Source organism: Anolis sagrei, chromosome 2 (genome assembly GCF_037176765.1).
Source record: "Anolis sagrei isolate rAnoSag1 chromosome 2, rAnoSag1.mat, whole genome shotgun sequence".
NCBI lineage: Eukaryota > Metazoa > Chordata > Lepidosauria > Squamata > Dactyloidae > Anolis > Anolis sagrei.
Genome location: NC_090022.1, coordinates 48607187 through 48724145, shown reverse-complemented (window position 1 = coordinate 48724145; position 116959 = coordinate 48607187). Strand labels below are relative to the sequence as shown.

The 116959-nt window shown below is 39.5% G+C and overlaps 1 protein-coding gene across 2 annotated transcripts; it reads right to left on the bottom strand.

Moving 5' to 3' along the window:
- Window positions 1-28223: 28223 nt before the first annotated feature.
- LMCD1 (LIM and cysteine rich domains 1) lies at window positions 28224-107534 on the bottom strand. 2 transcript variants are annotated; one of them, XR_009630841.2, is made up of 7 exons: window positions 107318-107534; window positions 74042-74130; window positions 55987-56242; window positions 39726-40061; window positions 32360-32575; window positions 30784-31194; window positions 28224-30703 (listed from the first exon to the last, which is right to left on the bottom strand). XR_009630841.2 is itself a non-coding variant. In XM_060766296.2 (6 exons), exons 1-6 carry the CDS (start codon window positions 107342-107344, stop codon window positions 31036-31038), a joined length of 1083 nt encoding a protein of 360 aa, XP_060622279.2. In that variant the 5' UTR covers window positions 107345-107534; the 3' UTR covers window positions 28224-31035. The 2 variants fall into 2 exon arrangements, 1 of the variants encoding a protein (XP_060622279.2); XM_060766296.2 differs by having other exon boundaries at window positions 28224-31194.
- Between the last annotated feature and the right edge of the window lie 9425 nt (window positions 107535-116959).

The window sequence follows — 116959 nt, the reverse complement described above, 5'->3', positions numbered from 1 at the left end:
CTGGTCCAGCGTGCGGCAGCCATGTTACTAACAGGAGCGGGTCGCAGGGAGCATACAACGCCCTTGTTGTACCAGCTCCATTGGCTGCCGATTTGCTACCGGGCTCAATTCAAGGTGTTGGCGTTGGCCTATAAAGCCCTTAACGGTTCCGGCCCAAGATACCTATCTGACCGCATCTCGGCCTATGAGCCCACGAGGACTTTGAGATCGTCCGGGGAGGCCCTGCTCTCGATCCCGCCTGCCACACAGGCACGTCTGGCGGGGACGAGAGACAGGGTCTTCTCGGTGTTGGCTACTCGGCTGTGGAACACTCTTCCCGTGGACATCAGACTGGCTCCTTCCCTGATGGTATTCCACAGGAAACTAAAGACTTGGTTGTTCGAGAAGGCGTTCGAACAAGTAATGCAATAACTGGTAATGACGACAGGAATGGAACAACGGAAATGATATTGGATTGTGGCTTAATGATGAGATGACGCGAATGGCTTTTTGTATTTGTATTGATGTTGATGTTGTTGATGACGATGCTTTTTGATATTGCTAGTTTGATTTTAGATTGTGTCTTGTAATTTGCACCCTATCCTCTCTATGTTGTACACCGCTGTGAGTTGCCCCTGGGCTGAGAACAGTGGTATAAAAGCACAGTAAATAAATAAATAAATAAATAATAAATAAATTGTCACATGGCCTCCACTGCCCAGGCTACATGGGAGACTTCCCATGTTGCCAGCTCCATGGGGGAAGGCACGCACACTATGCGTGCACCTCGCTTTACCCTATTGGATTGTTGACTGGCTGGCGAAGTGACCCAAAGTAAGGCAAGACAGGACAACCGCCTCCATGCCTCACCATTAAGAAGAGTGCTGTGCCTGGCTGCCAGCCATGTGATGAGGTCCTTAGGAAGCACACAATTCTGGGAAATGTAGTTTGAGAATTCAAAATTCCCAGATTTCTGCTCACCAATCACGATAGGGGAGAGAATTGTCCCTCTGTAGTAGCAGCCAGCCAGAGTTCCAATAATTGCTTGAATTGATAAAAGAGAAGGACTGACTGATACTTCTAGTAAGTAAATATCTGTGCTGGGCTGGGAAGAAATCTCTAAATAGAAGTTCTATTGGTTAATATGAGACACATTCAATGATATAGCTGTTGTGGCTTTTTTTTTTTTAAAAAAATGTTTTTGTCAAAACTTTAAAAAACCCTTAAAATCAGTAGATGTATGACTATTTCTGAAAGTTGAGGGGAATGATCCAGTTATCACAACCCCTTTTGGCCTGAGAAATTTTTAAGTGACCTTGGGTAGGTGGTCTATGGATATAATAAAAGTGAAAATATGTTTGTATGTTTGTATCTGCCTATGTATATATATGTATGTATTTAATCTATCTCTATGTATGTTTGTATGTATTTTCCAAAATAACTTTCAAATCCCGAGAACCTTGTGAGTCCGACCAACAATGGATGTGGAGCAAATTGGGCACCCCCCTCCCCAATTATGACCAACTTTAAATACTAAAGTCATTTTTGTGAGCGGGGGTTACCTAGGATGATTGGAGTTGTTGTCAACCCACATTCTGAGAGCACTGTGAACTCCACCAATGATGGATCTGGACCAAACTTGCTACACATACCCATCACGACCAACTTTAAGTTTGGGTGGGATTTGGGGGGTGATTGACCTGGGATGTTGGGAGTTGTAGTTCACCCACATCCAGAAAGTACTGTGAATTCCACTGATGATGGATCTGGACCAACGTCGCACAGATAGCCATCATGACTAGCTTGAACTACTGGTGCAGTTTGGTGGCAATGACAGATGATGATGTGAATTGTAGTTTATACACATCCTTGTGCATTTTCTAATGGGATCATTAAAAAAAAACTAACCCAGGCATCGCTGAGTACCTAAGCTGGTAGGTATACAAACCAGATATAAAATCTAAATATATACTGATAACAAATCAACATTTGCAAGGTTTTGTCAGGAGCTTATTTCTGCTATTTGGGAAAACACCATAAATATTATCTGTGACAGTTCAAGGCCAGAAGGAGGCATCAGTGGGAGACAGTGCTGGCACCTGGAATTACTGAAGCTATTTCTTGTGAAAAAACTGTGCCAAGAGAGTTTTTTTGGGGTGGGAGGAGGACGTGAATGAGTGATGTGGACATGAGGGATGATGGTGGTGGTAGTGAGTAGAAAACTGGGACTTCTGCACATAAACTGAATTAGTGATTTTTTGCTTGCTGTAGTAATCCAGGCAATAAATCTAATGTCAAAGAGTGATTTTTGAGTGGATTACATTAGTAGTGAGGTTCTGCAGTGGTGGATAGGTTTGCTTCTCAGGCTAATTTTCCATTTTATGAAGTGCAACTGAAGCATCTTCTGCAGATTCGACTGTAATCACTGCACAACGGATTTGTGTAAATGTCTAAACAGCCACTAGGTGATGTTAAGAAAACTTTTACTGTTGCCAATTTTTTCAGGACCCAACATTGAGCTAAGATGACCCCAGTTCAGGTTAGGAGCCACAGTTTAAGAAGCAGTGAGCTAGGCTTAACCTCCACAATTTGGTGGGACAGGAGCTGTTCAGAGGTTGCCTATGCCTGGGAAAAATATGATACCTTTCTGAAGGTATATGATCCCTAGGAAGTGTACTTATCCCATGCTTTGGGACAACATTTTCCTGCCTGCTTCAATCATCTTTACTTTTCAGCTTGTGCAGTACATAAGTGAGTTATAATTTTTCAGTGACACTATTACAAAGGAAAAGGAAAACCTCTTGCTTCTCAAACCCATTAATAATAAACCTAATTTTTCTGAGTGCTAAAGACATATATTTCTTTAGCCAAATGAGTTCTTTCCTGGGAGCTTATTCCAATATTAATTCTTTCCCTAAAACATACTTTCAAACTTCTAATGTGTGATTTCATTCAATAAGAATGATAAATTAGGAACCATGGCTGCGTGCTTTTGGTGTGGTTCTTTGTGATAAAAGTCAACTTATCAGTAAAAGGCAGGAAGTCAATAAGTTCTTCTCACAATGTTTTGACTAGGTTTCTAAAGGAGACGCTGCCTCCCGTGTCTCTCTGAGATCATGGGCAGCAAAACATTGAGAATCTAAAGCAATTCATTTTTTTAAAATTGGAGAACTTCAGGAAAAGGATGAAAGTGCTCATTTTGTTACCTATCAGTACATGACTGTAGGCACTTTCTTTCTCAGCATAGGGAAGATAAAATAGTCTCAAGCTGATTTATGTTTATAGAGATGTGAATGTATGTGTACACACACACATGCTTATTTTCCACAATGGCCTTTCAGTCTAGCCCTAAGTGAAAAGCTGAAGAATGGTGTCCTTTGAAGCAAACACATGAAAGCAGAAGGTAGTACCTTCTGGAGGCAAAGGCAATAACCTGAAAAATCAGATGAAAATTGCATGGTTGAGGAATAGAGGGAAATAGTGGCTGGCATGATTTATGTACCCAGAAACACAATTGGAAGGACTACAGTTGGCCCTCCACATTTCTGGATTTGAGTTTTGCAAATGACTTTGATTAGAATGTTTTCTCTAGAAATCTTCAAATTTGCCAATGCACCTTTATGCAAATTGACTAAAGAGAATGTCTCTCTGGAAATCTGTAGGTCTTTCAGTGTAATTCTGTGGTCAACTTTTGACAGAAGTTGACTACAGAATCATGGTAGAACACCTATGGATTCCTAGAGAGGTGTTTTTTCATGTCAAAACACTGCATGCCTTAAATCATACTTTTTCACTTTTGTGTGGGCTCTGCTGTCCCTAATCCTACCAAATGTTGAGGATTGACAATATTCTCTTGACCTTGTGCCCTGTTAAAAATGTGCCCAGCCCTGTCAAGTCTTGCTGCTTCTTCTTACCAAAGGGAGGGGAAAGACTAAGGAGGTGATTCAGATAATGAAAATTTGACAGCTTTGAGCTCTTGACAGAAGGGAAAGGTGGGTGTTTTATTTTCTCTGCCCCCAGCTAAGATTGCATATAAGCTGAATCACCTTCCCCACATTACAACCTTCCTCACTGGTGACAGCAGCAGGGGCCTCTACATGAGGTGGCTGCGCACGCAGGTAGGAGCTCAGCCATTTTTCCTGCCCTCTGTATTTTGTGTCATTATTATGTGTTGTGGCATATAATTGGAATGAAGAATTGTTTCACATATGCACAAGAGGCACCAGTCAAGATCTTGTATCAACTCATAGTAATTTCTCCACATTTGCTGGGGTTAGGGGCACAGGATCCAGGGGAAAATGAAATAAAAATTGTGAATTTAAAAATGTTGTATTTAAACCTGAGAATAACTATCTAGAAATCCCTAGGTCCTCCCAGCACAACTCTATGGTCAACTTTTGCCAGAAATCTTTAGGTATTCTCTCTTAAGAATTTTAGGTCTTCAAGCATGACTTTACGGTCAACATAAAGTAGAAATTGATCATCGACTAGCACTGTAGTACCTAGAGATTCCTAGAGGGAACATTTGAATGAAACCTGTAAATAATCATATCTGCAAAGTTAAATCTGCTACATGGCCTGACTGTATTTAACTAAGTAAAGAACTAAGCAGCTTCTCTTTGTCTGACCTCTCGCCCCGCTCAAAAAACACCTGACAGAAGCATCATTTAGTTCTTGTCTGATTGTTGGCAGAATGGTTATCCTTCTCCCTGTAGCCATTGCCCAATACATTAGATTGGGGGCAAGTAATCATTGTGGCAACCGTTTCAAAATCATAACTGAGTTTTTAAAATATTTTTTTTCTGACATTGAGATAACTGTAAGTCGCTTCTGGTGTGAGAGAATTGGCCGACTGCAGATGTTGCCCAGGGAATGCCCAGATGTGTTACCCCATGGGAAACTGGGGCCAACAGACGGGAGCTCACACTGTCTCGTGGATTTGAACCACCGACCTTCAGATCAGCAGTTCAGCCAAAAGAAGGATTTAACCCATTGCACTACCGCGGCTCCTAACTAAGAAATGCTCATGAATACAAAACAGTTACTTAACTGTAACTACTTAGAGTCCTTTTATACAGCCATATAACTCAGAATATCAAGGAAGAAAATCTGATTTAATCCAATGTAATATCTGATTTAAACTGAGTTATCTGAGTTCACACTGCCATATATTACTGTTCAAAGCAGAAAATGTGGGATTTTATTCAGCTGTGTGGAAGTGGCCTTGGTAACACTGTTTTGACGCAACTTCTAACCTAATTAATTGGGCATCACCTGCATGAGGAGAAGAAAAACCATTCTTTTGATGATTGAAGCATGGCTGAATGATATTTCCATCATGTTTTTGGAGGTCAGCTTTAAAAGAAGATATTTAGTTAAGTATTTAGTTAAGTATAAGGTGATACAGGGTTCCAGCAACTATCTCTAAAGACAATGGGACCCATATCAGGGGAAAAAAAAAACAAATAAACAAGCAAATATTAATCTATGAAGTGATCATTCAGAATAAAGACTTTCAGAATGTTTATTCTGCTGCTGCAAGGAGAAATGTTTACAAGGAGAATAAATAACCCCACATGATAGTGTAAAAATGTCCCCGTTTCTGTGTGAAGAGGAATCCAATTTCTATTTGCAATGAAATGACAAATATAAAGAGAACCTATACAAAACATTTCCCAACTCTTGGCTTATCTATTCATCTAGTTCTGAAATTCTTCACATACTGGCTTTCTGACATAGCTCATTTTTGTGGAGAAAATTTCCTTGAATTGCTCTCTCCTTTACTGCTTTCCAAAACTTAGTGGGTTTTCTTCCCACTGCTAACTGTCCAGTAGTAAACATATTTAAGGGATTTGTACATTTACAGTGTGGTCTCCCCTGTCTGAAGATTGCTCCCATTAATCTCAATCTAAAATCCCATTTTAGGACAAAACGACAGTCTACTTTATTGCCATATTTGGCTTTTTCCTTTCAAGAGATGCACAATTTCTTCCTAGGGAAGCAAAATATGGTTACATCATCCACAAAGCAGCTGATTAAAAAAACGACACCCTGGCTAGTTGTTAGACAGAAGTGTAAACATCCTACGTCTTGGAGCGATAGGCCCCAAATGCACCATTTCATATAAGGTATCTGTCCAACAAAACCCAAGAAACTACTTATCTATTTTCAGGGTAAAAATAGAACTTGAAGGAGCTAGATATAATGCTAAGGCCTCTGTCCAAAGGAGTAAATCATTAGTTTCTCAGTAAGCTGAAAATGGTTTCAAGTTGAAAAACAGCAGCCATCTAGGGGTGCATTGACACTGTTGAATTAATCAGTATGACACCACTTTAGCTTCCGTAGCTCAATGCTATGGATTCCTGAGATTTGTATTTTGATGAGGCACCAGCAGTCTTTGGCAGAGAAGTCTAAAGATGTAAAATTGCAACCTCCTTGATCCCATAGCATTGGGCCTTGGCAGCTGATGTCAAACTGCATTAATTCTACAGTGTAGAAGCACTGTTGTTTCACCATTTGTATATGTGCACCAAGCTACGTGCATTACAGATAACTGGTTTGATAAGATACACATGTCTGTGTTCTCTGTTCAGCTGCAAACATGCAAAGTTGTCATGGTCTATAGAGCACTTTGATTTCACTTTAGCAACCTCATCACACAGCTCTAAATAAGCATCCTAGGATGCTTAGAGCCAACTTCAGGATGGAGCCCCACTCAAACCATCAGATGTCGTCACTTGGGGCTCTGCCCCCAACTTCCCCAACCAGGGTAAAAGCATCGCTAGACACTTTCCCTGGCAACACGTGAGGCATCCAATGGAACCAGCACAGGGCCTCCCAAGAGGGTGACACTTTCCCAATGTGATGGGGAAAGTGTCATGAGAGGGAGCTATGGGCAGGGTGACAGATTAATCCTGTGGCTCTGGCTTTCCTCCCCAAAAGCCAGGCAAAGCGGGTTGATTCAACCGGCCTTTATGATAAGGTTGTAAGTGTCATAGCAGCAATCTATGGAATCTTGAGAGCTGTCGTTTGGTGGATTCTCTATCTGAGAATTCTAAACATCCTCCTAGATTGCAAATCCCAAGATTCCATAGGATATTCCCATTGGAATTAAAGTGCAATTGTATAATTGTAATTGTGTAATGTAAAAAAAAAAAAAAACCTCAGGTGCCCCATCTCACAGTTATTTAGTTTTGAATTAATGTGTCTGAAGGTCCCTAAGAGAACCAGCATCTTGTAGTGGCTTGAGCATTGTACTACAACTTTGGAGACCAACATTTTATTCCCCATTCAGCCATAGAGATCCAGTGGGTAGCCTTGGGAAGACTGCACACTCGGAGTCCCCAGAAAGTCCTGTAAATCAGAAATGACTTGAATGCACACAACAATAACCAAAAGTGGGTGTTGGTAAGTGATTGGGATTTTATGGCCTCCTTGGCAGTCATGGCTCTGTCCAAATGTATATCTCCTCCCACTCATTTTGCAAGATACACTGGATTATATTTGCTGCTCAGAGTGAAATGATGGTCATTGAAGGATAGAAGACATTGGTATAGTCCTCTTTGCATAGACACTTACTTGGAATTGAACATCTGAATTATGAAAAAGGTCTGGTTGAAGAAAATATGGCATATGGCTGACTGGATTAAGTAAATAAATATATAGCCGACAAGAACAGCAAGTGTAGAAGGAGATCATATCTATAGAGTGATGGACATCCTTTTAAAATTATTGGAATGAAAAGATCACAGACACAATTTTATATATAGTTTAATGGTTGAAATATAATAGCGCATGTTCCCCATTGCCTTCTCTTTCTTAAGTTTGTTCTTGCTTTTCTCTTTATTCAAGTAGTTTCTTTTTATTTGAATCCCACCCATGGGAGAAAAGTGGGATAAAAATAAATAATAATTATTAATAATAAAAATAATAAATTAATAATTAAAATAGATTCCTTCTTCCCTCCCTCCCTCCCTCCCTTACTCCTTCTTTCTTTCCTTCCTCTTTCTTCCCCTCTTTATTTTATTCTGTTCCCTTTTTATGCTTTGAAGCAACTTTTGCTAGTTGAAAATAACTGAAATATAGACTGTAATGGTATCAACTATTAAGAAATTTCATTTTTATTTTTTGTAAAAATGCTGGTGCAAATTTGAATAAAAATTAAATTAACACAATCCTGAGTTAAACAACTATATGATAACAAGGAAAGGTTCTCTGAGCATTAAACAAAGAGATAGGAAACCAAATACAATTATGCAACCCTCAACCTTTTCATGAGTAATTGCTTTCAGGGAGGCTTTAAATGGGAGGGTGCTTTATTTTTAACTTTTGTATGCATATTAATGATTTTATCTTGTTTTAATCTTATTATTTTAATGTGATGATTTTAACTGTGTTTTAGAATCTTTTAAAAAATCTTATTCTTTTGTGATCTGCCTTTGGAGAAACAAAGAACATGAATGGAGTAAACAAATAAATGATAAATATATTGGTAAGCCAGAAAGCCAATGCATCCTGTGAGAAATGAGAACGTATGTTTATTAAGCTATGTTTGCTTCTCTTCCTGTCTTTCTCTTGTGAGCTGTTGATGAAGGTATTTGAGAAATAAACAGGTATTTGCATACAGCTGCATACAATGTAGAGCCAACATTTTCCCCAAAGGAACTTGTGAGTAGAGAAGGAGAAATATCAAGGGGAAAAGGAGGAATATTCTGATGGTAAGAGCTGTTTGACAGTATGATAGCTGTCTCAGGTGGTACTGGGTTCTCCTTTATTGAGATTTGTAAACAGATTTGGGTGATTTGTGTATCAGGGTACATTAGCTGTAAATTCTCTATCACTGGTAGGGGAATGGACTGGATGACCTTAGGGGTTCTTAAAGAGCATTTCACTGATGAAAGCCATGACATATATGGCCAGACAACCTTAAAGTGCAGCCAAGATGGCAAACGTTATTAAGGAGGATAATCACACCAGTTAGGAGTGGCTGTAGTAACAATAATTGATTACGAGTTAATCATGGGAATATACATAGCGGAATATACATGTTTTCAATGTAAGTTTGTTTACCTTGTGTAATAAACTCCTGAGAATCTAATAAGTTTAAGATGAGATATTCATACACTGTACCTTGGAAATTGTAATTTAGGAGAGGGAAGTAGGGCATTCAAGCAGATTATTCTAAGTATCTCACTAAACTAAGAATCCTAGGCAGGAGCATGATATCAGAATATTATAATGTTTTGTACGCAGCATATATTCATGGTGATTTTCTCCTTGTTTGCTTTTCGATTCTCACTAATTTCTTGCATCACTATAAATTTTCTTCTCCCCTCCTGTTAGGCTATGTATTTGATTATGTATGCACAATGTATAAGTAAAGTTAGTTTTATGAGTTGTACAAAGGTAAGCCTGTTTCCTTTCTCTGCCAGACTGGCTGTTGTTTGGCTTCTGCCTTGGCAATGTGATTATTCTGCTTAAGAGGTCCATTAATATTTCTTACATTTCCCAGCAATAAGAATGCAATTGAAGTTATACCCATTTATGAAAAACAGCAGAAAGAGATGGACGGGGTTTTCTCTGCACCAGTTTTAAGACTATGGACTACCTATCAAAGGTGCCTGCTTCACTCTTCAGGTTTTCATAAGTACCATATGGCAGAGCTGTCATGCAAGACATTAGAAGGTCCAGCTTTATATGGCAGATGATTTATGAATCCTGTTGCCTGCTGTTGTTACCCTTCACATTTTATGACTGGATTATTGTTTTTAGATGGTAAACATTATTGTAATGTTTTACACTGTCAGCCCTTCTGAAGGGCAAGATCTAACAAACATACCATAGATGCAGGCTGTCATCTTCCCCACTGCATTCACATTCTAACCCCTCCCAATCCCCCTCCCTTGCCTTTGCCAAACATATGTTTCAACAATGCTTTCAGTGCAATGAAATCAAAACATCCAAGACTTATTTATTTATGGAGGCAGAATTTACAGCGCTACCTGCCTAGACCAAGCACTATGAAAATATTAGCCTTAGTCCTTGTTCAGTCAGATTTCTCAGTGTCTGCGAAATGGCTTTATCTGTGTCTAACATGGAAAAGGAGAGTGTTGCAAGACATCAAAAAGTGTTTTCATTCCCTTCCCTGCATCTGGTGATTCAATGAAGGACCAAATGTAAGAATTTTCTTTTCCCTTTCCCTTCTGCAGGAAAATACAGTTTTGATACTTTCTGTCTCTGATATAAAACCATATGCATTTGCATTTTATTTCTCTGCTTTATTGTTGTTGTGTTTTTCCCCCCAACCATCCATCTTTGGTTTCCCAAGACACATGACATTTTCTGTTCCTGGAGCTGCTGCTAGATGATTTCATGTTCTTATCAGCACTGAGAGACATGATAGCCAGGGAGTGATTTTTATCTGATGCTGCAGTGCTGCCCTTGTAATAAAAAAGCTACTGTAAAGAGCAGGCAAAAATCCAAAAGGGAGGCCTTGCCCTTATCAGTGCCATTTCAAGGTTCTACCTAGCAACTTAAATATCATCCTGATATTATTTCACTTAACTCTGCATTATTAGGTCAAGCTGAAAGGTTGGCAATGTGCCAGATGACTCAGAGAAAATGCAGCCTGGCAAATGGGAAATCTGGGCTGAACAGAAAACAAATAAACAAAAGGGGTTATCAAGATGCGATGAGATGTAGGGTTCCTTGGACACATGGAAACAATACTGTTGAAAGCACAGGATTTCCAATAGTAGTTTATTGCCATAGGTGGTCACAACCTGACTTTGTGGGTTTTGTTGGATTTGACTTGTTATTGCTATCTCCTCCCAATCTGGCTGCTGGCTCTTAAAGTAGACTAGGGGATGGGCCAGGCAGGAAGTGAATTGGCAGCCAAATTGTAAGTGTGACCCTCCAGAGGCTGCAGCATTTGGAAAGTCATATAATCGGCATTAGGCTGATTATGGCTACTGGGACATATGGTAGTCATAAGACAACATCATTGCAAGGTTTTCTTGTCTGGATTTGTCTAGAGAGTTTTTTTTATTGCTTTCCCCTGAGAGTGGGAGGCTGTGACTTGCCCAAAAAATCCATTGGATTTCCATGGCCAGCTAACTGGCCTTGAGCAAGTTACACTCTCCCAACATCACACGAAAACAAAGGCAACCCTCTGAACAAATCCAGCCAAGAAAACCCCATGGCAGTTTTGCATTTGAGTTACAGTAAGTCAGAAATGACTTGAAGACACAAATCCAGGGCCTAAATATTAAAGCAACTAGATGCTGGTTAGTACTATGGAAGGGAGACTGCCAATGAATACTGGGTCCTTGTTACTATAACCAATATTTCAAAGGAAGGACCTGGCAAAAACACCTCTGAGTATCCCTTGTCTCAGAAAACCTTGTGACATTCATGGGGTTGCCCTAAGTTGACAAGTGACCTCAAGGCACACACACATGCACATTTCTGAGCCCAGGTCTAATTGTCAAGCCACTGCACAATACTGATTTTCAATTTAAAACACATTTTAAAAAGCAGAAAAGCACATAAGAATGTTCTACTACAATGAGATGATGGTCAAAAACCAGTTAGTCCTCAAAATAATGAAATTTTCTTTAGATAATGCCATTCAACTAATTCAACATGAAGTTGTCTTTACCCGCTGATACAAATCAGTTAAATGTGGAACCAGAAAGGCAACTATACAGGGTTAGTCAAAATGAATAGGCCAATATGTATGTTTACTGTAACCTACTGTGGCCTATTCATTTTGACTAACCCTGTATTTTGTGAACATGTCCAAAAAGCTCACACATCCTTCCATAATCTCTATGAGAGAAAGAATCGCTTGCATGCTTTGGTAAAGCATGTGTGCCAGTGACTCTGAGTTCATATGTATATCATTAAACATCTGATTCTTTGGATGTGCTCCATTGTCAATGGCTGGGACCACCACATCTCTGATTAAAACAAAACAAAAAGATCCACGATGTTTCCATTTCTTCCTTTCTGATTCAGAGCTGCACAATAACAAAATCCAGATGTTTTGATGAAGGCAAGCGCAACAGGTCATTCCATGTGCTCCACCCTGTGCTTGAATGGATTAATAAAAATATCCCAATGGGAGTGAGCAAAAGTTAGTGCAATACCTCTTGCGGTGCCATGAAGACTGACTGTAGCTGTAAGAGCCTGGGGTCAAAAGGGCTCTCCAGATGATAAGAAGGGCTGGATAATTGCCATAAGATGTGACTGATGCAAACCAATTGAGCTAATTTTTATGGCATGTTAATTATCCACCTGCAGAGGGGTTGTCACTTGTTACATAGGGATGTAGACTTGTTAATGCACTGCCATTAGGCTTTTATAAACGCAGGTTTTTTTTTCACAAAAATAAAATTAAATTTATATGGATATTTTCATTTCATGGGCTCCGAGAGTGCTTCTCTTTGTGATTTCAGTAACCCCGACAGCAAATCTTCTGACAAAGTCACTATCATTGTTGCCTTCTTGCACAAAAGGAAGGGCATCTAATGAAATCAAAGTAATGCTTAAATTTTAGTAGAACTTGGAAGCAACAGACATTTTGCTCTTAGAGCCTGCACGGCTATGATAGAATGTAGATCATTTTTAGGAAAATTGTGGAGTGCGCCAACAGCTGGATTCTTAATTTTTTCCTTGGTAATATAACCAATAATTTGCCTTGAACTGGTAAAATGTTGACAGGTATAGTGGGGAAAACTATACAGTGCAACCCTTCTATATCTGTTCAAGATATGTTCAAGATCCCCTGTAGATACTTAAAACCATGGAAAATGGCGAACTTTATATTTTTGCTATACTTGGAGGCAAACCAAAGAATTGCACTGGAGAATCCGGAGAGCCTACAAACTCTTCTGGGGGAATATTTTTTGGAGCAGGGATAAGTGAAACTGGATATCAAATTTATGATAGGGGAGTTGTACTGTAAATTGTTGAACACTATGACTGCAAATTATTTATGATGGGCAGGTAGAAAAGGTATGGGACTCCTATGTGTTCAGTCATGATGTATGTGAAGGAACTCCAGCACCTAAAACTTACACTTCAGGCATTTCCTCCTCCACAAAACTATGAAGAAATGAAATCTGTTATTTTTCTATATCAGCATCTGAGCCAGTGTTAGAGCCTTCTTCCTTTGTAGACTGGAGCCACCTCTTCCTCTATGGAGTGAAAGGAAGGGAATAGTATATGCCAGTAGTTCTCAACCTGTGGGTCCCCAGATGTTTTGGTCTACAAAACCCAGAAACCCCAGACAGTTTACCAGCTATTAGAATTTCTGGGAGTTGAAGGCCAAAATATCTGGGGACCCACAGGTTGAGAACCGCTGGTATATGCAGAGCCACCCCTTTGGCTGTCAGTGGCCAGGGTCGACTGCTTTCCCCAGTCCAAGTTCCTGACATTAAGGAACTCAACACTAAAGGGCATTACTGGGGACTCAGGTTGCTCTGAGTCCCCTTGTGGGGAAAGGGCGGGATAGAAATGTATGAAATAAATAAATAAATGCAACCAAACATACCTGTTGGGGAAATATAAGCAAACTTATACAATGGGATGTCAGCTGAAAAACAGCCAGTTGCATGCCTGCGCCTGCCTCTGCACCCAGGGGTCTAATAGAGAAAAAGAATGGTGTAGTGTGCTTTGTAAAGATATATAAAATAGCTTTACTTACAAATTACTTGTGAACAATCAAATATAGGGGATGTATCCACACTGCAGAAAATAGCAGTGTGAGACTGCCATGGCTCAATGCAATGGAATTCTGCAATGTTCAATTTTGTGAAATATTCATCCATTGTCAGAGGATGAATGTGTACTGTGCCACAACACAGTACACATCCCATGATTCCATACAATGAAGCCCTTGCAGTGAAAATTGCATCAGACTACTATAATTTTGCAGGGTGAATAAGAACGAAGAGGTTAGAACAGTGGTTCCCAACCTTTTTTTGACCAGGGACCACTTTGACCAGGGACCACTTGAACAGAGACTGCTTTGACCTTTGTACCAAAAGGGCTATGAATCAGCCATATTTTCCATCTTGCATACCATTGGTGGTCCACGGACAACAGGTTGGGAACCACTGGGTTGGAGTGAAGTTGAAAGGGAGAGAGTGTGCAACAAAAGCCAATAAACAGAAATTCATCATAAATATATGCCATACCTAGACCGTAATATGCAAAGCTAGTGATTATGGCATGCATACCACATCCAACCTACTGCTGAAATGTTACCACAACGAAGGCATATATATATATACACACACACACATACACACACACACACACACACATATATATACACACACACACACATACACACACACCTAAAAAGGGGGGGGGTTGCTTATAAGCCTTTGGATACAAGTACCCATGGGTGTCAGTGGAAAATGTTGTTATAAGACTAGAAGCACCATGGTTCCCAACAGTTTTTAAAAGTGTAACTTGCTTTCTAATATTAAGGGAAATTTCAAATAAAGTAAATGTTAATTTCCTATCTAAATTGTTTGTCCCAAAGATAGTAGAGCAATATGTCAAGTACAGAAATAGATGTTTATAAACCAGATTGGGGTTAATAAAATACAAACAAATAAAACTTTTCAAAGCCATTTTAACAGCTGCCAACCATATGTACTAGATTATGTGAAAGATGGAAAACACGTAACATTTATTTACCCTTTAGATTTGATACAGAAGGTTGGGCATTCGGGGAAGAGTAGAGCAATTTCTAAACAACCTCACTTCCTTGAAATCTTTTCTTTAAAGCAAACACCAACATTTATTACTGGGTGTCTAGCTGTAGTAAAGAAAATAGCCTCAAGGAGGATTACAGATGATTGTTGTTGTTCATTTGTAATGTATGAGGGCTAGTTAGCTGACAGATTCAATCAGTGTAGACTGCTTTGCCTCTATAAGTATTGTCCCACAATTCCCACAGGCCTAATCAGCACAGCCAAGAGTGAAGGATTATGGCCTGGAGGTCAGTTGACCTTCTGCTGTGGCACCCGTTTTATGGAGTATCATCTTTGCAAAGGGCCAATTGGCACCAACAGTGGTAGCACTTTTGTACCAAGATAGAAGATGTTTTTGGGTGGAGGGGGCTAATTGATTTCATCCAAATTGTACATGTGTTATTTTAAATTTTTAACTGGTTTAAAATTGTCTGGTTTTAAATTATAACTAATGTAATATACCTTTAAACTACTGTTATTTTTTTTTTTGTTCCTCTTTAAGGCCTCTTCTACACTGTCATATAAAATCCAGATTTATATGTTGGGTTATATGGTAGTGTAGACCTGGATAATCCAGTTCAAAGCAGATAATTTGGATTATTTGGTTTGATAATCTGAATTATATAACTGTTTAAAAGGGGCCATAATTGATTTAATGTATGCGGCTCTGAGGTCTTCAAATATGTGTATGCTTTTGGGAGAAAGGTGGGCTATAAATTACTATAAATTTGGTGGAGGCTTCTTCTTCGGAGGCTTTTAAACAGAGGCTGGATGGCCATCTGGCAGGGGTGATTTGAATGCAATATTCCTGCTTCTTGGTAGGGGGTTGGACTGGATGGCCCATGAGGTCTCTTCCAACTCTTTGATTCTATGATTCTTTTTTCATTGCAATTGGATTTATGATCAGCATTTGGTCTGTAGCAAACAAGGAGGGATTAACCTCTCTAGTCCAAATGAGTCCTTGAAAAACAGAGCTGTGGCTTCCTTGATTGAGGCCCCTTCTACGCTGCCATATAAAATTCAGATTATCTGCTTTGAACCGGATTATATGGCAGTGTAGACTCATATAATCCAGTTCAAAGCAGGTGATGTGGATTATCTGCTTTGATAATATGGATTATGTGGCAGTATAGAAGGGCCCTTCTTCTCCTAATACTTATGGTAACCACAGTTTAATCTCTTTGGGTTCCATGAAGAATTCAGCCTTGATTTGCTCTTGGATCCATTATTTGTCTTTTTATCATTCCATAGTAATTTTACAACTCTCTTCCAGCCTCACATTTCAAATGAGTTGATTTTTTCCTGTCAGTTTTCTCACTATCCAGCTTTCAGAAGGATACATTTAAAATTGTTATGTTGTTGATGGCCTTGACTTTGCTATTCAAATAAATATGTTTACACTGAAGGATCTTACCTAGTTTCTTCACAGCTACTGTTATAAGGCTTCTTCTGATTTCTCGACTATGGTCTATGTTTTATTTGTGACTGAACCAAGATATATTCTGCAAATATGGTAGACAAAAGGTTTGCCTGCTCTCCAATGCAATTTGCACATACTCTTTTCCTTTCCTGATGCTGAACTTGCCTCTTTCGGGAACTAGCCCAGGATAATTTGCTTAATTTGCCAGGACTATCAGAAAATAGATGGAAGAAGGGGTAGGAAAGTACAAGAGGGTTGACAATTGGTAGAGACATAAATTCCACTAATAAAGGAGGGCAATTGCATGAAGTAACGAATGGGTCAAATGATAACGGGAGGGGGGGTCATTTCCAGAAATATTTATGCAAAACAGAAAATAACTCTAATTGAACTTGCATGGCTTCATCTTGTATAGTTTATGAAGTACTGATAAGAAGTATCAGATCAGGCACTGTAGTACCTCGCCAAAGTACAATCCTCAGGATTCCATAGGATGAAGCCATAGCAGTTAAAGTGGTAATTTCATAATATGAAAGGGCCACATTCATACAGTACTGTCCTTTTCCCCATAGTGTTTGGGAATTCTAGAGAATGTTCAGCTCTGCTGCAGTTGTAACACTATCAATGTTCACATTCAGATAGATTCATGGACATCATGAGTAAGAGAAATGTCAAACTTTGTGTTGTCGAAGACTTTCATGACTGGAATCACTGGGCTGCTGTAAGTTTTCTGGGCTGTATGGCCATGTTCCAGAAGCATTCTCTCTAGTCAGGAGGGAATGCTTCTGAAACATGGCCATACAGCCCAGAAAACTCACAGCAACCCAATGTTAAACTTTATTATATGTGTTTATGCAAAAACAAAAACAAAAAAAGTCAATAAAATACGTTTCCAATGTAGAGGATGAGATTCATAGAGCATTGGACATTTTTTTAAAAAAATAATCTTAAATTTTACAAAAATATATCACATTTTTAAACCAAAAACTGTTCAGAATTGATGAGGTTGTAAGCCAGACATTACAAATATTGTAGCATTATTGCAGCACTACAAATGCTTCTCCACCACTTAAATAACCCATTGAACTGCAGTATATGACCTTATAATAATGTAGTTTGAAACTGCATTATATGGCAGCGTAGATGGGCCTTAGAAGTCATATAGCTGCGCCAGCTGAAGGAATTTTGAGGCTCTAGAGAAAAGAATGATGGATGATAGTGCATTAAGGCATGGCATGGAAAGTATTGGGCTCCCTACAGTGCAGTGCTTCTAATCTTCTAAAGCTTCCATGCACAATCCTCACCTAGAAATTGTGGAACCAGAATGCCACCACACAGTTTAATACCCTGCTCAGAAATGAAACATTGAAATCTGGCCAGTAATTATTCAGGGATGTTCTTTTTCAGGGACTTTACAACTGACCCCTTGAGGCATGTGGAAATTCTCTCTTGCTGTAATGAGCTATGGGCCACTTTCTTAATTCACTTGGCCAATCCTCTACCCAATCTTTTTATGACCCAGGAAAGACAAGGCATACATTTGGAGACTCACACCTCTTTGCATCTTTGGCTGTATGAATTAAAAGTATCCAATTAGTTCCTGCTTATGAATTAGATCTGTTACAAAATTGCAAGAAAGCAGACCTCACTGCCCCCCCCCCCTTTAAAGCTCTGATTTGTTAATGGAAAGCAGATTTCTCCTCCCAAGTTACAAAATCTGTTTAAATAAAGATTGCCATTTTGGTTCCTGGAAATTTTTTATATAGATGTGGTTTTAAGTTATGGGATATGGAAAAATGGGAATGGAAAAAAACTCACTTGGTAATACAATGCTGCTTGTAGAGGAGATGAATGCACAAAAAGGTTGGCAAGCAATATTGTTCCCATCACTTAGCTGAATTCTCTGCATTTGAAATGAGTACATTTTCTAGTAGCATGCTTACTTTTAGTTATTTCTTGATACCTAAAAGGAAAGTTTATTTAATGCATTGTACTATTTCATTGTCATAAACCGTGAGATACCAGCGGCTACTTTAATTATCATACATCTCTACTCACCAGGCTAACATTTGTATTCACAATCAATAGATTAGACCAGTAACATCTTTCCGGCTTTCTACAAAACATGTGAGCCCTATTGGATTCTGCAGCATTAGTATAACTAAATCTAGAAATACTTAACTTGAATGAACTTGCACATATTTTTATTTTTTATTTCACCTTTCAAAATATGATATTGTCCAAGGAGGCATACAATAGTATGTAATAGTGTAAAACAGAACAATACTACAATTATTATTAGCACAGTAGAAGTGAGCAGCAAATATAATAAAGTCAAGCTATTTTTGTCAACTAAACATGATCTGGGCCCCCTGGTGGTGCACCGAGTTAAACTGCTGAGCTTCTGAACTTGCTGACTGAAAGTTCGGTGGTTCGAATCCAGGGAGCAGGGTGAGCTCCTACAGTTAGCCCCTGCTTCTGTCGACCTAGCAGTTCAAAAACATGCAAATGTGAGTAGATCACTGCTACCTTCTGCGGGAAGGTAACAGTGCTCCATGCAGACATGCTGGCCACATGACTTAAGAGGTATCTACGGAGAACGGCAGCTCTTCAGCTTAGAAATGGAGATGAGCATCATCCCCCAGAGTTGGACATGACTAGAATTAATGTCAAGAGAAATCTTTACTTTTACTTTAACCATGATCTAAAACTGTGCCACTAAAAAGCCAACAGGATGGGAAATGATAAAGTTTTTAAGACAATGGAGTTCTATCAAATATGAGGCTACACCATTGCAAATAAAAAGAACAAAATCCCATTGGCTTTTTAGGCTGCCACATGACATTGTTGGCTCCTGTTTAACTAGATCTTTTTCACATGTACTGCTATTGAACAAGGCATCCCCCATTCTCTATCTTTGCATTTCATATTTTCTGGAAGCATTGATGAGCACCCTCTGGGTTCATTCACTTAACCAATTCCAGGTCCACCTAACCTTTATTTTATTTCTTCATCACATTATTTTTCATCTGTTTATTTCATTTTCTCTTATTTTATGCATTTTATTTTGATGTTATTATCTTCTGTTTGTATTTTATTTTATTTTGTTGTACTGTAATTCTGGGCTTGGCCTCATGTCAGCCGCCCAGTCCCCTTTGGGAGATGGTGGCGGGGTATAAATAAAGATGATGATGGTGGTGGTGATGATGATTAGTTTTGCCTAGCCCATATTTGACTAGTTTGTTTGCCAGAATGTTATGGGTGACCTTGTTGAAGGCCTTACTGAAATACAGATATGCTACATCCATGGTGTTCCCTGCATCTCCCCAGCTTGTTACTCTATTGAAAAAGAGATCAGATTACTTTGGCATGACTTATTTTTGATAAATATATATTGACTATTAGCGATGACCACATTCCTTTCTAAGTGTTTGCAGACCACTTCCTTAATGATCTTTTCCAGAATCTCAAGTGGTATCAATGTGAGGCTGAGTGGTAATTGTTTGGGTCGTCCTTTTTCCCCTTCTTGATGATAGGGGCCACATTTGCCCTCCTCCAATTTGCTGGGACTTCTCCCATTCTCGAAGAACTCTCAAATATGATTGCCAATGGTTCCAAAATGAATTCCGCTAGTTCCTTCAGTACTCTTGGATGTAGTTGATCAGGCCCTGGGGACTTGAATTTGTTTAGAGTGACCAGGTTGATGACTTGTTTCTGTATTTGGGGTTGGATTTCCTCTAATCCTTTGTTGACTCCATGTTGCTGAGGTTGAGGGCAACTTTCGTTTTGTGAGAAGACTGATGCAAAGAAGACATTAGGTAGTTCTGTCTTTTCCTTATCGCCTGTCAGCATTACCCCATCTTCTCCTCGCAGAGGCTCGATCACCTTGTTTTTTTCTTTTTCTACCAACATAACCAAAGAAGCATTTTTATTGTTTTAAATGTCCCTGGCAAACCTGAGCCCATTTTGTGCTTTAGCTTTGCAAACCATTCCCCCTACAGAAGTTGGTTATTCATTTGAACTCTTCTTTGGTTATTTCTTCCCTTTTCCACTTCCTTTGAAAGTCTCTTTTGCATCTTAGCCCAGTGAGAAGTTCTTTGGACATCCATCCTGGCTTCTTTGCACATGTCTTATTTTTTCTCTTTGTTGGCACTGTTTGCAATCTGTTGGGAAAGGATCAGACAGAAGTTACATAAAATATACCATTTTAAAAAGTCAGTTTTCTTCTATTACACAGGTATAGTTGTCAAAGATTCTCAAAACCTTGCTCAGATTAGCCCGTTTTCTCTTGGAACCGTCTCAGAGCAGCTGAAAAGCATTTTCATCTCTAACATACCCATCTCTAACGCTTTTCCTATGTTAACCACTAGGTTTTATAAAAGTAAAACAAAGCCATGAAAACCCTCCATTTTCTACCTTACACTTTTCCTTGTTCACTTTCTAGCACTTTTGTTTTATGTTTTAAAATTGTATTATTTATTATAGCAAGCTTCATCCAAGATATATTTTACAGGGAACCTACTCTGAATGTAGAGACTATAAAAGTACCCTTGTAAAACCAGGTCTCCAAAATATGTTGCTAATCACAGCCCAATGCAATAAATCATTCCTTGTAAAACCAAAGGGGTGGGGAGTAGAGGGATAGGAGAAAACCACTGTTTGACTGCTTATTAAAATAATATACATTTTTTTAAAAAAAACTTCTGGTTTTCCTGTTAATACCTCCTTGTTTCCCCACATTTTAATTACTTGCAGTGAGACCTAAAGTAGCCTTTTCTCAATCAGTCAATTTTTCTCACTATGCAATGAATCTGTCTCACAGCACACACACCAAAAAAAAAAAAAAAAGGGGGGGGGGATAAAGATCTGATTGCGATTCTCACCTGCAGTGGCCAATATGAAACAGATGAGTGTATTACATTTCTTTCCTTTGATTAATTTAACTGTGACCATTGGTGTGTGCACAATGTGTCCTGGAGGGCTTACTTACTTAGGTGATCCCTCGTTGGCTGACTAGGATAGTCTTCCAGGATAAGAATTATTGTGAGTCTGTAGGTGGCTGTGGAGCCCTATTCTGGATCTGCATCTTTTTCTGCCGTGAGGGCATTGGTTTCCAGGTGGAAGGTGGTCCCGGTCGGGGTTGGCTTGACGCGCCAAGCCTGGAGGGCTAGCATACTACTGAATAAAACTATTCATTGGACCATGTTTGCTTAGTGTCCTCCTCTGGCAACATGGAAAGGTGAAGTGAACTGACATGATAATCAAAAGTTGACTAAAGCAACCTAAGAGTTCAGTAGTAGTCAGTCATATCTGCCCCCATGGTTGCTGAAAATCTATGTGTAAAATCAATTTAAGGCTTTGCATAAATGGCCTAGATATCTTTGTACAGAAATGTATAGGTCATATGGTTACTAGAAGAAATCATATTTTGCTTAGATCATATGGCCTTCAGATCCTGGAAGACATGGATACATAATAATACTGATAATAAAAATAATGATAATGATAATGATACATTTTGATAAGAGAAAAATCATTTGAGTTTAATAAAAGGCTAGGAACTGTGAACTGACATTTTGCAGAAAAGATGTTTGAGAAATAATCTTTATACTCCACCCTTCTCACCCCGAAGGGGACTCAAGAGCTTTCTGCTTCTTCCATGGCAAACATCAAATGCTGTTCATACAATGAACAAGGACAGAAAACACAAGCAGAGATAAAGGCAGGTTTTCCCATCATATTTCCAGCATCTTGGAAGCTGTGCTCGACTCTGGCCCCGAGCGGGGGGGGGGGGGGGGGGGAGGGTGTACGCTATCACTCCATCTTCCATACTAAGGAGCTTTCTTCCAGTCGATGTCCTTAAGGGCGCCTTTATTACCTCCCTGCTAAAAGCGGTATCTATTTATCACATTTCCGCTAAGTGGGCAGGTGAATTGGGGTCAACGGCAGATGCTCAACCCAACCCGGGCTCGAACTGCTGACCTTTCAAAGGATTTTTCCACAGCACAGTGGTTTAGCCTGCTGTGCTAAGCAGTAAGTAGTTTACATGAAGAATTAGAACCATGAAATAACATGCATATGGGGATCTAGGAGTTAGTATCATCTATACCAGTGATTCTCAACCTGTGGATCCCCAGGTGTTTTCGCCTACAACTTCCAGAAATCTCAGCTCTAGAATCATAGAGTTGGATGAGACCTCATGGGCCATCCAGTCCAACCCCCTGCCAAGAAGCAGGAATATTGCATTCAAAGCACCCCTGACAGATGGCCATCCAGCCTCTGTTTAAAAGCCTCCAAAGAAGGAGCCTCCACCAAATTTATAGTAATTTATAGCCCACCTTTCTCCCAAAAGCATACACATATTTGAAGACCTCAGAGCCGCATACATTAAATCAATTATGGCCCCTTCTAAACTGTTATATAATTCAGATTATCAATTCCCTGCTTGGCCATGGAAACCCACTGGGTGACCTTGGAGAAGTCACAAGCACTCAATCCAGAAAATTCCTTAGGGCTGCTCTAAGTTGGCAATGACTTGAAGGCACATGGCAATAGTAACAACTCAGACATCTTCCACTTGCCTCCTGTAAAACACACAGGTTTGTAAGATAGTGTGAAGCAGAAGTGCAAAAACATAATTCTGTCCTTTTATGATTATGATTAAATTTTAACTGGTGCTCCAGATTGAAGAGTCAAACAGAGGCCAAATCAAAAGCATAGTGCCTTTAAACAGGAAACTGAAGAAGCTGTATATTCAGCAACAGTGGTATTAGGAAAGGAAGGTAGGCAACTTCTCTGGCAATGATGTGCACCCAGTAGTTTGGAGAAGATATTGGAAAGTTCGTGATTTTTTTCCATTTAAAAAAAATGAATATTGGGGAAAAGGAAATTGACAAATTTTCCAATGCCTAATTTGGGGCACTTCATCCAGTAGACCTGGTAATACATCAATGGGTCTTCTTATGATGTTTGATTTTCTGTTCTTCCCAAGCATAAGTCAGGGGGTACTTTGATTGTGCTTTTCCTACATGGCAGGGGTTCGACTAGATGGTCCATGGGGTCTCTCCCAACTCAATTATTCAATGATTCTATGAATCTTTGACGCTAGATAGAAATTAAATTGATTTGGTAAGCTATTGGCATCATAGCTGCCTTGAAAAAAGTTCTTGAAGAGCAAAACTTAGCGAAGGCAATACACAAGCATAGCAAAGCCATGATGCTTCTGTGCTATCTGGGTTGTATTCAATAGAATGTTTATATTGCAAAAATGCAGAATATCAATCACCATGCAACTACAGCTCATGATCAATTAAGATTTATCAGCCATAGGCATTGATTTCAGGCTTCACATTACAGACTATTTCAATCCTAGCAAAATTTCCAGTGCCAATGTAAGAGGAAAAATGTGTATTTTCACCTAGGAGGAATAAAAAAGAAACAAGATTTGGCAGCTTAGAAGTTGAAACCACACAGAGAACCTTTTCCTACTTTGTCAAGTTTGAAGAAAATTTGTTCTGCCTTCCTCTTGAGACACAGTGGGCAATCCATCAACATGTCTGTTTTATAAGGAAAGCTTTATTCATTGATCTGAAACTGGGTTCAAAACAAGTTTTTCTTCACATATATTCATAAATGTTTGCTCCAAAAAGAGTAGCTACTCCAAAAACTAGGTGTTTGGTCTAAAAATGGTTCTCAATCTTCCTAATACTCCAACCTCTTAATTCAGTTTCTCATGTTGTGGTGGCCCCCAACCATAAAAATATTTTCGTTGCTACTTCATAACTGTAATTTTGCTAGTTATTAATCATAATGTAAATATCTGAAATGCGGGATGTATTTTTATTCACTGGACCAAATTTGGCACAAATATCTGATATGCCCAAATTTGAATACTGGGCATATCAGGGTGGGGGGGGGGGATTGATTTTGTCATTTGAGAGTTGTTGGGATTTATAGTTAACCTACAATCAAAGAGCATTCCAAACTCCACCAACAATGGAATTAAACCAATCTTGGGACACACATCTCCCATGACCAACAGAAAATACTGGAAGGGATTGGTGGGCCTTGACTTTGAGTTTTGGAATGTTAGTTCATCTACATCCAGAGAGCAGGAGGAGGGCTTTTGGTGGGAGGATTCCCTGTCTGTTTCCAAAAGTAAGAGAAGGACAGGCAAAGAGATCTTCCGCCTTCTCTGCTAAAGGGTTCCTAAGACCATCAGAAATATGTGTTTTCTGATGGTCATTGGTGACTTCTCCAAAAACACCCTCGTGACCCAACCCAGGGGGGTCCCGATCCCCAGGTTGAGAAAGCCTGGTCTAAAATATCACTTTATCTAGAACTCATTTGTGTATTTTATAAGCAGTCAATAAACTGTTTTAGTGGGTAATAAAAAAACTGATTACCTTCTTAGCCCCCTTTGGAGGTGGTTTTGTGTCCTTCGGAGATCTGGCAGAAGTCCCTGGTGTTGTGGAAATCATCACATCTCAGCCTATATCTCATCATTGTTTTTCCTTCCATTGGACTTAGTTACTTATCTGCCCTTGGAAAAAACAAGAAACTGACACCTTGTTTCTCCAGGTGACATGGCTAAGAGGTGTAACCAATTACTTTGTTTCTCATGCTAGTCTCATATTTGACAATAAAAGGTGAGCTATTATAGTGTAAGGAACATGTTCAGCACTGAAGTAGAAATTATTATCGGCTTCCTTAGAACAGGTATATCAGTGGTTCCAACCTTTCTTGAGTCGCAACCCCATTTTATAGACGCACTCTTTAATTGATTTTTTTCTACTTTTGCATGGATCCTGTACACCTAACCCCAGTGATAGTGGATGGCTGATTATAAGTATAATTCTGTATGAAAGGGCACACTAAAAGTCGCTGGATAGATGTCTGCACAATTAAAGTGTAATAGTTTTTTTTTCTAATAAACCTAAAATAATCACACAGAAAGCAGTCCTCTGCTCAGAACAAGTCTTATACATGCACAGTCTTGATTACTGCACAGTATTGTTTATCCTATGATTGCTTCCATCACTGCCAGGAAGAAAAATGAACATCAATAAATATCTTAAATCACATGGTTTTAAAACCATAGACTTCCTTGCATTTGTAGTCGGAGCAAACCCCACTAAAGTTTGAAATGTTCAAACTAAACTGCTGGAAGATGAAGTCACATGAATTCAAATTAATCACTCCCCCGTTTTTGGTAAGTTGAAACAGACTCTAAAGAAAACATGGGAAAAGAGACCAGGGATCAATTTGATAGAAATGGGAGAGGCTTTGCATGCTTCCCAAACATTTGGATGCAAGCCTGATTTCAAATTGGTTTTACAATGTAAGAAAGGGTTTTTCATGAATTTCACTGCCTTGCAGGAGTTTAAAGGAGAGGCATGTCTCATAATATTATTCAATTTCCTTTCTTGGTGTCTTGGTTTTTAGGCCCGTTCCTGGGTTATTTGGGGCACTGGTTCAGAATATTGCATTGGATTGTCCACAACAGCTGTTGTTTCCTAGATATTGTTATCATGGTTTTCTATGGGCGAGCAGATGGTGACTGGCTTATTTATTATAATTTATTTACAGTATTTATATTCCTCCCTTCTCACCATGCAGGGGACTCAGGGCAGATTACAATACACACATATATGCAAACATTCAATGCCATTTAAACATGCAACATATATAGACACAGAGGTAATTTAACATTCCAGCTCTTTCCGGCTTCATGAGGGTATGCTCGGTTCCGGCCACATGGGGAGCTGCTGCTTCACCGTCCACTTGTGACACTGGGTCCTCTGATGGAGTATTTCCTCATTCTTCTGCATGCTGCTGAAAGGTTTTATGGTGTCATAAATTAGTTAAATTAGCCTCCCCACATAAAGCGGTACCTAAATTTCCTACTTGACAGATGCAACTGACTTTCGGGCTGCATAGGTCAACAACAAGCTAGACTATTAATGGTCGGGAGCTTACTCCAGTCTGGACTGGTTTCAAACTCATGACTTCTCAGTCAGTGGTGATTTAATGCAGCTGGCTACTAACTAGCTGTGTCACAGCCCGGTTGATGCCATATATTCAGTATCTCAAAAACCAGAGCTCATCTGGGAAAACTGGTGCCATTTTTAGAATTAGTAGGTCAAATATATTCAGAAAAAGGGCTTACATTTGAGGCATCAAATTGTGTGGTGGTCAGTGATATTAACACACACAGCAGTGATGGTTCTCTCCTTACTCTTTTGTTTAAAGATGGAAAACTATAACATTCAAAACCATGGGAACAGGCCACGATCAGGTCTGCTGTCTTTTGAGTCATACTCCTGTTATACCTGTGGCAAGCACATTTTACTGAGAAGGCAGTCAAGCAATTTTTAGGCTTTACTGTCAATTTGCTACTACCTTCTGGCCATACAGTTGGGCTTGGCCCACTAGTAGACTACAGTAATAGAATTCTGAAGCATACTATAGTCAGAACTCCATATTCACTGGAGTTAGAGGCACAGGATGCCTGTGGAAGTGAAAAACTCAAAATAAAAAATAGCTAATTTTTTTAACCTGGGAGAACACCTTTCTTGGAATGTCTGAGATCTTTCATGATGATGATGATGATGTTTTTATTGTACTTTATTGTACTATTTTAATATGTAATGACGTTGCACATTGTTGTACTTATATATTATTGTACTTTCATATATGCTGTAAACCGACCTGAGTCCCTCGCTGAGGTGAGAAGGCCGGTATAGAAAACTTCTAAATAAATAAATAAATAAATAAATAAATTTCAGCACGACTCTACAGTTACTTCTAATGGACTCTGACCACAGAATTGTACTGGAGGCTAACAGAGTCCTATAGATACTTTCTTTGCAGAAATCTGTAAATCCTCCAACATGATGGGAGGAAGCTGACCAGGCAGACACACTGAAGGAGTGAGAGATTCCTAGGGCAAACATTTTTAATGGAATCTATAAACAAAGAATTTCACAAAAGACAAAGCTGCAAATGTGGAAATACTATATATTTTCATATGCAGTGAGACAGACTGAGCTTTGATTTTTTTCCCTTTTTGACTATAAAATCCACTGGGTATATGTGTTGGAGAGTTTTGGTAACTGAAATCCAACATATACTTTCCCCAAACTCTGGGAACACATTTTCTCCCCTTGTGCAACATGGAACACTTCTTGGAGTCCTCGTGGACAAGTTAAACATGAGCCAACAATGTCATGTGGTGGCAAAAAAAAAAAAAGCCAATGAATTTTGGCCTGCATAAATAGGAGTCTAGTGTCCTGATCCAGGGAAGTCATGCTACCCCTCTATTCTGCCTTGGCCAGACCACACCTAGGATACGGTGTCCAATTATGGGCACTGCAATTGAAGGGAGATGTTAACAAGATGGAATGTGTCCAGAGGAGGGCAACTAAAATGATCAAGGGTCTGGAGAACAAGTCCTGTGAGGAGCGGCTTAAAGAGCTGGGCATGTTTAGCCTGAAGAAGAGAAGGCTGAGAGGAGACATGATAGCCATGTATAAGCATGTGAGGGGAAGTCATAGGGAGGAGAGAACAGGCTTCTTTTCTGTTGCCCTGGAGACTAAGACGTGGAGCAATGGCTTCAAACTAAAGGAAAAGAGGTTCTACTGAACATTAGGAAGAACTTCCTGATATTGAGAGCTGTTCAGCAGTGGAACTGTCTGCCCTGGAGTGTGGTGGAGGAGCAACCACCACACAGAGGCTGGATGGCCATCTGTCAGGGGTGCTTTGAATGTGATTTGCCTGCTTCTTGGTAGGGGGTTGGACTGGATGACCCACGAGGTCCATTCCAACTGAATGATTCTATGATTCTATGCAGTAAAACCACACATTTGGAAGAAAACTATGCTCAGCTTGTAAATTTACTATGTGAAGGGGGTGCCATTTAGAAATCTCACCTCTTGTTCCTCCTCTGAAAAATGAGCAAAGGAAATTGGATACAAGCTACCACTCTAAACATAATATTAAAAATACTCTAAATACTGTATTAGGAAAGAAACGATAGAGAAATGCCCACATAAAAGTTGTTTTGATATTATTTTAATAACAGGCTTTTACACACTTTGAAAATGCCAGCATGTTTCATTGATTTTACAGTAATTATCATCTGTACACCATCAAAAGAGTTTATTATAATAAAGCACCCTTTTACGTACAACTCAATTACTGTCAAAAAGTGTTGTTGAACTATACATTTCTTCAAAGACCACAATTTTGATATCAACTACCACTGACAAAGTGGGTTACAAATATCTGCTCTAGTCTTTCAATGCATAATTTTTAATGGTTTTTTTGGGGTGCGTGAGTAATAATAAAGCAGTTTCATAACTGCAAATTCATAATAGCCTGACAGCCAAATCACCCAGAATTTCTTAGATGTAAGGGTTACTACAATGAATGAATCTGAATCAAATACAGATATTCCTGTCACATTTACTCTCATACCTTATTGAGCAATTACTAGGATTGTCAAATATAAATGCAATAATTCCTCATGTTATGATGCTCACAAACTGGAATACAGCCTTTTTATTGTCCAGAGACTCAGATAACCTATACTTATGCTCTAATATGTACATAGAGTTTTGCTGTGAATAAGAGCTTCCTCATATTAAAATATAAGTGCATTCCTACCATAACCATAAAAGGTTCTTCCCCAATACTGAATTGATTGGAGATGCTTGTGCTAGATGAAATTTCTATGTGGAGTTCCTACTTTAAACAAGCCTCATTAATTCTCAAAGCAGACACATTATTAATATGCTTGAAAACAAAATGGAAGCATCTATTTAGTTTAAAATAGAAAAAAAAGGATTGCAGTTTTCCAGTTCTCCACCTCAAGCAATTTTTGCTCCTACTATATAACAAAAGGCAGCTATTGTTGTTAGCTGATCAAACCAAATAGTGCTCAGAGAAGTAGTAATGAAATATTTACTCCCACGTTAGGAAGACATGGGCTATCTGCTACAAAGAGGTTTCATTTTGTGTTAATTAAAATAGCACCTTCACAACAAAAATATAGTCAATGTAAGCTTCGCAGCTACTCCCAATGGAAAGAACAAGAACTTATTATTTCCATGTATTTCTATTTTGACAGATAACACTGTCTTGCTAATTTCTCCAAGGATATACCTAAGAAGAAGTTAACATTGTTCCTTATAGCCATTAATACATTTTCAGCAATTAAAGGCAAAGTCCATTCTGCTCCAGGTGTTGTTAGATTACAATTTCCATGATGATACCCTCCCACACTGGCTTTCTGGGCTAAGACTGAGAGGACAGTCTTAGTCTAGTCCAACAATATTTGGAAGATCACACAATCTCCATCACTAGCTTGAGGTAATAACAGACACTAAGCAGAATATTGTAAATAAAAGAAAATCAGAAGGATTTGAAAGTCTTCATTTCTCTAATACACTACACTAGTTGAAAAAAGTGCAAAATCTAGATGCGGTTGGGATGCAATTTCCATCTCATGCAGGCTGATGAGATGGAAATTGCAACCCATCTCATCAGATATTTGGACAACAGCGATATCTTGAGGGGAGTATGTTACTCACCCCTGCTTTACTTCATATAACAACTCATATGACCCAATCCCATTGCCACAGCTTCATTGGGCAGGAGCTCTCGGTGGAACCCTTGTGCCGGCAGGACTGAAGAGAGCATGGGGGAGAGCATGGAAGAGCTCCCTCTGTCAGCTTCATCTCCCCATTTGGGGACATGAGAGAAGCCTCCCACAAGGATGGTAAAACATCAAACATCCGGGCATCCCCTGGGCAACGTCATTGCAGAAGGCCAATTCTCTCACACCAGAAGTGACTTGCAGTTTCTCAAGTCACTCCTGACGTAAAAAAAGCTACATTAGGTAGATTTGGGACGAATGCTCTTAACCAAGCTATTTATGTTGAATGTTAACCTCAAATTATCTATTCCTTTTGTTTCTGTATGTACTAAATTAAAGTAGCGAAGGACCAGGAATGAAAATATATGTTTCTTACAAATTGCTTCCTATGTGTGGTTCTTGATGACAGAACTGCTGTGCAATTGTGATCTTAAAATGTATGAAATTGGAACATTAAGATCTATTTTCTGCCAGAAATGAAAGAGATAAGTTAGGGAAAAATCCATAAATGAAAACTATCCATTTATCCTAAAACTAATATTCTACCCACACCTTGTGCTTTGCCTATATCTAAAGATTTTTGTATGCTACTGTACTTGCAATACACATGTATTTGATATAGTCTTCTTTAGGTATTCCATCTTCAAGTTCTCTAGCATATGATACAGGATAGCAACCTGCATTCTAAACTATACTGATGTATTAATAAAATATAACTTCCTTTTGAAAAGTCATTGTCGCAACACTCCCTCTTGTCAATCAATCCTTTCAAGCCACTAATTTGGCTGGTGTTGCTTGGTGTCATGGTTGAATTTACAAATATAGCACTTTAACAAGAAAAGTAGAAGGGCATGACAGCAAAATGAAGAATTCTCAGTGCTTCTAGACATTCTGGATTAGATGCTTGGTAAAATGTTGCTGCTGAAAAACCAAACATTTCTGGGTATGGGTTTTAGTACATTTAGCTATAATTAATGTCTATCTAGGGGAAAAAACCTAGCATATTCAATTTTCTAATTTTATCACAATGCATTTTCTACTATATTACATTTTTTATCTTGTTTTGTACAATTATGTGAATGTAAATACAATACTAGATTACATCCAATGTAATTTTATTTGCTTAAATCCTCCATCACATCATTTCAGCTCCATTGATTCCCCTCTGATTTGACAAAATGATCTTATTGTGATTTGAAACTACATGTTGTTCAAGGTTGCTTGTTTGTACTGCAAGTTGTACACAGGAATTTGGTTCCATCCAGAATAAACGGTTTGCCAAACAGTGAGGTCTCACACTCCAGGCAGGTGAAGTGTTGTTTGTGCACGGCGAGGCCTTCAACTTGCTGGTAGTCCTCAGAAAATATTATCTGTGGAGGTAAACAACTCCATTTATCATGTCGTCCTTTTCCTAATGTCAGCCAAGTCTTATAATTCCTTCATTATGAAAACACACACACAGTAGTTGACAACCCATGCTGCGTATGAAATAAGAGTAATGAACTCATCATTGCTATTCAAGCATTGCATAGAAAGGCTGTACTTCAGAGAATGTGTAAACATATGGGAGTATTGCAGTTTTGTTAAAATGCAGAACAAGTTAACATACAGAACAACAATTATCAAGCATCTGTTAATTAGAATAAAATTGAAACTAAAGACAACTGCCATTGGTTTTGGCAACTGCAAATAGATGTATGTTACACTGAAGGCAACAGATGATAAAATATTGACTTCTTTATAGGTGTATGTATGCTTAATGTAAACAGGGACTTCTCAAATAGTTCAGCTGCCAGGAAAATTACTTCTTAACTTGTTTTGATTTATCTTTATCTCCATGAAGTTTGTTTCAGCTCTCTATATTTAAATTCTTGGAAGTGTAATTTTTCTGGAGATGCATGTAGCCCAGTGCAATTCAAGAATTCATTAAAAGCACAGAATTTCAAAAAAAAAAAACCCTGTTATGTAGGTACAAAAGATTTATCCACAGCCAATTACCACCACCAAGGTGTGCATCTCCACCTATGTTGCAGTCCAATGGAATGGCTGAGACAACGGAAAACAGAAAGAGCCATAAATTCTATGGTAAACTTTTCAATGCATTTTTAGTGAAACAGAAAATCTATTCCAGTCTCTGCACGGTTAAATTCAGACAAAGTGGCAAATATGGGAAGGTTAGCTGGCAGAATTTGTTCTGATCCCACACCTAAGGTGACATTGAGCTAAAAAGCAGAAAATGGAATGTGGAAATGTGGATTTCTTATATAGAATTTACAAAAGAACAACAGGTGACTGGGCACAATACACAAAAGCATTCAGCACATCCTATTCCAGTCAGATCCCTTGTGAACAACTATAAAGAAACAGAGGACAGTTGAGAGTTTTAGCTTGAGTTTTATGGATTTTGTTGGATTTTGCTAAACATGTACTTCATCATCTTCAACTGTTGAAGAGTTCTAACCCTGGCACCATCCCACATTTACTCAAAATTAATCAAAAGAAGGATAGGATGCTTCCACTTCTCTGGCTATTTACCTCATCACAGGCTGCACAGCGTGGCTTTATAGTCTCACAGTAATGGCGGCCACACCAGATGGACCCATTGTTCCAGAAGTAAATCAGATCGACGAGTGGTTCGGAGCATTTGGAACATACAAAGCAGACTGGGTGCCACTGGTGACTGTAGCCGGCTCTGTCTGCATACACCACGGGACGCTCCATGGGTAATTGTTGCTTGCAGAGGTCACAGAACTAGGAAAGAAATGATTCTAGTAAGCAATGAAAAACATCCCTCTCATCTAGCTCACAGCCAAACATGAAACAATTTCCCCCAGGTCTGTTAATTCTTATTCACAGTAACTTGTGGCCAGATTACAATAAATTTGATTTTCAAATAGAAAGCATTTACAACAGCCTCAATATGTAACTATACAATGTACTGAAGCTTTATGTATAAATAAGCATTACTGTATGCAGGCTTTCGGTGCTTTTGTCAGCAGCCTCCAGAAAAACTTAGCACAAGAATAAAAATCAAAATGATACAATACAGGGTGGAGGGAATTGTAACTCCCATTAACCTAACTACTATTCTAATGATTACAGATTATTGAGTAGAGAGGCACACTTAGCCCACTGCTGATGTAGATAATAGCAACTTATAGTAGAGACCATTTCAGTGACTTCCAAGGAGTGTTGACCTGCTCTAAGGGTGCTTCAACAATTGTCAGTTAAAAGCACTCCATTTTCATAAGCCTGAGACCCAAATGGGAAAGGATACACAAACTGAACAAAGTGCACATTACAAGTATTTCTCTGTTCTGCTCTCTTGTGAATGCATCAGCACAGAAATGCATTTCTACATTGCATTAGCTATCTTCAGAAACAAGGCACTCTAGTTAAAAGCATTACTTGTGAAATCATGCATCATGAGGGAATACAAATGGCTGCTTACTTGAGAGCAACACTGAAATACGAACAAGTAGATAGGACGTCCTAATGGCTGATGCAAAGGACAATACCATGGACTCTAGGAAAAGTATCCATACTATAAACCAGGGGTCCTCAAACTTTTTCAACAGAGGGCCAGGTCACAGTCCCTCCAACTGCTGGAGGGCCAGATTATAATTTAGAAAAAAACACGAATGAATTCCTATGCACACTGCACATATCTCATTTGTAGTGCAAAAAACACTTTAAAACAATACAATAATTAAAATGAAGAACAATTTTAACAAATATAAACTTGTTAGTATTTCAATTGGAAATGCGGGCCTTCTTTTGGCTGATGAGATAGGATTGTTTTTGTTGTTGTATGCTTTCAAATCATTTCAGACTTAGGTTGACCCTGAGCGAGGGCCGGGTAAATGACCCTGGAGGGCCGCATCCGGCCCCCGGGCCTTAGTTTCAGGACCCCTGCTATAAACCATGATGACCAGTCTTCTGGATTGGGTTGTTGTAGGTTTTTTGGGCTATATGGCCATGTTCTAGAAGCATTCTCTCCTGACGTTTCATCTGCATCTATGGCACAACCTCTGAGGATGCCTGCCATAGATGGAGGCGAAACATCAGGAGAGAATGCTTCTAAAACATGGCCATATAGCCCAAAAAACCTACAACAATCCAGTTATTCCAGTCATGAAAGCATTCGCCAATACAGTTTTCTGGATTCCTGGGCTAATTCTTTCCAGGGTGTTGCTGAATAATGGGGCTACTAGCGTGAGACATCGTTTAGTAACTGCTTCTGTTTAACAGAAATTGTGGAACTATAACTATAAATGCCCATGCAGGTAAAATACGACCAGGGAGGTGTCTAAGGACAACAGGCTCCTCACCTTGGAAATGGAACAAAAGCACCTTCCCCTGGCCACCATTGATCACTGCCTTCAGAAAGCCAGAGATTAAAGGGAAAGCCTTTACCTTTGTTCTGTGTATTTGTATGTCACTGTTATTCAACTGTATTAAAAGGCATTGAATGTCTATTTGTGTATGTTGTAATTTGCTCCAAGTCTCCTTGGGGAGACAGAGTTGAATATAAATAAAATGCTGTTGTTGTTGTTGCAACTAGTAGGATGAGTAACTGTATTTTGTTTAAAAGCTCACCCGTATATTGCACCAGTGGTTGTTCTGTGATGAAGTCTGGTTTAGCATAAAGAAACAAAGAGGTATAGAGTGATCACTTGTTAATAATGGTTGAATGTTATTATACCAAACTGCTAGAAGTGTTATGAATGTTAATTTCGTTCATTTGCAAGAATTGCAACAAGCTCCTTAACTTTGATCCAGTTGTAGTTCAACAAAACTAGACTCATGAAGACCATGGGAACATGATAAACTGCATTTATATACAGAGAGAATGGAAACTCATTGTTACACCTCCACTGGTTTTTGGTCTATTTCTGAAAATAGTTGGAAAAGCTGGTTATGACCTATAAGAATCTATACTTTTTAGATCCAGGCTCTCTATAAAATCATATTGCTATTGGCTGCATATTGATTTGGTTCACAATTGTGAACTATGAAACCTGGAAATGTAAATAGTATCCTTATAAGGCAAACAATGAAGCAGAAAATTTGATGTATTAGGGAAGGTTTGTGTTTCATCAAATGCTTTGTTCCAAGCACAGCACAAATATAATATCAACATGTATTGTTGAAGGTTTTCACGGCCGAAATCACTGGGGTGTTGTGTAGTTTCTGGGCTGTATGGCCTTGTTTTAGCAGCCTTTTCTCCTGTTGTTTTGCTTGCTTCTGTGGCTGACAACTTCAGAGGATTTCTGAAGATGCCAGTCACAGATGCAGGTGAAACGTCGAAAGAAATTGCTGCTAGAACACGGCCATACAGCCTGGAAACTACACAATACCCCTCATATCAACATGACTATGACCATTCTGAGAGGAACTACAAAGAAAAAAGGAATCATTGGCAGGACGTTTCTGGGGATTTGGTATGAGGTAAGTGTGTTTTTATATGTTTGAGGGATGATGACTATGATTTCTATTCCACTCTATCTCTCTTAAAAGAGACCCGAAGTGGCTAACATGTTCTTATTGGTTTTAAAGGACAAATTGCTCAAAAATTATCCAACTGCTCAGGAAAAGAGAATGCTTCCAAAAAGATGCTCAGGTTTTTAATTTTGAATGTCAGCTATTTAAAATGGAAAAGTATTCATAATCTGATCAGAGATAAGGGGAAGGCATAGCAAAAAGAGAATACCTTCATCCTCAACATTATGTACTGATTTGGTTTATGCTCACATTTTTTTCACAATATGGGACCCAAAGTGGCTTAGCCATAAATTAAACAAAATATCTAAAAAATGTGATGCTCACATTTTAAGTATTTTATTCATTTTATCCAGTTAAAATATTATTTAAAACAATTTTGTTTTTAAAAGCAATCAAAAAGTGTACTCATTGTGCATTCTTCTACCACAACCAGTCAAAGGCTGAAGGCACTGTTTAAATAAGAGGACCTTTGCTTGCTGGCAAGAAAAGAGCAGAGAGGAGGCCACTCAACCTCCCTTGAAAGGCTGCTCCATAGCCCAGGAGAAAGCCTTGAGAAGACTCCCACATGCTCACCAGATAGGCCTGTGAGGCGGTTGGATGGAAAGAAAACTCTCCCCCAAAGGTTATCTAAAGCAGACAGGCTCATACAGGCTTCCAGACAGAATGTTTCAAAGGAGAGTGCATAATTTCCCAGATGTACAGAGAAAAGACTGTGCTTAGACCATTTGCATTCACTACGGAAACATTTTTCCAATGTGTGGTTTATCACATACCAATGAATCCTTCCTCAGATAATATTTACAATTTTTTATTTCACTGAAAAGGAAAATAAATAGGATCTCCACAGACATCTCTCCCTGCCACAGGCATACACACCACCCTTTTCCTGTGAAGCAAAGCTTGGGCAATGCTGGAATGTTTTTTCAAAAGCCTAAAGCTGTTTCTCCCAGAGAATCTAAAGGAGAACTCACAAAGGCCCGGATACTCAGTACATGAACTTCCACAAAAGACTACAGACTTCAGAAAAGTTATACCTGCTAGCCTTGATCCTAGCTAGGGGCCGATTTTCTGGCCTGACATCCTCTTGGGATGGTAGACTAAAAGATTGCCCTCAGAATCACGGGCTGAGAGAGAGAAATGTGTAGTCCTGTGGAGGCATTTTTGGATGGGCCTGTATATAAGACTGAACTGCCAGAAGGGATTGCACACAACCTTCCTCCATGTTACAGTGATAGGTATGAACCAGGCATGATATACTGACAAAACCTGAGCAACATTCCAAAGATCACTGTGTACCTGAGATGTTAATATGAGTATACCAACACACACAAGAGCAACCCTGTGATGGTGAAACAGAGTCACCAGTTATCAGTTTGTCTCTGAGCAAAATTCAAAATGTTAGTTATGTATATCCTACAAAGCCCTATATAGCTTATGTCTAGACTGTCCGAAAGACAGCATTTCCATGTACAGGCCTGCCTCTGTCTTCATACCCTTGGGGAAGGCCTTCTTCATAGTCCCAATATTGTCATCAACCATCTGATGTGGACACCTGGAGGATTTTTTTTATAGTTGCTCCTATACTTCAGAATTCTCATCCCATAGGGCGTTAGATTTAAAGAAATGCGTAGCAACTAATTAGTAATGTGAAATAGTTTTCTAATTGTATCCATGTTGTATGTAAAACTTTATCATCATTTTGAATGATTTAATATTATTCTGGGCAAGTGTGGTGGCTTAAGAGGCCTGGGAAACTGGAAACTTCAGATTGCCACAAAGATTACCCCAAAAGAAAAGAAACATGGATGGAAATTCACTGCTATTTCAAAAAAAAATCCAGATATGTGCTCAATATTCCAAGAGTCTTCTGTCAACTATTTACAAAATTAATTGGCTCCATCTCCAGGGATCAAGGAAAGTGGCAAATGACCATATGGAATAGTTTTCTAGACATATAACCCTAGAGCCACTCTGTGCCCACTCTGAGTATACACAATTTGTTATATAATTTCCCATTATTCAGAAATGGTTGACTTTGCTTTCTTCTGAATCTGGGATAGTGTAACTTGTTCAATATCATTTGGTGGGGTTCCATGACTGAGCAGGGATTTGAGCTCAGGTCCTCAGGTGTAGTGGTTTGAGCATAGTCCAATGCATAAAACCACTACATCGTAATGGCTCTTCGGGCACAACATCATGGCAGTAAGCCCCATGGAAACAGAAGGGAATTAGACATATACAGAATTGCACTTCAGGTTTTTCAACAGAACTAGGATCATGATTTGGTACTATGATCAGTGTTTTTTATTTTGTTTTTTGTAATGCTCAAAAAACTGAAATCACTGCAACTGGACGAGTGTTGGTACTTCACATTTCTCATTTATTAGACTACTGTTGGCTTCAAGGAATGCTGTGGAACAGAATCTAATTCTGATTAGCTGTTTTGCACTGGATGGAAAACAGGTTTTTATGACTCTGCTTCCGCCTTGTGCAACTATTTTTTCTTTCAACAGAGCCAAGACAAAATAGGCAGAATAGAAGTGATTTTTTTTTTTTGCTATGGCACAGAAAGCTCCATTGGAAAAAGTGCCAGATCAAAGAAATTTGCTAAGGTAATTCTGATTCTGTGTATTTAACAAAGTGTTCCCTTGTCTTATTAGATCCAAAAAAATCTGGCATACACTATATTTTCTTTGTTTTGGTGGTTATAATGAAAAATAACTTCATCCTATGTATTTTTGAAAAGGACAGACTTTTCATAGGGACAGTCATTCAGGGGTTATATATTACACAGAAATCTTGTGGGCCTAGGGTCACTGACATTGTGAGGCTCAAGGTTTAGATTATCATGATTTCTGAAAAGTGAACCTCAATTGTAAATATTTTCAAGGAACTAGAGATATCAGTGGATGTTTGGATCCTTCCTGCCAAGTATGAAAACATTCCCTAAAAAATCAGAAGAGCAAGCACACTTTCTTTGCTATTTTTCAATATTTAATATTGTAGGAGCATTTATGAAATTACTATTAATACATACTTTGGGAATTGTCTCCCCAAATACTATTACTTCTACTATGTTATATATAAAAACAAGCATTCACATCAGTGCCATTCTTCTAATCCATAAAAAAACATTACTCTAATTTTTCAAATGCCAAAGACATCTGTGGAATTTTGCAGAGCGATCTTGGCTTTATTTTTGTCTGCCAGATTTGCACAAATTGGGCTTTTATAATTATTTTTCAAAAATACACTAACTTTTGCACTGGTCCCCACATTAAAAACAAAGCTTTCATATTTTTTTGGAAAATAAACACTGAGGATATGTATTTACTTGGAAGGATGAATTTGAAGTCAAAATAAATCCTCCACGCCAATATAGTTTTCACAAATGCTTTTATAGGAAGCTTTTGCCTTCAGTGAGTAAGTCATTTTTGCCAAAAAGGAAGGAGGAAAAACAGTATTTGCCCTGATGTAGCTACTCAATATGTAATATAAAAATGAGAAAGACTATTTTTTCTTCTTTGTATCCTCCCATTTGAACAGCCACACCATGCAGAACCTGCAGACTAGAAACCACAGAACTGTATATATTTTGGACACTTTATCATATTCCAGGTCTGTACAACGTATGGTCCATGGGCCAGATGTGGCCCACAAAGGCCTTCCCTTTTTCCCATGGATGAGCTGAGCACCGAGGGAGAAGCTCAGGCCCCTCACCAGCCTCACATTCTTCCTAGGGAATTGTGTGAGGCTACAGGAGGGGCTGGGCTTCCCCTTTGGTGGGGGTGGGAGGGTGGGGGGGGGGTGGCCTGCAGAAGGTTTTTCTGGTTAATATTAGCCCATACAAGGGCCAGGTTCTGCCATTCAGCCCTATTCTTACAATTTTTATCTATTAGTGGCATGTCTTTACAACTTCTCCTGGTTTTGGGTTTTGGCAAGCTTGATGCAATTTTATTGTGTTATAATTTCTAGCCTTTCAGTTACTCTTACTATTGTAAACAGTACTGTTCAGTTTGATTTCATGCTGCCCTGAAATCCTCAGATCTAGAGTAGCATATAAATATTTTATTAAATAAATAAATGGATACCATACAATGGAAAAGAGCATCCTGCTAAAACTCCAAGGATCTGAACTATGAGTCAAGGCAAAACTTCTACAACTCCTTAAGACTTTGCAAAGAAAATATGTTTTGCCACCCATATTAATTTACTTCTTCACTCAATCTGATTAGGCCAAAGGATGCAATAAAACAATGTGTTTGAGTTCCAGCCAACCATCTTTGGATCCATCATCATTTGCGAAAGAAAAGCATGATAGAAACAAACAAATGAACAAAAATGAACAAATATGCTGATATTTCATGCCTCCAGTTTGCTGCATTTGAGGACTTACTAGTTCTTGCCCTTTGGGTGCCTCATTCAGGGTTCCATTGGTTGAAATGGCTTCCTTGCCTGCAGTGATGTTTTTGTCAGATTGTTTTCCATCCTCTTTGGTGGCTCCCCCTTGGCCTGGCAGTGCAACCTCACCAACGCCAAGAGCGTCGTTTTTATATTTCTTCACAAAGTCTTCCATCAATTTTATTTCACTCTCTGCAAGGCCATGGCAGTAGGAAGGGTCCTGGTCATAAATAGGAAGTTGTTTCATCAACCTCCTTCGACGATAATAAGCACCTTCTGTGCCTGCCACCGGCTGCATTTCTTTGGAAATCAGTCCCATGTACTGGGTAGCCTGGTTTATAGAGAAGAAGAAGAAAAATACAAAATATCACATTATTGTAATAAGGATTAGAACAACATGCCAATCCATTCAAACATTAATTTTATTTGAAATCAAAAATAGAACTGATGGGGTATAATGGAGATCCTTCAACCTGACATCACAAATCTTGATATCTTGTCACCAAACAATTTAAAAAAATCAAGACACATTCAGTGCATGTTCCTATCCTCAAACTATCCCAAAATGGGAGCTTGCCTCTCCTTAATCTCCACCACTCCAATACTACTTGTGGGGAGGGAGCAAAATTGTCCAATCTTTTCCAATTTTCCACACCAGCACTAAAGGAAATTTAATCTATAATAGTTTAAGTTATCATTTTGATGGCTGCAGCATACTTTGAACAACTCATTCAACTGTGTTTTATGTTGGTGCCCAACACTCCATTTCCAGGCAACACTAAATAGGAGTGAGAGCTCTGTTGGGTGCATTTATACTACACAATGACAGGATGATAATATCATTTTAACTGCCGTGCCTCCATCCTACAGAATACTAGGCTATATAGATTGTAGTAATTCTGGGGAATGTGCTAAAGTTGTTTAGAAAACAATTCAGGTTTTTTCACATAATACATAATCCCAGGACCCTGTGTGATGAAGCTATGACAGCTGAAGTGGTATTGAACTGTTGAACTATGTAGTGAAGATACAGGGATAGGGTGTAGTTGAGATGCACTCTATTACTGGTTTATTGGTAAATAAACAAAATTACGGCAAACAACAAACAATGCAAGAACATCCAAAGCACAGCCCTTCAAATGTTGCCAGACTGCAGCTTCCAGGTCTCCTCAACATTAAGTATGGCTAGGAAAATAGGTTCTGCACATCTTTATTTTTTGTTCATTGTTGCCAACTAAAGACAACCCTATCTCAGGAGACTCTATCACAGTTTTTTGGAAGGCTAAGAGTGTATAACTTATCAAGGGCCATCCAATGATTTTTTTGAACTCTGTTCTCCAGAGTTGTAGTGGAACACCTAAATCACTACACGAGTTCTACCCCTGCTTTAAATGGAATCTTTTCAAGGGGAACCAAGCACTTCTTAACTGTTTGGAGAATGTCTGTGCAAGTAGAAGTATTGCTTTTTCAAATGAAATGTGTCATCACTGAAAAAAATACAGTTTGTTTTTTGCTGCTTCCGATCTGTTGACAACAGACCTCATTTCCACTAGGTGCAAAATATGTAAACAACTTGGCTCCATCCCGGTTTGCTTGAATTGAGGTTGGAAAATTTCTCAAAAGTAATTCATTATGTAACTTTAAAAATAAAAAACAAAGCAATTCTTAACTGTGTGGATAGTAGAGAACTTGTTTTGTTGGCTGTTACACTACTAATCCTTTGCAAACCGATAAGAGAATGGAATAAACATAGACTGCTCATTTCAGAAGGCCTCTACAAATGCCTATAATGTCTTTAAAGGGTAATTTTAAATTTAACCCAGGAAACATGAGTCATTATATGAAAAAAAATGAGATAGCTAATGCTGTTCACACTTGTTTGCTGCATTTGAAAGGCAAATGTAAGAAGTTACATGTGACCACATTGCTCCAAATTCACTACTTCCAACCTAACATTTCAGAAATATGACCAATATTTAAAAGTCCCAGTGCATTTCAAGAACGACAAAATTCAAAATTTCATGACACAGATTCTATTTCCCTTATAGAATAAGCATCCCTTATCTAGAATTCTGAAATTCAAAATACTTCAAAATTTAGAATTGTTCACATGGGTGGCTTGAGACAGGGACACCTCTGTTTTTGGTAGTTCACTGTCAAGAAACCTTGTTTCATGCACAGCATTATTTAAAGTATTATGTATAAAATTACCTCCAGGTGATGTACAGGGTGCAGCAGCATAACTTCCTTTTTTCAAAACCTAATAAATCCCATTGTATGAATCAGAATTTTTTTTTATAATGTAGGTGCATACCTAAAGTTTTGTTTTACGTAGTTTTGAAGATCAAATTAGGTAGGTGATGTCCCCCATTCTCCATACACTGAATAAACCAATTTCTGGTTTGTTATGTTTGTCAGTACTCTTGCCAGCACAGCAGGCATTATGTTGGCAATTTCTTCCTGGATGTTGGTCTTCAAATCTTGTAGGGTCCTTGGACAGTTCACATAAACACGGGATTTCAAAAAACCCCATAAAAGATTTGAAGACCAACATCCAGGAAGAAATTGCCAACATAACGCCTGCTATGCTGGCAAGAGTCATGACAAACACTAGAAATCGGTTTACTCAGTGTATGGAGAATTGGGGACGTCACCTACCACATTTGATCTTCAAAACTACGTAAAACAAAACTTTAGGTATGCACCTACATTATAAAAAAAAATCTGATTATGCTGCTGCACCCTGTATATATGGTACATATGAAACAAAAATGATTTTTTTTGTTTAAATGTGGATCTCACCCCCAAGTTATCTCAATATATACATATATGCAAATACAGATATTTCAAAATCCGGAAAAAATCTGGAAAACAAAACACTTCAGGTGCCAAGCATTTTGGCTAAGGGAAACCCAACCTGTACTTTTTTGGCATTGCCTAGTGTCTCACAAATATTAAGTGTGTGCCTAGAGATGTGTTTCCTATTTATGAAAGATTACATTCAAGTGGTTGCCAACATTTAGCTGGCTAAAAGCCATTAAACAGAAAGCTTGCTATAACACTTAACCTTTGGCAGCTATGCCTTATAAACCCCCATGGAGTGCACAAACAGAACCCGAGTGGGATGTTAATGATGCTCATTTAGTGCTTAGGGGGAAGTAGAAAAAAATTATTACTTAGGGTTGAATGCTCTCTGGAATGCTTTCTATTTTTCATTTCTTGAGAGTCATGTAACATAAACAAGCTAACATAAATTAGAAATGTCTAGACTTTGTATCCTTGAAGCTCCATTCCTCCTGCTTTTTTCTTGGAGTCAAGTAGGGATGTCCTTTTGGTAGACCAAATGTCAGGGTCATGTGTCTTCACAGATCTTGTTAAACTGTAGTTCCTAGGTATGCTGACCAGGGCCACTGGGAGTTGCTGTCCAACAACATCTGCAGGGCTCCATGGTTCCTTACTCCATGGTAGAAAATGGGCATCAGCAGTGCTTGGCAGTGGACAACCTATTTTATTATTCCACTCTAGACTTTTGTTCAGTGATATTAAGGAGCTGAGAAGAAAATTATCTAGATGAGGGTATTTGATTAATTGGTGGGTTGGGTGGGTGTGCCTTCATTTTCACTACTGCCTTATGGTGATCCAGGAATTTCATAGAAGAAAATATACTGTGCAAACAGGGAGAAGATCTATTCCTTCCACATTTTAACGATATGTATAGCACAAATACATAAGCAAAAGCAGGAATTAATAAATTCAACAGGCTTCTTAGGACTGATCTGGGTAGTAGTTTTTTTTATTATTATTATTATATAGTTTTTATTGAGTTTTCGTGTATATACATAAAAGTGTGTCCAAAGGAGCGGTAAGGAAGGGGAAAAGGGCTGTGGTTGGGGTAGGGGCGGGGGTGGGGGTGAAGGGTGGGGGGGGGGGGGGTGTCGCAACTTCCCAAAAATCTTCCAGAAGTCTTCATCTCGTATCCTTCTGTTGTTCTGCCAACCGTAGTTCTATTAGAGTTCATAGTTTAGATGCAAGACAGATCTATTTGTAATGGGATCCCCCTTGTTCTGATGAAGTCTTTGAATCCTATCCAGTTTGTTCTTTTATTTGTTTCTTTCAGTCTTTGTGAGAGGCAGTCCATTTGGATGATATCTAAGACCTTTAGGATCCAATCTTCTATGTTTGGAATTTCTTTTGATTTCCAGACTCTGGCCAGGACTAATCTTGCAGCGGTGCTAAGTAGGAAAAGGACCTTATCCTGATTCTTGTCGATTTTTGTGTTTATAATTCCCAATAGGTATGTTTCTGGAGCTTGTGGGAAGCTGGTCTTCAGGATTTTTTGAGAGGCTTGGTGTATATCCTTCCAGAACTTTTTTATTTTTTTACATGCCCACCATTGGTGGTAAAAAGTCCCAATTTCCCTTCCGCACTTCCAGCATTTATTTGTTATAGTTTTGTTAAATTTTGCCAATTTTTCTGGTGTGTAGTGCCATCTGTAGAACATCTTGTACCAGTTCTCACGTAGATCACTGGCTTCAACATATTTCAATTTGTGGTTCCAAATTTCTTCTCATTCTCTTATCATTATACTGTGGCCTACATCTTTTGCCCAATTTACTTGGCAAGTTTTAACTTGCTCCTCTTCTGTATCCCAAGCCAATAATTGTTGGTAAAGTATTTTGATCATTTTTTTTTTGGTTTTTCTAATATCCTCTCCCATATTCCCTGGGTCTGATCAAACCCTACTTTTGCATCCTCTTTATAGTCTTGATATATTTGGTAATAATTTAGCCATGATATATATTTACTCATATTTTGGATTTCCTCTAGTGATTTTAATATTAGATTTCCCTCCGCATTTTTTGTTAATAACTGTTGGTATGTCATCCAATTCTCCTCCCCTAATTCCCGTTTATGTTTAGCTTCAACCGGCGATAGCCATAATGGTGTTCCATTACAAAGTCTGGGTTTATATTTTTCCCATGTTTTCATCAGTGCCGCTCTGATGTAGTGGTCACTGAAGCCTTTTTCAACTCGTCTCTTATTGTGCCACAGATACCCGTGCCAACCGGCTCTGAGATCGTGGCCCTCCAGTGCTAGTAGCGGGGTATCTTCTAGCGTGGCCCATTCTTTTATGGCAACTAAGTTACATGCCTCATAATAGGCTTTAAAGTTTGGAAGGCCTAATCCACCTCTTTTCTTTTCGTCTGTTAATATCTTCAGACTAATTCTTGCCTTTTTGTTTTTCCAGATAAATTTAGAGAGATCTGAGTTCCATTTCTTGAATAGAAAATCGCTCCTAATTACTGGAAGGGCTTGGAACATGAATAATATTTGAGGGAGTATTATCATCTTTGTTAATGCTATGCGGCCTAATAGGGATATGTTTTGGTGTTTCCAATTGTCCATGTCCTTTTTTATTTTTTTTCCAAAGTGGTTCGTAATTATTTTTTATTAGGGAGACATTGCTCTTTGTAATATAAATCCCTAAATATTTAATTTTATTCTCAATTTTAATCCCTGCAATTTCTTGTAGTGTGCTTTTGGCTTTTTGATCCATATTTTTAACCAGCAATTTTGTTTTTTGTCTGTTTAGTTTAAATCCAGCCAGGTTTCCAAAATCTTCAATTTTTTGTAGCCAACTCTTGATGTTATCTATCGGGCCCTCCACGATGCATACTACATCATCGGCATATGCTCTCAGTTTGTAATGATGTTTATTTATTTTCATGCCTTTCAGATTTGAATGTTTATTTATGTTTCTGATCAACACTTCCATAACTAAAATAAAGAGAAGAGGGGATAGGGGACATCCCTGATGTGTACCCTGTGTAATGTTTATCGACTTTTTTATTTCCTGATTATTTATTATAAGAGTCGCTTCCTGGTTTGCATAGATTGCCTCTATTGCATTTTGAATGTGATAACCCATATCCATTTCTTTTGTTAGGAGTGTCAGAAAGTCCCAATTAACCTTATCAAAGGCTTTTTCCGCATCTATAAATAGGAGAGCCAGTTGTTTTTCATTATGCCTTTCATAGTATTCTAAGGTATTAATTAATATCCTGGTATTGTCTTTTAGCTGTCTGTTTGGGAGAAACCCCGCTTGCTCTTTTGAGATCCAGTCTTTCAAGAACTTTTTGAGTCTTTCCGCCATAATAATGGCGAAGATTTTATAATCGTTGTTTAACAACGAAATAGGCCGGTAGTTTCTGATGTCCGTGTGGTCCGTTCCTTCTTTCTGGATCAACACAATGTTTGTTTTTTCCCATGATTTTGGGATAACTTTATTCTCTAGGGCCTCATTTAATATGTCTTTTAATAGGGGGGTTAATTCATTGCGGAATGTTTTATAAAAGGTGGCTGTGTAGCCATCCGGGCCAGGTGCCTTGTTAGGTTTTAGTTTGCTAATGGCTACATCAATTTCCTGTGTGGAGATTGCCCCATTCAAAGTTTCGCGTTGGGTTTCGTTTAATTTAGGAATATTTGAGTCGCTTAAATATTTTGCAATGTTATCTATTGGGGTATTCCTTTTGTTATACAGTTCTCTATAGAATTGTACAAATTGATTCGCAATGCCTTGTGTCTCCGTGTATATTTTCCCTTGCAAGTGTATTTTAGAAATTATTTGCCGTTGTTTGCGTTTTTTGACTTTATTGGCCAGCCATTTACCAATCTTATTTGCATTTTGAAAGTAGTTTACCTTTACGAATTTCATTTGTTTTTCTAATTTTTCTGTTTGTAGTAAATTTAATTGTTTTCTAAGGGCTTTTGAGGTGAAAACTAATTTTTTATCCTTTGGGTTCTTTTTCAGCAAAACTTCATTTTTGTTTATTTTTTCCATTACCTCTGTTAAGTCTTTAATTTTATTTTTCCTACTTATCGCCTTCTGCTGTATCATGTACCCTCTCATCACGACTTTCATCGCCTCCCATTGTGTGATTTTTGATGTTTCTTTCCCTTTATTTAAGTCCAAATATTCTAATAGCAGTTTCCTATTTCGTTCGATATCCCCTTTCTTTCTCAGTAGATTTTCGTTCAGTCTCCATCTATAAGATATTGGCTCCCCTTTGATTGTCATTTCCAGAGCGCAGTGGTCAGATAGGGTCCTCGGTATTATGTTTAGCTGTTTAATTCTAATACTTATTGGGGTCGTGGCCCATACCATATCAATACGGGACCAAGATTCATGCCTACCCGAATAGTATGTGAAATCTTTTGTTGTTCCATTGTGATGCCGCCAGAGGTCCTTTAGGTTTAGTGCTGCTAATTGTGTTAGAAATTCTTTGGGTAGTAAACCAACTTTATTGGATCTTTTACCTTTTCTCTTATTATTTCGGGATTTATCTAAAGCATTGTCCACCACTCCGTTAAAGTCCCCTATTAGGATTAATTCATCAAATTTGCATTTGTCTATTTCTTTTTTCAGTTCTTTTATAAATTTTACCTTAGGGCCATTGGGGCAATAAACATTACAAAATAGAATTTTTTGACTCTTTATTTCAATTAAAATCCCTACATATCTTCCTTGCATATCTTTAAAGGCTTGCTTGGGATTTAACCATTCTTTTACATAAATTACCACGCCTCTCTTCTTCTCTTTGTACGATGCAAAAAATTCTTTACCTAATTTCTCATATCTTAGGAGTCTTGTATGTCTGTCTGCCACGTGCGTTTCTTGGATAGCGATGAGGTCTAAATTCTTTTGGTGGAGGAAGTTGAACACTTTTTTCCGTTTGGTGGGGGAATTCAATCCGTTGATGTTATTTGAGTAGATTTTTATGTTTTTATTCATGGTTGGTTTCCTGGTTGTTTTCCTGGTTGCTTTCGGTCATTTCCCATTGTATAATTTCTTGTGGCAGGACTAATTGATAGTTTTCGGGGGAAAACTCCCTTAATCTCTTCTGTTCTCGTTCTTTTTCATCCTGCGCAGTCTTTGACCAGTTATACATTCCTCCTTCACCCTCTTCGTCTTCTTCCCGATCTCTTCTTGTCTCCCGTTCTATCATTTTTTCCTTGGGGTTTTCCTTTTCTATATTATTGTAGAATTTCCTTTGGGTTGGGTCCCTTATTTTATCTCTGATGTGGTCATTGTAAAAGGTTCTTGCTTCTTCCTCTGTCTTAAGCCAATATCGCATGTCGTTCAGAGTAATCGTGACTCCTTCTGTTTTCTCCCACCTAAATCTTATTTTCTTCCTCTTTAGTTCTTCGGTGAGGAAAAAGATTTTTCTACGTCTCGCCAGGGTCTGCTGTGTAACCTCCTTCATTATGATTATTCTTTGGTCTTTGTAGAGTATTGATTTTTTTGCACTCTCTTTTAAAATTTCATCTCTTGTACTCTTGCAGCAAAAGCTGATAACTACGTCACGGGGTGTCTTGTGCTTTTTGGCGTAGCCAGTTGGTACCCTATATACCCTGTCAACGTCCTGTCCTATTGTTTCAATGCTGACTTCCAGTAGTTCCGCTAATAATTCTATCATGACTTGTTTGACATTTTCATTTTTTGATTCTTCTAAATTTCGGATTCTGAGCTGATATTCCAGTTCTCTGTTCTCCAAACGTTCCGTCTGTAGCTGTATCTTATTTGATAGGATTTCCATTTTGTTCATCCTGCTTTCAGCGTTCCCCTGAGTCTTCATGATTCTTGAGTTGTCTTTCTTTATTTTATCTACGTCCTCTTTTAATTTGCCTATTTCTTCCTTTAAGTCTTTTTTCAGGCTTTGTATTTCGCCTTGTAATTCCTTATGTTGTTCATCCTGCTTGGACGATAATTTTTTAATTTCTGCCAGGATGCTACACAGTACATTCTCTTCTGCCTGAGGGTCTTTCTTAGATGTGGCCTCTGTCATTGGATCTAGCTTTACCAGGGAATCCCTCCTCGTTTGGCCTTTGGGTGCTTGTTGGTTTTTTCCCCTGCCACTTTGCATCATCTCAAATGTCTTTTGTTTGTCCTTATTGTTGTAGTTTAGGAAGAAAAATATTCCCTTGCCTGTATCTTCAGATTTAATATTTATTATGTTTAATGTGGCATAAGTTAGTCTAGAAGTGAGAGTTTACTATTATTATTGTTATATTATTTTTCCTTCTCTCTCTTACCTTCTTCTGCCTTGATGTTCCTTTCTGTTGCTTCTCTTACCTCTACTTTCTTTCTTTCTTTCTTTTTTGCTCCTTCTTTCCTTCCTTCCTTCCTCCTTTCCTTTCTTTTCACTTCTTCTTTTTAGGTCACCTGTAGGTCTGCTTCTCACTTCCTGTTTTCGTCCCTCGCGTTGGTTACTAAGTCTCGTAGGGTCTCGCGGTCTTCCTGAACTCACGTGCAATCCTTCTTGTTCTCGCGATGAGTTCGCGAGAGTTTCCAGACTTCCTGTAATCTTCCTGGGGCGTGTTGCGTTCAGGCGCGGCTCCGCCCTCCTGCCTTTTACTCTTCCGTCCCAAGGACGCTTTGGAGACCTTCGCGATAAGGGGCAGGGAGAGGCGATAAGGGAGAGAGGGGAATGTCCTCCCTGGCTCTATGCCAGCGCGTCTTCAAGGTCGGTCCTTCCTGCTAACTCTTCTTTGCGCAGGGGGGGGGGATGGGGGGGAATCTTCTCCGTTTTATCTTCCAGTTTCTTCTTTTGCAAAAGTTTTACTAGAAAGTTGCCTCAGCCCGCTATACCTTCAGCCCTGGCAGTCCCTCAGGCGGCCCCTTTGGGGGTCGTCCGCTGGTTGCCAAAGGGCTTTCTGGTTCTGCAGTCCCTATTACGGGAGGGAGCTTTCCCTGGTGTCGCTCTACCCAGCTGGGGCACTTTGTCAAGCTTGATTCCCGGGGTATTCGATGCTCTCCTTTCCCCCTTTTCTCCTTCTCCTTTCCCCCTTTCCCCTCTTCTCGAGCGCCCTTCGGCCGCCTATTTCGCCTATCTCGCTTTCTTTGAATTTAAATTATCTTTGAGTTGTTACCTTTGAGTTGTTAATGAGTTCCCTTGGAGTCCCTTAGAATCTTTTGTTTGTCTGATTCTGTCTCTGTCTCACTGTGTTGTTGCTGTTGTAGTCAATTAAAGTCCAGCCGGCTGTAGATCTGGAAGGGTTTTGCTTTGTTTTTGCTTAAAGCCATTTCCTGGTTGAGTCTCTTCTCTTTTCTGTGTGCTGGTGGGCCAATGGAGTATGGGGAGCGGTATTGCTCCCCGCCTAGGCTTGCGTCCACCCAGATGTGCCTCGTTGCCGGGCGCCTTTGGGCACCCCCTTGAGGGGGGTGTCACTTGACGCCGTCGGCCGATGGCACCTTAGGGTAGTAGTTATTCAGTGTATTTAATATCAGACATGTGATGATGAATGGTATATTTTACTATCCAAAATTAGTCTACCCAACTCTGTCCATAAAATGTATGATTAAGATATGCTGTATTCAACCATGAATTTCTGCAGTTTGCATTGGCAGGCTGCTAAGCATAAGAGTGCAAGTGACATTCAATCCCATAAATATTCTATTTATCATTCCTTTCCCCAATGGTGAAATCAGTCAAAATACACGAGACAACACTCCACATGAAAAGAAAAGGAGACTGGACAAGATTATACATTATAGTCTAAATTGCCACAGAAAAGTAAGAACCACACAAGGTCCATACATTGGATGTTGCTCAAGCCCTAGAACTAATCATTACAAACATGTTTGATTCTTGTACAATACCTTGAATCCCTATTTTGAACCATGACCAGTGTGTCTGTTTCACTACAACAAATCAACTAGTGCATGCCTTTGCCAAGGCTAATGGAGAAATTCATACATATGACTCTCAGATAGTGGGCAAGCCTAGACAGAGGATCTGGAAAAGAGGCATGATAATCTATTGTTTTGTTGTTTACAGAGGAAGGGAGAGTTAAAGGCAGCAGACAAAGCCAGGTGAGCTAAGTTAGGGAACTATAGTCAGCCCTTCACATTTGTGGGTTTCATTTTTGTGGATCTAATTATATATGGATTCAATTAATATATTCTCTCTAAGACTCCATGTGTCTTACAGTATAACTCTATGGTTAACTTCTGCAGGAGTTGCACTTGACCTAGAGAGATCCTTTTTCTATGTATTGTACGTCTTTCATGCAATTCTATGATCAACCTCTGTAAAAAGTTCACTATAAAGTTGTGTAGGAGAGAAAGGCATTTCTGGAGAGGTGTCCTCGCAATTTAAAAAAGAGAGCAGTTTTAACTTTTTCCTATTTTCATGAAGTCCTGCACAGATAACCCAAGACTGAATGTACTTTACGTTTCTTAGCACAGAGTTTGGAAAAACCTGTACCTCACTTTGTCAACAATAATAATGTAGAGGATGTCAGCATTTGATGCATCATCAGGCAATGTTAATTTGAGGCAGATTTAAATCTTGGTCTCTTGGATTCCTAGTCCAACACCCAAACCACCACACCATGTGTTGTTTGTAGACTTTTTGGACTGTATGGCCATGTTCTAGAAGCATTCTTTCCTGACATTTTGCCTGCATCTGTGGCAGGCATCCTCAGAGGTTGTGAGGTCTGTTGGAAACTAGGAAAATTGGGTTTATATACCTGTCAGGCCATCAAATGCTAATCAAAGGTGGCCAATTGAAACATTCACACCTAGCTCCAACAGACAAGAATTCTTTCTTTCACCCTGGACTTTATACAGATATATAAACCCAATTTTCCTAGTTTCCATCAGACCTCACAACCTCTGAGGATGCCTGCTATAGATGCAGGTGGAACATCAGGAGAGAGTGCTTCTAGAATATGGCCATACAGCCCAAAAAAAAAACTGCAACAACCCAGTGATTCTGGCCATGAAAGCCTTCAACAATACATTACACCATGCTGGCTGTTCTTGTCTCCTGTACCTCTGTTATAAGATCTTGATATCAGATTCATAAACCACATTGTGTCCTAGTTTCTTCTATACTCTTAGCCCTGCCTGCCTGCATTCCATACTTCTGGCAGCATTTTTAAGTACCCCCAGTATTAGAAAATCACCAAATCCATTAAAATAGTTTCATTAATTTCTCTTTCCTTTAGACCCATTATCTAAGTTATGCTTAGACAAAGTGCATTCCTGATTATGCCACTGACTACAGCCTCCAACATTCTTCACACTGACTAGGCTGACTGGGACTAATGGAAGGACAAGGACAAGAGGGCACTTTATTACCCATCAAGGACACACTAGCTACCCTTCTGTTCTTTTTTATCATTAGAACTGGATTTCTGGTAAATGACCCTGGTAGTGTCTAATCCATTTGTCTGAACAATATAGTCATTATATAGTTGAGTATATCTTGCAACATGCTACCTCCTTCTGTAAGAACTGTGAGATACAAGTATTAGTTTTACAAGCATTTCATTTGCATAGTTTATGTTTGTGCACACTTATGTTGACTAATGGTGAACTCATAAATTTAATATACTTTTTATAAAGGCTAGAAAAACTTAGAGATGATTTTGCTGGTTCCTACCTCTGAAATCCAGTCCTCTGAAATTCAGGAAGACAAATTTGTCTCTGAATGTGCACTCAGTATGGGGATAAAGTTCTCTTTTGTCTCCTCGGGCTCTCAATGATCTATTCTCAAAATCTCACAAGAATGTGAAAAACTGTTACAAGTGCAACATCTTGTGACATGTTTCAGAGAGAACTGAAACCCACAGTCGGCTCTAGAAGAAGAGGAAATCTATCAAAGGGAATTATACTGTTGTATGAACTTCTGCCTCTACACTGCAGCCCACACATTGGAAACCACCAGATAATTAAACTGGGAGGTTATGGAACATCCATTTTACATTTTGGATTTAGCACCATCTGATTTCTCCCTTTCTGGACTGCTTAAAGAAGCTTTAGGGGAAAGACGATTTTTATGTAATGATGTGAAAGCAGTGGTGCATCAGTGGCTAGATGCGCAACCAAAAACATTTTTTTGCTGATGGCATTAAAAGGTTGGTAGGATGCTGGGAAAAATGCAAGGCGACTATGTAGAAAAGTGATGTAATTAGTTTTTGAAATTCTTAATAAAAAAGAATTTTAAAAAGTGAGGAAACTTCTTGAAGAACTCTTTTTTTGTAGATTTTACAGAAAAATTGAATTTTCACAAAAAGGTACAACATGTGAAAAATCTTAGTCATGAAGCATTTCTGGAGGGGATTGTCTCATTTCTCATTACAAATGAGAAAACTTCAAACTAATCTTTTCAATCCTGTGGTTTAATGAAAGTCTTTAACTAGAGTTTTGTCTAAGACATGAAGCATTATATAGTTTTGAACACATGCTTGGTAATGAATTTTCAACTATCTGTGTTGTGTTTGCATTTCCAAATCTCTTTCTTGGTATGTAGCACAGTTCTGGGAACTGGCTTAGGAGTCATCTTAACTCAGCTTGAAGGTGAAAAGATTATCCTATTTAAAATACATATGTTAACGTAGATATCAGAGCGCATAACTAAATCAGTTCAAGTCATTGAATTCTTTCACATTTGTAATCTAAATGTATTCCAGATATCTTGAATACATTTCCATGTGTTCTCATAATTGGGTTAGCCAAGTCCAGATACTGAGCAAAGATGTGAATGCTTGACCTGATTTGGGAATCTATTAAACTCCAAGCTGATGGCAAGGAAGATAGGCAAGGGTTTGGACTCTTTTCCAAAGTCACAGTCTTTAATGGTCCTGCTAACACCCGTAGTATGGGATACTTGGCTAGGTCTTCAACTTTGCTTATGAAGCATTATACTTTGACTTACATGAGCTCATCAGCCTGAAATGCTGGGTATGAAAGCTTCCATCATTCTGCATGAATAAACTTGGCTGAATAAATGTGATATGATTTTGTGTCAGTAAGTATTCCTCCCATGAGAATTGCCAAGATCAGACAAACTCAATATGAACTGAACTGTTAAGACATTATAAGAGATAAACAAGGGAGAAATAACACTGGTTGACCATGCCTTAGTCAATATTCTAAACATAACATGTACATCCATGATGCATGTATGAAAGGTGAAAGGCTGCTTCCATTAAACCCATGTAGCATTTTTGTTAGTCTCAAAAAATATTTCTGAACTGTGATTTTTGATTTTCTACATAGACCAGCATGGCTAATTTTCACTTCCACTTATCTGTTCTGAAATGCCAAAATTGACATATGTTATAAAGATAGTTACTGGATCACAGGATAAGGAAAATTTACTCACTAAAGACATATATATCCCCTCCCCATAAATAATAAATGTTGACAATAAATTGTTATTAGTATTAAGAAAAACTTTAATTTGTCTCTACACTTAAGAACATGAGACCTTGAATTCTGCATCACATGAATCTACTATGTGCAAGTAGCTTGGGGATATCTGAAATAAACACAGAAATTCTAAAGAGAATTTAAGTAAGAAGTGACAACTGAAAGACAGCAATTTAATGTCTGATTCAGGATGTGATGAGAAGGAATCTTGTGGAAAGCACACAATGGGAAACCATTCAATGCAAGATTTCCCCACACACCATTCTGGAGGAGAGCAGATTGTTCTAAGAACTTGAAAAAGTAACTTTCTGACAAAAACCCAGAACTCTGCAGCTACTAAGGGGACTCTGAAATTTGCAGTCCAAAAACAAATCATGTGCCTGTATTGAATGCATTTTCTAAATATAACCCCCCCCCCCAATAACTGTAAGTGATCTGTGAAACATGGTGAGTGACAAAACCTGTGGTACCGATTAAGTTATATTCTCAGGTAGGTTTCTCTAACTTTTGTCCTCCACTGCTTTTGACTTTCAGTTGCCAGAAGCCCCAGCCAACTTGGCCAGTGGTCAGTAATCCTGGAAGCTGAAGTCCAAAACATATTGATTAAATAATAGTCTCATGCAAAGATGAATCCAATGTTGTTATCAGATGTTATCATGTGTATTTGAATATAAGAACTATCATTCCTAATCTCATACAATTGCACACATCAAAGCTGTGAGTACTCCAAATTAGGGTGTTGATTCAAAAATTAAAAAAAAAAACACTGAATGAAGAACTGGGGGGGGGGTTACTGTTCTGTACATATCAAAGTAATCTGCTGCTTTCTACTTCACAAAACAAACCATAGAAAGGAATTACAGAGACATTTTCATGACGTGCAACATAAGTAAATAGCTTTACAACCAGGTGCTGGGACATTTATAATTGAGTGCTGCAGATTCTTGTCCTACTTAACATTCAGCTCCCAGATCTGTCAAATGATTCCACATATTAGTCAGTCTCAGAACGCCACACTATTTCCCAAGAGTACTTGGCCACTCTTGGACTGGTTTGGAAATGTACACCTGCCCACTTTTCAAGGGTAAGAACTAAGCAACTTATTTGGGATCAGAGCATGCCACGAGAGATTGACAGATGTCCAAAGAATCCAAACTGAAATATTTTCAAGTGACAATGAACCATCGCAAACATGCAGATTTGAGATGAGCAGTAACTTTAGAAGGTCATCTAAAGCAATTCTAGAACTGTGCTTTCTTACGTAACGTGTCTCTTATTGACCTCTCTTGTCAATGCATTTTGGCATCATCACTCCTGATGTAAGCCAAAGACAAACAATAGCCATTATAATAATGGGTTGTTTTAGGTTTTTCGGGCTATATGGCCATGTTCTAGAAGCATTCTCTCCTGATGTTATAATAATGCTGATAATGTCTGTTTTCTGATTTCAAACTCTTTTAACTGAGCTTCATGGCTGTTTGTGAAATGTTTTCAAGAGAGACAAGGAAGAGATAGACTAGCAAGAATACACTCTATATACTTGGGCTGGCAAGTACAGCCCTGCAGATGTTGCGGAACCCAACATTCCTAAACATTAACAGTTTGCTAATGGTATATATCATTCAGAAACAACTGGAGGACCACTCTTTGCCCAGTCCTGCATTAGACCAAGATACTCTGGAGCCTTATGTATGGAAGCCCAGTCCTACGAAGAGCAACTTGAGGACCTGGACATGTTTTGCTTACAGAAGACAAGAGATAACATGATAGCCATGTTTAAATATTTGAAAGAACATCATATTGATGATAAGGCCAAACATCAGGGAAAAAACGTACTTATTATAACACAATGAAACACACCACCTCAGAATGTGGCAGATACTCCTTCTCTGCAAGTTTTTAAACAGAAGTTAGCTGGATATACATCAGAAGTGCTTTGACTGTGTATTTCTGCATTGTAAGGAATTGAATTGGTTGGTTCTGGTGGTCTGTTCCAACTCTATGATTCTATATGAATTTTGGAAAGGAAACTTACCAACTTCTGCGTCAGTCCAGGTGGTGCCCATTCGTATGTAACAGTGTCAAAAGTTGGATCTTTCCGAGACACTATAGGATTAGTGATAATCATACGGTTTCTTTTATAGATGCGGGCTCCATCACCTCCTTTCACCCGGGCAGTTAGTGAGGAGTATTTCGAATCAGAGAGCAGGCGGCCAATTTTCCGATCGTCTTCTGCATCAGAGCTTAGGCTGTGATCTTCCTGGCTGCATTTGCATGACTTGCATATTTTCCTGTGGGAGACAAATGAGGTCATCGTTTGATATAAATTGGATCCCAACAGGCATGTGTTCTTTTGAAGGCTCAAGAGTGAACTTTACAATAGAAAAAAAAACCTAGATGTTGGGTATCAAAGTGGATCAGCATGACATAGGACAAAATACCTTTGTTGGCAATACCTCTCTTTGGAGATAAAAGTCTGTAAGCTATGGACTTATGGGATTTGCAATGGGGTAGAATATAAAACTATAAAAATCTGCTCCGCAGAGGACCTGAAAGAAAAGTCACAGGGTACAATAACCAAGTGTTATGAACACAGACATTTGAAAACAAGAGCTTGTGTTTATATTAATTTACAAAGATACATAAACACACACAAATATCATTGCTACTGTGAAATAGCCAATTTTGAAATGTCACTATCCACAGTGGCATAAGTGAGGTGTGTAATTTCTCAGTATTTTAACTGAAAGTTGAATATCATGATAAATTTAAACAATGCCTAGGTTGAGATAGACACCTGTGCTCTTCCCCATATATGTTTGAACTGCAACTCCCATAATCGGTCATCACTGTCTATGTTGTCTAAGGCTAATAGGAATTATAGTACAAAAAATTGAAATTGCTCATACCAGAATTCACTTTTTCTTTCTCCTAATTATGAAAAAAGCTAACATACATATGGACTATATGGTACTGACATGAAGATAGATGTCATTCTCAGCCAGATTCCAACAAATATAGGAAGTATATTTGTTAATTATGGGAAATATATTTGTTAATTCCTTATCTAAATCAAATTGCTTGCCCCAACCAGCAACACAACCCAATGGTGGCTCTGTTTTGTCCGTGAAAAGAAATGTGATGTAGCGGTCTTGCACCGTTACTAATGTAAACTGTCCTGAGTCTCCCTTCAAGGGTAGAGAGGAGACGGCGTACAAATACCAGAAATAAGTGGTGATGGTTGGAAGGGGGCAATATTTCAAATGCTAGGATGCAATAAAGTACCTGCAATGTGTTATTTCACTCAAAGAATTCTATTTTGCTATCCATGGGGCCTTTACATTATATTTTTGTTTAGATGTTTCTGTCTTTCCTGGAAGCTTTGAATAGCACTGACTAGCAATAAGTCCACTCTAGTCTTTTATTCAGTGATTTTAAGAAGCTGAGAAGAAACTATCTAGATGAGGGTATTCAACTGATTGGTGAGTTGGGTGGGTGTGCCTACATCAGAAGCTGTGATAATGTAGATATTGTTAAACTCCAACTACCATCAGTCTTTGTCAACATAGACAATGAAGAGAACATATGAAGGAATCACTGTTTACCAACTTCTGGGGAGTTACAGGTTTTCTCCTTCTGTTCTACAATGAATTGAGAGCAGATTACTAGAAATTCAGACAGAAAATATCTGGATTGTTTGTACATGGTAGGTTACTTATATCAAACATGCACCATATAACTGAGATATGGCTCTTATCCACAGAAAAATAATACTGCTCTTCTGTAAAGCATTAATATTTCATACCTATTTGTAAGTATTATACTCTATACTACAGGAATTAAACAAAATGCAACATTTATCCATCAAAAGCACACCCCACGGTGTCTTGAGGTGGCTTTCAATTGAAGTCAAGCCAAATATGTAAAGAGAGAATCTCAACAAGAGACTCTGTGGATCAATATGAAGGCTGAGTGATATCATGTGGAAAATTATCAATCAGAACATATCCCCTCCTGTTACTGATCCCAGCGATCTATATTTAGTAGTATTCTTTCCTCAGTACCAATGGGCCTGGAAGTCAGCATTCCTCAAAGATGTGGACAAAGGTTAACAGTTTATAAAACCCACATGCAGAGAATTAGGATGCTGTGTTGAGTATGATTACTTTGGCAGCCTGCCCTCTTTCCCCTGTTGTGCAAATAAAGGGCAATCATGTGGCAGTCCTTCTCCAATTATAAAATGCCATAGAAGAATGTTTGTGTTCTACTGGACTTGCCAAAGTTCAATTTAGAGAGAATACTAGTGTTGCAGAAGACAGGCAAATTACTTCTCTTAGGATTCTTGGATGTTTCCACTTCCAAGGTACACCAATTCTGTGTGATTACATTTCATTTTCCAACGTTAAAATAGCACAGTGAAGCTCCAAGAAGAAGAAGAAGAAGAAATGTTGCAGAGAACCAAGAAACCAGGTCAATGTTTGTCCACACATTCCATTCTGCAAAGCCTTTTTTGTCCTAAACAGGTTCTTCATTACATGGCACAAAAATGGAGGCAATAAGAGATACAATACTATGTACTCTGTAAGATTAGTATGTGCTCTCCTTTTTATTTAACATCTCCCTAGTAAATCAGGATCTAAAGACAATTTATTAAAATGAGGCAGAGGAGAAAATGTCACCCATTCCAATTTGATTAAATTATCAATTTAAATCTAATATGCTTTTCTTCACTTTTCTAACCAAACACACAAAACATTGGATCATTATTGGCATAGCAAATCAGCTGACTGGCTAATTATTCTCTCCAGTTTACATCTCAGAAACATTCTGCTGCAATTTTAGGGTTACTTCTTCCTTTAGAGTTCTGCTTCCTGGCCAAGGTTATGATCTGAGTAAGAAAGGAGAGATTAGAAACTGTATCTGTTAATACATCAAAAAACTAAGGTACCAAGTAGTACACAATCTGCCATTTCAGGTAGTGGTGATAATTATTTTGAATCTTTGAATCGTAGATGGTACATACCTGGACATCACAGTAAGCCAGAGTTGCTGCTCATCACTCACTATGTGCAATAAGAATATATAAAGTGGCTTGCTTCTTGTAACTTATAGACCCAGCAAGGAAAGTTTTAGTTAAGGCCATTCTAATGCTTGCTCAAATTTGGAAATACAATTTTAGAAATCTTCACCATCAATTTTTGTTTAAATCATCAGATAGTTGACCCTAAAACAAATTCTGGCTTATTACTGTTTTGCTGGGCAAGATAAGCCAAAGAACCAACTTCTGCTAGGTTTGTCTCTCAAGAAATACTCGTTTTCTGTTCACATGGAAGCCAACCAGATGCTTTTGAGAAGCCTAGCAATGGGAGTACAAGAACTTACTCCCATTCATTTCCCTCATCTTTCTAGTACAAAGAAGCATGCTGTTTACATTGCTGTAACTAATCTCTCTATATATATATCACTTCATTGGTAGCCACCAATAGCTCTGAAAGTGATTTTTTTTGAAAAAAATCCTTATGTTGGAAAGCTTTATTACCTCTTGTAATATAATTCACGGAATTCCAAGTATGTGCTAAATAGTCCTGTCCCCACACATTGATGTCCTGAGAGACAACTTTCTCTGAAGGTTGGTAGTTAGTGTGATATTTTAGGACTATAGTTATGTAGTGTGAATGGGTCTCTAATTTGACTGGTGGTGATTCTGGGAAGTCTTACTCAGTACAAACTGCCAGGCTGCTTATACATTATCTTTTTAGTTTGAGATACAAGGGATTCAAATTGGTAGAGTTTGAAACTGGTACAGCTTCAGTCTAACAGTGCTTAGGAAGAAAAGATTTATGGCATGGGTTTGAAGAATCTGGATCTAAGCACTATATATTTTATATCTCTTTCCTTTGCAGATCATAAGACAGAGAGTATATATGCTTTCCACTATTATATATTGCAGCCCTTTTCATTAACAGCTGGTAATACCACCATGGTTATTAAAAAAATGTTTCCTGGCTTCAGAGTAGCCATAATGTGGGTGAAGCTGAGCATGTGTTTTTATGTTAGGAGGGTGATGCATTGGCTCTATAGCTTGTAGTAAATGGAATCAATATCCCAATGACTCTAATCCAAATACTTCCTTTTAAAAGCTCTTCTGAAACCACATCTCAACATGGTACACACTGTAAAAATGATTTGAAGTGAAATGAAGCCCATCACTTTCCTCCCACCATTCCAAGGTGGTATTACCTGTAGGCAATGCAAATATTAGGGCACTAGACCTTTATGGTTTCTCACTTGGAGTATAGGAAGCTGGACACAGACAATTTTCAGTAAATGCTATAAAGGAATAGATGGAGACAAGCCAAGGCTTACACCTCATTAAAATGTACTGCAAATATTCCATGTGGTTAAATAAGACTGAAAAAAGACCAATACAATACAAACATTGTTTGCATCAATTCCTTTGCTGCTCTTCCCCTATTGTCCATTGTTAACAATCCAGTTGCTGTGCACATGCCAAATAGCCATGTACAGCATTTCATACAATAGGTCTGGCAACAGATATCTTCACAGAAAATGAAGCCCCCATTTTGTGCCTTTAAACCTTGCTTGCTAGAATCTCTCTGAGAACAGTGGAAAATAGGAATCCCCGTTCCTTCTTTTGACTGTAGATAAACATGCAGGTTATCTAAGAAGGTAGTAGTGCTGGCGGAACATTTGTAACCTTGTAAACAAGGTGCATATACCACAGACACCTTGTTTCTTAGGAATACAATCTGTCCACCACATTTACTGGGCCTAGGAGCACAGAACGCCCATGAAAGTGGAAAAAACATGCATAAAATAGTTTTTTTTAGTCTTAGAGAACACCTCACTAGGAATCTCTAGGCCCTTCAAGACAACTCTAAGGTCAACATCTACAAATTTATTTTATTATTTGTTTATTTCAAACATTTGTACCCTGCTCTTCTCAACCCCCGCAGGGTGACTCAGGGCAGCTTACAACCGGCAACAATTCGATGCCTCCACATACAAGATAATAAATGCAGCAATTACATATAAATAATACATTAAATTGGAATCACTGAGTCATAGAATCATAGAGTTGGAAGAGATCTCATGTGCCATCCAGTCCAACCCCCTGCCTAGAAGAAGGAATATTGCATTCAAAGCACCCCTGACAGACAGCCATCCAGCCTCTGTTTAAATGCTTCCAAAGAAGAAGCCTCCACCACACTCTGGGGCAGAGAGTTCCACTGATGAACAGCTCTCACAGTCAAGAAGTTCTTCCTCATGTTCAGATGGAATCTCCATTCTTGTAGTTTGAAGCCATTGTTCTGTGTCCAGGGAAGCAGAAAACAAGCTTGCTCCCTCCTCCCTGTGACTTCCTCTCACATATTTATACATGGCTATCATATCTCCTCCCAGTCTTCTCTTCTTCAGGCTAAACATGCCCAGCTCCTTAAGCTGCTCCTCACAGGGCTTGTTCTCCAGACCCTTGACCATTTTAGTTGCCCTTCTCTGGACACATTCCAGCTTGTCAATATCTCTCTTGAATTGTGGTGCCCAGAATTGGACACAATATTCCAGGTGTTGTCCAACCAAGGCAGAATAGAGGGGTAGCATTACTTCCCTAGATCTAGACACTATGCTCCTATTAATGCAGGCCAAAATCCCATTGGCTTTTTTTGCCGCCACATTGCATTGTTGACTCATGTTTAACCTGCTGTCCATGAGGACTCCAAGATCTTTTTCACACATACTGCTCTCAAGCAAGGTGTCCCCCATTCTGTATCTTTGCATTTCATTTTTTCTGCCTAAGTGGAGTATCTTGCATTTGTCACTGTTGAACTTCATTTTGTTAGTTTTGGCCCATCTCTCTAATCTGTCAAGATCGTTTTGAATTCTGCTCCTGTCCTCTGGAGTATTGGCTATCCCTCCCAATTTGTTGTCATCTGCAAACTTGATGATCATGCCTTCTAACTCTTCATCTAAGTCATTAATAAAGATGTTGAACAGGACCAGGCCCAGGACGGAACCCTGCGGCACTCTGCTCATCACTTCTTTCCAGGATGAAGAGGAAGCATTGGTGAGCACCCTCTGGGTTCATCCATTTTACCAATTTCAGATCCACCTCACCGTAGTTTTGCCTAGCCCACATTTGACTAGTTTGTATGCCAGAAGGTCCTGGGGGACCTTGTCAAAGGCCTTACTGAAATCCAGGTACTCTAAATTCACAGCATTCTCCACATCTGCCCAGCTTGTAATTCTATCAAAAAAAGAGAGATATGATTAGTATGGCATGACTTGTTTTTCATAAATCCATGTTGGCTATTAGTGATGACTGCATTTGTTTCTAAGTGTTTGCAGACCACTTCCTTAACAATATTTTCCAGAATCTTGCCTGGTATCGATGCGAGGCTGACTGGACGGTAGTTGTTTGGGTCATCCTTTTTTCCCTTCTTGAAGATTGAGACCACATTGGCCCTCCTCCAATCTGCTGGAACTTCTCCCATTCTCCAAGAACTCTCAAAGATGGTTACCAATGGTTCTGAGATGACTTCTGCTAGTTCCTTCAATACTCTTGGGTGTAGTTGATCTGGCTCTGGGGACTTGAACTCATTAAGAGTGGGCAGGTATTCCTGGACGACTTGTTTCCCGATTTGGGGTTGGATGTCCTCTAATCCCTCATCCACTCCATCTTGCTGATGACTTTCTTTTTGTGAGAAGACCGAGGCAAAGAAGGCATTAAGCAGTTCTGCTTTTTCCCTATTTCCTGTCAGCATTGCCCCATCTCCTCCTCGAAGAGGCTCTATTGCAGGGGTCCACAAACTTTTTAAACAGAGGGCCAGGTCACAGTCTCTCAAACTGTTGGAGGGCCGGATTATAATTTGAAAAAAAAAACATGAATGAATTCCTATGCACACTGCACATATCTTATTTGTAGTGTAAAAAACACTTAAAACAATACAATAATTAAAATGAGGAACAATATTAACAAATATAAACTTATTAGTATTTCAATGGGAAATGTGGGCCTGCTTTTGGGTGATGAGATAGGGTTGTTGTTGTTGTTATGTACTTTAAAGTCGTTTCAGACTTAGGTTGATCCTGAGCGAAGGCCGATTAAATGACCTTGGAGGGCCGCATCTGGCCCCCGGGCCTTAGTTTGAAGACCCCTGCTCTATCGCCTCCTTGTTCTTTTTTTCTACTGACATAAGAAAAGAAGCCCCTTTTTCTTGTTTTTAATGTCTCTGGCAAGCCTGAGCTCATTTTGTGCTTTAGCCTTTTGGACCTTTTCCTTACAGGAGTTGGCTATTTGTTTGAATTCTTATTTGGTGATTTCTCCCTTTTTCCACTTCTTGTGCATGTCTCTTTTGAGTCTTAGCACAGTTAGAAGTTCTTTGGACATCCATTCTGGCTTCTTTGCACTTGTCTTATTTTTTCTCTTTGGTGGCACTGTTTGCAATTGTGCCTTGAGTATTTCACTCTTGAAAAACTCCCATCCATCTGCAACTCCCTTGTCTTTTCGTATTTGTGTCCACGGAATGCTGCTCAGTGTTTTTCGGAAATCAGCTCTCCTAAAGTCCAAAATGCGGGTTTGACTTGTCTTAGTTTTGGCCTTCCTTTGCACCTCAAATTACAGGAGCAATTTTAGTTTAAAATTAGTTTAAAGTTAAAACCAATTAAATTAATACTGGCTGTCAAGCTTTATCAAGAATTGAATGCCTAGATTGTGTTATTTCTAAAAATCTCTAGGTCCTTTGGTTGCCCACAGAGTTTTGTTGGAGGACCTAGAGATCTCTAGAGATAATAATAATAATAATAATAATAATAACAACTTGTATAAGATAATAATTGATATTAAGGGGAAAAAATAGAGGACGTAACAATAATAATAATAAACTTTATTTATACCCCACCACCATCTCCCCCAACGGGGACTCGGGGCGGCTTACATGAGGCCAAGGCCAAACAACTAATTACAATAAAATAGAAAACAATAAAATAAAAACCGAAACACAAGCAACAGCACAGTAAAATGCAAAAACATATGAATACAATAAACAATGTACACAAGACATAAAAATGCAATAAACAATCACAATAACAGTGAGCGGGCCGCATGTAAAATAAAATGATTAAAACTCGGGGTGCGATAAAAAGGAACAGATTATTTACAAGGGAGAGCTCATAGAGAAATGGGGAAGTAAACAGGATAATGTATTAACCAAACCCACAAAATGAACCCCACAAAAGAGAAGACCTGGGTGTACCCTTCTTCTGAAAACTTTCTAGGAGTGCTACTGGTCTCTTAAGAGAAGGCACAAATGAGTGTAGTGCAAGGATTATTTAAAAGGGACAATATGGCTTTGTTTTTAAAGCTGCTAGCCTATAAAGCAGAGATGGGCAATTGAGAGAAACCAGTATCAACTCGCACTCCTCAAAGTTCAGAGTCACTTATCCACTTGTCAAAAATACCCCTTTTTCAAGCTGTTTGGGACCAAAATGATGGACAGAGGTTCATATTTGATTTGGGCATGGCTTTCAGGGGAAAAAATCACCCCTAATTGTGCCAGAAAACAAATACAAGTTAAGGATCCATTATTTGAAATGCTTAGGACCAGAAGTGGTCTATATTTCAGATTTCATGGATTTTGGAAAACTTGCATACATACAATGCATCTCAGAATCAGGGCCCAAATTAACAAGAAGTTCATTCATGTTTCATATGCACATAGCCAGAATATAAGTGTATACACAATATTTATAATGATTTATAATGACGAAACAATGTTTGTTCACTCTGAACCCTCCAAAATCAAAGGGTTACTATCTCAGCCTCCCATGAGGGTGATTTTGGAGTGTGTTGGATTTCAGAATTCTACTTAAGGGATACACAACCTGTATAGGGGCACTAGTAAATAAATGCCATGCCTTGTGCTTTAAATCTATTCACTCTTTTGTCTTTAGACAAAACAGCAAGGGGGTGATGACTGATTTAAAGCCTTTGTCCCCAGTTTCTTAATGGCATCTGTCAGCTTCTTATGACATAATACATAAAGTCATTTCAAATTGTCTAAAGACAATTACTGCTAGCCATTGTATGTACTCTGCACTCCAAAAGCTGGAAGAATTGTATAGCTTTGAATCTCATTGGGGGGATCATTCTCTATCTTAGAGGAAATTACATTGTAGGGCCATTACAAAAATGACTTCAGGGACCTGCAATACCTTTGTGCACCATATTTACCTTTAATAGCTTCAAAATAGCTTCCATTATGAATAAATCTTCATAGAGTCCAAGGTCTAACCCACTTGAAAGTATGCAACTGCATCTTCTCCACCACTGCTTGTTAAAAAGAACAAAACCCTCTCCATGTATAATGGACTAGCATACCTAGGATAATACTTCACTTTCATTTATTAGCCTACCAGGAAGATCCTGAATGTGAAAATTATCAGGTGGCTGCCACCTGCTTTCTGAGGCATCACAATACCTGAAATCATTAGCATTGTCTGTGCTGAATAATGGCATAGGGACATAAGCCTCTGTCACCTTGTTAGCATCATGACCATATGTCAATACCTGACCAGTGGCTTGAAAGTGTGAAGTTGTCTTCATGATCTTGCTGGATTTTATTTTTTTCATTCCCTTTGCAGTTTGAGTCTGGGAAAAGTTGTAATGGCTAAGAGCCAACAAGGAGAGTTAATATTTCTCTTTTGTTGACCTTTCTGTGAAGTTCTCAAAAACCTTGAGGGGACACATGCACAATGCGTAGCTTACATCTGTACTATATAGTCCATGGGAGCCCATCTTCCAATGGCTTTACTTGATGGAGAAGGTACACCCCAGCCCAAAGGTTTCACATATATCTGGCAATGTGGAATTATACCCAGAAGGTGTCTCATAGTTAGGTAGAATATGTCTTGGGGTCCCAATTCTGCCATTAGTGGTGAGGAGGATGTTGGAGTGCTTTCCTTCTGACTATCATTCGTTGCCTCATTTACCACCAATAGAGTTTATGTATCATGGTAATGTGTGTTAAAGTTTGGCACTTAAAAATCCTTGGAGGCTCCTGGAATTACCCATAGTTCAAGAACAAGACAAATCCATTCACCAGAGATAAATATAACGAAGACAAGTTGCATCTCCATCTGGGAATCCAAACTATTTATTTATTTATTTATTTATTTATTTATTTACTATTCTTGTATACCGCTGTATCTCAAGCCCGAGGGCGACTCACAGCGGTTTCCAAACAGCAAAGGCAATAAAAACAGCAATAACTAATATACAATAACAGTTAAATTACACATTTCCATTAATAACTAATAAGCAATCATCAATACACAATTATCACAAATCCCATCCCCGATCGCCTCATCATCCAAGCATGATCCAAATTCGTCGTCCACTGTTCCGTTCCTATGTTCAAATTACCAAAATTGCACTGAATTACTCAAATGCCTGCACAAACATCCAGGTCTTCAACTTTCTACGGAATGTCATGAGAGATGGTGCCAGCCTAACGTCTACAGGAAGGGCGTTCCACAGCCGAGGAGCCACCACTGAGAAGGCCCTATCTCTCGTCCCCGCCAACCGTGCTTGAGAGGCTGGCGGGATTGAGAGCAGGGCCTCCCCGGAAGATCTCAAAGTTCGGGTAGGTTCGTAGGCCGAGATGCGGTCAGATAGGTATCTTGGGCCGGAACCGTTTAGGGCTTTATAGGCCAATACCAACACCTTGAATTGGGCCCGGTAGCAAATCGGCAGCCAGTGGAGCTGGTGCAACAGGGGGGTTGTGTGCTCCCTGCGCACCGCTCCTGTTAGAATCATAGCTGCCGCGCGTTGGACTAATTGCAGCTTCCGGGCCGTCTTCAGGGACAGCCCCACGTAGAGAGCGTTGCAGTAGTCTAGGCGGGATGTGACAAGAGCGTGGTCTACCGTGGCCAAGTCAGACTTCCCAAGGTACGGGCGCAGCTGGCGCACGAGCCTGAGCTGTGCAAATGCTCCCCTGGTCACCGCTGAGACCTGGGGCTCCAGGCTCAGCGACGAATCCAGGGTCACACCCAAGCTGCGAACCTGTGTCTTCAGAGGGAGTGCGACCCCATCCAACACAGGCTGTAACCCTATACCCTGTTCGGCCTTGCGACTGACCAGGAGTACCTCTGTCTTGTCTGGATTCAACTTCAATTTGTTCGCCCTCATCCAGACCGTCACAGCAGCCAGGCACCGGTTCAGGACCTCGACAGCCTCCTTAGTAGCAGGTGGAAAGGAGTGACAGAGTTGGACATCATCTGCGTACAGATGACACCGTACCCCAAAACTCCGGATGATCTCACCCAGCGGCTTCATGTAGATGTTAAACAGCATGGGAGACAGAATAGAACCCTGAGGAACCCCACAAGACAATGGTTGTGGGGATGAACAGGTGTCCCCCAATAACACCTTCTGGGAACGACCCTCCAGAAATGACCGGAGCCACTGCAAAACAGTGCCTCCGAGACCCATTTCCGCAAGGCACCCCAGAAGGATACCGTGGTCAACAGTATCGAAGGCCACTGAGAGGTCCAGAAGCACCAACAGGGACACACTCCCCCTGTCGAGCTCCCGGCGCAGATCATCCACTAAGGCGACCAAGACTGTCTCAGTTCCATGTCCCGGTCTGAAACCAGACTGTGCCGAGTCTAGATAATCCGTGTCTCTCAAGAATACCTGGAGTTGTGAGGCCACCACGCTTTCCAGGACTTTGCCCAAAAAGGGGAGATTGGAAACCGGCCGAAAGTTGTCAAATTTAGTGGGATCTAGTGATGGTTTCTTCAACAGCGGTTTTATTATAGCTTGTTTTAAGCTCGCTGGAATTTTGCCTTCCCGAAGGGAGGCATTAACCACCACCTCCACCCACTCAGCCAATCCCCCTCTGGCCTCTTTTAGAAGCCAGGATGGGCAGGGGTCTAGGATGGACGTGGTCGGCCTCATTCCTCCAAGTATCTTGTCCACATCCTCGGGCTTCACCAATTGAAATGAATCCATCAAAATAGGACAAGCAGGTGCTCTTGCTACATCCACAGAGACTGCATTTAACATGGTGTCCAGGCCAGAACAGATCAAAGCGACTTTGTCTGCGAAGAACCGAGCAAAAGCTTCACAACGAGAGGTCGAGTTTTCAGGGATCCCACCTTGTGTGGTGGGATTCAAAAGGCCTCTGACAATTCGGAACAACTCAGCCGGACGGTTCTTCGCAGACACAATAGTGGCTGCAAAGAAAGCCTTCTTTGCAGCTCTTATTGCCGCGGTGTATGCCCTCAGAAAGGACACAAACCGTGTTCAATTTGGCTCGCTCGGGTCCGAACGCCACACACTCTCTAGTTCCCTCTTCCTTCGCTTCATCACTGCCAGGTGAACCAAGGCGCTGGTTTAGCTCGGCTACTTGAGAGGGGACGTTCCGGAGCGATCGTGTCAATTGCCCTAGTCATCTCCCCATTCCAGAGAGCAACCAGGGCGTTGACAGGATCACCTACCGAGGCGGCGGGAAACTCCCCAAGAGCCGTCAGGAATCCGTCCGGATCCATAAGCCTCCTGGGACGGACCATCCTAATGGGTCCTCCACCTCTGCAGAGGTTAGGGGGTGCAGTGAGCCTAAATCTGACCAGTAGTGGTCGGTCCATGGCAACGGAGAGATGGTCAACTCCTCAACACCGCCACCTTCCTCCCATCCCTGGCAGAAAACTAAGTCCAATGTATGTCCTGCACTGTGAGTGGGGCCAGTTACTTGTTGGGACAGCCCCATGGTTGCCATGGCAGACATGAAGCTCCTGAAAGGGCCATCCCGGCATGGACATTGAAGTCCCCCAGCACAAGGAGCTGCCGGGACTCCAATGCCAGGCTCGAGACCACCCCCGCTAGCTCAGGTAGGGAGACTGTAGTGCAGTGAGGTGGACGGTACACTAACAGAATCCCTATTCTGTCCCGGTCACCCACTCTTGGGTAGACGCCTTCAAAATTTGTAGACTGCGAGATGGGGCCCCTGGTCAGAGGGATGGAATCTCTATACTTCAAAACTACTCCAAAAACCTAATCTTTTGGCCACCAAGTGGTCACTTCTGCTTTAGGGGGAAGTGAATTAGTCACGTGCCCAGCACCTGTTGAGATTTACATCAAGGAGCTCTGTCAGGGGAAGGGCACAAAGCTCTTTTAAAAAGCAGGAGTCCCAGATGCTTCCACACTTGCCTTCTGACAGGATGATAATGAGGATGATGATGATTATGTATACCCCACTTTTACTCTGTACAAAAGAGATTCAAAGTAGCTTACAGTAACATTGAATGAAATAGAATTTAACATCTAAAATATAAAAAAATTAAAAAGAGAACTATTAATTGTATTAAAAATAAACAGTTAAAATCTTTAAAGGCTAAAACCACAGTATCCCCCGTCTTGATCTTTTTTTTTTTTTTAAAAAAAAAACCTTCTTTAAAAGTCTTCCTGAATAATGTAGTCAACCAAATAGCCTGGACCTGAGCTGTCTAATACTCTTCAAAGACAGTTCCACACAGAGTGTCAGAGTGTGCTACAGTAATCCAAACAGGATGTAACTAAGGTATGTACCACTGTGGCCAGATATGGCTTCTCCAGGAATGGGCGCAATTGGTGCACAAATTTTCATTGTGAAAAAACAGTCCTGGCCACTGCAGAAATTTGGGTCTCCAGATTCAACAATGAATCTAGAAATACCTTCAAACTGCAGATCTGTATTTTCAGAGGAAGTGTAACCTCATCCAGCGCAGGCTGGATCCACGTTCCCTGATCCACCTTTCGACTGACCAGGAGCACCTCTGTTTTGTCTGGTTTAGCAGCTGGTTTAGGGTCAGGACAGTTTCTTTGGCTTTAGGTGAGAAGAAGTAGAAGAGTTAGGTGTCATCTGCATATAGATGACAAAACTCTGGATGACCTCTTCTAGTGTTTTCATGTATATGTTAAACAGCATGGGGACAAAAGAGAACCCTTAGGAACCCCACAGGTCAACTGCTAGGGGTTTGAACAGGACCTCCCCCCCCCCAAGCTCTTCCAGGAAGAAATGGAGGAAGAAGGATACTGTGCAGGTTCAACTGCACCAGGAGCTCCAATTTTGTTTGCTTTGCATTTAATGTTTGTTGTAGTCCTAAGTTGCAAGGACTCTGCAGATAGGTGGCTTCTTTTGGCTGCAGTCATAGGGCAAGCCACCTGTCAATTATAGTTAGGTTCCCTGGTCCTGCCCTTTTTTGGGTTTTTGGAGGGAATAGGAGCCTTTTTGGGTTCAGTCCACAGAAAGAAGCCTTTCATGCAGGACATAATAGCAAGAGCTCCTGTAGAAAGCTTCGTCTTCTACAGCTTGGTCAGGGAGAAAGGTCCCGTAGCTTGGCCGAGGATTATACAGCCTTACAGCTCCTTTGCTGAGGGACTTCAGCCAGCCATCACTGAAACCTGAACTCCCTTTTCCTCTGGAAGTCTACAAAGCTCTGCTTGGTAAGGGTCACTCACGGAAGCCAGAAGCAGTTGGTACCGGGTGCAGAGGCTCCATGCCAACAGAGGCAAAGACAGACTGCCCAGATTAGAAGTTAAGGATTTCCCCATTAGTTAGTATACAGTTATGAAGATAGTGCCTGTTCCCCGTGGACAAAATAGAGAGAGAGCCAATAGACTGTTAAGAAAGCCTTAAAGTACCTGTTTGTTTTCAATAACAAAGAACTTTGTTGAACCTTTAAGCAATCTAAAGATTCTGTTTTAAGGAAATCCAAGGGCCTTTAATCTGAGGCAGCCCCGGCGTCCCATTGTGCACACAGAATTTATGTCCTGTCTACAGTCTTATGCACAGGCCCAGCGTGTGACAGCACAGATACCATGGTTGATGGTATTGAAAGGAGAACCAAAAGGGATTCACACACAACACACCTTGTCATATCTCTGCATGTCATGTATCAAGGCAACCAAAGCTGTCTCTGTTCCATAACCAGGCCTGAAACCAGATTGAAATGGATTTAGATAATCCATTTCATCCAGTAACTCCTGGAGTTGGTAGGCCATCACATGCTCTAAAACCTTGTTTAAAAAAAGGAAGATTGGACACTGGCTGATAGTTATCCATTATGGAGGGGTTTGGGGGGTGGCTTTTTAAATATAGAACTCACAACTACCCCCTTTAGCCAAGTTGGAATTCTGCTTTGTTCCAAGGAGGCATTGACCACCACCTTCACCCACTCTGATAGACTCCCTCTGGCCTGTTTGATCAGCCAGGAAGGGCAAGAATCTAGAATACATGTGGTAGCTCTCACCTTTCTAAGGATTCTGTCTACATCCCTAGGCTATACAAATGGAAAGGTATATCCATCAACATTGTACAAGCAGAAGCCACAGTTACATCCATCAATGACATAATCTAAATCAGAATAGACTTGAGCTATTTTATCTGCAAAGTGCCATGCAAATTCTTCACAGCAGGCTGTTGAATGGTTAGCATTTTCTCCTTGAGGACCAGTATGTAATGGTGGCATATCCTAAAAATGGTGGTAAGAGTCAGAACAAAGTGACCCCATTTGCAGCCATCTATATCTAGTCAAAGGGAATAAAAAGACTCATGGAGAGTCAGCAGGGAATTTCCTTTCCAGTTACTTTGCTAAGAAAGTGGATAATGGGATGATTGCAGGAAACCATCTGAGTTACCTAGGTTTTACAGGGGCTTTGTGTAAGCAAAGTCTTCCTTCCTTTTTTCAGTATCTCTTCTGCTTGTTGGGGACCCTTGAGGAAAAACAGAGAGAGTGGTGGACTTGTACATACCCCCCCTTTTTGGCCGTCTCTCATTCAATTTGAAATTAATTTTAAAGTATAGGTGACGATGATAGTGGCCCTCCAGAAACTGCAACTCCTATAGTGCTCCAGCAGTGGCAACGTCAGTTTGGAATTTATGGAAGTGATCTTGAGGACCACAGTTGTTGTAGCTAGTCAAAAGGGTAAATAGTTCTGGATTTTGGGGCTGGCATAATAAGACCCTTAAAAACTTAGGAGAAGAAATATTGTGGTAGAACTGATAATGTGAAGCATTCGCACACGCACACACATACACATATTTCAAGAGGTAAATATCTATGCAAAACCAAGAAGCAATAAGACATTGGAGAGGGTGGTGGTTGAATACAGCAAGAATTACATATAAACAAGGCAACATAAGACACAGCTGGACAAAATCTCTTTTTCAAAGATGACAGCTTTGACCAATCCCTGAAATTTACAATGATGTCACTATTTTTGGAGGGCAAAGAAAAAAAAAAGCCCATACGATTGTGTAAGATTAAATATAAGCAGGAACAGTACTGCATTTCTATGTGTATCTTGGATCCTTGGGTCTCAAAATGTTTTCCCACTGAAATCAAAACAGACCAAATTCAGAACATGCCTGATAGTTTATGTGATGGTTGTTGAACAGATACATCAGAAGGCCCAAATATTTGCATTCAAATGGGTCACTTCAGTCTTTCTAAACTGTTCCCTTGGGAGTGGAGGCTTTTAGGAATGTGACATTTTAAAAGATGCAATCATTGTTGAAAGACTAGCGTGCTTGGACTGGAATGCCTTAACTGCCACCCACTATCAGAAAGGATACACAACTATACACTATGCACTTTAGACAAAAGAACGGGATTAAGAATGCAAAAAACCTACAAATGAAAGGCTGGCTGGCTCAAATGCCAAGTCCTAAACTGACCAGGGAAAAAGAGAATGGAAGGAAGAGTCACAATTCATTTTAGCAGCAAATTGACATTTACACATAAGCCTCTTAACTCTTTTCATGAGTGGCTAGATCAATTTTTATTCTGGTGAATGGCTACTGTGGTAAATAAAGCTTTTTTTGTCTGATTTATCAGACTGATTAAAGAAAAAGATTTCACATGCAAGTTTGATTTTGAATGGAAACTCCAATCTAGGTCAGTGATAAAGAACACAAGACTGGTGGATGATTGCTGTCACTTCTGTGGGTGCCAGTGTAGTAGAAAAGAGGTCAAAGATTTTTTCATGGGATATATGGAGCTCACCAAAGTCACTTTGGAGGATTTGATTACTGTATGGATTCTGCTGAGCATATAGCTTGAATACGTTATTCATGCATGTCTGCAGTACTGAAAACACCCAGGATTGGGCCTCTACATTTGCAGGTTTAAATTTTGTGGATCTGATATTCATGAATTTGATTGCTATGGTATCTCGGGGAATCTCTAAATCCCCCAATGTGACTTTATGGTCAACTTCTGCCAGAAGGTGACTCTAGAGTTAAGCTGGAATACTTAGTTTTCTAAAAAGAACACCTCTTTGGCAGTATCTAGGTCCTCCAGCACAACTTCTCGGACTTGTACTGGAGAACATAGCAATTCCTAGACAGGTGATCTTTCAGGTTAACATAAACAATGTTTTTATTTCTGTGTATTTTTCACTTTCTCAGTGGTCTCTCACCCCTAACACTCACAAAACTGGAGGGTTTACTGTAGTATGCATGACTCCATGTAAATATGGCATGTTAAATATCTGATCAGTTTGAATATGTGAACAAATGTCTCCAGTTCAGAATTTTAGTTTTGTTATGACTTTACTAACTGAGGCCCAATGCTGTTTTCACATTTCACATACTTACTGTATTGGCGTATGAATGATCAAGCTAATTTAAGAGACTGTCTCTGAACACTTCGAGAAAGTGTTATTAACATGGCTTTTAATACATTGAAGAATGTTGTAAAAACATTGTTATGATTTTCAGTTGTAAGATGGACTCAATGATAGAATAAAATAATAAAAAATGAGAAAACACACAAAAAAATTTATCAGCAAGGCAAAATTTCCTGAAAATGCTAAATCCAATATTAGAAGCACTCATGCCCCACATTGCAAGTCAGTAACAAGACATCCATTGATCTGAACAAATTTGAACTGTGCTCTTTCTATTCTATGAAGCAACTGACATTTGTCAATTCAAAGTTGCACTGAGTACATGCCAAGTCAGAATGTGAAGTTAAAAAAGAGGAAGCTTTAAAGGGGTGAATTAGAATCCACGTATCTGTAAATGGATTACCTCCAAGAATGTGGCTCAAAGCCAGTGCACATTCCTCTGCATCTTAAGCAAGGCACACCTCTTCCTGTTGGTTGCTGGCTAATTGAAACCTGAAGAGAGATAGAAAATATTATTTAGAAATGATCTGCACCGCCCTTACTCACTGAATCCATCCAAGGCAATATACACATGCAATGTGTCAAGCAGAAGAAAGTTGGTCCATCCCCCTCTGCTAGGCATCTGGTCCATAAAGGGCTAGGGTTCAGCAGACATGAGCACCCATTCACATCTTTAGACTGGAGCAACTGAATTCCCTTCTGAGTATCAAGCCAGACACAGCCCCAAACCGATTTGTGCTATCTCTTAAAGTATCTGTACTGTGGTGGTATGTAAAATGAATAGATAAAATTGGTTACATTGAGCCACATGCTGCCGTTAATTGTAGAGTTTATACAAACATACATTGGGGATCCAACAGTGGGGGCAGTATAATGCTGAAGGGCATAGGCGAGGAAGTGTCCCTCACTTCAAAGTTCTGATTGGCACCAACATTGTTAGTATTATTAAAGCCCTTGGATACCAATTTACTTTAAAGAATGTGCATGGTGTATATATATATATATAGAGAGAGAGAGAGAGAGAGAAAGAGAGAGACCTTGACTTAAGAGGGCAATTCATTCTGTTATAAGCTCTTAACTCAAAACATTCTTATTTCAAAGTGAATTTTTCCATGGATGTGTTTTTAAATAAGAAAATTTACTTTATAAATAACAATGTAGAAATGCACATTTATGTGGAACAATAAAAAAGAAAGATAAGCTTTAAAATGGTAGAAGTACAAAGTTGTGACAAGGAAGCACATTTGAGGCAACAACATGTGTGTTGGCCAGTGTAACAGCAAGGCAAAGCCTGCACATTTCACATGGAACAATAAAAAAGAAATATCAACTTTAAAATGATAGAAGTGCAAAGTTGTGGCAAGGAAGCACAACACACAAAGTGAAGAAACAGAAACATCCTTTTATTGATACTGTACTCATACCAGCTGCCCTCCCTTTCTTGCTCTCTCTCTCCCTCTCTCTTCATGAAGCTAAATATACCAGGAATTTTATTTGTGTCAGGAGCAACTTGAAAAAATGCAAGTTGCTTCTGATTTGAGAGAATTGGCCATTTTCAAGGGCGGAGGCTGCTCCCTTGAAGCCCTAAAGTCTTGTACTCTCGTGCTTGCACTTCCTCTGGCGCTAGCTCTTAACTCAAAATGCTCTTATGTCAAAACAAAACCCTCTCTTGAGTGACAGCTCTTAATTCAAAATGCTTTTAAGTTGAGATGCTCTTAAGTACAGTTACCACTGTATTTGAAATTCAGCATAATGTAATTGTTTGAGCATTGGAATAAGACTCTGGAAGACTGGATGTCAAATCACTGGGTGAGTTTGGAGAAGTCATTCTCTCTCAGCCTCAGAGGAAGGCAATGAAATCACACATACATTCCACCCCTGAACAACTTTTCCAAGAAAACTCAGTGTTAGAATTGCCTAAGCATGTTTGGTGGAAACATGGAGAAGGGCCTTTTTGGTGGCTCCTCTCAGACTTTGGAACTTTGGTGTAAGAAAGACCAGGATGGCCCCATCCATGCTGGACTTTTGCACGCAGGTCAAGACCTTTCTGTGCCATCAGTCATTTGGGGAAGGATAATGAGCACACTGCTGGGGAGATTGTGGGTAGGATGTGGGGGGAAGGGGTTGAGTTTTAAACATAATCTTAATTGTATGTATAACATTTTAACTGTAATTTATTTATTTATTTATTTATTTATTTAAAGCATTTATATTCTGCCCTTTTCACCCCGAAGGGGACTCAGGGTGGAGCACAGCATATACACGGCAAACATTCAATGCGGGGACACAAATTCACATACACATACATAAATATTAAAAAACATTTATCAAAATATTAAAATACACCATTTAAAACTGTCCTAGTCACCCGTGTCAAATCTAATTGGCCCGGTCATCTTTCCTACTGCCACTTTATTGACATGTCCCGAAAGTTTGGTCCCACAGCCAAGTTTTTACCGTCCTTCTAAAGGACAGGAGGGAGGGGGCTGGCCTGATGTCACCAGGAAGGAAGTTCCATAGCTGGGGAGCAAACACCGAGAATGCCCTATCTCTCGTCCCCACCAATTGCACCTGTAACAATGGCGGGATGGAAAGCAGGGTCTCCCTGGAGGATCTTAATTTCTGTGAGGGTACATAGGGGGAGATTTGTTCGGACAGGTAATTTGGGCTGGGGCTGTTTAGCCTTTAATTGACACAGTACTATTTTATTGTGTTTTTTTTTGTATTTTCTTGTTTTAAATTATAACCAGATTGTGCAATTGTTTGTTGTTGTTCATTCATTCAGTCGTCTCCGACTCTTCGTGACCTCATGGACCAGTCCACGCCAGAGCTCCCTGTCGGCCGTCACCACCCCCAGCTCCTTCAAGGTCAGTCCAGTCACTTCAAGGATGCCATCCATCCATCTTGCCCTTGTGCAATTGTTAGTTGGCTTAAATTCCCACAGGGGGAAATGTGGGGTAGGAATAAAGTAAATAAATAAATAAATGTTGCCATAAGTTATAAATGACTTGAATGCACATAACATCAACGTTTTAAAACTCATTTGTCTCCTTTGAGTTATTGTAACATGTACGAGTTGTTTTCATCATTTAAATGTATTTTTTCACTTAGAACTGTTTAGAATGCTTATATTGTTAAATGAAAGTAGGATAAAAACACCCCCCAAAAGGTAGTGAGGCCATCTATTTTACTATAGAGAAATGCTTGTTTAACACATAGATATATAGCTTAGAGAGACATTCAAGGTTACAATGGTTTTGTAGGAAGCAAGAGTCAAAACAAGACCATGTTATTTGCAGTTACTCAAGAATTCATTCTTCCACAGTTTAAATCAGGAAATAAGAGTGAGAGATTGCACTGGCCTGATCTTGTTTTATTGGCTTCCACATTTGTACACCTCACAAAGACTCAAAGTTATTTTGAGAATGTGGCTAGTTTCCACATCTTTTCAGTTAGGTGTTGGAGATGGTTTCTATGGTGAATGGGAAACATGACTGAAGAAAATAAAATAAAGCATGCCCTTGAAAGAAAGCATGGGCCAGTGGAGAGGGGGAGTGAAAGGCTTGTAATACTGCTCAGATGTTCATTCATGAAACAACAGGCTACAAAAAATAAAAATTCAGATTTATTATTTAAAAGGTGAGTTTAAATGGGGCAAATATTCTAATAATTGCACTTCAAATGTAATAAATTCCAGACGTTAATTTTCAGAAAACGATCAAATGTACCCAGTCTTCAAAACAAAAGAAAAATGTACTGGAGGAGCCAAACTGAAGTTGTCCTAAAAGGAAATATTCTAGAGAAATGGATACCATGGAATGTTGTCTCCGGACTTGTCACTGGCTTTCCCTCCATCCCCAAGGAATTTTCCCAGACTCTAAAATCTCAAAGGCCATGACTTCAGACGTGGCAGTAATTCTGGTCATCAGGGAGGAACATTCCTATGAACTTATCACAAATCCAAGTCCTGCTCAGCTCACACAAGTATTACTATGCAAAGGGGTCTTATGGCACCTTATAGACTGAGAAAACTAAGTAGGTATCATAAGCTTTCATTGATTGCCTTATATACTTGTTTATATTAGTTAATCTCATGTATAAGAAGGAAGGCCTTGGGGCTAAAATGGCATATTTAGTTATGGCTTGTATGAATAGAGGGTTATTCCGCAGAGAGTAGAAAATGCCAGTGCTGCCTTAAAGGGCCGGCTGCCCCTGGGTGCTGTCATTTCCCCACCCAGGCATTAAAAAAGATGTGGGAGGAAGATAATTTTGTCACTCATATCCCTTTAAATTTCTCATCAACACATGATAACTCCATGCATTTTATGGGAGTTTTAAAGACAAGGAATACTTAGAGGTGGTTTTGCCAGTTTCTTTCTCTAAAGCTGCGGTTCTCAACCTTCTTAATGCCTTGACCCCTTAATACAGTTTCTCATGTTGTGGAGACGGCCAACCATAAAATTATTTTCATTGCTACTTCATAAATGTAATTTTGCTACTGTTATGAATCATAATGTAAGTATCTGATATGTAGGATGTATTTTCATTCACTGGATCAAATTTGGCACAAATACCCGATACATCCAAATTTTAAAACTGGTGGGACTGGGGGGGGGGGGTTATTTTGTCATTTGGGAGTTGTAGTTGGACCAATGATAGAATTGGACCAAACTTCCCATACAGAACCCTCATGCCTTGGAGGGATTCGCTGGTGCGAACCTCCCTCCATCTTCACATGCTCTTCCTCACCCACACATGTACCACACTGAGCATGCCTGCTCTCCCCTCCCCACTTGGAGTCTTAGAAACAGCCTTCCCCTTGGCTGAGAGGCCAGCCAATCACAGCAGAGGAGGGCTTTTGGTGGGAGGATTCAGTCTGTTTTCAAAAAGGAAGAGAAGGACAGGTGGAATGATATTCAGCCGCCTCTGTCAAAACCCTCAGAAATACCTGTTTTTTTTGGCTTTGGCAACCCCTCTGAACCCCCCCTCGTGACACCCCCCCCAGGGGTCCCAATCCCCAAGTTGCAAAACACTGCTCTAAATGTAGCCTACAGGACCTGCAGTTCACTGGTAGTCTTCTTATACCTACATCCTAATACTAACCAGGGATGAAGTTACTTATCTTTCAAGATTGGACAGGATCTGGTGTGGTTAGGGTGTTTAGGCAATGAGAAGAGGATTATTCCTTCTCTATTCTGCTGGTATAGGCAGCTTCAACTGGCAGAGGCACTCCACCAGATCTTGTCCCAAAGAAGAGTACTGGCAACATAATGATTCCAATAATCTCTTGCAGAAAAAGGGACATTAACATTGTATCTCCAAGTTAAATTTTAGCGTAACATTGTTTCTCACAATGTCCCTTCTCCAGATCTTAGTACCAAGTGTTGTGGTGAAATAATCAATTAAGTGATGTTTCTATTCTGTCTGACCGGCTCTACTGTTACACAGAGTGGCAGTAGATATGTTTGTATATGTGATGCAGTTGTTTATGTCATTTAACTTGCCTACCCCACTGAAGTCAGCTACACTACATGCTTTCTTGTCTGTGTAAAGTAAAATTTAAGTGCAGATTCCACCTGATCTTCTACTTCAGGCATCAACATGCTCTGTAGTTTAGCAAGAAATGTACTTGTGATTTCAGATCATCTTCACTTTACAAAGAGATTGGGTATGTTCATGGTGGTATGTCTGCCGTCCGAACTCTGAAGATTCTTATCTTGTGATCAGATTCAACATGTAGCACCTGTTAAGAATTTGTGTCAGTCCGTGGTCATTGGGATAACTGCTCTATAGGTTCAACTAAAGAATAAGGCTGGGATCAAAGGATGATTTATATAAGCACTTGCTGACTCCTACTGCCATGTTTCAACTAACATTCCCAGTACTTCATTGCTTGCCAAGCTTTTGTCTGCCAAGGGAGACGGGGGAAACCCCCTCTAGTTTGCTTTTTAATGGCAGTTTTATCTCCTGAAATCAGAAGCAGCTTGTCACAGATGGAGATAATATTTATCTCATTCTAATGTCTTTACATCAAGTTGGAAACTGTTCCAAGTCCTAGATTAAAGAGCATCCTATGCCTTCAGTGATACCTGCCAAGTCTAATTCTCACTATAAGAGTCTTTGCCTGTATTTGAGGCATTTTATAAAAAGCCTCTGTCTAGAAACATAGATTTCTTTAGGGTGTGTCCCAAAGGCTCATAATTATTGCTGGCAAGTTTTGAAAAAATGAAGGAGTAACTAAACTAAATGAAGGAGTAACTGAAGACAAATTAGGCTTGGGGAATACTCATAACAGAAGATAAATAAGGAAGAAATGAAGATCATTTTTTCTTTGAATTTATCCTATGCCAACAAGGTAAACACATGCAGGACAAAAGCAGTGAAATATAAGGTATCATTTCATGCAGCTTGAAAAAGATAGATGCCTGTAGAAATTCTTTATCTCTCTAAATAAATATGAGATGTCTTGGTGTCTGGAGAATAAAAGAAAGAAAAATAACTCCAGCTTATTGGGATAAAAATATCACATATTTTAATGATCAGATCTCTAAAAAATCATATTGAAAGTGTTTTTTTCCTGACAACATGATGGTTTTTGGATGCATAAGTACAAGTGATTGAGGCCATTTGGCAGATCATGTTTTAACTCTTGATTAATAAGAAGTAGAAAGCTAAAACTGGACTCAACTATAAAAGGAAAAGGAGGTAGTTCAAAAGCAGACCATGTACTTAAAGTCTCATCCTTGGTATCTCTGAATAAACCTAGGAAGGAGAGCCACTATTAATGAATAGCAGCAGTGCTCAGCCAGATGGATTATGGGTATGTTTAGCATAGAGGAGGGGAAAAAAGAGTTGATATGCCAGCCATAATTCAATAACTGAAAGTTGTCATAATTCAGCATCATGGAGAAGATGAAACAAGCTTGTTTAATGCTTCCCCAGAAACTAGAACATGAACCAAAAGATTCAAATTACAAAAGAGAGAAGAAGATCCCACCTAAGCATCAGGATGAATCTCTTGACATCTAAGAACTATTCAACCATTAAATAGACTAGTGAACTCTCGTTCTATGGAGGTCTTTAAACAGAGGTTGGGCTGCCATTTCTTAAGAGTGCTTCAGGTATGTAATTCTCCTCTAGATTGCTTTTTAGATTACTTCAAACTCTAGGATTCTTTTATTAATGGTCTAACAATATGCTCATGGTGTGCAAATACTTTTGTTTTGTTCCAACCATGTTTCTGGCTTAATGGATTTTTGCAGGTTTGTAATTTTTTTTAATTATATGAAGACCTGGTAGATTGTTCTACCGGGATGAGCATGCAAGCTTATGCCTAAAGAGATGTCGGCCTCACTAGTTGTTGTTCTTCTCTAGCTTAATGCTCTTGCTTGCATGAATCATCATCATCATCATCATCATCATCATCATCATCATCATCATATGCCGCTTTATCTCCCCCAAAGGGGACTCAAAGCGGCTAGACTAACAAAGGCTAGCCTAACAAAGAAATTTTAACGTTATTGCAGCTGTTCAGCAGAAGAAATGGAGTATTGATAAAAAGTGTAAAAATTATGTGAAACAAGGAGAAAGTGATAGGGAAAGTTTTCCCTTCCCCTCCAACTAAAGGACACTTGATTGTCCATTGAAGTTAAGTGACCTGGGATCAGACATTCAGAAGGAAAACTGTGAATACAACAACACAGATTTATTTAGTAGAATTCACTACTATGAAACCAATTAAGATTGGAAGAAATTAGATCAGGCTGAGAGTAATGAGAACCTTCATATGTGGTTGGAATACAGCTCCCAACATTCCTAACTTAAACCTCTCCTGCATGGGTCTGGCAGTGCTTTCAGTTGGGCAACACCTGGAGAGCTACATGACTTCCATACTCTGATAAGCTAGAGTCATGGAGCTCAAAGCATTCCACAGCTACTCATTATGATAGCTACACACTAACCAAAGTAGATGTGGGCAATATGTGGTCTCAGTATTGTCTATGCTGCTTAGGAATTATGGGTGTTGCAGGGCAATACCATTAAAGGTATCCATCCTTTACCTAGAGCAGTAGTTCACAAACGTTATCCTCCAGCTGTTTAGGACATCCAACTCCTATAAGGCCCAGCCAGCTTTGCAAACAGTCAGGCGTTCTGGGAGCTAAACCCAAAACATCTGCAAGGAAGCATCCAGGAAACCCTGATTTAGAGCATCAGAAGTCATATGTTCCAAGTGTCAGTTGCTAGGCTCTGCTTGTGGGTCTCCTGTAGGCATCTGGCTGGCCACTGAGGGAACTGACTGCTGAATCAAACAGGCATGCAAGTCTGATTCTATGGTTGTGTTCATTGTTAAATATAATTATAGTCCTGTCAACATATGGTTTTCATTTGCATACGGGAAATACAAGAGGGAAACTTTGACTGAAGAACTACTTATCAAAAGGGACTCTGGGTGAATGGGGCCAAACTTCACATGCTTCTTGGCAAACTTTCTGATCTATGGGTGTAAGTTTCTGGCTATGTGATGGTGTGTTTGCCGTATAGCTGCTAGTACACCCAATCTTAGTTGCTTTTTGTCACCAGCACAGCAAATCCAGAACTGGTTGATTGTTTCAAAAGAAGTATTAATTGTATTATCTGCAGAACCAAGACCTTTATCTTTAAAATAATAACGTTAATTATAAAGGGATCTATTGGGTAGAGTTACAAAGTAGGCTTTTTCAATGGCCTGCACTCTGGCATCTCCCACTTCTAAGCACATGTATTAAACGTAGCCAATAAAGACCCCAGAGAAAGTTGATGTACCCTTATGGGAAATCTGAATTAACTGTTACATTCATCAAAGCAATTGGCTTCAAATAGAACCTGTTATTAGTTAATACTGCAACATGCCTAAATCTAGTGGAGTACAACTTGTTGATGAAAGGCTTAAAAACATCACCAGATACAATTACTAATCCCACAGACTTCACAATCTCCAAGGAGCATGCCTCACGCAGATGATGGATAGTGAACTCCACAGATTGCATCACAAATATTTATTTCAGTGTTCACTGTTATATAAACTCTATTATGGACTGACATCTTCTGCCAGACCTAAACACACAAGAAAGGCCACATTTTTTTTATTTTTTAAAAGGAAAAACAAGCAAAGACACAATAGACTCACTTAAAACAGTATTGTATATATCAATTTTTGCATTTGCCAACCCAGAGAGTACAAGTGGAATTCTGGGAACACATTTCCCAGACCACTAACTTGTCACAGCTTTTAAATCTTGATACAACCACCCTGTCCTTTCTAAAATCATTCTAATATCTCATCTATACTTTAACATTGACCCACAGTCCTTTCTATAAACCCTCTGTTCTTATTATACCTAACTTATACTGATTTGTAACCTTTGCTTTTCAAACTTCCCCACTCTAAAAGTCAAACAGGACAATGCATATTCCCTGTGATTACCTTATCTTTTTTCTCAGAAAAATGCTTCAGTCATTAAAAATGAACAGAAATTGAATGTCTTCTAATGAAAAAGGAGAGAATAATGCAAATTAAATGGGAGAGTCTTCATTCACAAAAAGCATGAATCATCCTTATAATCCTTTAGAATTACACATTGCAGAAACCAGAATGACAGTCAGACAAGATGTAATGGTTTGAATGTTGGATTAGGACTCTGGGGACAAGGGTGGAAATCCCTGCTCAGCCATAGAAGCCTATTCAATAACCTTGAGCAGGTCAGGCTCTCTCAGCCTCAGAGGAATGCAATGACCATCTCTCATGATCAAAGCTTGACAAGAAAACCTCTTAATGGGTTCTCCTTGGTCAAAACCAACTTGAAGGCACACAGTGGTAGCCAGCACTACTTAACATACACATTTACTATTTCTGTCAGAAAGTTATTTAGTGCTTAAGTCTGCTCAGATTCTAGAAGATGGATGGGTTTTGCCTTTTAGCATAAAATTCTCACCACATCACAGCAATCCTACACAGCCCAGAAATATTTTGTCTGGCAGTCATTAGTGCAGCTGGCGCTCTGGGTTTCTAATGTTGCTGAAGACAGCATAAGCATGAACTGACTGAGGTACCTCCAGCTGCAAAGCATTTTAGACAATGTTAGTCCCTCAAACACAAGAGGATTCCTGAAATCATGCTATGGTTGTTCACATCACCACTCATCTGGAATAGTTTACAAATCAGATTACTTAACTTGCATTATGCACACAGAAGAGGTTCTGAACATATAAAAATCATGCTGGATCAGATCTTGCTTGATCAGGTATATCTAGTCTAACATTCTGTTCACTTGTTGAGCAACAAGATCCCTATGGAAACGTATTAACAGGAAGGCAACTGTATCCACCATCACAATTGATGGATGGGACTTTTAAAAAAATTGTGTCAGAAGCGACATGAGAACATACTGCATGTCACTTCTACTGTAGAGAATTGGCTGGCTTCAGAGATGTTGCCCAGGGGATGCCCAGATGTGTTACCATCCTGCTGGGAGGCTTCTCTCATGTCCACAAGCTAGAGCTGACAGACGGGAGCTCACCCTGTCTCACGGATTCAAACCAGCAACCTTCAGATCAGAAACCCAACCTTCAGTTCAGCAGTCCAGCTGGCATAAGGATTGTGCCACTGTGACTCCACAGATGGATGGGATTGTGAACCATCATCTAGGCTGTAAATTCTCGAATCCCAGAATAATAGAGTTGGAAGAGACCATATGGGCCATCCAGTTCAACCCCCTGCTATGAAAGGCATCAAACAAAGCATGTGTTCAAAGTACATACTCTTGCAAATTTAATGATCATGCTGGATAAAGAACCAATGCAGACGTGGCCAAAGAGATGGGGATGAGGAAAATATTCAGCCAGTAGACCTGAGGAGTGTTTCCCCATACTATAGGTGAACACTGCACATGCTTCTGTAGGACTGCATATAGCTATAGGACAAGAAAGGGCAAAGTGAAACCTCCCAAATGTTGCAAGACTACAACCCCAGTAATCATAGCAAATGTTGGGAGTTGCAATGTAGGAACATCCGGAAGGTAATACCTTATACCCAACTAGGTAGGGGGATAGAAGGTAGCCTTGTCCATATGTGACAGCAGTCTATCTGTAGCATACAGTTACTACCCAAGAGCCACCTACATGGTAATGACCTAACCTTATATACCACCTGCAAATGATCAGCAGCTTGAACAGTTATGAATCATTCAGCCAGTCACTGTATTACTGGTGCAACTATTACTTATTTGTGGCCCTTTTTGACCACACTTCAATTATAGTTGCTAGCATTTTTGTTTTGTTTACCACAGTTGTTTTTCTATGCGAACAGGCAACCTGGAATACTGCAAGAAAACTATGTGTTGCAGAAGTACTGTGGACAGTCAAATAATAAACAAAGCCTTGCTTTTCAGTTCAGCTTGACACTGTGGCAAAGATTCTTGCAAAACTGAGGAGAGAAAGGCTTGTTCTGCAAATAGCTAATCCATGTTTACACATCAACTGTAAACCAAGCAGCATCTTGATTGTAAAAAGCTACATTAAAAAGGATTTGGCAGCCATTTGTTTTTCTCTAAACTGTTTCACTAAGTATACTCAAGTGGTTCTGTTACATTCATAAAAACACCAATCAAAGGAGCAGAATAGGATGGTTGCCAAGTGAAATCTACTGAGCAAAACAAAAGAAAAAAATAAAAATAAAAAGTGATCAAACTTGCCCTTCCTCCAAAGCGAGTCAGGACATTCCTGCCACAGTTGTGTCTGCTGCTTTCTGTGAGCAAAGGAGTCCCTTGTCTGCAGCTTTCTATCCTTGTTTGAACTTCTCTGTATGTTAAATGAATGCACGTAGCAAGACTGCTCTCATTTACTTTGAGTCCAAGGTGAAAAGGATGGCAAAACAGTCTGGATAAAATAACCCAGAACTAGCTTGGGGCTTCACCCACTGCCAAATACCAAACCAAAGCAAATATTTGTGGTTGAAATAGTTTCAACATATAATAATAATCTCATTCACTCCTGTATTTCCTCACTATAGCCAAGAGTGTGAGGATGCTGCAAAAGTAATTGAAGTCAAAGATGGACAAAAGGGTCAGACCTATTTTTTTCCACATTTCTCTCTTTTTAAAAAATCGTATTTATGATTTATTTGGGTGATCCTGGATCCATACGCAAGTTCGACACCACTTTCATGGCCATGGCTGAATGCAATGGAATCATGGGAGTTGGAGTTTGTTGGTGTCAGATCAAACTACAATTTCCAGGATTTCATAGCACTGAGCCATGGCAATGAAATGGTGCTAACCTGCATTAATTCTGCAGTGTAGATGTACCTAAGGGAACATCAACATTGACACTATAATGTGGCTTCATAACGACTCAAAACCACAGCCACCACAAAACGCATACTGGCAACTCACAATGCAACACAGATCGAAGGGTATACAGCACAATAAAGAAAGGAACAGGAAAGTTTGAGTTAAGTCCTTTAATGCATTGCAACAGATCCCAGTGTATCCCAATTCCCAGGACAAAATTAGTTCAGAAGAATGTGGAAATAAGTGTAAACACCTGCTCTTGCTGAAGCACTTTATACAATTTGGAAAGAGGGGCTACCAAAAACTGCCTATGGTTGGTCATGGCTGGCTAAAAAAGGGCTAACCAACCCCCAGGGAGGAGAAAAACCCACAAAACAGTTTGAAACCAGGCTCCATGTTTAATATAAGCACTTTCCTGACCTGAAAGCAGTTCCAGAACTATCAATCACGCATGCCGTGAAGCCAGTTCCTCCCAAAGCAATTCCAAGCTGTGTTAAAGTGTCAGTGTAGATGTGCCATAAAAGGTGCTGGGACCTCTAACAGGACAATTAATTTCTATGGGTTAAAATTATAATTTATTTATTATCTTTCAAGACCCAAATTAACGATATTATAAACATGCAGTTTACTACAGGATGTAACATATGTTGTTTATGTAATGTTACAGATAGGGCTCTTGAAAATGGGTTGGGAAGTGCTCTGCAAGAGTTTAAAATCACAAAACTACAACTTGTTTCTTGCTGTTTCACAAACAAACCCAGCAGGGTTTTTTCATTAGTACAGAAATACTAAATATAGCAGCATTTTTCAGGAACCCTTTTCATCATTTGCAAGAGAATATAAAATGAAGCATTAATAGATTCATATGGTTCCTTTTTATAGATTAGGCGTTAAAAATATCACATTGGTCAATTCCCTATTCATGTCTTTATCACAAATACAGATATGCTCCAATTAACTAAGTAGATGTGTTCCTGGACATTACTATTTTAACAGAAAATTTGGTAGCAAAAGCAGAAATACCATGAAAAGGGGAAAAAGCCATTTCAGTAAACTTTTTCTTCAAAACCTGCACTATGAAATAAATAATGGCAGGGTGTTGGGCTAGGTAGATGGTCCATGTGGTCTCTTCCAACTCTACGATTCTAGGTAAATAAACAAAAACATTTTAAACCTTCTGCAGCCCACTCAAATGCTTCTTCCAAATAGCACCCAGGGGTGATTTTTTAAATTTCATGAGCCTTTAAAAAAATAATTCCGTTTGGTTAACGATACATAACTTTCAATATGCTGGGGTAGCTGATCAGGCAGGCTAATTAATCATGACTCAGCATATTATATGTGGTTTTGAATCTGTTTTGATAGATTGTTATGAGTTTTAATTGTATACATGTATAGATTCTTTATATTTTTATGAGATGTGTTTTATTGTTTCCCTGTGCAACACTGAATTTTTGATGGATTTGTAAGCTGCCTTGAGTCCTCTTTCGGGTCGAGAAAGGTGGGGTAGAAATGAAGTAACTAAATAATAAATTATCTGCTTTCTCCTTTTCTTGCTGTTTTGCAGATATGCTTGGAATGGGATTCTGGAGGCAGCTGCTGTTTACCTTGCCTGCTATAGGCAGACACATACACACCCAATAAAGGGGTGTCAAACTGCATTAATTACACTATGCAACACAATTTTTGTTCCTGGGTTATAAATGTCATTTCCTAGCTGGTTCTATCATAAACATATGGAAAAAGTTTATTAAACTGCAAAACTTTGTTTTGAAGAACATCCTGCAGCACATTTTCAATGAATATCTCATAGTAGAAACTCAACCAATTCAACATAGTTTGTGGCAGCCACAAAAATGAAGTTTCTGGGGGATAACTAATTTCAAAGTAAGTACTGCGGAAACTTGATACATGATATTAAACTTGATACTTGATATTAAGGCCTTCCTTTTTGGAGGGGGTGGCTTGAGAAAAGTTTACAATAAAAACACATTGTTTAGCCACTATCAAGCACATCCCAATACCAAAGAAAACTCATGAATAGCAGACAGATTACCACCTCCATTCAATAGGACAATAATACCACAGTGCAGAGTCTCAACAAATATCATGCCCTTCCAAGTGCAAATGCTTGGCTGACTGCCTTTCTTCGTCAACAGTGTGTGAATTCTTGATAAGAGAAGGGGAAAAACCTTCCAGCATTTAAAAATAGAGTTGCAAGATTTTTCCAGCAACTGGATTTTAAGTTAGTCATTTAAAAACTGGGCCCAGATTTGATAAAGAAAACAAGATAGAGAAACAGGGTAGGTGGTGATTTGCTTGCAGCAAGAATCCAAATATATTCCAAATATAGTAATATGTGGAACAAAGCATGTACCAGTATTATCATTTTATGGACTGAAATGTATTGGTTAAGTTAAGGCCAATTAGAACGGACTCACTGAATGCAGTTTTGACTGACAAGTCAACATATGCCATATATACTCTTGAATAAGTTGAAGGCAGGTTTGTGGGACAAAATTAAGGATTTTATTAGAATCCATGAATAAGTTGAGGATCACTCCATGGAGAGGGGAAAGCACCAATAGAGATCCAGATGCCCCTGGCTATTGCCTCCATTACCCCACCTGGACATTCATAAAAGTCAGAAGTGGCACCATGACAGAGAGAGTGAACCAGTGTTTCTTTTAGGTTCTTCTGGGACAAACGAAGCCTTTTGCAACTCTCCTCAGAGAAGATGAAGAACAATTTTTTATAAGAGTTAAGATACAGCACTCACATTGACCCCTAAATAAGTTTTTATTAAATAAGCATAAAGGTTAAGTAAATCTCCCTGATACTATATGTTTGTTCTAGTTGGGACTAAAAATAGGATTCGGGCTAGTTTTTCCTTGCTTCCATCTTAAGTCATAAGAAACCAGCAGAGTCTATAGCAATAGCTTTCAACCTTTGGCATTCCAGGTATTTTTGGGCCAAATCTCAGACATCAATAAGCTCAAGATAAAGGATGCTAGGAGATTAATTCAATCGGGAGTCTTAGAAGTTGGGAACCACTTTTCTGGGGGGATGTATTAAAGAATTCCTTTGTTTATTGCAGAAATGCTGTTGCAACCTAACATCAAATGTCTGGGCAAATGATGTATCAGGTATCTAGAAGTGTATCCTTATTTTCATATAAATCATAGGAAGCACAGAGAGATCTCATTTCTTTATTCGATAACAAATATTTCCAACTTCAGGAATACAGGAAACTTGAAATAAGCCAAAGTAAATTTAGGGTTGAACAAACTACTATCTGTATGCGGACTTATTAAGCGAAGAAATTAGATAATGCGCAAGAAGGATGGGTTAAAATGTCTTACTGTCTCACCACCACAACTACCACAAGAAGCTTGATCAAGCTAAAATTTGTTATAGACCTATACTACACATTCTAAACAGTTAGTCACTGACTGCCTTTCATGTGTATAATTACTTCTCATACCCCAGTAGGACACATTATTTTCATGTGAAACCACAACTGCCTGCATCTTTACAATGTTGTGCCTAGGAGCAGAGGTGGGGTGAGGTAGGGATTTAGACTCGTACAAAACTGTGGATGTCTCCACTCCATTAGTATGCTATTATCAGTCATAAATATTCCATACTAGCAGCATGTAGAGCTTAGCTTTTAATTAGGCATCATTAAGTTCAATTAAATGACTCTAAACTAATATTTTATGTAATAAAAGCTTACGGCCATGTTAAACAGAAATGAAATAAAGAAGTACAGCTGGTACACATGCCCTGCACCAGCAAGGGGGATTTGACTTCACAGAGATGTACTAGACAACAAGTAGGCCAGCATTTCCCTGAAGTGAGACACAGAACCCCTGGTAGGAATGCACTGAAAGTTTCAAAGAGGAATTGAGATGAAGAAAATTAAAATGCTGTGTCTGCTTGGCTTTCCTGTAACCTCATAAAACATTGTCAAAAGGATACAGTTGGAAGGATAGAGTTCAGGATAAGGAGTAGTCAACCGGAAATATGTGTTGTGCCATTACTACCAAAAGTTGTTCTACTCATTGTAAGAATGCTGCAAAGGGAAAGATCAGCCACCACCAAAAATTGTACTAATTAACAATTTAAACAGACAGATATTTTGGAAGATAGGTGCGATCAAGTAGTGTGCCCCCGCTCTGTTTGGCTCAAGCAAGGATTCACAAGGCCAATCCTAATATGCACAGTGTTGTTCATTCTACACAGACTTCTTCTAACTTTACTTGGGATATATCTTACTAGGAACTGTTTGTCTTCTCAGCAGATATTGTTCAGATTTAACAGTAGTGTGCCCTGTCAGGATGCAGTCGATCTCAATAACGTCTATTCAAGCTATCTACAATTCAAAAAGGTAGCTGTGGCAGCTGTGGCAATTGCTTTGATAGTCTATAGATGCATTGTTTAACTGAGGTCCCATAAATTAGTATAAACTTATAAGGCTTGTGCACAGTTTCGGTGTGGTCAATTCCTTCTGGCTAATCTGGCTTGTTTGGCTTGGCAGGATGGCTGTAATGGTAAGGGCTCAGCCGAGACATTTTTTTCATTGGTAATGGGACCACGTAGCAGCCAATTATGGCTCCTCCTCCCCTATTTGGCACCACGCAGTGCGCGGAAAGGCTGCCACATGCTGCTCGCACAGGGTTTCCCTGTGAGCCCTGCCTGTTGGGCCAATCAAAATAGAAAAACACCATGACATGTCTTATGCACTGCTTCCTTAACCCCATTGCTCAAACCCAGACTCCCTTTAAAGGAAGATAGGAAAGGAACCCAAGGAGGGGTGCTTCTTTAACCCCGTTTTTCAAACCCAGACTCACTTGAAAGGAAGAAATGAAATGGTCCCAGGAACTGAAAGGGGAGCCTCATATGTTCTGCATTCCAGTCAATAAGCCAGATCTTCCTGAATCTTATGGCTGTCTAGCCAAAAGTAGATTTTTCCATTAGCCAAAAACAGATCTGGGTACCCATCAAAATCCGGATACAAAAAATGGATTGCCCTCCAGCTGACTTGCACAAGCCTATTGGCTACACCACATGAGGTAATCAGTCTGATGTAGTGGTTTGAGCACTGGACTACAACTCTGGAGAGTGGGGTTCAAATCCCCACATGGAAACCCACTAGGTAAGTCACATATTTCAGAAGAAGGAAAGAAACAAATGCCTTCGAAACGAATCTTGTCAAGAAAACCCTGCGATAGGGTTACTATAAGTCTGAAATAACTTCATTGCATACAACTCAGGAGGAATATTTCTTCCTCTCGTTCAAGACATTAGGCCACTGGCCCTAAATGATTCCACAACCAATAAGAAATCTTACTCCAAGGATTTGAGTAGAATGGCATCACATTCTTGTAACATTACATCTAGCACTTGTGCAATGATCCCTTGGGTGCCAATGATGACTTTTTAAAATTACATATGCCTAGATATTACAAGAACCTTTTAAAATGTTCAGCATTTTAAACATCTGGATTCTTTTCCCTTAGCTGATGGGTTTAACTATGGTTTTATTGCACTGTGCAACTTTTTAGCCTTCTCCTGTTAGTTTTCCTTATGTTATTTGAAATCTTTTTCATAAACTAGTCAACCTAAAAATATAAATACTAAAAGTTCAATTCATGGTCTTGCTCCATCAGTATTTGAAAAGACCCACAAACATATAAGTAGACATTCACTTAAAGTGTAGTAGATTGAGTGCTGAACTAGAATTTGGTGAGTCCAGGGTTTGAATTCCTGTTCTGACGTGGGAACCCATTTTGTGAACATGGTCATGTCACAAAGGCAGTGACAAATCTTTTCTCAATAAATCTTGCTAAGAAGACCCTTTAAAAGAGTCACCAAAGCCAGAGTTGACTTGAAGGCACACCATAGCAACAAAGACAATTAAAAAGTACCAAGCACATCATTCCCTGCTGCTATTACTTTATATTAAGAACCTGGCTACATCTCCAGCATTCTTACCCTAAGGAAGCAGACAGTGAGGTTTCATTGCATGCATATATCGAATCCACTTCATGTCAAGATCTCACTAGGAACAATGATAGTCTCATCAAAATTGCCAGGCGTCCACTACTGTGGACTGAGATTTGGCACAGGGAGTTACCATTGTGATGGCAGAAGCTAAAATGTAAGCAAACACTGCATTAGAAGCCTGCTTTAGAAACTTGATTCTATAAGAACACTTCAAAGCTTAATTATTACAAGAGACAGAATAAAGTCCACAGAGGTTGGATGGTAGACCCAAGTGCTACTTTTCTCTAGTTATTATTCTATCTCTTCCTTGAAATATCTCTCAGCTCCAAGGCACTAGCCAAGAATAAAAAGGAAGAAGACAATTCTTTTATCTCTGTTCAGATTTTCTTTGACCTCTGTCCTGAACTACCAAGGAGATCAAGGAGCAAGAATTCTTTTCCGAATGTAGTAAGAATGATAATGAGGTACTGCAGCAAAGAGCTGCAAACTCCTATTGAGTTTAAATTCATGTAACACAAGAAATCATTTGTATATGTGAAATAAAAAGATCAACACTTCTCTGGCATACACATCCTGCTGTATGATGGTGAAAGAAGAGTGCTGTGTTAAATGAGTCAGCTTTTCTCTACAAGCCCAGTCTTGAATGGAATGTGTGTCTACGTGCTTTCAAGTTAACTGTCAACGTATAGTAATCCAGTGCATGTGTGTGTGTGTGTGTGTGTGTGTGTGTGTGTGTGTGTATATATCACCAACATTTCTGTCCAAAGTGGCAACATTGCTTCAAGACAGAGACCTATATATGAACAAAACACAATTTTCTCTGGCGGAGAGCATAACCTGTAACAATTTTGCCAGTACAGTGTACTTGAGGGCATAGAAACCACACAAACAACCTTGTACATTTGCACAGAGCCCATAATTCACACTTTTCCCATTTCTGATATATGGTTTCCAATAACATGGAGAGGTCGCCAGGAATACTTATGTACCTGTATATGTTGCTTCAGACCTTCAATAGATCACAATGGAGCCTAATACCACAACTTTGTCTTCTATATGTGCCCAGCTCCCTGCCCAACAAATTAATTCTATGCATATCTACTATGGAGTAAGCCTGATGCAATTTTTTTGTCATTTCCTTCATAGGTTTATATGGTCTTTTATCTCTTGCTTGCAATCACTGACCACACACTGGTCTGTCAGGAAACCTCCATAGATCACATCTGGCTGACTGTTTGATCTGGAATCTTCACTTTGGCTCTTGACAACAGCATCAAGTACTGCATCTGTTTGCTGTTCATTGCAGCATTTACTGAAGTGTTTACATCCACATCTCCCTGCAACACTGGAATGATCACATTGCCATGAGCCGAGACAATGTTCTGGTACATTAACCGAGTACATATTTATTTGCTTGCCCAGAGTAATAGCAAGGCTTTGAAGAAAATCTTCTCCAGTATCTTGCAGGGAGGGTTAGATTACTTAAACTTGATTAGAAGTACAGAAAAGGAAGAATTATATTCAGAATGGCTATGTTGTGCTGGCAGAAGACTTGGTCAGGTGGGGGGAGTTACAAAATCAACAAAGACAAATTTAAAAGCAACTCATCCCCAGTACTACAACTTCCAAGGCATTTATCACACCTGGCCCAAAGCCAATGTCAGGCTATAGAAGCCATACTACATAATTCAGTCTACAACATGAGCAGCTACATGGCACAATAATCTTGCATACTAAAGTAATGTGAGAGTCTCTTTGAAACAGTCACAGAATCAGAGGAGTTGGAAGGGGCCACAAGGGCACTCCAGTCCAACCCCTGCCATGCAGAAGAACAGAATCAAAGCACTTTCAACAGATGGCCATCCATCCTCTGCTTAAAAGCTTCGCCATGCTCTGAGGCAGTATATTCCATGAAAGGGTGTGTAGAGATTTTGTGGGCAATTTTAAGCAAAAAGTATCCTGAGATACACAAGTGGTGTGTTTTTAAATGTGTACTGCACTGACTGACTGCTTTGCAAATCCAGACCTGGCCAATGGCAGATATTGCTGAAAGACATGTTTAGCAGTTCAGCTGAGACACAGGTCCCAGATTTTGTCATTTAAAAAAAACCCACACATTTTCAGTTGTTCTGCTAAAACTATGCAACTAATTTTCTTGAAGGTGCAATCTGAGAAAGGAGTAAAGGAGGCTTTATAATTTCCACTGAAACAAGTCATCGGCAAATTCAGTTTGCACAAATGCCATTTGATTTACTTTTTCTATCCTTTCAAGTTGGGTGGAAACTAGAGCTACTTCTCACAAGGCTGAGGCTTAAAAATCAGAGTCTTCTCCAGGATCTTGCAGAGAGGGTTGTATTATGTAGGAGGACTTTACAAATGACATCTTTCTAATGATTAAAAGGTAGTGTTTTCCCATCCTTGCCTGTAGGACACAAGTTAATATCCTGTATCTGCTATGTTCTGTGGTTGGCTTTCACACTGCAACATTTTATCTCTGTTTGCCTTCAAAAACCAAACCTTGGGCAGAACTATAAATAAATCTAGCTATAGCACTGTGGTGCTATCCATGTTCTAGAAAGAAATATGACATCTGAATCCTTTGAAATCAAGTTTTGACATTTGATGCTTGGAGGATTTAAAAACAAAACAAACACTTATTTCTCTTGAAGAAACTGTTTGAATTTAGTGGGACTGAATCATGAGCTTACATCTGTTTTTGGCACTATTAGTGTGTTTCCAATAATGTTCAGAGATGGAAGCCATTAAATTGTCTTAGTTTGAACATAAGGCTGCTCATTTCACATTTAATACAGGTCCTTTTAGCTTTGAAATGTCTGCCCTACCGAAGGCTTCTCTTTTATATATAATATGCTGCTAAAGGCATCAACAGCAATTACAGTGAGTGAATATTCAAAGTTTTAAGACTCCACTGCAAACCATAATGGATTACAGACTTCTTTCATACACTTGCTAAAATTGGCTTGGTGACATTGCCAAGCCAAACTCTGAGTTGACAGTAGTTCATCCCATGCCCCCAAAAGAAAATAGCCCTTTCCCCATCCAAGACATTAAGCCTGGACATGTGCCCAGCATTATGGTGCAATTCCAAGAAACTGGCTGATTTTGGTCTTCATTTTCAATAAGCTACAGATTTTCTATTTTCATAAGGTAGTGGCTGTTTGATTTTTTTTTTTTAGAATCATAGAGATGGAAGAGAACAAAAGAGCCACTTATTTTAAGCCCCTCCTGCCAGGCAGGAAAACAGAACCAAAGCACCCGCAACAGATGCCCATCCAGCATCTGCTTAAAAACATTCAGAGAAGAAGACTCTGCCAAACTCCAAGGCAGCATATTTCATTGTCAAACTGCTCTTGACTTCCGGAAGTTCTTCCTAATGTTCAAGTGGAATCTCTTTTCCTGCAATTTGAGTCAATTGCTCCATGCCTTAGCCTACAGAGCAACAGAAAACAAGCTTGCCCTCTCAATGTGGCATACATTCAAATATTTAAACACTGCTATCATGTCTCCTCTCAACTTTCTTTTCTCCAAGCTATTTATTTATTTTCCACATTTGTATCCCACCCTTCTCAACCTCGAGGAGGACTCAGGGCAGCCTTACAAAGACAACAATTCAATGCTGCATGTTCACACACATTGATAAATAATAGGGCTGGGCGGTTTCGTTTCATAATTCATTAAAAATTCGTTATTTTTTTGATAACGAAGCAGTAATGAACCATTCAGGAGCAACTAAAAAATGAAACGAATTTTTAAATTCGTTTCGTAATTGTTTTGAATTAGTTTTGTATTCGTTTCGTTATCGTTTTGAAATCATTTCGTTATTATTTCCGCATGTCTGGGGCAAGTTTTATAGTTGTTGTTTGTTTAATCAGTGAAAAAAAATTATAAATATCACACCAACAGTCAACAACAGAGGGAGAGGGAAGCTTAGAAGTTCCCCCTGTCCCATTTGGAAGTTTTTTAGCGTATTGCGCGGTCGCGTCCGCCATTAACGAATCGATTCGTTATTGTTTCGAAATTGTTTCGAAATTGTTTTGTAATTTTACGAAATTTTGTAAATATCGAACTTTTTTAAAGAAAAATTTCGGAATTCTTTTAAAAAACGAAATGCAAAAAACCCCTAAAAACGAATCGATTTTAGAAACAAATTTTTCTGTGGTTGCCCAGCCCTAATAAATAAACAAAAACATGAAAAACCAAATCCATTAAAAACATAACATTAAGCATAACAAACTAAACACACCCAGGTTTTTAAGCCATTCCTCATAGGACTTGATTTCCAAACCATTTTTGTTTTGGTTGCCCTCCTCTGAACACGTTCCAGCTTGTCAATATTCCTCTTGAATTGTGTTGCTCTGAATTGTACACAGTATTCCAGGTGAGGTCTGACCAAAGCAGAAGGGAGTGGGGCTATGACTTGCTCCATCTTGACACTATACTTCTATTGATGCAGCCTAGAATCATATTTGCTTTTAAACTGCTGCATCATACTGTTGACTCATGTTCAGCTTGTGGTCTACCAGGTCTCCTAGAACCCTTTCCCATGTATTGTTTTCAAGCCAAGTGTCACCCATCCTATATCTGTGCTTTTCTTTTTTATTGCCAAAGTGCCATGTATACATTTCTCCCAGTTGAAATTCATTTTGTTATTTTTGGCCCAGCTCTCTAATCTGTTAAAGTCATTTTTGATTCTGAACCTATCTTCTGGGGTATTGGTTATTCCTTCCAATTTGGTATTTTAAAAAGCAAATTAAAAAAGCCTTCTACTCTGTCATCCATGTCATTGATAAAGATATGTGAGTTTTGCTGTAAGTTCCTATTCTGATGATCTGGAATGCTATACTACTGCTACACAAGCCATCCATGGTGCTCACATTCCTTATTATTAAAGAATTTTGAAAAAAGAATATTCAGATTTCAGTCCCTCTGGAGGATCATATAATTAAGCTCTGACTATGCATCTTTGCTTTTCGTGTTCTGGATTCTATAGTTGGGAAATATTTGTGCACTATAGTTTCTTGCAGCATGGTATAGGTCTCCTAATCCCCATTGGAAGCTAGCCAAAAGAAAGACTTAATAGTTGGTTAGAAAAGTAGGCTATAGAGTTGCATCGGGAAACTTGCTAGACATATATGCATCCATGAAATTATATTGATATGGGGTGGAAGCACATCATTGCATCTCCTGGGCAGACACATCACAACAACAATATGGAATGAAGCCTTAATATAATCATGGCAGTTTTGCGCTAAAATTATGCTCACTTTAAAGCGGGTGGAAGACATCAGTTTTGGGGAGCTTTCGAGAATATGATGGATATGGACTGAACAACACAGGTTGTACATTGGCTTGGGTGACTACTTAATAAAGATAGCCTTAATGTAAGTGATGAACACACACATAGGCCGCATAGAAGAGAACCTAATTATATCAGAGAAAAGAGGGAACATTGAACAAAAGTGAATAGATCTTTTATAGAAAGAAAAATAAAAGCTAGTGGAGCGAAATAAAAAACAAACAAGCAAGCAAGCAAACAAACATGGAAACCTCTAGACAGTGTTGATAAGGAAAGAGGTGATCAACTGTTACAAATCCTGCTGAGGTCAAGCAATATATATTTGATAAAATCACCAAACAATCTTGGATAGCTTAGCTGGAGGCATCTGAAGGAGAAATGAAAAGATACTATATTAAATTCAACTGGAAACAAATGGGAGAGAAAAAAATCTGATGCAAGATTGGACAGAGATCAAGTGATGTTCTATAACAAATCACAATACACATGTGTTGCTGGACTGGTAGATGCAGTGACAAAAAGGGATTTTGTAATATAAACATGTACAAGATAAGGTTCAGAATTCCCAATGCCTAGTTTATGAGCCTGATAGTCTCATTCTCCTCATTCCATTGCAGTAGGGTTCAGGCTATTTTAACCTTATGTAAATAGAATCCTGATCATACTCTTTTCCAGTTATCCAAGTATTTTGAATGTATCCTATTCATGAAATAAAGGTTACATGTCTATTATATTAAACTCTAGCATAGCATAGGATCATCACCATCTTTATGGAAAGTGTCAGTGATTGACATTTTGAGTGTTATTTTACCTAGCAATAATATTTCATGATCCCCTTCTTAACCAAAGATGTACCTAGCTTTCACTTTCCCAGTTCCAAAATACTTTCTGCATTTTTATATATTTCAGATTTATAGTTCACTGTTCTTCCATGGTTGAAATGTATGATAGCATCTAACAACATGGGGAAAAAAACTACTACTAAAAACACAATTGCTGTATATGTATTAGAATACAAATTCAACTGGTTAGCAATAGCAAAACCGCATTGAGTTGCCTGTTTAGGCTGAAAAATGCGGTATAGAAATAAAGCAAATAAATAAAATAAATAATAAATATCAAACTTGAGGTAAAGTTAAAATAATTCAATATTCAATAAACCCTGCTCTTTAATTTTGTATTAATTAGTTATTTGAAACATTTATATTCTACCCTTCTCACCTCGAAAGGGACTCAAGGCGGAGCACAACATACAAGCGGCAAACATGCTATGTTGGGACATAAAATAACTATAAATACAAAAGCATTAAATCAATCATATCTACTTTTAAATCAGCTGTTAAAACCATCTCAAGACATCATGCTGGCTCCAGCCAGTGGAGTAGGTTCCCTACTATTGTCTCATTTCACTGCCCCAAAGGCTTGGTCCCACAGCCAGGTCTTTACCATCCTTCTGAAGGACAGGAAGGAGGAGACTGATCTTATCTTGCCAGAAAGGTATTCCATAGCCAGGGGGCAATCACTGAGAAGGACCTCTCTCTTGTCCCGCCAAACACGCCTGTGACAATGGCGGGACTGAGAGCTGGGCCTCCCCAGAAGGTCTTAGTCTTTACAGTGGTTTGTAAAGGGAGATGCGTTCAAACAGGTAATTTGGGCCGGGGCCATTTAGGGCTTTATAGGCCAAAGCCAGCACTTTGAATTGTGCCTGGTAGCAAACAGGCAGCCAGTGGAGCTGACGTAACATGGGAGTTGTGTGTACCCTGTATGCCACCCCTGTTATGACCCTGGATGCCTCTCATTGGACTATTTGAAGCTTCTGAGCAGCATTCAAAGGCAACCCCTTTGCCTTTGCAGTGCATTGTAGTAGTCTATCCTGGACGTAACAATAGATTTTGTCTGTCGAAATACCTAAACTCCATAAAGCCTCTATCACTATGAATGCAAACTATGGGTGCATCTATTCTACACAGTAGAATGCATTTAGGTCCATCTACATGGTAGATGGATATATATACATGGTACAATGTCTTTAGTACACATTTAGTATAATGTTGGAAACTGCTTTGAGTTCCCTTAGGAGGAGAAAAACAGTATATAAATGCAGTAAAAATAATTAATATAGTTTAACACCATGTTAATTGATATGCCGTAATGCTATAAAATGAGATTTGTAGTTTACTGAGGCATCAACACTCTGGAAAAGAACTCATAGACCTTGTGAAATGATGACTCCCAGGATTCCATAGCATTGAGCCATGGCGGTTAAACCGGTTTCAAACTATTAATCCAATAATGTAGATGCAAAATGTTGTCTGATAGAATTGCATTTATCAGACAAAATAACTTCAGATACCCAAACTCTGTTATTACATTTATTTGAACATAAATAAGAAGTATACTAAAGTAATAGTTTTATCCCACTGTAGAGCTTGGCGATTATGCTGGGGAAAGTGGAAGGCAAAAGGAAGAGGGGCCGACCAAGGGCAAGATGGATGGATGGCATCCTTGAAGTGACTGGACTGACCTTGAGGGAGCTGGGGGTGGTGACGGCCGACAGGGAGCTCTGGCGTGGGCTGGTCCATGAGGTCACGAAGAGTCGGAGACGACTGAACGAACGAACAACAACAGAGCTTGGCACTAACAAGTAACTTAGAGCCCTTCCACACAGTTCCCTGTTAACAAGTAGCTTTCTAATTAAAAGGGTGTAGAAGAAAAGATTTTGAACATAACACAACCTAATTTGGAACAACACCAGGGGTTATTTGGTGCAAATTGTTTTTAAGGCTGTTTCCAGAGACATTTAAAGTTTGATGCTATAATCTCATCCTAAGATTTTACTTGTTTAAAAACTCAAAAGCACTTAGCAATCATAAGTACAACACAATGAAAGATATTTTTGGCAATGTAACAGTAACACAATACTTTTGCTCTCCCTGTGAATTTCATATAACAAATTAGTTTTTGAAAGAAACTTTTCAAGCTCTGCCCTTTCTGTGAAGCAGTTGCCTTTGGAGGATGTCACTCCCTCACTTTTCAAGATACAGTTGCCAAATTTAAGATCCCATCTTTTCATTAAGGACCCTTCCAGACAGCCCATATATCCCAGGATTTAATCCCAGGTTTTCTGTTTATCCTCATTTTATCTAGCAGTGTGGACTCATATAATCCAGTTTAAAGCAGAAAACCTGGGACCAGATTCTGAGATATAGGGCTGTCTGGAAGGGTCCTAAGATACAGAGGAGACAAAATAGATTTTCAAAAGCTGTTGTTTTCCCCCAAAACAACAAACAAACCTACAACCTGTCTTTCACAATGACAAACTGTTGTTTTGAGAGAATGCATTTATTTAATTCCTAGTTACATAATTGTAAGATCAATGAATACCACAATTAAAAAGATAGGTGAGAAGTCAACAACCTGCCTCTTTGGCCATTGAAAAAGAGTAAGAGAGCACATAGTCCAATAAATGAAACTACAGCAGCCTTTCATATTTGTTAATTTGACTTTTGCAAATTTGATTATGGATTTGATTTAAAATGTTCTTGATACTTAATGGAAGTGATGCATATATAGCATTTCAAGACAAAAAGAGCATGTATTTTACCCCAGGTGCATCTACACTGCAGAATGAATGAAGACTGACACCATTAGAACTGCCATGGCTCAATGCTATAGAAACATGGGGGGCTTTCCACACAGCCCTATATCCCAGAATATCAAGGCAAAAAATCCCACAGTATCTGCTTTGAACTGGGTTATCTGAGTCCACACTCAGATAATATTGGATTTTCTGCCTTTATATTCTGGAATATAGGACTATACAGAAGGGCCCTGGGAGGCACCAGCTTTCTTTGGTAAAGAAAGCTAAAGATTGTGTTAAACTACAATTCCCATCATAGCATTAATCTACAGCGGTTAAAGTGTATTAATTCTACAGCATAGGTGCACCGCTTGTTACAATTGATCAATATTGTTATAAACCTGTAGTAGCTTAGAATCCTTCCATACAGCTGAATAAAATCCCACATTATCTGCTTTGAACTGGGATATACTGCAGTGTGGACTCTGATATTCCTGTTCAAAGCAGATATTGTGTCTTGATATTCTGGTTTATATGGCTGTGTAGAAGGGTCCTTAGAAGCTGTCAAGGTGTTAACTTACATTGGTAAATAAAAACAAATTATCCAAAGAATCTATACAGGCTCTGTTTCATATTCAAGGCAAGTTCCCAAAAACTGAAAGGCCTTCCAGACAGGCCCTATATCCCATGATCTGATCTCAGATTTTCCACTTTAAAGTGGCTTATATGAGTTGTCACTGCCAGATAATCTAGGTTAAACAGAAAACCTAGGATCAGATCCTGAGATATAGGGCCTGTTTGGAAAGGCCTTGCTTACAGGCAGTCCTGAGTTACAATCATCTGACTTACAAATGACTCTTAGTTACAAACGGGGGTGAGACATAAGAAAGTGAGAGAAATCCATCCCTTGGAATGGAAATTCATCCCTGAAGGAGTTATCATGGGGAAAAAGTGTCTCCACTGAAGGTTGATCACCAATCCTTGTTTCCACAACATGCCATTTTTTTTTCAAAATCCAATTATCACAGAGACCGAAAGTGAGGCGAAATCTTCTGAACAAGGGCACAGACCACAAAACAAATGTCACAAATCTGTCTCTCTCTTTCTCTCTCTGACCCTCTTTCTCCCTCCCCCTCTGGCTAAAGATACTCTTAAATTGTATGTGTTCCAAATTACAAACAAATTCAACTCGTAACTTGGGGATTGCCTGTATTCTTACTTTCTGAATCAATCGCTATTAAAAGCAATCTTTCCCACACTGGCACCTAAACAACAAATGCCAGCAACCAACCTACACTTATCCAACAGTTCAATAGCATTTCATTATAAAAAGCACACCTTAAGTAAATATTCAATCTGCAGTGTTGGTTTGAACTCTGCATGGTTTACATAGAAATTAGGCCAATTAATTTCTGTGAGATACAAAGCAGAGTAAGTACACTTTGGACAACACACCCTTTATTACTGTTGTTATTACTTCAAGACCCTATGTTGACCTAACGTAAACCTAGCAAGGGGTTGTGGACCCCAAGATTTTATCAGAGAAGGTTTGTCATGGCCTTTCTCTGAGGTTGAGACTGTGACTTGTCCAAAGACCCCCAATAGGATTCCAGGGGCATGAATAGATTTGCACCCTGGCCTATAGAGTTAAACCAAAGTCACTACACCACACTGGTTCTCACTTCCGTTATATAGCAGTGGTCTTAATCTGTGGGCAGCAGACCACCAGTGGCCCGCAAGCTTCCCTCCTCTATTTATTTATGACAAGATGATGGAATTGGACAATACTTTTTCTAACAAGGAGACGCTAATGATGTTGTTTTTATTCTGTTGTGGTTTTATAATGTTTTAATTTGTATTATGATATAATGTGTACTGATTTGTTGTAAACCACCTTGAAGGGTGGTATATTGTTTGGATAATATGTTAATTGTTAATTGTTGTTACATTATTGCATTGAATTATTGCTGTTTTTACTGGTTGTGAACCACTGTGAGTTGCCCTCGGGCTGAGAATGGCGGTATATAAGTAAAGTAAAGTAAAGTAAAGTAAAGTAAATAAATATAGAAATACAGTAAATAAATATATAAATATTTTATTTCCTCTCCTTTTGCATTGCCTGTCACTCCTTCCCTGTCACTGACCATGGCATATGTTCTGTATCAGAAACTAGAGCTGATGTGGTCTATCCAGTGCAATTTTCTGAATCAGCACCCCAAAGTGAATCTAAAGTTGACCAAGAACTGATTTGTAACTCTGTTGGTACTAATGCTGGAGAGTAGTCCCTGGTAAAAAAAAAAAAAAAAAGGTTGGGAACCACTGCTTTAAAGGATCAGTTTTCTATGGTTTGTTTTCCCCCTTCGCTGAAAGGAAGGTCCAATAAGCACAACACAATTACCCTATTAAAGGTGGTATATGAATGTCATTTTCAGAGCTACTCTAACAGATTCAAATTGCTGGACTGCAATGAGAGTTAAAATGAGTTTTGTTTTGCATGGGTGGGCTCTTTTTGTTTCTTTTTTTGGATAGATTCTTAAACGGTGCTACTTGAAAAATCCCACAGCTCTTTTCCACATGGTTTGTGAAGGAAGCTGTGTTCAAGCTGCAAGGTAGAGCAACTGAAACGCCTCTCCTTTTTATGAGCATGACCTGTAACATTCTATAGCACCCAGAGAGCCAGGCACCAGGCCAACCCATTAGTCTACCGAATGAGGGGCAGAACTTTACAATTTTACAACCTATACTTTCTGGTATAGGATGCAGTTTTAAGCGGGCAGGAAGGGAAGGGGGAGAAATCCACAGGAGCTGGAGAAAACTGTGGCAGTCCAAGCCAAGGCAGTACAATGCCTGCCATTCATTCCCAATATTAAAATCGAAAGCTGTAACACCATCCATCCCAACATGGCTTTCCCAAACCTCATTGATGACAAGCAAACTTTTGCTCTCTGTTGGGCTATATCAATGAAGCAAGTCGCCTATCCCCATGGGTGCATCTACAGTTGGCCCTCTGTATCCACAGATTCAGCAACCATGTATTCTGCCAACCACAGCTAGAAAATACTCCAAATAAATTAAACTCTCAAAAGGCAAACCATTATTTTGCTATTTTATAACCTGGAGGCCCCTTTCCTACACCATCACATATAATGGGATAAGCATCCACTGATTTTGGTATCGACATGGACTTATGGAACCAACCCCCAATGTAGAAAAAAAAACCCGATGTAGAAAAAAACCCCTCCTAATTAGCTTAATTAGATTTATCACCACGTTATGAGTTTATATCCAGATCAAAAGTGAGAACTATGTAGTCTTCCAGATATTCCTGAACTAATTCCCTGTACATTGCTGGCAATAAGGAAAAATCCTGGGAGATGCAGTCCAACAGCAAATGGAGCGAGGACTCAAGGAAGAAAATCACAAATTTTAAACTTGTGTCTTATGTTTAACCTTTTAATATGTATTTTTAGAATTATGTTTTAATATGTGCATTTTGTATAATGTTTTTAGATGATTGCATGTTTTTAGCAATGTCGTAAACCACCTGGATGCATGAGGAGAGGGGGGTAGGAAATAAAAGAATAATAATAATAATTATTATTATTATTATTATTATTATTATTATATCATCCATTTCATTTCAAAAGGTGCATCTATATTGCAGAATTAATGCACTTTAACTGCCACCATGGAACCCTGGGAGTTGTAGTTTCGAGGCAGCAGCACTACTTGCCAGAGAAGGCTAAAGACTTTTTAAAAATACTATTTCCATGATTCCATAACATTGAGCCATGGCAGTTGGATTTGTCTCAAACAGCATTCCTTCTGAACACAATCTTCCCGTAATTACAGAAAGCAAAAGAACTTCAGATCCCCAAAGCTTGTATTTTGGTCACAAATAGGAAAGGCATGAAAGTAATAGTTCTACACACTCTAGAGCTTGGAGCTAACAATTAACTTAGGCTCCTTCCACACAGCTGTCTAACAACCCCATTATCTGCTTTGAGCTGGATTATATAGTAGTGTGGACACAAATAACCCAGTTCAAAGCAGATACTGTGGATTTTCTGCCTTGATATTCTGGTTTATATGGCTGTGTGGAAGGGCCCTAAATTGGCTGCAACATGTACCTTTCTAATTAACAAGTGGAACAGAAGACATCTTAAACACAACTGAACACAACTTGGAACAAAAAATAAAGTGCTATTTGGTGAAAATTAATGTTAAGGCTATTTTTAGAGGCATTTTAAATTGGATGCTAACATCTTGAAATATAATAAAGAAAATCATAATTCTTAACTCATAGATAACTCATGCTATACTAATAATTATAACATATTGTATGTACCTATAATATTGATCATAATATTGTAATACAATATAATACTAATGATATAACAATATAATATAATAATTATATATTTTATATTGCATGTAATATTACTAATAATATTGCAGCATAGTGTATAGTATACTGTAGTAATATATAATATTAATATTGTGTTGCCGAAGGCTTTCATGGCTGGAATCACTGGTTTGTTGTAGGTTTTTCAGGCTATATGGCCATGGTCTAGAAGCATTCTCTCCTGACATTTTGCCTGCATCTATGTCAAGCATCCTCAGAAGTTGCTCAGACCTGACATCCTCAGACCTCACAACCTCTGAGGAAACTTGCCATAAATGCAGGTGAAACGTCAGGAGAGAATGCTTCTAGAACATGGACATATAGCCCGAGAAACCTACAACAACCCATTAATATTGTGCTGTGCTAATAGTATAATATATTGTGCTAGTGGTCCCCTGCCACGCGTTGCTGTGGCCCAGTCTGGTGATCAGGAAAATAAAGTAATGACAAAGTGTTGGTTTTTAATATATGGAATGATTTTATGCTTGTGGGTAAACAGTATTTCTTGCTGTTTCTTTGCCAGTGTTGATGTGGAGATTGTCTGGTTTGCCTACTCTGGAACAGGCAACATATAATTGTCCTTCTTTAGGGGTCCCTTTCAAATCTTTGATAGTGCATCTGTCATACACACATATATGTGTGTGTGAATGGCTGGATGACCCTTTGTCAGGAGGGCTTTGATTATGTTTTCTTGCCCTGGTGAAGGGAGTTGGTCTGGATGGCCTTAAGGCAGCATTTCTCAACCTGGGAAGTCAAGACCCCCGGGGGGGGGGTCACCAGGGTGGTGTCAGCTGGGTCACCAAAGACCACCAGAAAACACAGTATTTTCTGTTGGTCATGGGGGTTCTGTGTGGGAAGTTTGCCCCAATTCTGCCGTTGGTGAGGTTCAGAATGATCTCTGATTGTAGGTGAACTATAAATCCCAGTAACTACAACTCCCAAATGTCAAGGTCTATTTTCCCCAAACTCCATCTGTGTTTATATTTGGGCATATTGAGTATTTGTGCCAAATTTGGTCCAGATCCATCATTGTTTGAGTCGACAATGCTCTCTAGATGTAGGTGAACTACAACTCCCAAACTCAAGGTCAATACCCACCTGTGTGCCAAGTTTGGCTCAATTCCATCATTGGTGGAGTTCAGAATGCTCTTTGATTATAGGTAAACTATAAATCACAGCAACTACAACTCCCAAATGACAAAATATTTGGGCATATTGAGTATTTGGGCCAAGTTTGGTCTCGATCCATCATTGTTTGAGTCCACAGTGCTCTCTAGATATAAGTGAACTACAACTCCAAAACTCAAGGTCAATGCCCACCAAACCCTTCTAGTGTTTTCTGTTGGTCAGGGGAGTCCTGTGTGCCGAATTTGGTTCAATTCCGTCATTGGTGGAGTTCAGAATGCTCTTGGATTGTAGGTGAACTATAAATCCCAGCAACTACAACTCCCAAATGACAAAATCATAATGTTTTGAGTGATGGTCACTCCTTGTGTTGTGAGACGTTTTGTTGCCAAATTTGGTGTGATTTTATTCATTGGTTCTTTTCTTTTTAAGGTACTCATTACGCACAGAGCATTTTATATATATAATAGAAGAAAGAAGATGTACATAGAACTTGTAAGCTGCTCTGAGTCTCCAAGGGTGGGATATAAATGCCTTAAATAAATAAATATTAATTAGAGGTCACTTCACCTCTCAGACTGCATCTACACTGTGGAATTAATGCACTTTAGCTGCCATGGAAGTATGGGATCTGCAGTTTGGTGAGGCACCAGCCTTCTTTGGCAGAGGAGGCTAAAGTCCTTGTAGAACTACAACTCACGTGACTTCAGAGGCTGGATGGCCATCTGTCAGGAGTGATTTGAATGCAATATTCCTGCTTCTTGGCAGGGGGGTTGGACTGGATGGCCCATGAGGTCTCTTCCAACTCTTTGATTATATGATTCATAGCCCTGAGCCATGGCAGTTAACATGGTATCACACTGCATTGAGGTTACAATGATGAAAGGAAGGAAAGAAAAATCAAAATCCTGGCTTACCTTTTGGATTCCTGAACTCAGATCCATTCCTCAGCCCACCTGGTTCGACTTCTTTGACTTCTTCGTACTGGAATCAGCCTGCAGTGAGGCAATAGAGCAGCGACTTCAGGCAGAACTAGCAACGAGAGTGTCTCTGCCTGCAAAAAAGGCTCACCAAAAGGTAGAACTTCAACCCACTCCACTTTGCAGCCGGAGGCGCACACAGAGTCCCTTTAAATTGGAAACTCGAAAACGCCGCCGGCCAATCAGGGGAGAGCGGCGAACTTTTCCATCCAATAGACAGCGAGGCTTTAATCCTTCAGTTCTGAGCTGGCTTTTAACCCTGGGGGGGGGGGGGGAGGCAGGGCGGGGAATGAATGGAGCAGCCCTTGCTCTGACTCAGGCGGCGCCTTTTTTTGCCCTTTTAAAGGGATGGCAGCCCATTCATTCGGGAAAAGAGGAAATGAGTGTGTGTTGTGGCGGGAGTCCCGGCGGGAGGCTGTGCCCTCGGGATCCCAAAATAAATCCTGACCTCAGCCGTGCCTCTTGGCCCCTGCCCCGCCTCTGCCTCTCCCTCAGGATGTAGATCAGTGACTCCCAACTCCAGGGATCTCTGGCCATTGACTCCAGTGGGCGACTCTATTGGGAGCTGAAGTTCAAAACACCTAGGTCAGGTGTGGGCAAACTTTGGCCCTCCAGGTGTTTTGGACTCCAACTCCCACCATTCCTAACAGCCTACCGGCTGTTAGGAATGGTGGGAGTTGGAGTCCAAAACACCTGGAGGGCCAAAGTTTGCCCACGCCTGACCTAGAGAATCTGATATGGTAATTATTGTTATTTCAAACACAACAAGATGAGCCCAAAGGTTATGAAAGTGTCAATGAATTATAGGGGAAGAAATGTTTTCTCTCTAGCATGGGTGTCAGTGTTAGCAAGGTGCTGGATGGCTGGTAAGTCACTTTACTTACTTCGGCAATCCCTCGTGGGACAAGTAGGATAGTCTTCCATGATCAGTATTCTTGTGGATCCGTAGGTGCAGGGGTGGCTCAACCCATTACGCAAAGTAAGCATTCGCAGTATAGGGGCGCTCTTGAGGCGCTCTTGGGGGAAAATAGACCTTGACATATGCAAGTTGTAGTTACTGGGATGTATAGTTCACCTTCAATCAAAGAACATTCTGAACTTCACCAATGATGGAATTGAATATGGCACACAGAACTCCCACGACGAACAGAAAATACATATCAGTGATTGGTTTGGGGGGGGGGGATACTGTTTGCTTACCATTGCTTACAGTTGAAAATTACCTAGGGCCACCTCTGCGTAGGTGGCTGTGGAGCCCTATTCTTGATCTGCATCTTCTCCCACAGTGAGGGCATTGGTTTCCAGGTGGAAGGCGGTCTCGGTCAGGGTTGGCTTGACGCGCCTTCCTCCTGGCACGTTTCTCTCTTTCACCCTCCATTCATGCCTCTTCAAATTCTGCAGCACTGCTGGTCACAGCTGACCTCCAGCTGGAGCTCTCAAGGGCCCCCTCCATGGACTGTCACCTTGTTGTGGTGAGGGGGCTTGTGTGTTTCAATGAACCTGCGGGCACAACGACTGAAGTCATGCGCTCCCAGGAGTGGCCACGGGGGAGGTTCCAGACCAAGCACAGTCCGAAGACCCAAAGACCTCAACGGTGGAGCAAGCGGAGGATAATATGATACATGCTGCAATGGCTGTGAAGGCAGAAGAGGGCTGCAACAGATTGAGAAGCCATGGTCATTGTGTTAAACTACACCACCAGTGGAGCCTCACTCTGTGAAGACTGATCAGTTGTGCACTGACCTCCACACATTAAAAAAAACTAACGCACAGGCATCTTCCAAAATCCCAGTGGTAAGTCACTACAGTACAGCTGAATTGTAGTCAAAGGGAACTTAATGGGAAGGGTAAGGTATGAAAGGTAAAGCATTTTGAGGTAAAGGTAAACTGCCCTGAGTCCGCCTCGGGGAGATAGATAAAGTTGTCTATTGTTGTTGTTGTTGTTCATTTGTTCAGTCGCTTCTGACTCAAGGCACTCTCAGAACTTTCCTCCAACACCACAGCTCAAAAGCATCTATCTTCCTTCGCTCAGCCTTCCTTAAGGTCCAGCTCTCACATCCGTAGGTTACTACAGGGAATACCACTGCTTTGACTATGTGGATCTTTGTTGCCAGTCTGATGTCTCTACTCTTCACTATTTTATCAAGAATTGGACATTGCTCTCCTCCCAAGAAGTAAGTGTCTTCTGATTTCCTGGCTGCAGTCTGCATCTGAAGTAATCTTTGCACCTAGAAGCACAAAGTCTGTCATGGCCTCCATGTTTTCTCCCTCTATTTGCCATAGGTGTGAGGCCACCACCAAGAAGGCCCTGTCCCTTGTCTCCGCCAAGCACATATAGTTATATGATAATTATAGCCCTATTGGATCGTGAGAACACCAATCCACAAGTGAGCCATACTTCTGTCAAATTAACCCACTTTCCGAAACTTTTGTTTTCTAGAAGTTTTTTTCTTATCTCAATCAAGGTGTATCTGCAGCCCTCCAGGAGTTTTGGACTTCAACTCCCACAATGGAATTGAAGTCCAAAACACCTAGAAGGCCGAAGTTTGCCCATGCCTGATCTACTAGGTAGAATTCATGCAGTATGACATTTTAACTGTCATAGCCCAATGCTATGATATCCTGGGATTTGTAGTTTGGTGAGGCACCCTCACTCTGGCAAAGAAGGCGAAAGACCACGTCAAGCTAGAACTCCCATGATTCCATAGCTCTGAGCCATGGTGATTAAAGCGTCCTCAAAACTATATTAATTCTATAGTAAAGATGAATTCCTAATTGTACAAAGAATAGGCTGGAAGTGAAGAAAAGTGTAGAATGCTTTCCTAGGGCACATCTAGCCACAACATGTGTGTGTGGAGAAGAGCAAACCATAGACCACTGACTACAATGTAGCCTGAGGCCTGCCACATGCACAATGGAGGACCTTCTTACCAGAAGCACTCAAAGTGGCCAGCTTCTGGTTAAAGGAAATTTAGTATAATGCCAAGTTTTTAACTTTGTGGATTTTAAACTTTGTTTGTGGTTTTTATATACATTATAACTGTATTCTCAATTCATTTCTGATACGACAAATAAATATCTAGGCAGACTGAAACATTGTACTCACAGATGCTCGGATCCTGACACACAAATCAAGAATAAGTTGCTTGCTATGTGTTTCTTGGGGATTTAAGGCCCTTCCACAAAGCCATATAACCCACAATATAAAGGCAAAGAATCCCACAATACCTGCTCTGAACTGGGTTATCTGAGTACACACTGCCATATATTCCAGTTCAAAACAGATAACGTGGGGTTTTATTCAGCTGTATGAAAGGGGCCTTAATCTGTTTTTTAAAAAAACTTTGGCTTTTCTCCAGCTGTTTTTACAGAACTGAGACTTTTCATCACGTGGTCATCCCTCCAGGCAGCATTGCTTTCCTTGTATATCAGCATTAGTGCACTCCTGTTTAAGAGAAACACATATTTGCAGGAAAACATGCACACACACAAAAGGGCCAGTCACGTCCATGTGGCTAAAAATAATGCAAAGGATTGGAAATGCGGAGCAGTTGCTGATGGCAAGATGAGTTTTATCAGGGGGAAAAGTGTGGTGCATTTTGAGCTGGATTATTTGAGTCTACTCTGCTATATAATCCAGTTCAAAGCAGATAATCTGGATTTTATATGGTAGTATAGAAAGGATCATACTTCAGGAAATAAAGCTCAACTGCTCACTGGAGGGAAGGATATTAGAGGCAAAGATGAAGTGCTTTGGCCACATTATGAGAAGACAGGAAAGCTTGGAGAAGATAATGATACCGGGGAAAATTGAAGGGAAAGGGAAGAGGGGCCGACCAAGGGCAAGATGGATGGATGGTATTTGTGACATCACACAAGGAAATAAAGATAGAAACTTCCAAGCAGGAGGGACCTTTCTTTTGTTATCCCACCACTGCCACTATAATTACGTGATGAACGAAGACAAACTGACAGGCAAATGGGGCAATGACATTGGTATGAGACTTGAATGAGGAGAAAGGTTTGACTTTTAAAATACTGTTTGTATGTGACACTTCCCTGTGTAACCCAATACTGTAATGGATCCAGCTCTAAATGATCTTCAGCCATTTTCCTTGAAGTAAATCTTCACTTCATTAACTTGACACAAGTCTTTATTGTAAGAATTGAATAAAAATATTTATTTAAGCATTCTCAGGCACACAAAGCGTATTGGTTACACTATATTTTCCTCCACAGTACTTCTTAGATACTGTTACAGTTAACTTTTATTATCATGAACACTTGAAACAGTTTCTATATAACTTCCAGAATGGCTTATCTTTTTACTAGCCTGGTTTAGTAACTTCCTTCACTTAAAAAAGTAATTCTTTCTCAGTCTCCTGATTGGGTCACTTAAATCCTATAATTTATTCACCTTAGTAATAGGTTAAATGTAAAAAAAATTCTCAGAGAACACTTTTTTCCTCAGTCTTACTGACTGACAGTTAGGCACAGTTTCTCCTTTCATTTACTTCAGCTTTCCACTGAAGACACAATACAATACTGGGAACTCCTTTCCCCTAGCTCACAAGCTTGTTTCTAATTCAGAACTGGTTCATTTAACACTCTAAATATCAAGGCTGAAGACATAAACTCCTTGATCTCCAACATAACCAGAACCAACCTTCCTTTAGCTCACCAGGCTAAAAACTCTTCCCTTTAGCTCCTTGGCTAAAGATTGGCTAACATTTAAAAATGTCCACTCTTACATTGGTGGTTAGCTCCACCCCTTTTCCTCCCTAGTTCTGCTGAAATAGATACATTTCTACTGCAGGCTCCATTACTATGGCAACGCATCAACCAAGCAGCTGTAGCTAAGGCTCGTCTGCACTTGCCATATACTAACATTAATAAACATATTCAAAATTTATAATACAATTAGATATTTCAATACAGTATCATTGAAGTGACTGGCTTGACTTTGAAGGAGCCAGGGGTGGCAACAGTCAACATGGAGCTCTGGAGTGGGCTGGTCCATGAGGTCACAAAGGGCCAGAAGCAACTGAACGAATAAACAATAACAGAAGGGGCCATAGGACCCTTCGACATAGCCATATAACCATAATATCAAGTCAGAAAATCCCACAATATCTGCTCTGAACTGGGTTATCTGAGTCCACACTGCCATATATTCCAGTTCAAGGGGCCTGGTACAACCTCTTCCAGCAGTTTATTCCACTACCTAGGTGGTGGAAGAAAAAGTCCTCTGGATGACATGACATTTGCCAAACTATTCTTGACTGATGGAAGTGAATGTACCCCAAAGGGTCTCAGTATACAGGACAGATTATATGGAAAGATCCAAACCATGTAGGTTTTTAAAAGTATAATCAACACTTTTTATTTTGCATGGAAACTAATTGGCATCCAGTGAAGGAATTTTAGTATTGATATAATATAGTCACTCATTGATATACCGGTAACTAATCTGGTTGCTGTGTTTTGAACTAACTGAAGTTTCCAGACTTGGTGTATCGATAACTCAGTGTGTAGTACATTGAAGAAATTCAGTCTTGAGGCTACCATCCTGTGCACTACACTCTTTCCCTTTCCCTTAGTAAATACATGGGATGGGGAAGGGGAGAGAGGAATGTTCTGTGAAACCAGTTTTTAACTATTTTAAATAGCTTTAACTGTTTTTAAATTGTCTCCATTGCTCAGTGGTTTAATAGTGTTTTAATCTTATTATTCTTATCATTTTAAACACTTGTAAACTGATTTATTGCATGCTGCTCTGAGAACTGCAGATATAGTGCAAGATATAAACATTTCAATAAAGAAATCATTCTTTACTGCAAAGAACCAAAATTCTTGGAATAATAGTTTCCTGTCTTGCCCTTGTGTTTTTAATTTTATATATGACTTTTTGGCAATTAAATGTAGGGAATGCACTTTTAGTGGGGTTGGCAGTGGTAACCGAATCTGAATGAACATACATACAGTAGCAGTTGCTGTATTATCCAAACAGACTCAATATATGCAAGTAGGGAGACATTGCTAACCTTAGGTGGATGACGGTGATTCAAAAAGGAGAATATTCTTTAACTATGGAGGCATTGCAAACAGTCCAGAATACTGGAAAATCAGTGGTTTGAGTCATATGGAGAATCCCCACAGACAGAGGAAACTCTCCGCTTGACAAAGGAACAACAGAAAAGGATAGCCACTAGTAACTAGTCTATTTTACTTTACAAAGAACTGTGATAAAAAAATAATCTGGGGACAGTTGAGGAACTCAAAGGAACTACCTGAGGATGAGAAGAATGTCATATATGTCATTCCTTTTGATGTAGATATGATTATGTTTTGGGTCTGGTTGTGTTATTTTGTCCTGGTGTAGTTTTTACATCATTGAATGTTTGACAATATTTGTTGTTAACTATTCTGAGACCCCTCGGGGAGATGGAGTGGGTGTAAATAAAGATGATGATGGTGATGATTACTATTATATCACAAGAACAAATTTTGGCACTTCCAAAGAATTTTACCCATTTAGAGGAACTATGGAAACATGTGCTTCTTTTGCACTGTCTACAGTATCTAGGATACATGGATCACGGATTCCAGCTGAAAATTATGGTAGTGTTGTTAGCTGCCTTCAAGTTGACTTTGACCTGTGGCTTCCCTAATTGAGTCTACCCACCTGGAATGTTAGTCCTACTGCCTTCTACTTCGCCAAACATTATTGCCTCTTCTGGTGTGTCATGTCTTCCCATGATGTGGCCTATGTATGATGGCCTCAGTTTAGTCATCTTGACTAAGCATCAGGCCTGATGCTCTCACACTCATTTATTTGTCCTTTTTGCAGTTGATAGTATTGATAGAACTCTTCTCCAGTATCCATTCCAAATGAACTGATTTTCTTCCTATTTATCTATCTATCTAGTATCTAAGATAAAAACAAAGGTTTCCCTTGACATTAAGTCTACTAATGTCTGACTCTGGAAGTGGTGTTCATCTCCATTTCAAAGTTGAAGAGCCAGTGTTGTCTGTAGACACCTCCAAGGTCATTTGGCCAGCATAGAGTGCCATTATTTATTTATTTATTTATTTATTTGATACACTTGTATACCGCTAATATCTCAGCCTGTGCGGCGACTCATTGCGGTTTACAACTTGTTAAAATACAATAGTCACTTAAAAATATAAAATAAGATATCAAAATACAAGACATAAAACATACATAGTATGAACATACTTAGTATCGGGCCACCAATACAAGTCGAAAACATCTCATAGTTAAAATCGTAATTCAGTTCGTTATCCATGGTTGCAAGTCCATGGTCAAAATAACCTTACATCGGAAATTAATTAAAAACTTGCTCGAACATCCAAGTTTTTAGATTTTTCCGAAATGCCATTAGCGAGGTGGCTGATCTTAGTTCAATAGGGAGGGCATTCCAAAGCCGGGGGGCCACCACAGAAAAGGCCCTATCTCTCGTTCCCGCGAGCCGCACCTGTGAAGCAGGCGGGATGGAAAGAAGGGCTCCTCCTGAAGATCTTAGGGTCCTGGTGGGCTGATAGGCCGAGATACGTTCGGATAGGTATGTAGGGCCAGAACCGTTTAGGGCTTTAAAGGTCAAAACCAGCACTTTGAATTGGGCTCGGTAGCTGATCGGTAGCCAATGGAGCTGGTACAGCAGAGGAGTTGTGTGCTCCCTGCGCCCTGCTCCTGTTAATACCATGGCTGCCGCCCGTTGGACTAGTTGAAGCTTCCGGGCCGTCTTCAAAGGCAACCCCACGTAGAGAGCGTTGCAGTAATCAAGGCGGGATGTAACCAGAGCATGGATTACCGTGGCCAAGTCATTACCTTCCAGCAGAAGCGTTACCTATTGATCTACTCACATTTGCACATTTTCAAACTGCTAGGTTGGCAGAAGCTGGGCCTAAAAGTGGAAGCTCAACTTGTTGCCCGGATTCGAGCCACCAACCTTTTGGTCAGCAAGTTCAGCAGCTTAGCGGTTTAACCTTCTGCACCACCAGGGGGTCCTGGTGATAGATAGGGGACCTATCTGTTTGTCTGCCTGTCTGTCTGTCTATCTGTTGCCTTTCTACCAAAGTGAGACATAAGGCAGCTCACAGATAAAATCATATTTTTTATTGTCCAGTTTTCACAACTATACATAGAAATGGGAAATATGACGGCATGAATCATTCTAACTTTAGTATCTAGTGATATATCTTTACACTTCGGAATACCATCTAGTTCTTTCATAGTTATTAGAATACATATTCAGAATAATGTGTGAACACCTCAGAGGTGTCATATAAGGGGAAAAGACGATTGAGAGCAGCCAACATAGGTCAGGAGTATTAATTAGCATCAGGGTTTAAGGCTGGGATTGAAACAACAAACACTCTCAGTTGTTGTTGGACTGCAGATTCCAGCAGCCACTGCTGACATAACCAATTAGGAAGAATACTGAGAAGGAAGGAACATCTAATTCCAAAGACCCAGATTATATATATATGAGAAAATTATATGGGTCTTTGGAACTAGATCTAAAGTTTTTTTAAAAATAAGTTTTTTCTGTGTAAACGTTCAAGATGATTAAGCATTCTCCTTCCTTTGAGAATATTCACCCCCATTTTCGACTAAACAATCTTCTGTAATCACTCTTATAAGACAGGAAATGTTCAAATGGGTATCACATTTGTTTTATGTTCCCACTTTCTGCAACAGCCTTGAACCTAAGAGAATAGGAAATTCAGTCCAAAAAAGTTTCTCTGTTCTGGAGTCAAAACATACTTTTTGAGGAGTTTTAAAGGTGGGCCAGAGTCCAAAACAGAATTTATTTTCTTCATCTGTAGCCTGCATATTATTTCTCTTCCTACAAAAAGGCCCCAAACTAAACCATTTCCCTTTTAACAGACTTCCATTTCATGCAGTTATGCCTTACTCAAATATCTTTCAGATGGTAATGTGAAGGGAAAGGAAAACAATTTTGTGGTTAGTTTTTTTTTCATTCAAAAAATTAAAAATAAGTTGTAGCCACTTTTTAAAAGGTGTACTTTTGTTCTTTGAATTGTAATCTCAGTACCTGAATGCTGTTGGCAAACGGTGTATGCACCTGTAAACACTCCCTCTTTGTTGTCTGATACTCTATTCAATCTAGTATGCTGCCACCATCTGTGAGGTACTAGGCTATGCTGCCACCAATTAATAAGGGTTTCCTATTGAGTTTATTAATGGATTCCCTTATTTTCAAATAGATTCACTGCTACCGCTCTGTAGTGTTTCTTTTAGTGTGTAGTGGGTTTTTTTCTTTGAAATAGTACACTGAAACTTGAGTTACTAAAACAAGAACAAGTTTATTTGGAGTATGGAAGGGTCTTAATGGTTTCAGAGTTCACTTCTCCTGAGGTATAAAGCTTCACGAGTTACAGTTACAACAAATCTTAAGATAACTTTAGGATGTCTTTTACTTCACCAACTAGTTATTTAGTCTAAATATGTTTCCTTATTTGACAGATTAACTAAATCAGCTAATGCCCTAGTCTTCCTTCAGCTCCCTGCTGAAATAAAGATTCCCAGTG

Bases quoted from the DNA above. Each gene is read 5' to 3' on its own strand.
- LMCD1 (XM_060766296.2), bottom strand. From the start codon at position 107,344: ATGGATCTGAGTTCAGGAATCCAAAAG. The intron at 74,131-107,317 runs GTAAGCCAGGAT...ATCTCTCTTCAG, and splicing joins TGAGTTCAGGAATCCAAAAG to GTTTCAATTAGCCAGCAACC. The intron at 40,062-55,986 runs GTAAGTTTCCTT...TCTATAAACCAG, and splicing joins CTGGACTGACGCAGAAGTTG to GCTACCCAGTACATGGGACT.